The sequence below is a fragment of the Denticeps clupeoides genome, chromosome 1 (genome assembly GCF_900700375.1).
Source record: "Denticeps clupeoides chromosome 1, fDenClu1.1, whole genome shotgun sequence".
Taxonomy (NCBI): Eukaryota; Metazoa; Chordata; class Actinopteri; order Clupeiformes; family Denticipitidae; genus Denticeps; species Denticeps clupeoides.
This window is the reverse complement of record NC_041707.1, coordinates 3,076,819-3,216,346: the sequence shown is the minus strand read 5'-3', so window position 1 is coordinate 3,216,346 and position 139,528 is coordinate 3,076,819. Positions and strand designations below refer to the sequence as shown.

Genomic DNA, 139,528 nt, shown 5'->3' with positions numbered 1-139,528 from the left:
TTACACACCAGCAAAAATGGTAGTTAGTTTCTCTTTTTTTCATTTTTCAGTACCACCATGAAAAAGTATTCATATTTAGTCAGCATAGCAGCTGATCCCACCCACCCAATGCAAACCTTCTTCAGCCTGCTGCCATCAGGGAGGAGACTGCGGAGTCTCCAGGCCAGGACCAGCAGACTGAAGGACAGCTTCACCCATCAGGCTGTCAGGAAACTCAACTCCCTCCCAGCTCTGCCCCCACTCCCCTCACTCCCCTCTTCAGCTCCACAAACATTCTGAACTCTAACTCACACAAACTGACCATGCACCAGTCACTCTGTGCAGCTCTGGTCTGCCATCTACCTCACTTTCACTTCGTCACTTTAAACTTAAACTCTGTTGCACTATTGGTTTTTGCACTCTCCTGGTTTTGCACTCTCCACCATGTGCCCTTATTTGTATATGGTGTTTTTAAAATTGTATATTGTGCCTTTCTTTTTAAATTGTATTTATACTCTGTATTCGTTACTGTTACTGTTTTTGTATTTAATGTTACTTGTATGGGTCAGAGAGTAACGTAATTTCAATTCTCTGCATGTCCTGTACATGTGGCAGAATTGACAATAAAGTTGACTTGACTTGACTTGACTTGACTTAATTCTAAGTTTAGGTGAATTCATATCATAAAACAAGATCATTACAGTCAGGGATTATATTACAGTTATTTTTAGATGAGAATCTGGATTAGATTCCTGTAATATCCCAGAAAAGAAAACAAGGCAGATTACTTTGATATGAGGAGGTGCGTGTGTTTGTCAGTAGCCTGCTGAGCGTCGATAAATTCCGCCATGATGCATTCCACAGTTATACACCGACACACACACAGCACTGGCAAGAACTGACTGTGGATTTTCATTTTTTTAAAGGAGCATTAATGATGCTGGTGCAACACCAGTGTGAAGACATCATTTTACCTCTTGATGTGAGAAAATCAGTAACCTTGAATGAACTGCTTCTGTTCTAGTCCACTGGTTTAACAGTGTTGGTTGTTCGTGTGAATTCATGGAAGCGTTTTGCTGTAATTTATTACTGTGGCATTAACATGCATTCTTGTGATAGATACACTCCTGCGCCGTTGCTGTTGCTTGTAGACTAAGTCGCAATATTATGTACCACTGTGCGCTTTGGATAGAAATGGAATGATGATAAAGATCGTAGACGTATTTGCTGCTGTGCCCAGATTTGTTCAGAAGTAGAACTGTATTATACCGATGTAATCTAGTCTATCTGTGACATTATAATAGGATTGAAATTCAAATCCAGCACTGTCTCTCTCTCTTTCTCTCACACACACACAGGTTATGTAAGGTGTCCTTCCATCGGCAGCTCCGTCTCTTCTGGATTTTGCCCTTCTGTAATCTGCCCGGGAGTCATTTTTCTTCCACTCGACTCACCTGTCTGATGCACTTCATCCATTACGTCCTCTCAGCCCCGCTTGTCTGCTGCGGTTTTTGTTGGACCTGCCGAGTCTCACCTCAGTAATCTTATTCCTGGCAGTGCTGTCGGCCGCCACAATAAACGCCTTCATCCACAAGTCCCGCTTGTGGGAATTTAAATTCATGTTAGCACCAGGAACAACCATGAGGCACAATTTAATTCAGAACGTGCCCTTCTAATATTTTGCTGATAAAAATATGTGAATTTTAGTTTTAGGCAGCTTTGGAGTTTCTTTTTCAAACTTAAATCATACTTTTACTTTCTGAATGTTACAGTCAACTCAAGGAACTTTTGTCACTAAATATTTATGAGTCGGTAGCTCCACAAAACAGACAGCAGGACGTCTGCCTTTTATCTTCTGGGGGTGAAGCAGCGGCCTGCACACCAGGCCCATGGCCGGGGTCCGCACCACAACTCGCCGGGGTGTTCAACCTCCGACCGCCTGCTTTTTCCATAATTCAGCAGCGCCACGGCTGCAGGGCAGGCGAGTGGGAGAAATCCATCCCAGCGCCTCACCTATTCATCCCAGGCTTTTTATTAATCACCTGCCATATAGTTTAACCCAATATTGTTGCCAATAATGACAATAATGTTGTCATTTCTTAGAGAAAACAATGAAAAGAAAAGCCTTTTTACTTGGTCAATGGCAATCGCAGCGTGTGTCGTCCGATCCAGTAGGAAAGCCAAGGAAGGGTCACACCCTCCTACCTCAGATCCCTCATCACTCCTCGCTCTGCGCCTCCATCTCTCCAATCCCACAGCACTGGTCCACCTGTACCACCATCTCTCACGATACGAGGAAAGCGTTCATCTAGACTCGTCTCTGTCTTGGAGACTAGGTGGTGGACAGCTGGCTCATTAAAGATCTTCAAGCAAAAACTACAAACCTTCCTGATTAGACGATATTTGAACTGAAGGAGCTCTTACAGAGAACCAAATGAGGGATTTCAATGATGGATATTTCAAAGTGAAGTGAAGTGATTGTCACATGTGATACACAGCAGCACAGCACACGGTGCACACAGTGAAATTTGTCCTCTGCATTTAACCCATCACCCTGAGTGAGCAGTGGGCAGCCATGACAGGCGCCCGGGGAGCAGTGTGTGGGGACGGTGCTTTGCTCAGTGGCACCTCAGTGGCACCTTGGCGGGTCAGGATTAGAACCGGCAACCTTCTGATTACGGGGCCGCTTCCTTAACCACTGCCCCATGCTCTTATGTAAGCCGCTCTGGATGAGAGCGTCTGCCAAATGCTGTAGATGTAGACGAACACACAGTGTGTGGGGATTTATGGCTGCAGACCTGTCAGGATGTCCATGCTGACCCATGTACTCCACCAAAAAAAATACCTACAATGGGCACGTGGGCATGCCCATTAGCAGGGTTCTGATTCCTTAACGCCAGTCACTCTGGATCTCTGGAGGTTCTTTAGGGCTTTTTAATCAATACAGAAGTGTTTCCCTGAAAAATGCTTCACAGAATACTGATCAAGACCAGGAACATGGTACAGAAAATGGGCTGACATTTTACATTTGACATAAATAATACACAGCATATATTTATTGTACAAAATTTTTTTTTTTTTTTCGAATTTCCACAGCAATATTTCATGCCAGCAGACATTTTCTCTCGGGGCACGATACATATGCTCATTATTTTTACTCATGTTCATGTGCTGGTGAATACATTTTAGAAACTGAGATACGTGCAACATTAAATATTCAATTGGGGTTAATTATCTTCACATAAAGTAAATAATTGAAGTGTCTCAGACTGAAAGCTCTTGGATAAAGTTTTGTGGGTTATTAATAATGCTGTATTAATTCTAATTAGGCTTCAGGAGAAGCCATGACCACCTGCGTAAAAAAAATAAAGAGGCAAAATTCTTCTCACCCTCTTAAACAAGAGACAGGGAGTAAGGATGAATAATTGTGAATAATTAAATGCCATACCAGTCATTTAAATTAATTTAAATGAATTTAAATTCATTTTTAATGCTTCTGCCAACTGCCATTTAAAAGTGGCATATTTTAAATTACCATTAAAAACTTAAAGAACATGCACTTTAATGAAAAAAAAATGTATTGCAAAAAAGAAGCAATAGTAATTTGGAGTTATTGCTATGTATGGAGCATAACTCAACTATCTAAAACCTCCAGCCTCAACACATTATATATAAAATAGATTTGAGCATTTCTACTTTTTGGGCAGACACTTGCATTAAAGGCCATTTTTTGTATTTTGTGTCTGTGTTTATCCCAAATTTCCCCCTTTTCCCTATATTTGTGCACTTACTGAAAGTGTCAGAAACATTTCCACTCTCAGTAGAGAGTTATTGTAATTGGTTATTACAGAAACGATTGCTGTGGTCTGCTCACGTCCCATATCTGCTTTAAAATATTACAATACATTAAGTAAATCAAGTTGTATAAAAAAATGTGCATACTATATAACCTGAGGAGAAAAAAGAAATTCTGAGAACACTCCTGGATCAAATTTGAAGCCGAATGCAACCCTGAACAACTTCCAATCTTCTGCTTCTGGCGGTTTCATCTCGGTGTATATATATAGAGAGCGGCCTGGCCAAGGGAGGTCATTGATTTGAAATATCTTTTTTTTTTCTTACCAGAAACTCACAGTCATGGAAGCCTAGCGGGTAACACACTCTCCTATGAACCAGAAGACCCAGGTTCAAATCTCACTTACTACCATTGTGTCCCTGAGCAAGACACTTAACCCTGAGTGTCTCCAGGAGGACTGTCCCTGTCACTGCTGGTAGTAAGTCGCTCTGGATAAGGGCGTGTGAATATAATATTTAAATGGTTGGACAGTGGGCATCATGTCAACATCTGATTTATGTCACACAAATACGTTAAAAAACATCTAGATTTTTCTTCAGAAATGCCTTCCAAAAGGCTGCTAAAGTAGTTTACCAAGTCCTAAAGTTTAATTGCTGATCGTACTATATATTCATAAATTAAAATTGTAAGGTGTGTCCAGCAGGGCTGGCATGGTGTCATTTTTCTCTGCCTGCCATGGAGATGAAAAGCACATCTGAGCTCGGAGAGACAGATGTGCAGGTGCACGGCGAGATACGGATCCGGCCTTTGAAAAGACCCACATAGCGTGAAACGCTGAGTGCATAAACCCCCCCATCCACCCGTATCAAGGCAGGGGGAGTCTGGGTGGGACAGGAGTGCATCATTGGTGCTTTAAAATTGGAGTTCTTCAGCGCGCACATCGTGCCAATATTTTTTATCAGTGCTATTTACAGCCTCTGTGTTAATGAAAATCCCAGAGCCGTTCTCTCCGCTGATTAAAGCATTTAGGAGGGTATTTTCTGAAGCCGCCGCTTTCACAAATCTACAGTGGGCTCCATTTACAGGCCCATCTCTGATAGCGTGTTACTTTTCGTATTAGATATCTATTCAGATCGGTTCATCTATTTAACAGGAATATGCCAACCAGAAGAAGATTTGCAATGAAGGTCTTAAAAACATGAATTATCCTCATTTACATATTTAGCGAAATTAATTTTCACTTAATTGAGCCTACATGTCTGCTTTTTATATCAACCTTGGATGTTTAAGCTCCAAATGTAATATAATATACATTTACAATATACAAAATGTGGTATGCTGCTACAAGAACTAGCGCCGTCAAGAATGCACTTCTAAATTATTGTGCATCATTCACAAATATTTCACATAAAACCTGGTTTTTGCACAAGACACAATGAAAACCAACCGAATCGACCTTAAAATTGATGCTGACAGTATTTACAGTGAGATTTGTAATGTAACGTATAAGAAGGGTCATGTGTCATGACATTTGAACCAATCAGGTCATGTCAATGATTTTGACTTGGCATTTATAAATCCAACACATATTAGTGTGCCTTCTTGCAGTATTTTCACAGAAACACCACGAAAAAATTAAATTACTCATTAGTTATTAGAATAATTATTTAGTCAACATAATTCAACCCTAAATGGTACATAGTACAGCTGAACAAAATAAAGGTCTTAAAAAATATATAACAATAAAAGAAAACAAACACACATTTAGGGGAAAAGATCAAATATAAATCTGATGTAACCACACCTCTCCGGCACATAAGCATCAATATATAAACCAGCAAAGGGTGAAAAAAGTATGTTTTAAGCAATATACTATATTAAATAGTATATTGCAAGGGTGATAGTAGCCTAGTGGGTAACACACTCGCCTATGAACCAGAAGACCCAGGTTCAAACCCCACTTACTACCATTGTGTCCCTGAGCAAGACACTTGACCCTGAGTGTCTCCAGAGGGGGACTGTCCCTGTCACTACTGATTGTAAGTCGGATAAGGGCATCTGATAAATAATGTAAATGTAAATGTACATGCAATATATAAACAACTACACAATAAAATATATTCTGCAGATGATTAAGAAATGGCACTTAAGAGGAAATGGAAAGGTCAATTCTTCATATTCTATTGATTGTCTTAAATGGTTCTTTTATTGTTCTAAAGATGCTGAGACAGAAATGAGGCATCAGATTCCAGTGAAAAGTGACCTACGCTGAATCCTGAATCACTGCATTTTCATGTCTATGCTTGTGTATGAAAATGAATTGCAAATTGCTTTCAATTGGGGTGGGGCCTTCGGGGGCTTCCTGAACACTCCACAGCAGAAATAAACACATGGTTGAGCCTCGCAATGAAACTTTATGGTCGAAGCAGAAGTGGGACAAAGTCATTGCTTTTCAAGTCACAAGTAAGTCTCAAGTCTTTGCCCTCAAGTCCCAAGTCAAGTGCCAAGTCAAGACAGGCAAGTGTCGAGTCAAGTCCAAAGTCAAGACTGATAAGTCTCAAGTCAAGTCCTGCAGTTTGAGTTTCGAGTCCTTTCAAGTCTTTTCAACCGCAGAATAATAATATATTTTCTCTGATCGTGTATGCTTTTAAAATCTATTGTTTTATTAAAACAAGTGCAATTGAAATTGCAGAAATAAATAGTGCTGACATTGCACTATTAACTTCATTTTTAACATTTAACTCATATTTTTAAAGAATATTCTTAATTTTAAACCACTGCTTTACAGAATAAACACATCTGAAAAAACAAGTGCAACTGTAATTATTTGAACAAAAAGTGGTAACATTGTATTTCCATGATATATTGCATTTCAATTAGTTCCACAGCAGTTTGTCCTGTCCTGTAACAAATACATGAACATAACAGACTTAACCGCGGGAAGTGGAAAATAAGATGTACTTGTGTTTACCAACTGTTTACTCAGTTAAATAGCTGCATCCATGTTACCACGTCACGTTTGATGTGGTAATTTCACAGTTCGAAGACTCGTTCTCGCCCCCTACAGTGCAATTCGGCTAGGTATACATCCGCGCTAAAATATCACGGTGAAAGTCATCATAGTGTAGCGCTTCTTCTTCTGCGTTGTGTAACTTTTTGATTTCGTTTCTTGAATCACAAATGATGAGCTGCCACCCAAGAGATTTTCTGTGCAAAGTGTATTGTGTACAAAAAGCAAGGTCGCGTCACACATCGCGTCTTTCTGCACCTCTCTCTACAATATACAGTATTAAAAGAACATTAAAAAAAATATTCACAAAATAACACACATGCAAAATATTCCTAATATTTACATAAATTAAAATGAAAGAAATAACTTTTTGCAAACAAACCTGACGCACCTCACAACTCCCGCCATGTGTCCAAGAGAACTAAACCGGGTCTCAAAAACAAAATAAAAGTCTTTAGAAAATAAGAACATAAAAGACACAAGAAAGAAGAAATATACTTACAAATCTAGTGTAACCATTTAACTCTGGCACAATAGCTTACGTAGTATAGACCCAGCTCCCAACCCGCCGTCTTCTGTGTGCGATACTGTACATTGGGGCAGTGCTGGCCTAGCGGTTAAGGAAGCGGCCTCGTAATCAGAAGGTTGCCGGTTCGAATCCCGATCCGCCAAGGTGCCACTGAGGTGCCAATGAGCAAAACACCGTCCCCACACACTGCTCCCCGGGCGCTGGTCATGGCTGCCCACTGCTCACTCAGGGTGATGGGTTAAATGCAGAGGACAAATTTCACTGTGTGCACCGTGTGCTGTGCTGCTGTGTATCACATGTGACAATCACTTCACTTTCTTCTTTCTAACTTTGTGAATAGATGAACGTCGATTTTTTTTTTATCGCCCGATAAGAGTCTCACGTTAACGCAGCACGTTTTTATCGCCCGATAAGAGTCTCACGTTAACGCAGCACGTTTTTATCGCCTGATAAGAGTCTCACACAGCACGTTAACGCCGATAACGGCCCACCACTAATATGTATGTATTGTACGTCTTTGTTGGTGGCTAAAATACCCGTTGCTGCTGACCGCCGTCTTCTGTGTGCGATACTGTACATTGGCTAATGTTATGTATAAGTACCTCATCCTACCAGGTTTAAAAAAAAATCACTTTAATAAGTGTATGAATTAAGGGAGTGAACTCGCAGTGGACAGATTACCAGTTTGCGACGTTAACAGTGAGCCTCACTGATTTAACTACACAGCAAAGAAAAGTTAGCAAATAAGCGTTAGCATTCACTCAGAACTTACCGTTCTTTGTGCAACTTCAAATGTCGAAGGAAGTTGGAAGTTGTTGCATCTCCGTCTGTAATCTTCGACCCGCATGTTTTTTGGTGACCACCTCGTAGTTTTTATATCCGAACGAAACTATCTTTGGTATCATTTTGTCTAACTAGCGCGTTATGGATGCTGTTGGCCCAAAACAACGTGGATCTAATTTGATTGGATGTCTTGCCGACAGCAAATACGCTCACAGACGCACATATACACAGACATTGAAAGATACCTACGTTTTAATCTTTGGGTTTTCTGGGAAACAGCAAGTCTTGTCAAGTCAAAAGGCTCAAGTCCAAGTGAAGTCACGAGTCAATGATGTTAAAGTCCAAGTCGAGTTGCAAGTCTCTTTACATTTTGTCAAGTCGAGTCTAAAGTCATCAAATTAAAGACTCGAGTCTGACTCGAGTCCAAGTCATGTAACTCGAGTCCACACCTCTGGGTCGAAGCGGTTTCTCCCTGATTGGAGTTGTTGGAATAAATGGTGCTCAGTGTCTGAATTGATCCACGTTGTCATATCTTTCTCTGTCTCGCTTGCGTAATGTCTCACTTTTTTATCATGACGTGTTAGACACACACCAGTGAGCGCCTCAGTTTCGAGTACCAGTGTAGGCATATGTCATAGTGTCATGGTGGACGTGGACACACTTGCACGGCAAGTAGGGGGTTAAATAAAAATGACATGTTCATGCAGTGATACAAGGCAGACGGGTTAAGGGCCCGACAGGCACAAAACACATGATCAGGATGATCGGGAACAAACTCAGTGAAACTACTCAGTAGCGCCCCCTCCAGAGTCAGTCCCTGACAGGATATGTTCTCTCTACCTCAGTACACAGTGGCCCACCGGCACCGGTGGCAGCTCCGATCACAGGCCCTCACTGCAGAGTGGCTGAGGTTGGTTAATATCAGGTTTTCTTTTTTCTCTCCCTGACTGTCACTCAAGACGTTTTGAATGCGATGCCACAAGCCTGGCACACCGTTCCTTGGCCACCCTTATTGTAGCACTTCTAAAGCTTCATCAGGTTGGGTGGCAAGCATCGGTGCACAGACATTTTAGGATCTCTGCAGAGATTCAAGTCTGGGCTCTGGCTGGGCCACACAAGGGCATTCACAGAGTTGTCCAGAAGCCACTCCTTTCATATATCGGCGGTGTGTTTAGGGTCGTTGTCCTGCTGAAGGATGCACTGTTGCTCCAGTCTGAGATCAGGAGCGCTCTGGAGCAGGTTTTCATCCAGGATGTCTCTGTACATTGCTGCAGTCACCTTTCCCTCTACCCTGACTAGTCTCACAGTTCCTGCAGCTGAGAAACATCCCACAGCATGATGCTGCCACCACCATGCTAGTAATTTAAGCCCTGACGATAATTTCATGTGAAGATCAGAAAGATCTCCACCACACTTGCTCCGCTCTACCAGATACCACCTGATTCTGTGGCATTTTATGCCATTAAAATCCTAATCTGTGCCGACACACACTGAAATTTACAAAAGCACCTTCTCAGGCTGCTGGTGTCACGGTGTGCAGCTCCCCGATCAGATCTCATTTCACCCAGACCTGCCAGCCTCATTTGTGGCACATTTGTTATGGCTTGTGACGCTGAATTGTAAGCATATGCTTTTTATTTATTATTGTCATTTTACAGGGTTCCAAGTTCATGTGCAGATTTGGCATGGAAAGATCAGGAGGTAAAGTGCATTGGTTTTATACAAAACTACATGCTGTTATTTGAACTAGAAATAATTCATTGTTGGGCCCACATGTAGTTTTGTTTATAGCTCATGCATATGGCTTTAAATGAAGTTTTCTCACCCTTATAGAATGTGTGATCTGGTTGTTAGCAGTTTCAAGTGCCGGTTCAAGTGGCGCCTATATAACTATCTAGCACCGTAGTATATTAATGTAAAACTGTGAGCGCATCTCTTTGTCTGCTGGGATGGTTACATTATAACATTACAGCCACACTGTGTCCTGGCAGCCATCGTCCCAGAACATTAGGACCTCATCAGTGCAACATGTTCACCCATCCAGATAAATGAGTCCAACACAATGGTGCTGTCTATTGATTGGGAATTACTTTTATGGAGCTTCTCAAGTGAGCTGTCTAAATGTTTACACTGCATTGCTCAGCACAGCTGGTATCTGCATGAATCATAAACCTCGATGTGGCGCTGAGATAATGTTTTCACACTTGAAAAAAATATGGACTCTTTCATGGGCCAACTGTAAATATTTCAGTAATTCAGTGTAATACTCACAGTATAACAATACTTACAGGTATAATACAGGATATATACCTCTGGTACAGTATATATTACCCACATTGACCAGATGCCCTTAGCCAGAGCGACTTACAATCAGGGACTGTCCCCCTGGAGACACTAAGGGTTAAGTGTCTTGCTTAGGGACACAATGGTCCCAAAAGTATATATTATCCACAGGTATAATACAGTATATATACCTCTGGTACAGTATATAAAACCCACAGGTATAACACAGTATATAGGCCTCTGGTACAATATATTACCTACAGGTATAATACAGTATATACCTCTGGTACAGTATATAAAACTCCCAGGTATAACACAGTATATAGGCCTCTGGTACAATATATTACCCACAGGTATAATACAGTATATATACCTCTGGTACAGTAGATATTACCCACAGGTATAATACAGTATATATGCCTCTGAGTCACGGTGATTGAACATGGTGGAAAGAAACAGGATGCACTCTCACGACTCATGGTGCAGGGGGTTTAATCCACAAGAAATAACATGACACCAATACAATGACCCAACAAAGATCAAATACAAACAGGGAAGCTTTAAAGAGAAAATGGTCAGAAATCATAGGAACACAGGACAAAAATGAAAGTCTGAACCCGGAGTGTCCCCTTCCAGGCTGGATCCTCATACTCTGCTACACTATATAATACCCACATATACTGGTACATTGTACTGGTACATTGTACCTGCTGCTCCATGGCCAGCCACTGCTCACTACGGGTGATGGACACATTTTGTTGTGTCACAGTGTGCTGTGCAGCAGTGTTTCACAATGACAATCACTTCAATTCAGTTAATTAAAAATGAAGCAATAATGCTGAAGGCAAATATAAACTTGTCTTCCAAGGAAGTCAGTTTTTCAACCATCTATCAAGAATATGGAAGATAATGCGATATGGAAGATAATGTTTGATAGACTGCAGAGCCAGAGGTTAGGACTGCGTAAAAAAAAGACAGGTAATTTTATATTCATACCTTGCATTACGTGCCCTAGAGCAGAAACCTTGTCCCTACAGGTACTGTCCACAAGCCTCTAACTGAGCAGCATTGGATTAATTATTCTCAAATCCGACCTCTGTAGCACGGAAGGTGTTAAGAGGTCTGCCTGGTTGCCATGCTTATTGATTTCAGATAGAATTATTTTTTTACGAGGGGCTTAAGAGGTTCGATTCCCCTCAGTGGCTCGGAGGCACATATCAAATGTGAGATGGAACAAAGTGGTTCAAGAACTCCAAGAAGCCAAAAAAGCAGCATTTTGTTTCAATGGCTTCCACCAGAGTATCAATTTGGCTCCTTTTGCAATGCTACCAGTTTAAGAACTATACATTATACATGTAACTTCACTATACATGTATCTCTGGACAGGGAAGAAGACAGACCATGCGGCTTTATTGCATTGATCGAGGGAGGACTATTCTTCCGGTGAACGACTCCTGCGGGTCTTTATATCTGTGGTGCTAATAACGGTTGGTATCAGTGTGTCAACAATAACTGGAAGATGAAAATGAGTCGTTCTTCAAATAGCATTCAGCAGGAACCTCTTGGATTATTGTGCATCAGATCAGTATGAGATCATTAAAAATAACGTGTGCTCTAATCCTGGGGCAAATTCAGCAATTATGTATTTGCAATTGTTTGGACATTATCTATATCAGCAGTTGGGGATTGGGTCATTTAAACCAGAATCCTACCGAACTTGTTTGGACCAAGGAATAAGCCATTAAATGTCAACACTCTGATGACGTTGACCATTGATCATGAAACAAAGCCACAAGCTATTTATTTTCAGAATCAATCGATTCTGATCCACGTTTCCAAGAAAATGATTATTAGACAGATGTGTGTGTTTATATGATCCATAGTTGTTAGGTTGACATAGTGAGAGTTTTAATTTTTAGCTACTTTACTTACACAATAATCAGTTAAAATACAAGTAAAACATATGAGGGAAAAACATAGTAATAAACACAATAAAATAAATTATTATAATACAAATAACTCAGAAGGGACAAACACAGAGGAGTGCAGCAAGACAGACACAAACTGGGCAGCTTTATACAGGCAGGCACGGGGAAAACAGTCAGGAAACATAATAGCACAGGACCAACATGAAACTCTGAATCCTGGACCCGGAGTAGGAGAGCCTTGATTTAAATATTGCAATCTCTTATATCAGTGTGATTCCAGTAGCATGGAGCAGCAACCAGAAAGACTCTCTTTCTGCAGGAGTCCCTTACTGCCAGTTCTAAGAGACCTTGGGACTGTGTGGGTGTATGAGGTCAGAGAGGTAGTGTGGGGCCAAACCATTTAAAGCATTTAAAAACCAATTAAAAGACAGGCTGGATCCTATAATATGAGGGAATAACAACCCTGTTAGGGGGGCAGAAGGTGTTAGGGCCTCTGATCTAGAATTTATATATCTAATATTTTATTCAAATGGATTTTCTGAATTTGCACTGATCTGAATTCCAGGTGAGCAATTAATGTTACATAATTGCATATTAACAGATTACTTGGGTCCAGGCAAGAAAGACTGATTTGAAGTCATAATCCATATTCACGGGTAGCTGGTGAGCTAAGAGAACAGTATCACGCATTTTAATAATTTTCAAATGTATCCAGACATGCATATAAGATCCTGTCGTAGTTAAGTTCACTGTTGTCCTTAACAGAGATCCAAGTTCTCTTCTACTGCAGTTAGGTCTTCTGCCCTCTCTCTCTGGGGTTTTGATTTTATAATAGAATTTGACAGTTAAATTGATTGGGGTAGAAAAAAATTAGAAAGCGTATGTACTCAAGCAATTTTCTAAAAATGAGACTCGTGTTGTGTTCATTATCTCATTAAAGGTGAAAGCGTGTCAGAAAGAAATTGCTTGTTCTTCGGTAAGCTCGAGCCTGCCTGTGGTGAATGAAGACGCTTGCTGGGTTCCAGGGGTACCTTCAACAACACAATTTCTGTCTTTAGCTTACTTTCCTATTGTTCTTTGCACGTTTGGAACGGTAAATGGAAGGCTTGTTGGTTCAGAGCCTTGGTTAGAGAAAGCACCGCGCTGGGCAGGGTCACCTGGCTCCAGGAACGTCTGCAACTCTGCAGGTTTCCACCTGAGGTCGGAGAAGAAGCTCTGTAGTTCCAGGCCTGTCATTTCGATTCGTTTCATCTGCCGAAATCTCTTGTAGCTGGCGTGCCTGCTGTGTTGCTGTTTGGATTGCGAAGTCTTCTGGGACGTTGAGAGGTTTATCAAACCGCACCTGCATTTTCCTCATTTCATCCCGCCCTGACAATTCATCCTCCTACTTAATAACGCCCTGAGCCAATTTTACAGCAGAGTAGGGAACTGAATCCCACATGTGGTCAGTGTTATTTTAGCTCTTCATCACTTGTCCTCAAAAACTTTCTAGAAAAATCCAATGAAGTATTTTTGTGCCGGAACTGCATTCATTTAAATACAGATGTCTAGAGCTTCTTTTGCACCAATGATCCCATAGAGACTTAAAAACAAACAATTTCTGAGAGAGTGCCAGAAACCTGTGGTGTTCCTCATGGTTCAGTCTTCAGGCCACTCACGTTCCTCTTAGCCAGACCTGACAATGCTATTCGATATCTTACCACAGCTATGCATCTCCAAACTAAGCCCCACTCACTAGGTGTTTTGAGAACCAACTGAACTGGGAAAATACTAATTTACTCTAGTTAGTTAGTTAGTTAGTTAGTAATGGTATAGTATTAATATATATTCTGATGCTGGCACAAATGTGGGGCAGTGTTGGAGTGGGGCAGCGATGGCCTAGTGGGTAAAGGAAGCAGACCCCTAATCAGAAGGTTCTGCAAAGGTGCCACTGATCAAGGCACCTCAATCCAGGAAAAGACCATCATTAAAAGTGTGGATTGAACTCTTCAGACCCGATATACAACACAGAACGTCAGATGACATGAGCAGACTAGGACAGGGATGTGAGGTAGGAACAGAAACCTCGAAAGTCTGGCGTGCATATCTTCCCTCTGACAGCTGTACACAAAGCAGCCGGATATTGGAGGCTGATTCCTTTCTCTTTTCATCACCGCGACTCCGCAGAGGATTTCTCCTGCCTGTCACGCAAGCATCATACCTCATTTTCCACCCTCTCATTCCAGTAAAGACATTCCTTGCTTATTTTAGATTCAATTTTTAACATGCTCCCTTTTCATGAATATAAAGTGTGCTTGTTCAGCCTCACGGAGGCTCTTTGCAGGGGGAGAAAAAAACCCATTAAATTGCCCGTAGTCAGCTTCATTAAAATAATTTTAAAACCAGCTTTCAGAGTCCACCGCGCCATCCGTGTTTCTAATGCATGAAAGATTAGGCCTTCCGCTCACTTCAGCCAGAGCAAAGATGCATGTGATTTATTTAAATGGTCATCTGGGTACATATTTGTCTGGATTTAGAGCTTAAAACCTCAAAGGAAACTTCACAGTACATAGAACACAGAAGCCCGTGCTTTGACATGTATGCTTGTGGTGACAGAGTCATCGGGAAACACGGGACTTTGATGGGCTTACTTTACATTCAATTTGAATTTAAACTGCGATGCATTGGTATTTATGCAGCAATGAAATATCAGAATATTTTTTTGGGGACGCACATGACAGTGTAATTCTTGGTACCGGTCCCAAGCCCAGGTAAACGGAGGGGGCATCCTGCGTAAAAACAGCCCCAGTATTTTATATGTTGACCGTATATTTATATTTTAATGCTGCTCATCGCCTGCACATATAATACAGACATCATTACGTTCCACCTAAACGCTGCTGCATAGTAAGTGGGCTCTGAACAGGTAACTTTGTGGTTTTCTAGCTCATAGGTGGGTGTGTTACCTACTAGGCTACTACCTTCCTAAATGGAACATGTATATCTAACTCAAATATTATACACTACACACCTACACATAGTTGTAAGGATTCAAACTATCACTTCTAAATCTGCATATACTTTTATATTTACAATTTATTCATATGTGTCTAGTGTAGTTGTCACTTGTTGTGTCTTTTCTGTAAGAAGTGAAGCCCCATCACCTCATCTCACTGTATACATGAGTTTAACTGAGGTTAACTTGTACGAACATCCTCAGCACCGCATATATAATCACACAATTCAACGAGTCTCCAGATTTCAACATTGTCCCCATGGGCCACTGTGACAGAAGATGCTGCAAGGAGCCATCATGTAACAATCCCCACGTTCACCAAAAAGGCCTGTCAGTAGGAGAAATCAATATGCCATCAGGATTAAACGTGACGAGAAAACCCACGGCATCAATGTATAGACGCGTCCCTAGACGAATGGCCGACCCCGATAACCTGCTCTGTGCAGCCGTGCTCTGTGTCACTGTACCGTGTTTTACCTGTGACTGGATTTGGCCTGGGGGCTTTATTTTGCGTGAGTTCACGTTCTCAGCGAAGGTTTGAGCGTTTGAGGAACATATAAGAGCTGCTCCTTTCAATGGTGGCCTAGCGGGTAAGGACGCGTAATCAGTCCACTGAGGTCCCCTTGATGAAGGCACCATCCCCACACACTGCTCCCCGGGCGCCTGCCACTGTTCACCAAGGGTGATGGTTAAATGCAGAGGACACGTTTCACCGTGACACCGTGTGCTGCGCTGCAGTGTTTCACAATGACAATCACTTCACTTTCACTATCACCACTCAGAGAACAGAGAGACAAAGGGTCCAGTTTTAATGTACTGTACTGTACTGCTGACGAACATCAGCGAGACCTGAGGCCAAAGCTGCAATTTTCCACACGCAGCAGCAGAAAACACGTGGACATATGGCACCATCACACAATGAAGTGAAGTGATGAAGTGAAGTGATTGTCACATGTGATACACAGCAGCACAGCGCACAGTGCACACGGTGAAATTTGTCCTCTGCATTTAACCCATCACCCTTTGGTGAGCAGTGGGCAGCCATGACAGGCGCCCGGGGAGCAGTGTGTGGGGACGGTGCTTTGCTCAGTGGCACCTTGGCGGATTGGGATTCGAACTGGCAACCTTCTGATTACGGGGCCGCTAGGCCACCACTGCCCCTAATCAACGCGCGTGATGCAACCGATGATCTGGCCACTAATTAGCATGGAAACACCAGTTAGTTGTCTTGGCATTTCATTTCTCGCAGCCCCGACAGCAGCTCCAGCGGGCGCGCGCTCATCGGGAAGCAGCTCGAGTTTCTACTCGGCTCACGGCCAGTGGAAGTGCCGATGAAGCGCCCGCCGTTGCCGCTCTCTTGACCACCCTAATGCAATGTCACGCTCTGCCTTCCTCATTTCACACCGGCCTGTGTGGACGCATGGGAAATTGTGCATGAAGGTTCATCCCAGATTAATAAGCGCACGGCACCGGCGAGCCTAAACACTCCATCCTGCATTCCATGTTCTATTACAAAAATCGGGGTGCATGTAGGAGTTCTCGTGCACATGGACGCAAATTTGTTTTCACCAACAGCCAAATTATCTTGAGGGCAACGCCTGACCATCCCTTCGTGGGTTGAAAAAAAAAACACATTTCCTCAGGCAAGGAGAGCACAGAATTGTAAAGCTGCATTAAAGGTCCGTGGAAATGTGCGAAGGCCTGGAGACGGATGTTCATCCCAGTCCGCCAAATGTATTAAAATAAGACATTTACACACTGCCAATCGCATAAATATACAGCTGCCGATTATTCACGTACATTTATGCCATTCCTACATGCGTGCATCCCCGCAAGTGACCTAAATGAACAGGTTTTTTTGGTGCCTCCAGACCCCAAGGTTCTGGTCTCACTGATGTGCACCTACAAGCAGAGCAGGAAATTTAAAAGAAGATCTGATAAGTGGGCACGGTGCGTGGTCTGGGGTAGTTCGATCAGTTATTACTACAGAACTGGGAGGCGGTCAACGCCAGATAAAACCCCACATTTTTAATATAGCAACATCTGATGTGTGGCGTATTTATTTCTTTAAAATAAAGTTCAGGTTCAGTTCCTAGCAAGTTCCCCGCAGTCCCCAGAATCGCCAATTAGCTCAGTTTTTCAGCCAGCAGCAGAAAGTAACGAATGAAGCCGGTTGGCTCAGTTCAAGCAGAGCTGTGGCGCGGTGATCCAGAGCATCCAGCCGAGCGTCCCGTGGACCAGGCCCAAGGTCGCGAGGGTCACACGCCGACCCGTTAATCAGCGGCTGTTTCCTGGTCGCCGGCGTGAGCGTAACGAAGTGACGCTCGTGTGCTCATCCACCGAATAACGGCGCTCGGGGGAGGAAAAAAAAAAAAAACAGCGTTTATGGACGGTCTCTCCGAGGTCAGGAAACAGCAGCAGCCCTCAGGAGTGTCACAGCGTAATTACTCTCACGTCTGACCGTTCTGGGCCATTACAGCTCTTCTCGCCGACCTTCTTTATTTGTTTCAGCATCAGGAGAAAAATAGAACCTCGAAATAGAACAATCTTGTCCGCTTGTTGAAATGCATCACGAGTGAAACATATGGGTCAGAACAGAACCAGCTTGTCCCTAATGTTATATTTCTATTTAGAGGGAACGCAGACAGGCTGAAATATAACTGCGTTTTTACTGTTGCAGGCAGTGCCATCAGGAAACACCCGAGACTCTAATTTCCTTTGCCGCCCCTGGGCTGCTGAGAGTGATGGAGTTGGACTGGCAGCCAGAAAATAAGATGCAACAGATCGGTCCACCAGGATGCGAACAATGCGCACGTTCAAAAATCAGCAAAAACCCTAATAAAACATAGTCTACAATAATCATTTTTTGGTTTTCGGTCAGATGCGCATTGAGTCATGTAAAGTGAAAAGTGAAAGTGAAATGATTGGGAGACACTGCAGCACAGCACACGGTGACACAACGAAATGTGTCCTCTGTATTTAACCATCACCGTTTAGTGAGTAGTGTGTGGGCCATCAGTAGTGAGCAGCCATGACAGTCGTGTGGGGTCATCAGTAGCACCTTGGCGGCTCGTGATTCAAACCCGTAACCTTGTCGTATTACAAATTCATTTTATATATATATAATTTTTGCATTAAAGGTAATCTTTTTCTTGCCACCTCTTCATTTTTGTGCTATTAGGCTTGTCATCATCTGCACTTATTACCAGTCATGATAAAAAAATATTATTTCATCTTAAAACATGAAATATTTGTGACCATCAGATTCAGGGTGTGTAGGATAAGATGCAATTGCTTGACAGTAATCTAGGGTTGAAAATGCTTTAAGCAGAGTCCAACACTAACAACAGTGAGAAAAAAAAAGACCAGAAAGTTTTATTTAAAATTCTATAAAAAATCAATACTATCAATCGCTTCCATTTGGATCTCTGCGTAAAAGCTGCTGCTGCGTATGTCCTGGTGCCACTTCAGGCCAGTAATTAAATAATATCCCCATTTAATGAAATGGGATTTTCATTAACTGGGGAATATTGACTCTTACAACATTAATTTATGGCTGAAATGCCGGCTGGTCATATTGATGGCGGGGACGCAGGAACGTACGGTACACGCAGGCCTGCAATGCTTGGATGTTGGAGTGTGTGCTACACCGTATGTTCATTCCTGGTGTCTGCGAACAGCTAAATAAAGCATTGGCTTTCCACCTCTTGCAAGAATACTGTTTGTTCCGTATGCTGCAGCACGGCGAGAAGGAGAGGAGCGGACCTTCTCAGCGTTCGCACTGCAGCAGCTCATTAACAGGCAGAAATCCTCTCTGTAATTAGACAGAGCTTAACGTTCCCTCGGTGCACAGAATTATCGCCGCTGCCTGGGATTTGCCGTCAAACATCGCTAACTGCTGAGCTCTTAAAAGATTCGAATTTCGTTGCATTTGGCCATGTTTAGGAATGTTCGCTTTTCCAGACTCATATAACTCAAATCCATACAAATGGAAAACATTGGACTTTATTTAACAATACTCAAAATTCATCTGCCAAATATAGTTTCCAGGATTCTCATCTACATTGTTGGATCAATGCACATTTGGGATAATCATATCATTTCCTGCTTCATTGTTCCTATTGAAAATTTGGAAAGTTTCACGTTTTGGGTGAATCACAGTGAAAGGCATGCACTGCTCAAAGTGACATTTCACTAAAAGACCAGGTCACAGCTCCACTCCGTATTTTTCTCCTTTTCCTTTCCAGGGCTAAGAAGAAGAAAGTTGAAGGCTGCATGCTGGAGACTAGTGTGTGGCTGGTGAGAAGGCAGCACGGATACATTATTCACAGAAATGTCGGCTTTGTGGTTCCTTTGCCATGACTGCCATTTCCAAGCCACCTCGCTTTCTCTCTTCTGGCCACACCAGGCCTACAGGGAGTCACTTCCTGCCACCGTCTCACTCTTCAAAGGCCTGGAGGACAGGAGCAACGGTGAGACAGATAACGTCTGAGGCACATCTGACTCTCTGTGAGTCACATATAACAGATTACATGCATTGCACTGAAATACAAATAAAAAAGATGAAGCTAAACTACATACCCTGTGTTGCCAGATTAAAATAAAAAATAAAAACCTGGATCATAACATGGATGCTTAGTTAAGGTTTGCTTAAAATTAGTCCCTCTAGGCTTAATTTAATTTATATATACGTATGTATGTGTGTGTATACATTTTTACACAGCTCAATAAACACAAAAATAAGACATCCTAAATCTGAAATATTCTTATTGTATATATTTGTTCTTTACATAGTTGAATGTGCCGACAACAAAATTACAAAAAAATTATTGATCAAAACATGGAGGTCTGATTTTGAACACACACATACACATATACTTCAACTACACCTTCGTTACTCACTGAAGTTCCAATCCTACATATAAATAATCTGTTTTGTAATATTATGCAGTTCTAATAAGGCTATGGTACATGTTAAGCAACTTTACAAAACAACTTTATATCTAAACTCTTTATATCTAAATACGGCAAAAGTGGATTTTATCCAAGTTGCAGTTCCATTTACATCATTTATACAGAGCGCCTTACAATCAGTAGTTACAGGGACAGTCCCCCCTGGAGACACTCAGGGTTAAGTGTCTTGCTCAGGGACACAATGATAGTAAGTGGGGTTTGAACCTCGGTCTTCTGGTTCATAGGTGAGTGCATTACCTACGAAGCCACAACCACCCCCTGCAGTTGATTAACATATGCTGAATAATATACTTAAAAATGGGTATTTTAATCCAATTTGATGGTGTCTGTAATGTTTTTGGTGGTCTTATTTAGTTGAGCTAGTTTAAAATGCATATGTGCGTGGATGCTGCATTACATTACAATGTCCAGCTATGTTTATTTCTTACTCATCCTACATATCACACACAGTGGCCCTTTAAGCGTCTCCCAGGTATCAGGTAACAGGTATCACTCTGTTAAAAAGTTCACACCGAGTCTTTAGATGCAGTCCATCTAAATCCAGAAACGAAAATGGGATGGACATGGACAAGCGTCCCCTACAAATGAAGTCAGAATTTTCAGAATATGGATGAATATAACACACCTCTAGAGGCAAAGAGAGGCGGAGTCATGCGTCACAAATAACAAATCAAGCCCTATTGACCCGAGGCAACGAATGCCGCTTTTCCAAATTACCCAGAACATTAACAGGTGAAGTTGTTGGCATGCTTCGTCTGCACTGTCCGGTCACTGAAGAATGGGCGCTGTGACTCGGCTGCCATCGTGTCTGCATGGCCTGTCCCACACACTCCTCCAGTATCATCATGTCAGATGTGCCATCGTTACTACGAGACCATGGACACAATAACCAAAAGAACCAGACTAATAACCAAAAAAGGACAGAAGGGCTGAAGAGTGGAACAGATTAGTAAAAAGTCGCATGCATCGTAGATGCATCATCGCAGAACTAAATGCAGATTTGACATCAAAATGTTTATAAAGCTGTGCCACGGATGTCAGGTTGGCCATGTGCTGCTCTTTTGAAGGGAAAAACTGTAGAAACCGGGTGCTGCTCCATGGTTGGCAAGAGATCTGAGCTGGCCGGCCAAACATCGTGCTATTACGCCACCATCAGTGGTCCTCCCACACAATGAAGGGGAGGGGAAAGCTCGTCTCCTCCAACGTATGACCCTACCTTGGCTGCGCTCAGTTTGCGGGTGGGAGGAACGGCTCTTTTTACACGGTAGTTCTTCGCCTGCCATTCTGATACAGGAAAAATGGTATTAGGGGCCAAATGAAGTCAATGGAGGAGCATTTAAAAAATGACGGTGTGGAAATGACTGGTCACTTATGTAAGATGGTGATATTTGCTAATTCCAAGATGTCTGTCACCAGTCACCTATATAGATAAGAAAAGGATTAAGCCTTAAATGTGAAACGTTCAGGAATAAACCTTTCAGCAGCCGTAAATAGAGACATCAGGCAGGAATTTGCCCTCAAGGGGGTATGACAGTGACTGAAACTAGGCCACGACTGTCCCTTTTCCCCCATACCAGCTCCACTGAACCTTTTTGGGTTTTGGAGGGTTTCCGCTGGGCCAAAGTTGTTGTTGTCATCTCCATCTGTCTGTCCATCTGTCCATCTACTGGAAGCCATGTTCTTGAGCTCAGTGATGAACTGATTAGAATTTTATGGTCAAAGTTCAAGGTCACTTGACCTTGAATGCTTAAAGAGAATTTCTCTGGTACAAAAGATGAACTCATAAGATTTTGGTGGTGACCTCTCTTATGTCCCTTTCTTCTGAATGTCTGTCCAGAAATACTAAAAGGAAATTATTCAAAGTGCACGCAAATGCAGCCAGCTAGACCTATCAGGGGCAGTGGTGGCCTAGCAGTTAAAGAAGCGGCCTCGTAATCAGAAGGTTGCCGGTTCAAATCCCGATCGGCCAAGGTGCCACTGATCAAAGCGCCGTCCCCACACACTGCTCCCCGGGCGCCTGTCACGGCTGCCCACTGCTCACCAAGGGTGATGGGTTAAATGCAGAGGACACATTTTGTTGTGTCACCATGTACTGTGCTGCAGTGTTTCACAATGACAATCACTTCACTTTCACTTATCAGCTATTTTTCGTATTGCCACAAGTCAGCCAGATGCAGAATTCAGTTGTGCAGGATGTCACTTCTTTTTTAATTACACGTAGAAAGCAGTGACAGGATGCCGTGTAGAAAGACGAGTGAGGTTTAGTTATAAGTACTTCTTCTCCCACAAGAGCCAAAATAAAGAGCCGTAGCCTCATCCAGAGGCAACAACTTAACAAATTGGCCATGTCAACAGTCTGAGGGGTTTTTTTTTTTACGTTTCCTTCATTAACTTCAGCTTCGGTGCCTTTTCTCTTGTCTAACCCCCTTTTAAATTTATTGTGAAGGCTGCAAATGAGCTCATTTGGATGCCTCCAGACACACACGGGCATTTAACATTGTAGAAGGGGAAAAAAACGAGCCACCTTAAATTGAGGATGGTTTTAAAGATAAGACGTGCCTCCCGGCCCAGATAAACCCCAAGAGACGGAGACACTAACAGGACAGAATCTCTAATCAGTGTAGAAGTCCACATCAGTTGTTCTAACACGATTTTGAATCACCACACTGCATGCAGGATTTGTATAAAAGACGGTCCAAAAAAATCCCGTTACAGGAGAGAAGAGCTAATAGTTGAAAGCTTGGAAAAGCCATTAGTTGAATCTAATCATAGTCTTTTGATGCCGATTCCAAGGACACCTCGTCCCCTCTCCAGTTGTTCAGGACCAACAGGCTCATGAAAAAGACTGGAGGACAGACGGCTTCTTCTGAAGGCACGGGCCCTGGGAATAAAATCTGACAAAGCCTGCCGCCTTCTCACAGGGAGCAGGGCATCACACACAACTCTCTTTCCAACCACGTCGAAAAGTGACAGAGGGCCTAAGGTCGTCCGCCTGCATGTCTCTCGGATGGAGGGACCCCTGCAGTTTTCAGAACTATTACCCAGAGATACGAGCAGCAGATTAAAGATTAATGGTAACAGAAACATTGATTGTTTAACTGTCCGACTCGCTCAGCGTCCGGTAATATCCCCTGTCCTCTGAATAAAGAGCCTTGACTGGAGAATCGGTGCAAGCAGCCGAGCCAACAAACTCAGTTTCTAGTTGCATTAGCACCAAAGCAAGTCTTATTTTCTGTCATTTTCGAATAGAATCTTTTATAAAACTTGGATATACCTGAATTTGATTAAGACGGGAACTCAACCACTGAAGAACGATTTTAATTGGATGAATAGAGCATTTCTCATGTTTCGACCAGATCCCACCCATGGACATGCCTCTGGTCTGGACATCATGCATGATGACTGAAGTGGTTTAAACTGCACATTTTTCGTTTGTATGTCTATACATTTACCATACGCCCTTATCCAGAGCGTCAATCGATAAAAAACGTATTCATTACAAAAAGAGCAAAGTATTAATTGTGATAAATGTGTTTAACAAGTTTTATCAATTCTTAATACTAAAGCTTGGTACGATACGATGTGATTGGTCGTGCCCAGTTTTTGCATGTTTTGTCTAAACCGCAGCCCCTGCACGGACCCAAGCTGTCACCTCAGTGTGACACCGAGAGATGACAGAGCTCCTGCCAATCTCTTTTTTGTCAATGAAACCTTTGCCGAAAAATGTTTTATGACGTTGAGGAAAAAAGACGAGACGGATAGTAAAGGCTGGTCACGTGACGGTAACTATAACGAAATATAATAGAACGCCCTGCTGCTCCCACAAACTGAGCGGAGGCAGTGACTCTTTTAACAGGTTTATTTGAACCAAACCAACACGAGCTACAGTTATTGCCGCTGCGTGAACTCTCACTTCCACCCTAGACCCTCCCAGTTATCAGCCTCACATTAACAATTCATACAGCTCATCACAATATCAAGTGATATTCTTGATGAATAAAAATGAGACTTAAATGTCTTTTGTTTTCGTTGACCGAGATGAGACGTTATTTCCTCTCTTCACATCGTGTTATTATTATTATTATTATTCAGTATTTCAGGACAAGAAAACTGAACATGAGAGTATTCTTGAATTTAAAGGTAACAATAATATAACAATAATACAACTTTGTTTTAATTATGAAATGTAGTTTTTGTCTGTTACTACTTGGTGCTTGTACTACATTGACTGGGTTAAATAGAATTACTAAAAAAAGAGACTAAAACACATTTTACATTGACTAAAATAATCATGGATAATTCTGACTTATATCTGACTAAAATGCTCAGGCTTTTAGTTGACTGACACTTGACTAGAATAAAATTAGCCATGAGTAAGATTAATAACGACTGACATATGACAGGCCGCCAAAAACAACTATACTGAAAACAGAGTTTGACATGTAATTAGAAGTCAGTCACACATGTAATAATGACTTATCATAAGACAAGTTGCAAAAGGCCAGAACGTAATACAACATGCCCTTTGGTGGGGTGTTTATCAGTGGCATTTGCCACCTCTCGCTGTCTTGTGAATTATCGGCCCACAGATCATTCCCGGATTACATTTACATTTACAGCATTTACCAGACGTCCTTATCCAGAACGACTTACAGCCAGTAGTTACAGGGACAGTCCCCCCCTGGAGACACTCAGGGTTAAGTGTCTTGCTCAGGGACACCATGGTAGTAAGTGGGGTTTGAACCTGGGTCTTCTGGTTCATAGGCGAGTGTGTTACCCACTAGGCTACCACCACCCGGATATGTATTTCAACTGAAAATCAGATCTATGCGTCTATGCTGGGGTGCTGCTGCTTGAATGGGAGCGTCGTGTGAAGGTGTCAGTGAGTGAAAAATAAATTCATAATGAATGAATAAGTAAATAAATAGGAAGCTGGGTATTCAGTGAGTCTGCCTCTTAATTAATGAACATAAAGAAATTTATTTAGCAGAGATTCAAATCAGATAACAGCTAATACAAAATATACTTTTTATTTTCAATTTAATCGCATAACTTTGCAGGCCCACAACATACATGGATGCCAGTAGCAGTTACAGAGAAGCGTATTATCCAAACTTCGTCTACATGAAGAAACTAGCAGTGACAAATAGTGAAACTATGAGAGGACAGGAACAAAAGATGGGGAAAGGCTTTCAGCGCATGTCGCCGTGGACCTGCAGTGCTGATGGAAAGCAGATGAAAGCTCTTCAGAAGGGCAGGACGGAATTAAAGTGCGGCGGAAATGTCGCTTGGAGTGGCGGATCAATGCGTGTGATGCATCTGGCGGTCCGGCCTTCTGATGGGACGTGTGCCACCGCCCGTGGTTCCTGCTGCTCTGCTGATCCAAGGTGAAACTAAATGTTTTGAAAATGTTCTGTGTCCAACAAGTGCCATAAATTCAGGTGACTGAAAGACAGGTCATCCTGGATCCCATTGTCATTACTATCATCTTCACTAATGGGATCTAAACTAACATAGGCCATATAGAACAATATGGTCAGGAAGTTTGTCTTGGCGAGAGGGATGTGAGGATAAGTAGGAATACTGCAGTATTCTGTATCTGCGCTGCATCTGGGAACACCATGTTCCCCTACAGCAGCGAACAGATGTGGGTATCAAACACAGAACCTGGAACCCCAGCGAGCCGTGCCCCCCCACATTCAGAAGATGAGAGCAGGTCAGTTGCTACCCTTAAGACATTTTAAAGCAGATAATAAAAACCGGCACGTTTTTATTACGGTATCATGAATCACATGGTCCAAAATAAAGAAATAACTCGGAAGAAGACACCATGATGTTTTCTGAATCCCTGCTGAAGCATAATCTGGTAAAGCGCGAGATGTGCTGAACCAACGCTGCCACCGCACTGGCCTACGAGAGAGAGATTTTATCTAAGACCGTTGTTCCGAAAACAACCCCAAGCGCCGAAGAACTCGGTCGATCCTGTTTTATTGCTGCCCGGTGGGTTTTTTCACGGTGTGTGAAAAATTGATAAATGACAATCAGAACTGGACTAGAGCTGCCAGCATAGACCATTTTACTAGCACTCATGCAGAAGGTACCTTATTCAGAATAGGCCCTTCACTGCTGTAATTAAAAGATAAGCGAAAGGCTCTCCATCTGGTTGGAGGGGGAAGGGGGGGGTGTCATTACGCACACCCGGTCTCAGCCAAACCCATTCTGAGGGTTCTGCTCGTGTTCAATGCTCCTTCTCAGCCTTTTTCCCCTACATCAAGGTGACAAACAATTCTCACATGCATTTTTCAATGGCTTTGTGCATTTTTCGCTGTATGATCAACACTGTCTGCCCATTAAAACCAGGCCATGTGCGTTAGGAATTTAGAAGAATTGCTTTCATGCCCGGGATGGAAAGTTCCGCCATCTTTGGCCAACTATGGCCTTGAGTATTTCTTAATTTATTCACAATAATACTGCAAATTTGCATGAATTGCTGAATTTAAAGCACATGCAGAGAACATGCTAATCTAAAACCTGCTTACTTATTCATCCATCAATCACCTAGACCCAGTGATCCATGTCGAGGTTGCAGGGAACCTGGAGATATCACCCCCCCCTGAAACACACACACCATCGGACTGCCCCTTACAGACCCACATTAATCTAATAAAGCTCCTCTTCAGTAACATCACAGCAGGGTATGTTTAGTAATCAGCAACCACAAGAGGCCTGATTTTTCTGCATTCGCAAGTTAATAGTAAAGCTCAGTTTAAAAGAAGCATTTCATAGTCAATATTGATTATGAAATATTCACGCACCTGCTCTTCTTTATTTGCTTTATAAACTCAGATGGCAGTCCGATTTATGTTCATACATACATACATACACTGTGAGACCTAAAGGCCTGGATGGGACTTGTATTTTTAAAATTTAATAAAGCAAAAGACAGAAGTGACTGTCTTGCGACCCCCACTGCAGGTCCAGCGCACCAAGCCAATCATTTTGTACCCGTACCGTTCTTGAATCTGCCCAAAATATAGCCAGTTGTTCGTAGGCAGCACTTCTCAGGCAAAATTTTCCATTTCGATCTAACTTTATTTGTGTGGCTGTTTTCACTTGCTTTACATATTATTTGTATTGCCATTGTATTGTATGTATACTTCATGTCTCGTGAGAGCTGTTAGGTCTTGTATTTTTTAGGTAATTGTGCGTAAGTGTTATGCTGCCCCCACCTGGCTGTTTTCTGACAGCACAAACAAATTCACAAAATGAATGGATCATTTTGCAAAGAATTTCTTTATTTTTCACAGATTAAAACTATTAAAGTATCCAACATAATAAAGCAATGCACTCTGAATTTGACATCTGCAAGAAAAATGTGCTCAACTTCACCCATCCAATCAGGTTAAAGGAAGCAATGACTCCAATTAATGATCTATATCTCATTAACTCAACTGATTAGCCAGAATGAGTGAATTCTACCATTTCTATCACGTATATGTGAATAGACCAGATCACATGACGCCTGCACATTTGACAGCTTAGATTTAATTCCCATCAAGGGGGGCTTCTGAAACAAATGAAAAGCTCGTCAGTCACAATAAAGGACATTTCCCAAAATCTATGAAGCAGAGTGAGAGCAGAGGCAGTAGAAAGTGCCTCAGTTCAAGGCTCGTTCTGTCAGGGGAAGTCCAGCTGCAAACAGCTGCTTCTTCAGCAGGCCTGTCTCCCTGCTCCCTGTGCACGGCGGGACACGCTTAGCTGGAGAACACTCGAACGCCAGAACCCCGGCAGAGCATCGATCGCAGCCGGCAAACAGGCCGCCTGGAGATCTCATCAACTTTCTCGATTCTTACCAGTCCAGCGCAAGACCACGCGGCCTGCCGCGGGCCTTATACGCCCTACATCTGGGGTCAGAGAGGGGGTTGGGGGGAGAAAGAACACAACAGATCTGGGAAGAGTACATCCTTACCAAGCTCCTCACGTCCTTACCAAGCTTCTCTTCCGAAAAAGCCCCACCTCCACGCGGAAACAAGACGTCGGGCGCCGCGACTCGGGCGGGGCCACCTCGCATTAGCTTCCTAATAGATAAGTCAGGTGACAAAAGCAATGCGTTAAAATTCATGACAGTGATGCATTATTCTTCCTGGACGTCAATTTGAACGGTTTCTGCCTTGTTTTTTTTTTTTTTGTTTTTTTTGGTAAACAAGGGCAACAGGTGGGGACGCATTGAATATTTACATACAAATAATCAACATTAATATTCATATAATTATGAATAGGATTGTGAGAGAGACAATCACTCTAATCAACGCAGGATTCAAAACCTGGTGACAGTGATGTTACAGATCATGAGCCAAATGAACCAGAACCATTGATATTCTAGAACCTTCTTACAGTCGCATGGGGCAGGGTGGCCACGATGGGATTTGATAACGATCCAGTACACACATTAACGCACACATCCTGCGAAGGTGGTCCAATGTGGAATTGAGGAGGGTTCTGGTTCTAGAACAGAGTGGTGATGTTAATTTCAGGTTGGTTCAAGGAGGCTGAAATAATCACTGCATAGTAATCCATTGCACTTCTGTGCTTAATAACCATAACAATTCGGATTTGAACAAATCAACCAATTTCTTTTCGTGCCCCGAATTAGATATACAAGAAAATATTATTCCATTCAAAATCAAAGTCTGCCTAGTAGGGTTTGGTAGATAACCAACATACTTGTAGGAGTCACGTGGAATTATTAGAAGTAAAGTGCTGTGGTAAACATGGGAACCTACTGTGATAATCAATACAGAAGAATCGAATATCAGCCCAGACTTGTTTTTCATGTGTTTGTGCTTGTGTACTAGAGTAGTATTGAAACGCACACCGTTACCATGCTGATTAAATATGGAAATATAACGGTGCCTGACCAGGGCATTAGAATTTTTCGAGTCCAGTTCCCTGCTCTGGAACGCACAGGGAGTTTTTGCGACTTGGCTGTTCGTCTGAGACGAGAATGACTGGTGAAGAGTTAAACCAGGCTCACCCTTTCATTGGGGGGTGGAGGGGAGAACACAGCCGAGAACAGATGTGTTCCTCACTCTGCCGCTCTCGCGTCTTCACCTGGGTGATTCGGAATAAAAGGCAGAACTTAAAGAAAAGCAAAGCAAAAGACGTCTATATATCTAGCAAGGGAGGTCGGGGCCAAAAAGAACTCTGGGAAAGTGGTACAGCGAGGGCATGTGGGGCCGTGGAATTAATCTGCATGCCTGAGATACCAAAACTGTCCAATCCCCTTGGGTAACTGGGAAGGCTCTGTTAAGAGAAAAGCGTTGAAAACAGAGGTATACTTGCGGTTGGATAAAACTCCAAAGCAGTCAAATCAAGGTGTTTAAAGATGTTAAAAGAGTCTCTGTGTTTGGCTGTGCACATTCCAGTGTCTTCACAAAGCATCATCTCCACAGCAATAGCTGGAAATGGAAGGGCTAAAGCTCTTTTGTTGCCAAAGAATAGTGGATCACTCACATCATCGAGAAAAGTCCTTTGGAGGCTCGTGATTGGTCGAATCAAGATGTGGTACGAGAAAACTGAATTTGAAATGGCTGATTATTCCATGATGTATGGTTGAGTTTTATTGAAATTGTAACAAGAACAGGTTATAAATACAAACACATCAAAGAACAAAGCGCCTCGGCCACTAAAGCCACACCCACTTCCTAGTAGTGGGGCAAAACTTGAGAGTAATAGTTTATAACAGCGTTAGAAAAGAACACATATGACGACTGCTACAAATGCTAAACATCCAACTTTTAGAATGTCACCACACCAGCACAAGAAAAAAAAAATAAAACTTTTCCTCTTTTGACTATATGGATATGTATATATATATATATGTGTGTATGTGAGTATGGGGGTTATTTTTCCTGTTAACACAACTGTTATCAAAAGCCTTTTATTTACAAGCGAACTGCTACGTCGACCTAAGAGAGACGGGAAATGGGATCTGAAAGTCCGAGAAGGTGGTGGGCAGTCACTTACTGAAAGAACCTGGTGGTTTTAGGTGGTGTTCTCGCTGTGAAAGGTAGTCCACCTTTTAGAAAAAAACAACACGCCAAATGCGAGCTTAAAAACCTTCAAATCAACAGAAAGTTAAATCAAACGGAAGCATTTTCATTAGTTTTTTTTTTTTTTGTCCTTGGGTAGGTCGGACAAAAGGGAAAAAAAAAGGATAAAAACATTTTTTTTTTATGTGTATTTACATTTATCTCCATAGTTGTGGTGGAACCGACACAGATAATTCAACAGGGAGGATGTTTTTGCCAATTGAAGATCTGATGAACGTTCACTTTTGTTATTATGCGACTGTGAAGAGTGAAGCCAATCAAACGCTGTTCCTAATTCCTTTAGCTTTGCCAATCCGCTACTTCCACTGTTGCCCATAAGAATCTTGATAAAACTCCTGGTTGTCATTATCGTAACCATAGTTACCAGTGTAGTCGCCACCTTGCTGCAGGGGTTGCTGGGCGATGGGTTGGGAGCCCCAATTCTGCGGGTTGTTGGTCTGCCGGCGTTTGGAGTCGGGCTGGTTATAGCCGTCGGCCTTCCTCTTTCCCCCCACATTTCCTCCTCGGTTGCCCCTGGTGCCTCGGGGTCCGCGGCCCCTCTGCTGAGGAATGGGGGCTCCCCGGCCCCCTCTGCTCCCCCTGGACACACCCATGGGCGTCCCTCTTTGCGGGTAGCCGCCTCTTCCTCGAGATGGTGGGACTCCGCGGACCCGGGGAGGTGGTGGTGCACCGCGGCTCGCTCGACCGACCCTCCCCCTCATGGTGTAGCCATCGTCGTAGCCGTAGTAGGGGTCTTCGTAGCCGCCTCTGTAGTCGTGGTAGTCATAGCTATAATAGTCGTCATAGTAATCTTCATAGCTGTAGTAATCTGGTGGGTAGGAGTAGACGCTCCTGCTGCCACGCCCTCGGCCACGTATTGGGGGCGGGATGCGTGCAGGAGGGTAGTAGTAATAGTCGTCATACCTGGAAATATAAACCGGGTGAGCAGTCTGGACATAGAAAGCAGTTTTACTGGCCCTAATTTGGCTCTCCCTCACCCCGACGGCCTGGTGGTCTGTCTCTGAGCCTGACGTTCTTTCCTCTTTTTATCTGGTGGCTTCGCCAGGACGATCTCAATTTCTTCTCCCTCCAGCTCCTTGCCATTCATTTCTTGCATTGCCTATCGGTGTGTAAAAAAAAAAATTACAGCGTAAAAAAATTCCTTTCATAGCCACCCTCACAACTGGACAGTGGACGCCACCCACCTTCACGGTAGCGTCCCTGTCTTCAAAATGCACGAACGCATAATCTTTCAGCTTTTTCACGCGCTCCAGCTTCCCAAACTGTGAAAAGGTTTTCTCCAGGAGCTCCTCCGTTACCGGCGTTGCAAGGTTCCGTACAAACAGAACCTTTACCTGATGGAACCAGAAACAAAACAGGCGTTCACTTGGTCACGGTATCTGATGGAACGTTCGAGAACAATGAGCAGGGCTTTATTAAAAGACTCTACACCATTCCATTCCTGTCCACGTCGCTCCTTTAACAATGTGACAACATCCACGTCGTACCTTGGCCATGATCTCCGGGTCAGGTTCCTCCACAGGATCGGCCCACTCCACGGTCACTGGGTTCCCCCAAACCTTCACCTTGCCACTCATGAGCCGTCGCCTGGCCTGTGCAGCAGACTTGTGGTCCTCATACTCCAGGAAGCAGAAGCCACGGTTCTTCTTCTTGTCGTCAGGCTGGTGGTACAGGATCACTTCCATTAGGCCCTCTGGCGGAGAGGGAGCGAGAACACAAGGAATGTGGGAACTTGGTGATACTCAACACAATGGCGAGCATTTACCACACTTAGTAAGGCTGATGTCCACCTGTTACTTTGCTGAAATCCTCCAAAATGCTTTCTCTTGTCTTGTTTTTGGGAATTGATCCAACAAACAGCCGATTGTTTGCAATAGAGATGCAGACACCGAGGTATTTACCAGTCCGAATTTCGTAATTATCACACTATGGAGGCAAAGAAAAAAAATGTTTGTAGGAAGACTGTAAAAATGCAAAATGCCACATAAAACCGAGAGCCATACCAGTTTCACGGCTTCCTGTGCAGCATCTTTACTGCAGAAGGTGATGAAGGCATATCCTCGATTCTGGCCAGACAGAGGGTCCATCATTAGCCGCAGGTCCCAGATGGGGCCGGCTTTCTCGAACAGCGGGACGAGCTCGTCCTCGTACAGGTCTCTAGGAATCTTCCCTACAAACACCTGGACGGTTTACAGGCAGCAGAGCAGTGAGCTCCCGTGTTCGTGGACTGACTGTGAAAACTCTAGCTAAAACAGGCCAGGGAAAAGTGCAGTACCTCTGTGCCGATGCTGGGCTGTGATCCGGAGTAGACCACCTCCGGTGGGGGTCCACCGTACTTCCTCTGGCCAGTGGTGACGTCCAGAGTGTATCCTGTTCTCTCCAGAAGAGCCTTATAGGCATCAACATTTATATGTTACCACCATATAAAAACACGGATTATTCAGGTCAATGTATTCTACACCAATGTCATTTTTCACAATGAAAGTTTTTTCCACACTTCGGACTTCGTAATCACCAGAAGCTAGCCTCCGTATCAGCGCGTCAGCGAATTTACCGCCCGAGCACGAGTAAAATTATAGAAATCATTGATAAATACACTGGCCCAGTGTCGCCTCTCCCCGCTGCCATTCAGCAACAGATCAGGCCGAAATTATAAAGTTCAAGCCCATAAAACACCTTTTTAAATTTTGATTTAATTTATTTTGTTTCAATTTCAGCTCAGTAAAGCACTTTAAGCACCACCACTTTTTCAGTAAGTTACCTAGAATTGTGCTTCAAATAAAGAACGTAATGTTAACCACATTGATATTTCATCATTTACTAGTCAATATTGCTTATATGCACAGTGATTCAAAAAAGCAGAAGAAGTGAGCCTGTGAAACTGCGTTATTAAATGCAATGCAGTCAAATATTTGGTGCACCTAACTTTTGTGCCAGTGCAAAAAGTTTGTCTAGAGCCCAGTTATTAAAGGTAGAGTTGTAGCCGGCGCCGAATATTTCACCTTTATTTTGGTTTCATCCGGACCTTTTGTTGATTCTTGCACTTTGCTGCCCTGCTTCTCTCGCTGTCTGTACGTTTTCATCACGCCACAAAGGAAAGCGCTTTTGTTCTGCAAGACGATGTTTCAAATCAGAGATAATGAAAAAAAAAAAAAAAAAAAAAAGAACTCCCGACACTGATCTGGACAACTGACCTGGACGTGGGACAAATCGCTCTCCTTGAACTGCTGCAGCACAGACAGCGCTCCCTCCTCATTGAACTCCCGCAAAGCGTCGATGGCCCGTTCATCCAGGTCGGCGTACGCCACCAGACCTGCAACCCAAACGCGGCAAAGAGCTCGACTTGCAGGGGCATTCTGGGAAAGAACAGACTTAAATTCCCCTGACTTTTTCCTGAGCAAAAAGCAGAATTTCCCTGACCTCCTGTATAAAGAAACATGGTTATAGTAGCCTAGTGGGTAACACACTCGCCCATGAACCAGAAGACCCAGGTTCAAATCCCACTTACTACCATCGTGTCCCTGAGCAAGACACTTAACCCTGAGTGTCTCCAGGGGGGGTACTGTCCCTCTAACTACCGATTGTAAGTCGCTCTGGATAAGGGCGTCTGGGAAATGCTGTAAATGTAAATGGTTCTAGAATTCGAAACTGCATCTACAACATCGTTGTCGAATATCGGCAGCTTGGCGTGTTGAGTGGAACAAACCAAAACCTCCACTTCATCCCTGGCATCCTCTACATCATTACAGCTTTAATTTTATCATTTTGGGTGAGCCAGTCCTAAATTTTTCACGCATTTTCAAGCAAAAAATCTTGAGATTTACACCTATATTTGGTAAGTTAGCAAGTGTAAGGACGTATGTTGACAATATTTTGCGTTCTAGAATTTTGCACATTTTTAGAGCGGGAGAGGAGAAACCCTCACTGGGAACAAAGACGCATAAATACACATCAGGTTTTGGCTAATGCACTATACGCAGTTCACAAATGATCAAATTCCCAGACTTTGCCTCTCTGGAAATGCCTTCACTGAAATTCACTGACCATAAAAAAAAGAACTGAAGAGCCAGGTTTCTGAGACATGGCCATAGAGCCCTTATTATACCTCGCATTATATCTCCGACCCTCCAGTACTGCTCGCCTGGTCCCTCCACCACTGAAGGTAGGGGGAAGACACTCATCTAGACTCTTCTCTGTCTTGGCCCCCTCGGTGGTGGCCAGTTTCTGACCAGTTCCCCCACACTCGCTGAGTATTTTCAAACGGACCTTCCTCCTTAGAGAATAATTGACTAAGCTGTAACTTCCTTATAGTCTGACTTATGTCAGAAAAATTACAACCGGGTGAAATAAAGTGATTGTTCAACTGAACCAGAAGTGATTAATTCATTGGTGGTAACATGAGAGCACGTTGTAAGTCGCTCCGGATAAGGCCATCTGCCAAATGTGATGTACAGTACAGGCCAAAAGTTCAGAGGACACACCTTCTCATTCAATGTGTTTTCTTTATTTTCATGACCATTTATGTTGGTATCAAAACTATGAATGAACACATGTGGAGTTATGAACTTAACTGGACCGCAGAGTGAAGGCAAAGGGGCCAACAAGTGCTAAACACTTTCCACATGTGTTCATTCATAGTTTTGATGCCTTCAGTGAGAATCTACCAATGTAAACGGTCATGAAAAAAAGAAAACACATTGAATGAGGAGGTGTCCATACTGTATATAAATTGATAAAGACCTTGACCTCACCAGTCTCAAAGATGTTATCCAGGCTCACTGCAACCTTTTGAGGAAGTCCGGCATCAACCAGAGTCTGATAACTCTCGGAGTGCGACGCGGTGACGTCCATCGGCTCTTCCTCCTCCTCCCTGACCGGAGCAGAGCTTCCATTCACCTCGGCAGCCATTCTCCTGACGAGGGATCATTTCAGAATTATTGACCTCAGAGTGCCTTATCGTTGTCACAGCCATCTCCACCAGTCTCTGGAAAAATAGTTGGCGCTGTGCGCTTCACACTGAGAAAGGCTGCAACGTCCAGGACTTTCTTATTCTGCATAGAACATAGATCTCAAGTTTGCCTGTATAACTGTTGAAAATGATGCCTGCGCTGTCATTTCTTTTGCTACCAAAGGAAAGTTTCTACCAACGGGTACCACTTGGGTTCGTTGCATCTTTATAAGGACGTGTGAAGTCGAGCAGCTCTTGTGCATCTTCACAGCATGGTATACTTCGAGCACGTGACAACTGGGTAAATAAATCAGATATTTCACTAACGGGATGCATCACCACAACATATGGGGGAAATTAAGAGTGCCGCACGATTAATCGAATTTTAATCATGATCGAGGTGATCATGCGATATTCACGTTTAAATAACCGACCTCCAGTTGAACGAAAGCATTTACTGAGTGGCAACCTCAAATTGTCGATCGTTTGGGGTTGAAAAAGCAGTCAACCCCAACAGACACATACACCATAGACACTAGATGTCACACATTCACCCTCTCAGCATGGGTCATATTTGGTAATACATGTCACTAAGTCACGCTTCTCTGATGTACAAGCGAAAACGCCGGACTTTTGCGCCTCGTACGGACATAATAACGAGCAAACAAAGATTTAATGCATAACTTTTCAGGTTATATAGTCTTGCATGTTACAAAATGTTGTGTTCAACAAATAATGTCAGGAAGGATACAGCTTCTGTTCAGACAACTCTATATATTGTATAGTTAATGAATTGTCTACAAAATGTCTGTTTATGGACCTGCCATGTATAGTTTTTTTTTTTTTTTTCTCCCCCCAAATAAGCACGTAAATGGATGTTAATTTTCATACTAAAGAAAATTATGAAGTATTATTATGGTGACCCGCCTTCGGTCATCTCTTACCCAGAAAATGTTGTCAGGCTGTTTTTTTAAAAAAAATATCTAAAAGTCTTGCTCACTTACTGTCTCTTTAAAATATAAAGCGCAATAAAAATGTGTTTTTACCAATAATAATAATAATGAATAATCGTGATTGCCATTTTGGCCACAATCGCCCAGCCCTAGGAAAATAAACACAGAATGATTTAATCCCGAAACTGAGGTCTACGAATTATATCCACAAAATGACAAAAATATTAAAAAAAAAGAACGAGTTAGAAAATCCGGAGCTATTCCTTTAAAGCGGACAGAAATAAACCCGGGGCCGGTGTTCGTAACTCGGTCGTGGGCCAAACACAGAACCGCGCCGCGTCCCGAACCCTCCTCACGTCTGCATATAAAAGGGTTCAGAGATGAAAACAGCGATAAAACGTGGAGGCAGCTCCCGGAGGAGAATAAAAAACAAGGGAAAAACGCGAAAAGGCGCGGAGCGCTTCACGGCGGTGCTGAAACGCGGCCCTGCTGCCTTGAAAAGACGAGGACGCTCACCGCGCGTATAAAGGAGCGAAGCACGGCGAACAGCTGCGGGCTGCCGAACAAACGCGAACCGGGAAACTCCTGCAGTTTCAAAATTTACCAAAAAAATTATATATAAAAAAAATAAATAAATAAAAACGTTTCTGAAGACCGGACCTACTCGCTCCTGACGTCCAGAGCGGAGATCGAGCTACGGGGTTTCCCGCACGTCACCGCCGGAGGGAACCAATGGGGAGGAGAGTTCCCGCAACACGTGACTACGTCGACGTCGCATGCAATAGCACAGCTATACACAAACCCTATTCAAAACTGAACATCAAAACCTGAAGCAATTTTTCTACAGAGAGAGGGAATAGGGGAGGGAAAGAAAGAAAAAAAAAAAAAAAAAAAAAGCCAGAGAGGGTGAACGTTTATAAACATTTATTGTCGTCCAGACAGCGGCTCAAACGAGCACGCCATACTGCTTCAGAACATCGGTGTATTTGGCGATTTTGCTCTCGACGTTCTTCGTGGCCTGCCTGGCCAGCTTGAGCTGAATCTTCTTGCTGGCGTAGCGCAGCTTGGACTTCTCCTTCCTCTTCTCCTCCAGAGTCGCGGTGATTGCTTGGTACTTCCATCCGACCTCATGTGCCAGGCGTCCAAGGAGGGCAAACTGCAGGCAAATTCAATGTCAAATAAATAAATAAAAACAAAACAAACGATCTTTGATTAGATCTTTTGTTAATGATTTAATTCCAAAAACAGAAAAGGCACGGATCAGTAGAGCAGCAAGTGCCACACACCTTACGAGTGGGCTTCAGACGAACAATCTTCAGCGCAGACGGCACAACCATGCGCTTTCTCTGCAAGGAAGAATAACCACGTGACCACCACAAACCCACCACCGCCGTTACAGAAAAACAGGGACACTGTCTCAGGTGTGTTCGGTTCTTCTCACAGAAGTCAAACAATGTAGGTATGAAGGATGACATCATAGACAGGCAATATTATAAATAAATAAAATAAATAAAGTATTAACTAACACCAGAAAGTCACTAACCTTGTCATAAGGAGGAGGAATGCCATCAAACACCTTCAGCCTCTCCAACGCGGCCTGTCCCCTCTTGGTTTTGTGAGGAAGCATGCCTGTTGGGTGCAAGATGACAGTCACCAATGGGAAAGGACATAAAAAAAATTTAAACAGCGACAAGCCGTTCAAACTCAGAAGTCAGATCCGTAAGTTGTGTCATCAAAAAAAGAAGTCAGCTTCGGGATAAGCGTTCATCACAGTACGAGTGGCCGGACGTGTAACGTTAGCGTGCTGATGCCGCTCACCCCTGACTGTCCTCCAGAAGATCCTGCTGGGAGCGCGGAAGTGATATGGACCACGGGAAGGATTCGTGTTCATCCTCTTGCGCAGAAAAGCAAGGTACTTCACTTCGTTCCAGTACAGGAAGGGAATGGGGATAAATAAATAAATAAAAATATTGAATTCTACATTTCAGCTTCACTGTCAAAATGAATTTTTATGTACGATTCTGTCTGGGCAACTCACATTTGTTGCGGTAGAAGTTGCCGGAGATGTTGATGCCCTCGCATCTCACCACCACCACTTTGTGACCTGTGAGGGGTCAGAACGGATCGTTTAAAAAGCGGGGCGCAGGCTGCAGGCCGCATCCCCGTGACTGCGCGTCTCAGATGGTAGTGCATGTGAGTCTTCTCATGGCAGTGAAACTCGAGCAGTGGACGAAGCATCACAGACCAACGGGACCGGACAAGGAGGAGGAAGGAGACGCAACTCACCCAGCAGCACCTGCTTGGCCACGATCGCAGCCAGGCGGCCGAGGAGGTGGCCTCGGCCATCGAGGAGCAGAACCTGGCGGTCAGACACAAGAGAAGACGTTCAACGGCACCGAAACAAAACCTTGCGAACAGCTCGAACGCAGCCACTCGCTCGTTGTCTCAGATGGTAGTGCATGTCAGAGTATTCTCATGGTCGTTAAACTCGAATACTTGTCTGTGGTTAATCATCACTGACAATAAGCATTTTTCATCGCAGGAGAGAACTGAATAAAGAACAGGCACGGGTATATTACTTTACTTGGCAGACGCTTTTATCCAAAAAAGGAAGACACCAGCAATTCTCATTCGGTTTCTATAGATTTTGAGTTACAAAACAGAGCCCTGATAAGGCCTAACTTGTCAGGAAAAGAACATGCTAGACTGGAACTGGGAACTGGAGCCGGCTGGAACTGAGCTGTGGCGAGCCGCAGTTGGCCCAGGGTTCGAAATCGGCCTCTCTTTTACGCGCATGGGTTTTGAAACAAGACGCGTTCGCCGTGGCGGGGTCTACTGCACTCGTGGAATAAAATTACCAGGCGAACGCGGCGAGATCCCCAAGAAGGCGAATCCAGCGCGGATTAGCTAACTGCTAACCAGCATGTCGGCGGCGAACGTGGGCAGCGACGCGTGTTGGGGCTGTAATAAAAACCACCGAGGTCGACGACCTCGGATTAAAGGCGGAATTACAAAGCGCGTCAAAGGACGCGAAACGGCCCTTCTTAAATGGTTAACCGCCGATGTTTTAAAGATCGACAGCGGCCGGATAGCACGCACCTTATTGAAGCGGTCCGCCATGATGAGGGAAAGAAAGGGCCACGGGTTGGCCCGCAGTAAAAGACAGGGGCTTGGGCGGGGCCACCCACAGAACGGAAGTGACGTGACTCGTCCGACCCCTAAGGGTCATGTAGAAGAAAAAGAAATGTTTAGAATGAGAAGTGGAGGAAATTTTTTAAACATGTAGAAAAAAAGGTCTTCTCAAAATTCAAGATTTCTTTGTCACACGCATAGTTATATCAGTACAACGCACAGTGATATGCATCCTGAACCACCCTGTTAAGCAAAAGTCTTATAACTAAATAAAATTGAATAAATAAAGGGAGAGTAAGGCTAGTAAAAACCCTAGAACGCAAGCGAGGTATTATGTTATGAGACACAGACATTATGGGTAGTGAATATCTATCTCTATGTACCTCTATAACTAACACAGAATGCAGCAGCTTCTTCCCAAATTCTCCCACACCACCCCACTGCTACGTTCCTTCCACTGACTCCCAGTAGCTGTACGCATATACGGGATTGTTTTCCCGATCTCCGGAAAAGAAACAAGACACGACATATTTCGAGCCACTTTGCATTTTTTTTCCTCCCAGTTCGCGTCATTATTTCACATTTTAAGAGGGTACATTTCCATGATTTTATTTGATTCTGCCAGTAGGTGGCAATATTTGACAGGAATTAGGTTTCCTAAACCCAGCCAAACATCAGGGTGTATTATTATTATACAAATCAATATTATTGCCATTGTTACATATTTTTTTCAAATTATTGGTGATTTGTCAAGAGATATTCATGACACCACACTGGTCACTCCACACAAGACCACACAATTAGGCAACTTCCATCAGGGATTTTTATTCAGGGATTTTATTCAGTCACATTGCAAATAAAGAACGCAGGCTGGGAGGGTTCATTTAGTTTCATTAATTAAACAAACACTTTTTCCCCCCCCTAAGTCTGGAAAGAAATAATAAAAAAAAAAAGAACTCTAAACTGAAACAGAAAATAAATTCTTACTAGTCACAATAAAATTGTCTCTCGTGTGCCTAACAGTGAATATTTCACACATCTAGGCACAGATGATGGAACAATATTAAAGAAAAAGCACAATTTTCCGTGTTATTTTAAATTGTCAACCAAACCATTTGAAAATCATAAAATAAATATTTACAATCATACAATTTTGCAGAAGAAATTCTTACCAAAACTTTTAGCTATTTGTAACTGCTTATGACAGTTAAATGTCTTAAAGCTCTTGTTGTAGAGCTGCTCCTTTTCTGACTAGGGTCAAAAAAAGAAATGCCCCGTACAGGCACCATCAATTTTTCACACCAGTAAACGCATGTTTTTCTTCATATGAAAATCTTTGCCTCCTAGTTTACAACCAACTGGCTCAGACGGCGAAAGGTCACATGTGTTTGTGCTGGTTGAGGTGCACCGGTGTAGGAAAACTACCAAAGCACACCCGACAAAACATTAGGAATGCTTGGATTTACCTTGAAGAACTCAAAAATGCACAATCAAAAGAAGAGGGCAAAAGGCAACTTTCTCTCCAAACACACAGAGCTTTCTGGGGCCGTTTTTTGTCGGTACAACTGATTGGGGGACTGTTTAAAAGAAAGCAAAAAGGAAAGCAAGAGGAAAGAGAAGAGAGATCACGAGAGACAAAGGGTTTGTCACTACGCCACCAGAGAGAGGAAAACCCTTGGGGCAGGGCTGACAGACGTGGGTTTTCCCTCTGGCACCATCAGTCATGTTTGGGCCCCCCCAGGGCCCGCAGGCGCTCCAGCAGGGGGGGGTGGGAGTAGTGCCACATGGAGAAGATCCAGTCAGCCACGGGGAAGCCCAGGTTGTCCTTGTTGAGCTTGATGAGAGCCGAGTAGAGCTCTGAAGCCCTGCCCATGTCTTTTGCAAAGGCGTCGGCCTGGAACTCAAACCTGCGGCTCAGAACAGTCAAACAGAAGGACAGCAGCTGCGGGACAGAAAGTAAGAAAATCATGTAAATGTTTCCTAATCTTCTCATTCCATTAGTTTGAACTGAAAAAATCATCTATCTTTCTACATTTATATAGTGAAAGTGAAGTAATTATCATTGTGATACAGTGGTGGCGGCAGTGGTGGCCTAGTGGTTAAGGAAGCGGCCCCGTAATCAGAAGGTTGCTGGTTCGAATCCTGATCTGCTAAGGTACCACTGAGGTGCCACTGAGCAAAGCACCGTCCCCACACACTGCTCCCCGGGCGCCGGTCATGGCTGCCCACTGCTCACTCAGGGTGATGGGTTAAATGCAGAGGACACATTTCACTGTGTGCACTGTGTGCTGCTGTGTATCACGTGTGACAATCACTTCACTTTCACACACTGCAGCACAGTACATGGTGACACGGTGAAATGTGTCCTCTGCTTTTAACCATTACCCTTGGTGAACATTGGGCAGCCATGACAGGCTCCCGGGAAGCAGTGTATGGGGAATGTACCTCGATCAAGGGGACCTCAGTGGCACCTTGGCGATTCGGGATTTGAACCTGCAACCTTCCAATTATGGGTCTGTTTCCTTACCCACTAGGCCACAACTTCCACACACAAAGAAATAGAAAAAGTCTTCCAAATACTTCCAACAACTTACCTCATTATATGGGGAGAAGATGAATTGGAAAATGATCATGAGACCAATAAGGGTGGGTTGGCTGTCATTAAATCCAAAGGCGAGGAAAAGCTCCTTCCGACCAATCAGAACGGCAAACAGAAAGAAGCACAGGAAGGAGTTCATCTATGGAAACGAGATGAGAATTTAAGAGAAATAAAATTATTCTCCTAATCCGGCAAGAATTTAATTTATATGATTTTGGGAATACCAGCCCAGATGAGATAGATCCATGTGTGAACTGGAGCACCAGGATTTCTTATTTGCATGACAGGTTTATTGGCTCAATAAACACAACTAGGTTTAAGGAGGATTTACATTAACCACGAGTGTACATAAAGTGCAGTGCAAGCTAAAGGTGATTTACATTTACAGAGTTTATCATAAAATAAGATCCAATTTGATAATTTAGTGAATTTCCAACGATTCAATGAAACTGCAACAAATCTCAACAAACTCTTCTGTTGTGTGCTGTCAATCAAAAGCTAAATTATTTTTCCCCCCTTAACAAACACTTTATGCTTCTTTGCTGTGGATAAAGAACACAACAGAAGAGTTTGTTGAGATTTGTTACAGTTTCATTGAATCGTTGGAAATTCACTAAATTATCAAATTGGATCTTATTTTATGATAAACTCCGTAAATGTATGTACACTCTTGGTATATTTGTTCATTTATACACACTATGTACATTCATACATATATTTATATTCAGTATATATATTTATTTCTAAACAGTGTAAAGATATTCTACAACTTGTACAAATAACACTTACACACATCCAGTTTTCTTCTACTCTGTACTTGAGAGACACCATCTACCGGAATTAAATTCCTTGTATGTGCTTGCACATACTTGGCCAATAAACACGATTCTGATTCACTTCACTTTTAAAGAATTAGATATACTCTTTCTGACAGGCTTGGCTTAAAGACTTTGAAGAAATATGGTATCCTCTAATCTCTTATTGGTATATGTGGGCGAACAAGACAGTCAACTTAAAATGCAGGACTACAGCACTCTTAAATACCCCAACATGATTTTTTTTTTGCTTTTCATCCAGTCCCACAATGAGATTTCCCAGGACGCACTGTTTCAGTGTCTGTACCTTTAAACGGTAATGAGGAGGCGAGAGGCGGGAGGAGGAGGAGAGTGGCCTATAGAAGTTGAGCAAGCATTCACAGAATTGACATCAACACCATTCACCAACCACAATGTTTGACGCTGACAGTAAGCGTTTTTCCAGAAAAAATAAAATGAACCCACTGGTTCTTCAGAGGCTCATGTGATGGAACAAAAAATACATTTGCGCTCATTTTTACATCAATTACTAAGCAACTGAAATGCTTCACAGTCGGTGGAGATAATGTTTTAGGGGAGCTGTGGAGAATTCTCTGGGAGGAAAAAGCATGAGCTGGGATGTAACCTTTCCCCTTATGATGTCATAAGGGGACAAATTCCAGAGCAGACCGTCTGAGCTGCCGCTCTCTGAATGGCGACCCAGAATGGCCAAAGCCCTCTTTACACCTATCGCCATTTCTAGCCACTGCAGGACCATCGACAGGCTAGGATAACTCAGATTAATGTTAAATAATCTCAGAAAGTCACATTTTCATAATAGGGACCTTTAAGGTGGTACAGAGGGCCTTGAATTTTCTGGTCTCTTTATATATTGGCTATATTGACTTTAATCTTACATAATATTCTTTATGTTGTATTTTGCATTATTTTATCATTCACAATGAACATATTTGATATACATCGCTCCTTCCATCTCCTCATTGTATCAACTTATAGAATAACATCCGATAGCAAATCCGGTATGAAACATACCTGGCTGATTACAATGTTCTTCACTGTATGGCCCAACTTCCAATGTCCAAGTTCATGGCCAAGAACAGCCAGCACTTCCAAGTTATTGCATCCTTGTTTCTTGTTCTGGAAGAATTTAAGCAAACTGCAAGTAAGTGCCAAATGGGACAAAACACCAGGAAACACTAGATCACACCTTATTAGAAAATTTCCCGCTTGTGGGACTAATAAAGGATCATCTTTTCTTCCCCCATGAACATCTGACCTTCGGCTTGGCGTTGCTCTCCCCATCAGCACTGCCCTCCTCGGTCTGATTACTTTCGCTGTTGCTGGTTTTGTTTAGGGGCGAATGGTCCTCCAGAAGGGTGTCGAACAGCACAATGCGCTTATTTTTGAAGAAACCATAGAAATAGGCATTGCTGTGAGAGGACCGTTTAGAACCTGGGAAAGCAGACAAGAACAAGGGGAAGCGTAAGGAGACGCGCTCCGCTCGCGTTTCCAAGATAATTCATATTCCGGGCAGTACCTTCTACGACATAAACTTTGGTCAGGGGGAAACTGATGGACCTGGCCATTTTTTCGATTTCGTCCTTCAGTTCTCCTTCCGGAAGTGGCGTGAACTTGTCAAACAGCGGGGCGATGTAGTCGGCGTAGATGGTCACCAGCACCTGAGCAAGAACATCTGACATTTAACCGCGATGTGACCCAACAGGCGGCTGGACGAAGCTCATTACTGGCTGGACGCGAGACCGACCAGCGAGACGGCCAGGGTGAAGAGCCAGGCGTAGATGAAGAAGTAGTCCCCGCCGATTTTAATTATGTAGAGCAGCAGCGAGGTCACCGGCAGCAGGATGCACTGCGTCACGGCGAACTTCTTCACGGCGTCCTTCAGGAAGAAGCCGAGGGTCTAGCGGGAGGTGCGGAACAGTGCCTTTCGTCAGATGAAATGTCCCAGTGCAGGATCTCCTACCTAAACGTGGACGTGTGGACCCACCTGCTGATTAAACCCGTGCTTCTCCTCAATGACGAAGGTATTATAAAGGCTCCACGGAAGGCCGGTGAGGGCGCTGAACAGTGTTGCCAGCATTAAGAAGACTAAGGACTGTGTTATCTGTAGTAACGAAGAACATTATACACACACTATAGATTTATGGCAGAACAATTAGAGCAATTCTGCTCCTTCAGGGTCACATTCATCCCAACCTCATATTCTGGTCCCAGTCCAAAGTGAGCAGTCACTGCAACGGAGACCCTCCAGAGGAGCGGAATCCCGCCGAGCAGGAGAATTAGCTGGAGGGAGCGAAAATCGATTAGCTACAAAATAAACACCGCATTCGGCATCTACCACGCTTTTCTTCTGATAACTTACCGTCCCTTCAGTCTCTGAATACAGTCCGGACCAAAAGCCAAAGTTGCTCTTGTCCAGCTGATAGAGTCGCGACTTCTCGAAAGTGTCTGCATCCATGATCTTCCCCAACTCCAGTGGCACGTGGGTGGTCGTTCTGTAGATATTCCGCTAAAGCAGAGAAGTACAGCGCTTTGACGAACATACGGTATCGGTGCAACGTCACAAAAGTACAGAACAACGGTGGCAAGTTATCCTAGCGGAAGGTTGCGGGTTCAAATCCCGAACCACCAAGGTGCAACTGAGGTCCCCACACACTGCTCCCCGGGCGCCGGTCATGGCTGCAGTGTTGCACAATGACAATCACATCACTTTCAGATGAGGAACAGTGCAAAAGTACTAGAGTGAAAAGGTGAAAATGAAGCGATTGTGGTTGTGAAACACTGCAGCACAGCACACGGTGACAAGGTGAAACGTCTCCTCTGTATTTAACCATCACCCTTGGTGAGCAGTGGGCACCATGACAGGCGCCCGGGGTGCAGGGTGTGGGGACGGTACCTTCATCAAGGGGACTTCAGTGGCACCTTGGCGGATCGGGATTCGAACCGGCAACCTTCCGATTAACCGCTAGGCCACCACTGCCCCAACTACTCCAGATAGTAAATCACTTTTTAATCAGTATTTTACACTTTTAGTCCCTTCCGGAACCGTTTCAGAGCGACTGACGTGAAGATTTAGTGACTTGGTCAAATGAGTGTTTTTTTTCCCCCGGTGTGAAGAACGTTTCGCTCCGTTTCTAAAGCCCCGTGGCCTTCTTCGGCTTTATATCTGGTAGCATCGCCACTGTGATAACAGGCACATTTCCACAAAACAACGGATGGTTTATTATGATCTTTAAGCACAAAAATCTCATTCATCCATTCCACTTTGCGCCGGAAACCAGAGGGCCGACTCACCTGCCTGGAGGCGAGGTAGGCTTCCCACAGGTACACCGTCCACGAGAAGAGCAGCACGGCGTGGAAGATGTGGTCCGCGGCCGACAGCTCCAGCGCCGCCCGCAGCATGGTTCCGGCCTCCGGTTCTCTCTCCCTTCGCTAGCGGCAGGTGTGTCACCGTGAAACGCTGCAGGCGCGGTCGGATCCTCCAGATCGGGGCGCGTCAGGACGACGGCATCGCTGTGCGCCGCTTTACGGCCACGAAAATGGCGCGTCCCTGCCAACCGGGTCCGACTCTCAACGGGGACGAGAAGAAAGGTTCCTACTCCGCCGGAAAATTGAGAAATACGTTACAGTCACCAGACGGCCTTATCCAGAGCGCCTTGAGAGTCAGTAGTGACGGGACAGTCCCCCCTGGGGACGTTCAGGGTCCTGATGGTAGAAGGTGAGGTTCGAACCCGGGACCTTCTGGTTCATAGGCGGGTGTTTAACCCGCCACCAGGTGATAGCCGTCTTCTTTTTTGAGGAATAAACGGCCGGCGAAGAGCAATTGGTTGGTATGTGTGTGTGAATAAATTTAACATACTGGACTTGTAACATAAGCCATTTAGGGACTATTTCAGTGGCACTTTTATATGTGTAATTAAAAAAAAAAAAAAAAAAAACAATTCGGCTGATTGTCTTGCAAATCGCCGGGACGGGAACCGCAAAACTGAGGTTTGATTAAACCTCGAAATATGAGTTCGAAATATAAGTGCCCGAAAGAAACTAACACTGGCTGCATATTAACACTTCCGGGCTGTTCATGCATGGAAATAGAACCATACCGTGACTTCGAATAAATATACTGCAACCACGCCGACGAACACAGCAATGATTAAATATGACTCCAAATACAAATAATAAAATTGTTTATTTGACGCACAATCCACTTTAAATGATCACATTAAATCATTTTATTTATATAAAAAAATGACTGTAGATCTGTAGAGCAGGAACCCTGTGGATGAACAAGAAAAGGGACACATTTAGACTTTTTAAAACCCTGAAACAAGATTAAATGTACTAATGAAGCCCGGCGATGCGCTCAGAGAACCGAGGGTCACCACGAACAGATCTGCCGGTAATTCCAGCTTTGTTCAGTTCGGTTTCATCACGGCCACATTGCCAGAGGACTACAGCTATTTCAATTTGCTCACCTTTCAGTCGCCCGGGGGAACACGCCTAATGGACCTTAAAATATCAAAAAAAAAAAAAGTTACCTCAAAAGTTAGAAGAAAAGCAAACTCAAGACTGCGGCATTACACAAAGTGATCAGAAAACCGAGAGTCACCACTGAAAGTCTGACGGTAATTCCAGCTGTTTCAGTTTAGGTTTCATCATTCAAGTTTCACAAAAAGTCTTTAACCACACGTTTTAAGTTACCTTTTACAGACGCCGCGCCACGTGCTCGGGACGAAAACCTACAGACGCGAATTACGCGTGGAACTAATCACACGACGCGGCGGCGTGGTGGAACCTTCCGGGCAAAAGCTGGATCACCACGCGTCCGTTCTAGCCGAGAGACCAGGCCCGAGCAAGAGCTCCGCTTTTATATCGTGGGCGCCGCACGGCGCGGGCGGATGACGCACTTCCGTCGCACAAAATGTACGACCGCGCCTGGCCGTGACGTCAGAAACTAAGAGCAACACGAGGGGAAATATTTTATTGTTACTTAATAATAAAAAAAAAGATTGGTTTCTTCGAGTATTGTGGATTACCTGAATTAATGCATCTGACGTGATCATTATTGCTTAATATTTAATCCCAAGTGATCGTTTATTTACAATATAACAAACCCCATATAACATGTAATATTAAATTCACTGTTGCTACACTAATGACAAACATAAAACACACAATGTGTTTTTGTTTTTTTTGCTTGTTTTGTTATCTACATTTACGGCATTTGTCAGACACCCATATCAAGAGCGACTTAAACCGTACTTTTACCATCAATGAAGTACTCAGTTCTGGTTCACTTAAACCATGAATACGATTATGTAAGAAAAACTACAACAGACTATAAAAAAAGTTACAAGCATATCGAGGTGCGTCTAAAAACACCGATTCACGTATTTTTACTCGTGCAAGCGTACACGTATCGCACGGCGCTTAGGTGATTTTGACGCACAAAATATTATATATATGTGTGTGTGTGTGTGTGTGTGTGTGTGTGTGTGTGTATATATATATATATATATATATATATATAATTTTTTTTTTTTTTTTTAAGCAGATTCACAACCCATTTGCCGTCGACGTGGAAACTGCTCCTGATCAGATTCGGCTGATGTGCAAAGATCGCGTTCGGCGAGGCAACTGAAGAACTGCATTATGGGATCTTTAGTTTGCGTGTTATCAGCGCGTCATACTGCCGGGTCAAAACAATAGATTTATATAAAGTTGGATTCCGCCTGTCCTAAGTCTTCTCCTCTGATATAAAATAGTCTTTCACTGAAAGACCCATCGCTATATCGGATCATGTCAGCACACACAGTGTGGTAGTAGCCAAGGGGGTAACACAATCGCCAATGAACCAGAAAACCCCGGAACAACATGTACAAGGTTACAAGGAGTGCTTTGGTCAGGAGCACATTCCACCTGATTCAAGGTCGATCCTCTTCTTCTGAACAGGAATGCTGGTGTTTGTCTAACTTTTTTCCAGGCCACTCTTCTGCTTGGGTTAATTATTTCAGCTTGAAATCGTGTTCTTCTATTTCTTCTTCTTCTTATTTGGGCCTGTCAGCATGACAGACCACTTACTATTGTGCTGGACCAGCAAAAAAGGACACGTCTTACGTTCAAGGCTGCCACGCAAAAACCGTGAAACCTACAGAAACAACGGAGTGGTCAGGCCGAAGGCCTGACCACTCCGCACAATATGACATATTGTTTATTTTGGTAGGTCGTACGGCCCGCCCACAAATCGGGTTCAAAGTGTAAAAAGTACCGTTTACTATCGTGCTATGAACACGTTTTTGGCTCCCTGTGACCAGCCGTAAAAGCTAGAGACAAGGGAGTCGAGGCGAGGCCGAAGGCCTCGCCGAGACACACAATCTGACATATGGGACGAGTCGGTGCCACCAACGGGGGTTTGGAAAACCCGGATAAATCGGGAACACTGGGAAAAAGGCAATAAAAGGACATGTCTCACGTTCAAGGCTGCCACGCAAAAACCGTGAAACGCACAGAAACAACGGAGTGGTCAGGCCGAAGGCCTGACCACTCCGCACAATATGACGTATTGTTTATTTTGGTAAGTCGTACGGCCCGCCCACAAATCGGGTTCAAAGTGTAAAAAGTGTGGTTTACTAATGCACAGAGGAAGAGGTTTTCAGCTCCCTGTGACCATCCGTAAAAGCTAGAGACACGGGAGTCGAGGCGAGGCCGAAGGCCTCGCCGAGACACACAATCTGACATATTGGATGTGTTGCTACCACCAACAGTGGTCAGGAAAACATGGGAAATAGGGAAGAAGGGCAAAAATGCCATGTCTCGCATTTGTGGCTGCCACGCTAAGGCCGTGAGACGCACAAAAAAAACGGAGAGGTCAGGCCGAAGGCCTGACCTCTCCGCACAAAATGACGTATTGATTGCTTGTTTGGGGACTACAGGAGGGCCACAAATTGTGACCAAAACATTAAAAGTGTGAAAAAATTTGGTTTCTTAAGATTTGCGAACAAACGCTTCACAGCACACACACGACTCTCATGTCAAATCGTGCGGCTTTTCGTTCCGCACGGTTTGACGTATGGCTCGGCTCGGCCGGATTTACGGTCGCCGCGCAATTCGCCAAAAAGCGTTTTCGGAACGCGTTTATTATCCTAGTCCAAAATTGGACTTTTTTGGACTTTGTGTCCAGATGGTTTGACATAGAAAAAAGATTTTGATGTTGTGTCGTAGATCTCTCCAAGACCGACGCTTTGACGTATGGTTTCTCTCTGTCTGATTTACGGATCATTGACAAATTTGAAAAAACAAAAAAGTGTCAATGGGCGGAAAAAAGTTTATTTATTTATTTATTTATTTATTATTATTTCGGCCTCGCTCTTCGGCAATTAATGCGGGTCGTACCGAACCACGCACACCGGCGTGCTATATATCAAAAATTAGTACTATATTGTGTGAGGTGTGCTATTACTTTTATAAGCGATCGGACTGGGCGTGGCCGAGCTATTAACGCTCAAACAGGGTCATTTTCCCATTAGAACGCATTGAATGCTAATTTTAGCATTGGTAGCATTGGTAAAATGGGGCCCCTTTTAAGTGGTACTGCTACTGTGTCATTGCCAGCAAAGGGGGTCCTACAAGGGGTACTGATACAGCAGCAGCGACAGCACTGTAATTCAATGGCAGATTAAACCAGCAGCTTCATTAGGATGACAATCATCCACATTACTAAGACCCCCTGGTCCTTTGGCTGCTTTATTAGGGACATTGTCCAAACATCACCAAATCTAACATGACTCATCTCGGCCACACCCTGTTAGCGGTTTTGATGTTAGCATTAGCATGCTAACATGCTAATTTTTAAACATGCTCCAAACGTCACCAAATTTACAGTGACGCATCTTGGCCACGCCCTGTTACCGTTTTTGATGTTAGCATTAGCATGCTAACATGCTAATTTTTAAACATGCTCCAAACGTCACCAAATTTACAGTGACGCATCTTGGCCACGCCCTGTTACCGTTTTTGATGTTAGCATTAGCATGCTAACATGCTAATTGTTAAACATGCTCCAAACATCACCAAATTTAACGTCACGCATCTTGGACACGCCCTGTTAGCGTTTCTGATGTTAGCATGCTAGCATTAGCATGCTAACATGCTAATTTTTAAACATGCTCCAAACGTCACCAAATTTACAGTGACGCATCTTGGCCACGCCCTGTTACCGTTTTTGATGTTAGCGTTAGCATGCTAACATGCTAATTGTTAAACATGCTCCAAACATCACCAAATTTAACGTCACGCATCTTGGACACGCCCTGTTAGCGTTTCTGATGTTAGCATGCTAGCATTAGCATGCTAACATGCTAATTTTTAAACATGCTCCAAACGTCACCAAATTTCATGTGAAGCACCTTGGCCAAGCCCTGTTAGCATTTTTGATGTTAGCATGCCCGCGCTCCTACGAAAAACGCCCGGACAGGCCCATCAAAATTTCCCCTGGTGTTAACGTTACTATTGTGTTTTTCCACATTTCGGCAATTAATGCGGGTCGTACCGAAGCACGCACACTGGCTTGCTGCATATAAAAAATTAGTACTATATTGTGTGAGGTGTGCTATTACTTTTATAAGCGATCAGACTGGGCGTGGCCGAGTTATTAACGCTCAAACATTCAATGCATTTCTAATGGAAAGAATTAAATCCTACAGAATAAGACTATAACTGTCCTTCAACACAATCAAAAAGCTGCCACTTCATTTTGAATCATGCTCTTATGGCAACATCCTTCTTGGCCACGCCCTGTTAGCATTTTTGACGTTAGCATGCTAGCTTTAGAATGTTAAAATGCTCATTTTTCAACATCTTTCAAACATCACGACTGCATGGGTGTGCCTGACCCATCGGCCATTTTAATAGGACCGCCCGCTCTTAAAGTTGACACCAGTTCAGGAGGCTACACCCGCGGCTGTGACCAATGCCCGGACAGGCCCATCAAAATTTCTCTTGGAATTTTGGCTTCTAGTTATTATTATTATTCACACAGAGGCGTGCTTGTGCTTTTAAAAGCAAGCCATGACTCCGCCCACACCCATTTTTCCCATTGACTTAACATGGGACATTTAACCACCCCTCGGTTCCTCACATTCAAACATATTGACATGAAATTTGCCGCACACCTTCGTGTAAGACCAACTTAATTTTCCTTTTCACATTTCCACCCCCATTCCTACAGCCTTCCAACCACAACATATTTCACGCAATCAACCAATTTAACCAATTCAACCACATTTAACCTTTCTCTACTCATCCCCCAATCCTCCATTCATCCTTTCATTCCTCCATTCCCCAATTCTCTTCCCATGCATTTTACAGAGCAACAGTGGTCACACTTTCAGCCTTAAAACAATCTATCCAAATTTCTTCACTCAACCCTTGTCCTCCTCCTTTCATCCCTCCATTCTCCCATGAACCCCTTTTACATTTATCAGAGTAACAGTGGCTTACACGTTCAGCCTTCCATCTTCACATAATTCACCCAATGTGACAATTTCAAAACAATGTAAAATGTTTTGAAATGTTTAACTGTTACTCGATTTATACTCATTCCAAAGATAATATATTCCCAGTTTGTCAAAAACGTGGCTAGAACCGCATCTTAAAACAAAATGATATTAAAATGCTAGAAACACAAAATAAACTGGGAAAGCAAAAATAAAAATTCTTCCAGGAAATCAAGCTGTCACTACTCCGGTCTGATGTGACGCAAGGAACTCAGGAACTTGCCTGAATGTCTAAGTTGGGTAAAAGCACTTGATATGCGGCCAGCCCAGCTTCCCCCACCGCAACGTCTGCCTGAAGACCAGCTCCCTACCTACTGCGGAAGGCGTTCAAAGAAAGATTGTGGATTTAATTTTTAATCTTCACTCATGTATACATTTTTAAGCCGATTAATGGTGCACCATTAAATCCCTAATTATAACCATACAAACTACCATGAATTCAACTTTAAGGCTGCCATCCACATTTTGGAGAACCCAAGTGGCCGTAACCAATTCCCAAGATGATTACAAGAATATGTTTTAAACATTATTTTATTACAAATTTTCAGCACTTGTTTTTTAACAATAAACACACATCAAACACAAAAAAGTTAAGTGAGACCCAAAAGAATGACGTGAATTAAAAAGGAGACCGGACACAAGCACTCCTTCCCTAAATGCTTATCAGAAGAGCGAGCAGTTTAGTGTGGCTTGAATCAGGAAGTAAAGATTTTAGACCTTTCGAGAACCACTACAGGTCTGAGGTACTGCAGCTGTTTGATGGCTTCATCGTCGCAGCTGGTCAAAGCATTGTCCAAGATGTCGCTGAGGTCCTGGACACAGCCAAATTCGCTCGGCGAGTGTAAGGGCTTGAGTGGGGCCGACCTAGACCGCCTGCTGCGCGTGAGCAGGGCTCCTCTCTCGTTGTTCTCCTTTACGGAGCAGTTGCGCCAGTGAGAGTCTCGCCGCGGTTTGGCGTGTGGGTGAAGTGGCCTCAGTCCGTGCTGCTCATCCTTCGCCTTGCTTTCCTGAATGAACTTCAGGAAGGAAGACTCGAAGCCCATTGGCTTGTACGCGCCCAAGTCAAACGTGCACGGGGTCAAAGTGTGCGCATGGACGTCCATTGGGTTCGGGGCATGTGTGGCTGGGGTTAGTGGTTCTGACAGTTCGTTTTTCCTTTTGAGCGGCTGACGGGCTGGAACAGAAGATATGCTAACCAGTTTGGCGCCGCTCTCTTTTAAACTCACCAGGCATTCGTCGACAGCAATTCTGAGATTTGGTGGTGGAGAGAGGTCAAGAGGCAGAGCATGTATAAGGGGAGGGGGCGGGGATTGTCTCTGTGACCCATCCTCGTCGTTGTGGTCGTTTGCAGCTGGAACGTCCTCCGCGTGACTGCTGGGCTCCCCGTAAAGCAGGTCATCTGCAGCCACCAGCACGTTACTCTCTGATGGTGTCTTCTCTGAAAAGACCAAGCCGTCCTGTCCATCACTCTTGTCCCCTGTATTGGAGTTAAGGCTCATTGGATGTGGGGGACCACCAGGATTCTCAGACTCTGCTTGGCACTCGATCTTCAGCACCCCAGTGGGAGATGCCTCTGGCAGCACCGACTTCTTTTGTATCAGCTCCTCAAGCTGCTCTGCAGTGAATGCCAGTTTGTCCTGATTTCGGGAGAACTGGAAACGTGACATCTTGTGGCAGTTCACATAATGACGGCGGATGCTGCGGAACAAGGTGACCACCGAGTCACAGTCCTGCACCATGCAAGGGTAGGCTTCAGGCAGACAGCGGTCTTGGCACATCTGCAGTGCTTCTTCGTGAGTGCGGAAGACCAGAGGACGATGCTTGGAAGATTGTTTGGTGCTCTTTTCCGAAGACTCCGGGACTCTTTCTTCATCAGCCGCTTCGACGCGGTCTTCTTGCTGGATGGTTTCTTGGGACTTGGGGCAGTGTCTCAAAGACTGCCTGAGAGGTAGCTTCGGGCAAGTGACAATCAACTTCTTCTGGCAACCACTCGCCGACCCATCCTTCGTCTGGGTGTTGTGAAGTTGCAGTACCAGGGAATCGTAGTAGTCATAATGCCGATAGAACACGTGCTGCTTGTAATTGGACTGCAAGGCAAACACTCGCGTGCAGCCTTCAAACTCACAGCGAACCTGCTGAGACTGGGGGTCCGGGATGGACCGTCTGCCATGGACGTTGTTGTTGTGCCGCTGTAGGCTGCTATTGAGATGGTAGCTGGCGTTGCACTGGGCACACTTGAAACGCGGCACGGGCTCTTCTGAGAGACACGTGGACTTTTCTGAAGGGCTGAACTGGGAAGAGAGGGCCTTCCCACTCCCATGGTGCTCATAGCGATGATGGCGCCATAAGCTGTTCGCACTGTAAAAGTGCTTAGTGCAGCCGTTGTGCTTGCAAGGAAAACGTGGCGGCTTGGCCGATTCCTTTTTGGCTCCGATGCCTTGCAAGTCCCGATCCTGCTCGTGTTCCAAGCACAACTGCGAGCGGTTGTAGTGGTGCACGGTCTGTAGATGACGCACCAGGCTACACCGCTTGGTGAAGGTGGAGCTGCAGTCTTTGAGCACACAGTGATAAGGCTTTTGGTATTTTGTCAGGATGTAGCACAGTTTGGCCTTGGCTACCAGGCGTCTGCTTCCTCTTCCCTCTGAAGCACTTGAATCCACTGTGACCTCGCCTTCGCAATGATCCTGAGGCGAGGCTGGACCTTTCAACGGGCCACTTCTGTTCTCTGATGCCAGTCCGTTTTCCCAACCAAGCTTTCTCCACACCCAAGGAGTTTTCTTCTGGAACTTCTGCAGCCATGTGTTGCAATTGCTAGTGTCCCCTTCCAACTTCTCTTTCTGAAGGTTTTGCTTCACTCTGGCCTTTGGTTGCTCTGCTTCCTTGGCCTCCTCTCTCCGTTTTACAGAGCAGCTCATCTGCTCTAGGACTATCTCACTGATTTTGTGCATCTGAAGGTAATGTAGTCGCAGCTCCTTCTTTTGTTTATAGCTCTTGGGACAGAGGTGACATTTAAAAGGCCTAAACATGTGTGACAGGAATTTCTTTGTAGCCTTTACTTCCTCTTTGGAGTAGTCATGCTTGGTCACATAGTGACGCAGTAAAGCACGGCTCGTCACACTCTGATAGCTGCAGCCTTTGACATCACAGGTGTACGGCTTGTTCGTGGACAGAACAAGAAAGCTGCTAATCAGATTATTTGTCTGGGACTCTGTATCTGCACTCTGCGCTTCACCCTCCTGGGGCAAACTGGTGGCGGTTTCAACTTCAGATTGGCATGTGGAATCCGATTCAGTCTTTTTATTTGGTTTGGAAGAGGACCTGGCACTTGTGGTAGGAGGAGAGGGCACAGGTGTGACTTTGGAGATGGGTTGACAAGCTTTCCTGGGGCTAGAGCAATTCAGACTCAGCTCCCTAAGACCAAGCAGAATGTCGCACAGTAGATCTTCTGGGGTTATATTTGATTCTGACGTAGGAGGATTAACAAGGTTTATGGTGGACACATCTTCAGGACTGGGTCCAGGGCTGGGGAGATCTACGTCTTGGGCACGTTCATCAGTTTTGGTGGCTTTGAATTTTGAGCTCTTTTCAAGTTTTTTGTGTCCCTTTTCCTCAGCCGCCAGCTGTTCAGGATGAACACATTTCAGATGCCTTTGAACATCTCTGGCTTTAGTGAAAGTCTTACCACAGTTTTCAAATCCACAAGTGAACATTTTTCCATCAAAGCAAACAGCAACATGTGTAAGTGCACCTGTGAGACCCTTGCAGTCTAAGTTGCGAGAGGGCAAGGAACCAGCCGATGATGAATGTTCCTGGATGCCGTTGACGACAGACGTTACGGCCGCCATATTGGTCATGGAGACCTCCTCCATCACAGGATCCACGAGTTTCCGTTTACTCTTTCTCTGTTCCTCGAAGTCCTCCTCAGTGAAAGAGATGCCATGCGTGGCCAAGTGCTTGAGGAATTCCTTGCGAGAGTAGTAGAACTTTTTGCATCCGGGACCGGTACAGTTGTATGCGGCGTCACGGAAGTGCTGAGCCTCGTGGTGGTAAAGCTGCCCCAGGTCGCAGAAGGACAGGCTGCAACCTTGCAACTCGCACCGGTAGCTGAGGCGGAAGCCGTGGCCTTGCTTGTGTGCGACCAGCTCGCTGGTGGTATTAAACCTGGCACCACAGTCGGAAACCGCACACATGTACGGCCTTTCGCCGTAATGCACGCGCCGGTGCCTGCGGTGATGGTAGGCGGTCACGAAATGCCGCCGGCAGAAGGGGCACTTCTCGCGCCGGTCTTTCATTGCAAAATAATGCCTCACGCTTTCGTCTGCGTCCTCATGCTCCGCCTTCAGGTGGACACTCAGGTACTTAAAGAGTCTAAAGTTCTTGGAGCAGTTGGTGGCAGGGCATGGGTACACCTCGCGATCCTGCAGTTCAAAGTGAGTGCTGATGTACTCAAACGTGATGTGGTCTTGGTCTTCCGGCTTTTTAGGCAACGAGTCAGTTTGCTCCAAAATGTGATCCAGCACGTCGGGATCTTGCGTGGACTGGTAGTACGTCCACAAGGACGGGTCTAAGGCCATCTCCGCAGGCTCTAGCTCGTCTAGCTCGTCCTCCTCCATCTCCTTTTCCAAGTCCACCCTCCTTTTTGCCTTTTTCTTCTTCGGAGGCCGACTCACTTTGTTCGGCATGTGTATGTGTTGGCTTGTGTGACTAACAAACTCCTGCTTCCCGTGGAACGTCTGAAGGCATACGGGGCAGGTGAACACCCCGTTCTTGACATGTTTTCGACAGTGATGGAAGAACCGCGCCTCAATCACCTCCTTTTCACATAACTGACAGTAGATTTTATACTTCTGCCACCGTAAATACCTTTCGGAGCAGCCAGTTTTTTTGCTTGGGGACAATTTGGGGTTCTCCTCGGTCTTTCTAGTGCAGTCGATTTCGTCACCGCAGTTGTTTATGGAGCAGGTCTCTTCACTTACCTCATCATCGGAGTCCTGCTGTTCTTCTGCGTCCTCATCATCCTCTTTCTCCTCCTCCCATTCAACGTCTTTTATTTCTAGTGGCAGATTCACCTCTTGAGATGGCTCTTCCTCTTCTTCTTCTTCTTCTTCTTCTTCAGGCTCCAGTCCCAGCAGCCTGACGCAGCATCGCCTGAGCGTCTTCCAGTCCCAAAACTCGGGATCGAAAGGCCAGTGCGCTTTGAGAGCAAGAAGCAACTCGCAGCGGAGGGAATTAGGGATGATGCTACTCTCTTCGTCGTACTTCTGATCAGGCTGCACATACAGCTCTTCCACTGAAGCAAGGGCGAGCTGGGAGGGGCCAAGCAGAAACTCTGTCAACTGGCAGGCTCTGAGAACCTCCAGATCTTCACACAGGAGACAAGCCACAGTCTTGCACACGGCCATCTTCGTCTCCGGGTCTGCCTGTCCTGGAAGCTGAAGCGCTTTGACACACAGCTGAACAGATATCGGCAGACCTAGGTGCACTGCCTGCATGAAGGAGAAAGAGTACAAAAAAAATTAACGCTGACCCAATCAGAGTAAGAATAAACCATGAAATCATTATTGGGGTACCAACCTCTGTCTGGACAACTTGGATAAGAAAAAGGAGGTGGTGGGCCGTCTTAGCAATGGCACCAAATTGGAGACAGCGTTCGAGAAACGACTCCAAGGAGAGCTCCAGTCTTCGTTGCAGCTTGCTCCACAAAAGTGTAAGTTCCCTGAGGTATTAATGGGTTGAGTGAAGGCCCAAGCATTGCATTGTGGTCAATCACCAGTTCAGAACATGCATTGTTGCTTAGAATCTTACCAAGCACAGTTGAGGTTTTCCTGCTGCAGCTGCTGGGTAAAATATGTGGTGCACAGGATGAAGGCTGTGTTTTCATCCCCGTCCGTTTCCATGTTGCAGATTAAGTCCAGGACATCTTTACCATCCAGTCTGGAGATCTAAGTCAAATTGGAGAGAAATGGGGAGGGGAAAGCACACGAGCGTCTGTGGAACGAAACTTACAGATTTGCTTACAATCTTGTAATACCCCTAAAATTAGAACTCTAGAGCGTCAGACTTGGTTTGATCCAGTCCCACAATGAGATTTCCCAGGACGCGCCGTTTCGGTGTCTGTGGGTTTAAATGTTAATGAGGAGGGGAGAGGTGGGACGAGGAGGAGAGTGGCCTATAGAACTTGATTGGAGAATTTGTGGAAATGACATCATCGACACCATTCACCAACCACAATGTTTGGTGCAGACAGGAAGACGTGTAACTTTTCCCTTTGTGGCGACATAAGGGGACAAATTCCAGATCGTACCGTCTGAGCTGCCGCTCTCTGAACAGCGAAGCAGAACGACCAAAGTACTCTTTACACCTATCACCATTTCTAGCCACTGCAGGACCATAGAGAGAGGGTTCTCAACCTTATACAAGCTGGCCCCCTCCAAAGCTGGTTCGTTTTCTAAAGTCTATGAGCGCAGCACACACAAATAAACTAAATTGACATACAGCAGTTACATTTCAAAATGTGGTGTTTTAATATTTATAATTATTTGAATACAGTTCAGCAACATACATCACACGACCTGACGACCAAGAGAGCTGACAATTGACCATCACCTCACGATTGAAAATGTGACACTTATTTCATATGACAGTTCAACAAGTTAATGATATTAAGTCACTTAAATTTTGTATGAAGAATTGACTGTTTTATCAGCAAAATTTAAATAATCTCACTGTAAAAAGTGTGTGCACTTTTTGTGGTGCATTTTGTAATATATCATCTGCACGGGTGCCGACCACACATCACTTATACTGACTACACGTCACACATTGCCCAGAATTTCCAAATAAAGTTCCATTTATTAATTCCACAAATGTCCTAGGGAACCGTGAGGTACCGACAGCTTCCGCTCGCTTTTCACCTTGGATTTCCTGGTCCGAGAGCATAAATGTTCCCCTTGAAAACGTGCGCCCTGGGAGAACGGTGCCTTTATAGCCAGCTTGGGACAGAGGAGAAGTGTGTTGGACGTGTGCTGGGTTTATTGTTAATGTGTAAGTATGATTTGAGTTTTGTCTTGTGGGTTATGGAGGAGTGAATCGTGAGCTACATTCACCTGCCTTTCCCCCCTTCCATTTTGAGCTCACCCAATCAGGAGATGATGGTGGGTTGTATTTACTGGCACAGAGTAGGAGAGGGGCTTCGGGTCTCAAGGTCAGGTTGGTGTTTGTTGTCCGGGAAGCATTGGTGCAGCATATATTAATATTTCTATTTCTATATTTCTATTTCTAAGATGGCTGGTCTTGTTTTTCTTTGGTTCTTTTTGATTGAATTTTTGAGCACCTTCCCTGTGAATAACACTGTGAATAAATCTTTTTTTTTAACATTTTTAAATCACTACAACTGGTATATGAAATTTTCATATACCAGTTGTAGTGGTAGCTTTAAACTTAAAACATTATAAATCATCTAAACTGGTTATAAGCCTGAGCAGAAATAATATATTTTTTTCCCCAAAAAAACAAAAAACGTGAAAAGGCTGATATGAGGAATTCTGCCACTTCGATTGGCCAACAAAGGTGAATTGAACAAAGTGAAATGAAAGAAAGTTCATACCTCCATGATTGCCTCGTCATTAGGCAACAACTTGCACATCTGAGACACAAAGTTGTAGCGAAAGGTGCCCTGGTTGGGGATGAGGTTGCAGTTTGCGCATGCCTTGTTCAACGCCAAAGCCTTCTCGACCTCTCCGTATTTCTCTAGGTGTTTGATTCTCATCTCCATGAAACTTTCTCCTTCCAAAGCAATGAGGCCATTTACTAAAAAATAAATAAATAAATAAATAAAAAATGAGAACGACGCTGAACAGCAGGAGCAGGGAGGGTGGGGAAGAAAAGCTTCAAAGCAACACCAGTATAAAAACACTTACGTTCCTGGGTATCCATGGGCTGGCCTTCAAGGAGATTTCTGAGGACAGGGATTTCCCACGGCCCTCCTCCTTGTGTAATATGGACCAAGGCCTGCAGGTCTGTGCTTCCATACTCTATCAAAGAGTCGTGGGCCACCTACAGAAAGGAAGGCAGTGTGACTGGGTTATGGACGTGCGAGGCCTTCTTGCATTGGCATCTGGGTTTTTGTGAGCCTCACCTGTACGGAATGGTGGAATTGCATCCAAGCATGATAGGGGATGTCACTTATAGGCACAGACAACAGCAACTCAAAGCAACTCCTGAGGAAGGCAAATACATTGGACATTTTACAGTGGAATCTCACACATTACGTAAAAAAGATGTAAAGAGGTACTTTCATTCAGTCGCCTATTCATGACCTAAGACTAATTCTAAACTAAAAGGGAACTTCAATGAAGTTCTCCATTCAAAAAAACACATAAGCTTGACCCACGAGCCCATGACCGACCCATCATGTCATAAACGTTGTGACAGGCTTGACTTACAGCGCCAGCCTCTTCAGCACCAGAGCGACGTTGTCCGAAGCCGCCGTGAGGTGGGGTCTCGCGGCGGCGAAGCAGTTGATGGACAGGCAGTAGACCTCCAGCAGGGCCAGGCCATGCTCGATGGAGTTCCTGCTCCCGGCATAGTGCATCAGAGCCTGCATGAGGAACAGGGGGGGGTCCGTTCAAAAGCTCCCACTTTCACAGAATGCCTTAAATGGAAAGAACTTGCAAATCGAACTGGCCAGATATTAATATTACTATTAACTATTAAATTATTTTCTCTAAATTTAAATTAACAGCATTTTTATTGGAGCAAACAGAAAAAAAAAACTAATCTGTTAATAAATATATAGATATATTTTTTTGTTTCAGATGGACTGGACTGGCCCGATCCTGATGGGTGGTGGTAGCCTAGCGGGTAACACACTCTCCTATGGACCAGAAGACCCAGGTTCAAACCCCACTTACTACCATCGTGTCCCTGAGCGTCTCCAGGGGGGGGCTGTCCCTGTCACTACTGACTGTAAGTCGCTCTGAATAAGTGCGCCTGGTAAATGCCGTAAATGTAAATGTAATGACTGGCGGACATTGAAAATTTCAAACGTCTCTCAGTACCGCGTGCCACGGCCACCTTCAGTCTGGAGCCCCGACCATTTCTCGAGAAGTAGAACCCTGAGTCTGAAGGCAGCCACAAAATTCACCGAAAATATTAATCACATTGTTCACTTCTAATGTCTTAGATTTGGAAGAACAGAATCCAGACAACAAACATAACAGCACAAATAACAAGGCATTAATCACTACACTAATCACATGCTAATTGGCTTAGGTCACTAAAATGCAGCAGTTCAGCCGTATTTGTGAAAGGCGGGGCAGGGCGGGGTCTCTAGCCCACATCCACACACTGGGGACAAACTCCTGATCGGCTCCTCCATCTGTCGTCTTACACTTGATTGGGCCCCAGAGATCCCGTCCAGACAGAACACAGAAGAACCTCAGGAACACACACACACACACACACACACACACACACGCCATTAGGAACCATTAGGTGAGAACGAGCTTACAATACAGCCTTCACGTGAGCAACAAAATATAATCTTAATAACAAGTTCATGCTGGAACTGCCTAGTGGTTCCGGTATTATGTTAAAATCATTCTTGCACAACGTGCATGCTGCTACCATCATGCACTTGACCTATTATTGACGTTCTCGGCGATTAAAGCAAACCGAATGCTTCGTGGCGGAGGCTCAAAAAGTGGGCGTGGTGAACGACCCTCACAACCTCACATGTCATGTGTTTTATAACTATATCTCGCTATTTGTTTTCTCTGGCTTTTTATAAAGTCCAATTTATCACAGACAAAGTTAAATTCACCAGTTAGGCTGTCCTAGTTAGGGTACCGGGCCACTGTAGCACCAATATACCACTATAACCACATATTTCAGTATCGGTCGTACAGTGCAACCGTCTGCCGCTGCTTCTGTTTGTTTTTCTCCGAGACACGGAATCAAGCACCCAGACTACTGGCAGACCCCAGTGAAGAGACCAGCAAATAAATCCTGGTTCCTGACAACTGCTTTACAAGGACAAAACATGAAACAAACCAGAGGGTCACCACAGCCACCACCACCGTTACAACTACAGCTATAGGGATCTTCAAATGGACCAGTAACATCATTATGGACACATAATCTAGACCATGACACTGAATACATCCTGGACTTCTCCAACCCTACAACTGTAGGACTCATTATATCATATCCAACCCTGCACTGACACCATTTGCAGGCTCACTCTACCCTGGAAGGGGGTCCCTCTCTGTATCACTCCTTCCCAACGTTTCTTCCTTTCTTTTTTTTTCTCTCTCCTAGAGTTTTTTTGTGTGGAGTTTTTCCTTGTGTGCAGAAGGGTCAAGTGTGGGGGGTGTCAACTGTAGGGCCTGTCAAAACCCATTGAGACATAATGTATGTGATTTTGGGCTATATAAGAAATAAATGTTGTTGTTGTTGTTATTTCAGTTAACAAGCTGAAAAGTGGGTGGTAGTAGAATAGTAGACACTTGCCTATGAACCAGAAGTTCCAGGTTCGAGCCCCACTTACTACCATCGTGTCCACTGACTGTCTCCAGTGGGGGACTGTCCCTGTTGTCTGATAAACGCGGAAAATCTAAAATAGTGTGACACCTTTATCGAAAGGTCAAATATTATTGCTTTGCCCTGGGCTACGCAGCCTGTTTATGCGTTTTATTAAGAAACGGCTGAGAAGCGGCACAGACCAAACAGGAAGTGACGACGCAGAAAGCGACAGGAGCAGAGAGAGATGCTGCAAGAGTATATTGCGTGGATATTTTTTGCAGTCAATTTCTACTGAAATCCCGACGAGCGTTTAGACAGCGTTGAGTGATCGGCAGTAAAACGCCGACCGAACACAGTCACAAAGTGCAGCAAAAACGCGTATGCTGCTTCAAACGTTCGAACGATCAGGCCGCCACAGTCACTACCGGCAAAACATTTACGGCATTTTATCAGACACTCTTATCCAGAGTGACTTACAATCAGTAGTTACAGGGACAGTCCCCCCCTGGAGACACTCAGGGTTAAGTGTCTTGCTCAGGGACACGGTGGTAGTAAGTGGGATTTGAACCTGTGACTCTGTAGTCTTCTGGTTCATAGGCAAGTGTGTTACCCACTAGGCTACTACCATCCCTACTACTACTATCCCTACCACCACTACTTTTTATACCGGCACCAGAAAATCGGCATTATGATATAATCGATTATGCTCTGTACTGCATACCATGCAGTATCGTCCACGTCTGAATCGCAACGCGTCGATTATGAGATGTGTAACGCATGTATAACGTGTGCTGAGCATGAGAAGTTCGCCGCACACTGGGTGAAGACTTGGGTGTGGACTAACACCCTGAAGTGCACCCTGGGGAGCCTCAACTCCAGGCGAACCAGGAACGAGGACACCCGCCTGAGGAGCGGAAAAGTAGGGGGGGAGGGAAAAAAAAAAAAAAGGTGAAAGTGAAGTGATTGTCATTATGAAAGACTGCAGCACAGCATGCGGTGACACGGTGAAATGTGTCCTCTGTATTTAACAATCACTCATGATAGGTGCAGTGTGTGGGGACTGTACCTTCATCAAGGGGACTTTGGCGGTTCAGGATTCGAACCAGCAACCATCCGATTACGGGCAACTAGGCCAATCGCTATAAAATCAACCTCTTCTCCATCTTTTTTTTTTTTTGTTATATTTTATTAATCCCGAAGGATTCGAATCGGCAAACTTCTGAATACGGGGCCGCTTCCTTAACGTCTAGGCCACCCACTGCTCTTGGCTTGATCTCCGAGTTGCTCATTAAAGCGCCACAACGCGCAAAGGTCAAAGTTCAACAACACTCAAGTTCCCGGGGCGAGACGCTCTTATGGCGCGCGTGCCAAAGAAAACAACGGGATTCAGAGCAAACTATTCCCCGAGTTCTCCTTTAGTCTACGACCCTTAAAGACAAGAATCAACTCAAACGTGAAACAACTGACAGATGGAACAAGGTCAGCACTGGGCAGGACAGAGCATTGTACCTTAAACATTACCGCCTGCACCTGAAGCCGCACACCAAAATGAAAGCTCCCTAAGCCAAGGGGGGAGAATCGAGAGGAACTGCAGCGATACGAGATCCAAAGCTGGCGCCAAGAAACAACGACGAGGGGGATTCCTATAAAGCCACAATCGAGTTCGCCCTGAAGTCGGCACAGAGCAAAATGTGCTGTCACACCAAGTTGAAATACCCCGCAGTACCCCGTTCAAAACTCAACGTTGACTCAACGTTAAATCAACGTTGCCTCAACGTTAACAAATTCAAAAACATTGTATGCTGCACCGATCGGTTTCCAAGATGAACCCCAAACGCTTATTTACAGAAGAGATTCTTTAAGAAGAAAATGTAACGATCTCCACGTAACAAAGTCTTTAGTGGTACGTGAAACGCAGACGTTTGTCTTTGAACTTGAACTTGCCAACTACGGCTACAGCAATGGACTGAAATCAGCAGACCGTCAACGCGCGTCGAATAGAATTACAGCCACAGAAGCTCAGAAACAGCGTACACGAATTGTTCCCACGAATTCCCCTCCTCTGGTCTCCGTGTCGTTTCGTGCGTGTTCCCGAAGACGCCGTTTCGCGTTTTGTTCGATTTACGCCCACAAAACACATTTACACGCAGCGGGGACGGGAACAGTCCCGCTGGAGTCTCGCAGGGCTCGGTGTCCCGCTCGGTGGGGTTCGAACACGGGTCTTCTGGCGATTTGATAAAAAAAAAAAAAGTTCACGCCCTCACTTCAGCAGTAAACCTTCACGCTCGGAGCCGTGGAATACCGGAAAACGTGGACCGGGGGGGGTCCATCTCGACGGGCTGCGCCGATTTTGACAGCGGAGCTCGTCCGAAACGCGCCCGGCGAGCCGCGGAGGCGGAAAGTTGCACGACGCGCGTAAACCGGGGAGCCACCGCGCTTCAGTTCTGTCAGGCCGCGTTGTCGTCCCCCCCCGGGCGGTGAAAGGTGACAGCCGAGGTGACAGCGGCGCCCTTTATCCGCGGCGCCAGGGGCCCAGATGTGCGGCAGGAGGAAGGGGGCAGAGACCGCGCACGGCGTACTACCTGGCAGAAGTTGTTGCAGTACTCGCCGGAGGCCTTCTCCGACACGTCCTGCTGGCGCAGCTCGCACTCCAGCCGCTGCAGGGTGGCCTGCAGGCTGTCCATGACCAGGAACGTGTCCTCGGCCGAGTGCATTATCCGCTCGCCCCAGTCGGGCTCCGACTCCGAAGCCCCGTCCGCCATCTTCCCCGACAGCCCCAGCGCGTAGGCCGGGGTTGCCAGGTCGCGAAGGCGAATGCCGCGCCATTCTGCGCGGACCTGGCAACACCGGGGTGGCGGTCAGGAGAGACCAGTGCGGTTCAGCCATGAATTTGAATATTAAAAAAAAAACGTATTATTGTGTGTGTGTTTTTATCATTATTTATTTGCGTTTTGGGTTTTACCTGCACTTGGTGTGGCGTTTTGGAAAAACAAAGGTTTCGACGCATGAGAGGCGGTGTCTGTCGCCCCCTACCGACCACAGACGTCGGCGACACCGTCACCCGGAAGTGATGCAGTTAGACGCCCGGACACGTGTGAGAACCGGAACGCTGGACGCTCGGTAAGCGTCGCTTCGTGCGTTTTGAAAGAAACTGTTTAAAATGCGAAAATGTTAAAACTGAAGTCTTAATAAAGCAACGTTTACTTGTATGACAGAGCCTCTGAGTATTTCGATGACAAAGCTTTCATCAACATGTCATCGAAATTTAGTTTTACAATTTTCTTTTGTAGTCTATTCAGTATTTAAGTTTTAGTTAAAAAAATTATTATGACAATTCTTGTATAATGTTACAATTCTTGTGTATATGTATTTTGTTTCTTTTACGATTGCGCTATGGGGGAGAGGGGTCTGTGTGGAACAGTATATCGTTTATGCTGTTGTACTGACAATAAATCTCTTTTGAATCTTGAATCCCAGATGTTTTCATAATTCCATATCTCGTTCCCTGCTGTAAATGTCTCCCACAGATCATGGGAAAGTCCAAGCAGGTAGGGAACCACAAGAGCAACAAGAAGAACAACATCGCCAAGACGTGGAAGACCAAGCGCAGGACGAAGGACCTCGATGAGATCCACGTTGATATGAAGCCTGCCAATGCGGCCGCGTTGCTGAAGCAGGCTGTCGACCACGACGCCACTGGCTGCGCGCAACACTACTGTCTGCACTGCGCGTGAGTCTGTCGTCATGTGGTCAAATGGATCTCTGTCCGGGATTGTCGTTTGATTTGGTATTTTGGGTTGCAGGCGGTACTTTGTCGATTTGAAAACAATGAAGGAGCACTTTAGGTCTAAGGTTCACAAGAAGAGGTGAGTGGAATATTCAGACCATGGGTCACCAAGCCTGGTGCTGGAGGCCACTGGTCCTGCACAGCTTAGAACTTTCCACCACACCTCGTTCAGCTCAAGAACTGGATGATAACGAATACACAAGTTGAATCAGGTGTGATAAGTGATCTCCGTAAAGTTGGCAGTGAGTATGTCGAATACAGAATTCACATATCTTTGCTGGATTTTCTCTGACTCGTAGAAATCTTCACGTTTCATGTTGGTTTTTCAATTGCTTTAGCCGATAATTTGTGAAAATGCGCTGCACTTTTGACTGTAGGCAACATTTTAAAATAAAACCTCAAACCTATCCCTAAACCCTTACCCTATTATCTACTGCCTTCAGTAGTGTGAAAGTGCATGATGTACGTGGTATTTACACACGTAGTTTCACCCCAAGCTGAAAGGAGCTATATTAATGCATATTACATCATTTCGTCTTTTATTTTGAAACGTTCCGTACCGTCAAAAGTGCAGCGAGCGCCTTAAATCGGCTGAATTATTTTGCATATTCACAATTTATCGGCTGCAGCAACTGAGTGTAAGTTCACAGACATACAAAGTGGATGCTTCTAGGTATGAGGAGGAGAAAATACAGCTTGTCTGTTGAATACAGAACTCACCGCTAACTTTACTGAGGTTGCTAAGTGAACGTAAGCACAAAAATGTGCAGGACAATGTGCAGGGTTGGTGACACACTTGTGGGTTTGGACTTTTTAACCTGTAACCCACCCACCTACCTGTACAGACTGAAGCGTTTACGAGAAGAACCTTACACTCAAGAGGAGGCAGAGAGGGCGGCTGGCATGGGCTCTTACGTCCCCCCCAAGAAAGTTGAAGTTCACACCCAGCCTGTGGAGGAGCAGATGAACAGTTAAAAGCCGAGGCCTGGTATCTTCTGAACTGACGCTGGTGCAGGACTGTGTTTGCCCTTGATTTGATTTATCATGGTTTTTATGGCTAGTGGCTGGTCTAACTGCGTCATATATGTGCATTCTGTACACATGTAAATAGAAATGCATATACAATGTATTGTTTGTAGCTATCAGCACAATAAATTTGTGTATAAGCTGACTTTTTTTTTTTGTATTTTATTCTTGCTCTTATAATGGAGGATAGTCATTATTTCAAATGTTTTGTGTGATGTTATAGCGCTATGTACATTTTGACACTTGGTTAACTGTTATTGCAATTATACATTTATGTATTCGAGGTTGAAGTTTATTATCATATGTACAAAGTACAGCATACAGAGCACAATGAAATTCTTACTTGAAACCCCCTCCCACGTAGACAGAACATAGAACATGATACATAGATGTGCAGCAGCAATAAATAAATCACTGAAGGCTAAGTTGCATAAAGTGAGTGTGCATAATTTAAGTGACAGTGCATAATGTTATGGAAGTTACATTCAAGGAAGCATAAATCGATGTAATGCTCATAGAGAGCCACAGCTACTATGTGTTGAATAGCCTGATGGCACTGGGGTAGAAACTGTTCCTGAATCATGTTGTGCATGTGTCAATTGTCCTGAGTCTCTGGCCTGATCCACTTCATGGATGCTGTGATGATAACGAACATAAAATGCATAACAGAAAAAAGTAGACAGTGGCTAGGTGCCCAAGCGGTTAAGGAAGGTTGCCGGTTCGAATCCCGATCCGCCGAGGTGCCACTGAGCAAAGCACCGTCCCCCACACACTGCTCCCCAGGCGCCTGTCATGGCTGCTCACTACTCACCAAGGGTGATGATTAAATAAAGAGGACACATTTCGTTATGTCACCGTGTGCTATGCTGCAGTGTCTCACATTGACAATCATTTCACTTTCACTATATACAGTCCACTATATAGAGAGACAAGATGACAAGGCTCCAGTGATTGCTCAGTGGCACCTTGGCAGCTCGGGATTTGAACCTGCAACCTTCAGACACAGAGTTGGCCTGTATAACAAGAATAAATATACTTTAAGCTAGAAGTGGGATAAATATATGTACACTTTTAACTTTAACAAGGAAAAAAATCATGAGAATGAGGTTGTCCATGAAGATTAATGATATTTAATGCCATTGCTTATTGAATGCAGCTCAGTTTTATTGATATCGATGACAAAATAGCTTTCCATCATCTAACAGTTGCTCTTCTTAATCCTCATTTCCGGCTGTATTGTAAGAAGGCGTGGCTACAGCTGGGAATTAAGTGATCGACAGTGATTGGAAGAGACCGCTTTGCGGGGCGGGGCTAAAATCCCTACTGACAAATTTATACTCCAAATTTGGGCCAAATACGTCAAAATTAATATTTCTTCTTTTCCGTATTATTGATTCCGAGGCCGTCACGTTTTAACGTCTGACATTCTCACGTAAGTAAGTAAGTAAGGCTTAGTCGTATAATAAAAATAAACACACCAGCGTTTCGGTTACTTAGAAGATCCCTGTTTTCCAGACTACTTATTAGCGAACTATTTGAAGTATTTCGGTCCGGTTATTGTGGTGTGAGGAGAAATGCGCGCCCTGGCCCTTTAAGAGTAACAACGTTGCCGTCCTCTTTCTCCTCCTCCATCATCGTCATCATCATCATCATCATCATCATCATCATCATCATCATCACCGGGAGTAACCGCCGTGATGAACGTGTGACCCGCTGCTGTCCGGTGGAAACATGTCCGCCGCGGCGGAGGACGACAGCGGCCCCCGGGAGCGGCCTGCCGCGGACCCGCCGCCCGGCTCCCGTGTCTGGGGGTTCCTCCGCGCCGCGGTCGCGTTGCTGGCGGTCCCCCTGCTGGGTTTCGCCGTGAAGAGTTACCAGGACGGAGAGCTGCTGAGGAGACGCGTGAGTCCGCCCTGTGCGTTGTTAGAACGTTGACTGGAACGTTCCTTCCAAGGAGAACCCGCCACGTCGGTTCCTCCGCTTTTATTACAGCGCCAGATGTTTGCAGAAGAAGAAGATGGACTGGGGGGCTGGGCGCTCATCAGACCACCCTCCATTTCACTCGCGTCCTTCTGCACGCACTCATTCCAAAAAAACTAACTTAATGAACTAACCAGCTAACTAACTCTCAAAGCTCGATGGAGAATCTCAGCTCTTCTCCAAAACTGCCTGGTCCCAATCAGACAGCAGCAGCAGATGAGAGTTCTCCTCACGCCATGAGGCTTCTCACCACAACTTTATACACACACCTCACCATGTTCAGAACCGGCCGTAACGTTCTAACGCTTCACCACCGTGTTCAGAACCGGCCGTAACGTTCTAACGCTTCACCACCGTGTTCAGAACCAGCCGTAACGTTCTAACGCTTCACCACCGTGCTCAGAACCAGCCGTAACGTTCTAACGCTTCACGACAACGTTCAGAACCGGCCGTAACGTTCAAACACGTCACCATGGTGTTCAGAACCATCAGAACCACTCGTAACGTTCTAACATGTCACCACCGTGTTCAGAACCGGCCGTAACGTTCTAACGCTTCACCACCGTGTTCAGAACCGGCCGTAACGTTCTAACGCTTCACCACCGTGTTCAGAACCGGCCGTAACGTTCTAACGCTTCACCACCGTGTTCAGAACCAGCCGTAACGTTCTAACGCTTCACCACCGTGCTCAGAACCAGCCGTAACGTTCTAACGCTTCACGACAACGTTCAGAACCGGCCGTAACGTTCAAACACGTCACCATGGTGTTCAGAACCATCAGAACCACTCGTAACGTTCTAACATGTCACCACCGTGTTCAGAACCGGCCGTAACGTTCTAACGCTTCACCACCGTGTTCAGAACCGGCCGTAACGTTCTAACGCTTCACCACCGTGTTCAGAACCAGCCGTAACGTTCTAACGCTTCACGACAACGTTCAGAACCGGCCGTAACGTTCAAACACGTCACCATGGTGTTCAGAACCGTCAGAACCACTCGTAACGTTCTAACATGTCACCACCGTGTTCAGAACCGGCCGTAACGTTCTAACGCTTCACCACCGTGTTCAGAACCGGCCGTAACGTTCTAACGCTTCACCACCGTGTTCAGAACCGGCCGTAACGTTCTAACGCTTCACCACCGTGTTCAGAACCGGCCGTAACGTTCTAACACGTCACCATGGTGTTCAGAACCACTCGTAACGTTCTAACGCTTCACCACCGTGTTCAGAACCGGCCGTAACATTCTAACACGTCACCATGGTGTTCAGAACCATCAGAACCACTCGTAACGTTCTAACGCTTCACCACCGTGTTCAGAACCGGCCGTAACGTTCTAACGCTTCACCACCGTGTTCAGAACCGGCCGTAACGTTCTAACACATCACCATGGTGTTCAGAACCATCAGAACCACTCGTAACGTTCTAACATGTCACCACCGTGTTCAGAACCGGCCGTAACGTTCTAACGCTTCACCACCGTGTTCAGAACCGGCCGTAACGTTCTAACGCTTCACCACCGTGTTCAGAACCGGCCGTAACGTTCTAACACGTCACCATGGTGTTCAGAACCACTCGTAACGTTCTAACGCTTCACCACCGTGTTCAGAACCGGCCGTAACATTCTAACACGTCACCATGGTGTTCAGAACCATCAGAACCACTCGTAACGTTCTAACGCTTCACCACCGTGTTCAGAACCGGCCGTAACGTTCTAACGCTTCACCACCGTGTTCAGAACCGGCCGTAACGTTCTAACACATCACCATGGTGTTCAGAACCATCAGAACCACTCGTAACATTCTAACATGTCACCATGGTGTTCAGAACCGGCCGTAACATTCTAACACGTACCACCGTGTTCAGAACCATCAGAACCGGCCGTAACGTTCTAACGCTTCACCACCGCATTCAGAACCATCCGTAACGTTCTTCAGTGGTGGCCTAGAGGTTAAGGAAGGTTGCCGAATCCCGATGCGCCGAGGTGCCACTGAGCAAATCACCGTCCTCACACACTGCGCCTCTCATGGCTGCTCACTGCTCACTCAGGGTGATGGTTAAACTCAGGGGACACATTTCGCTGTGTCACCGTATGCTGTGCTTCACTTTACTTTATTTGATGAAACGACGGGCTGCGGATTGGCCCGTGGTTTTTAGTTATTCCGGGTCGTTGATCTGTGAATATGGGCTCACGCTCTGTCCTCTCCGTCCTCCGTCAGGACGCGGGGCTGAAGGCGCTGGGCGCGGACGGCCTTTTCCTCTTCACTTCCCTGGACGCGGACCGGGATCTTTATCTCAGCCCGGAGGAGTTCAAGCCCATAGCAGAGAAACTCACAGGTCCGCCATGCCCGTGCTAACATGCCAGTTGCCGCGCCAAGGAAGTGACCGAACTCTCTCTGGATCTCTGTGATGTAGGGATGGTCACGCCCAGCGACTACGAGGAGGACGTGACCTCTGACCCTGATGGAGAGACCCTAACCGTGCGAGCGAAAATGCAGCCTTTGTTGTTGGATTCTATGACCAAGAGCAAGGATGGCTTTTTAGGGGTAAGTCTCTTTTACATTTACAGCATTTACCAGACGCCCTTATCCAGAGCGACTTACAATCAGTAGTTACAGGGACAGTCCCCCCCTGGAGACACTCTGGGTTAAGTGTCCTGCTCAGGGACACAATGGTAGTAAGTGGGCTTTGAACCTGGGTCTCCTGGTTCACAGGCGAGTGTCTTACCCACTAGGCTACTACCACCTCCTTTTACAGCTTTTAGTTTGAAAGTGAACACTGTGCATCCGTCAGGACGGTCCCAGTCGACACATTTTGTTTAGTTAATGTAATAATTGTGTCAGATAGGGGTGTGTATTAACACGGTATCTCACGATACGATACGATACATATCGCCATAAACTGTGGTACTGTATATACTGCGAGACTCTACAGTTTGCTGAAAATGTGAATACAAGATGCTCTGTACGATCTGGCTGATCATATTACAATTAATAATTCAGCCAAAACAACACGGAACAAACTTTTAACTGCATTGTCTTTGTATTTTAACACACTGAATTAGTGGACACCAAAAACATTCAGATAAAAGTGAGTTGTAAACTAGATTTAAACACAGTGATTGACGGCGCCTGTCTGACCCTGATTGGCAGGTCGTTCCATAGACGTGGGGCGGCCACTGCAAAGGCCCTGTCGCCTCGGTGCTTGTAATGTTTGTAATGTGTGTAATGAACCGGCCCTGGTCTGAAGACCTGAGAGAACGGGGTGGAGGGTAAGAACGGAGAAGGTCTGACAAATAGGCTGGAGCTGCGACGTTCGGAGATTTAAAACTAAATAAAAGAACTTTTAAAACAGACTAAAACAGTCAGCCATTGTAGTGATACTAAGATCGGGATTTTTTTGTTATCTCACCTATTTGTACCAGTGAGGAAACGTGCACTTGCATTTTGTACTAACTGTAGGCGACCTAGACCTAACCCCAAAAAGCAACAAATTACAGAAGTCAAAGCGGGACGTAATGGAAGCGTGAATCACTGTTTCCAGATTTCGTTTGGAAAGGACTGGCTTGAGTTTGGTCAGGCGCCTCAGCTGGGTTTAAAAAAAAAAAAAAAGCACGATTTTACAATATTGTTAACCTGTGCATCCATTTTTAGAGTTGAGTCCATTTTAACACCTAGGTTTGTGTTCAGTGGGCTAGGGAAGCGAGGTCAGTACAGGGGTCACCACTGCCAAAAAGCACACATTCTGTCTTAAAGGCCATCAGTCAGACAGTCGAGGGGAGGTCGGATAGAGCACCGCTTGTTACGCTTAACGGGAAAATAGACTTGACCGTCATCTGCATAGAAATGAAAAGAAACGTTGTGTTTTCGAAAAATAGCTCCAAGAGGAAGAAAGTGCAATGTCGCCATGTAAAATATTGTGATATATTTCTGCGTCGATATTTTCGAACACCTCTAATATCCACTGTATTGTAAGAAGGCATGGCTACACATGACGAATTAAATGACTATCCTACATTCTGTATTAGAAAATTGTAGTTCACAGACAAACAGCATGGACCGTAGTAGCCTAGTGGGTAACACACTCACCTATGAACTGGAAGACCCAGGTTCAAATCCCACTTACTACCATTGTGTCCCTGAGCAAGACACTTAACCCCGAGTGTCTCCAGGGGGGGACTGTCCCTGTAACTACTGATTGTAAGTCGCTCTGGATAAGGACGTCTGATAAAAGCTGCTGTAAATGACAAACACTGTACATTTACATTGATTGCCACCGTTTGGAAGTATTAATCTTGGCTGCCTGAGATTGTGGATGACTTTTTCTGCCTTTCCAGGTCACTCACAGCTCCCTCAGCGGGCTGCGCTCCTGGCAGAATCCCGCGGTGTCCTCCTCCACGTTTCCAGCCAGCCAGTTCAAGGTCTTCCTGCCCCCCAGCAACAAGGGTGCGGTCGGAGACACGTGGTGGGTGGTCCCCAGCGAGTTAAACATCTTCACTGGCTACCTGCCCAACAACCGCTACCAACCTCCGACGCCACGGGGCAAAGAGGTGCATTGTGGTCCTTGAGGAGTCAGAATGTGCCATGACGTGTTCACCGTATGAATGAGGGCGTGTCTTTGTCATCTCCTCAAGGTTCTCATTCACTCCCTGCTGAGCATGTTCCACCCTCGGCCCTTTGTCAAATCGCGGTTTGCCCCTCAGGGAGCTGTCGCTTGCATTCGGGCCATAAGTGACTTCTACTATGACATTGTGTTCAGGTGACGAAGTGGGACATAAATAACGTGTGTAATATTAGATATTATTTTAGTTTACTGTCCTGCTCTGACCACTCACGTCTGTCCGCAGAATCCATGCTGAGTTTCAGCTGAACGAAGTCCCAAACTTCCCCTTCTGGTTCACGCCGGGACAGTTTACAGGCAACGTTGTTTTGTCACGTGATTCGACCCACGTCCGCGAATTCCATCTCTACGTCCCCAGTGACAGGTGAGCATGGCCATGTCCTGTGAGAGCGATTACAAAAAATGACGTTTCATTAACGACGTCTGGATCTGCAGGTCCCTTAATGTGGATATGGAGTGGCTGTACGGGGCCAGCGAGAGCAGCAACATGGAGGTGGACATCGGCTACTTGCCGCAGGTATGGACTCGTTTCCACTGCTTCCATCATGAACTGCTCTGAAACGTGATGTGCATGGCCGTTTGTCCTCCTCAGATGGAGCTTCGCTCTGCGGGACCTTCGGTTCCTTTAGTCATTCATGACGAGCAGGGCAATGTGGTTGACACCCAGAAGCAGGGCGGTGAACCTATTCACTTTGTCTTCGAGGAGATCCACTGGACTGCTGCAATTAGTCGGGAGGAAGCTGCCAGACACGTTGAGGTCACCTTCTATCCCTTCAAGAAGGTACGGACATAAGGAATGTCATGAAATGACAAAACATTGTTTAAAGTGAAGTGATTGTCCTCTGCTTTTAACCATCACCCTTGGCCAGCAGTGGGCAGCCATGACAGGCGCCCGGGGGACATGTGTGGGGACGGTGCTTTGCTCAGTGGCAACCTTCTGATTACGGGCCCGTTTCCCCACCCGCCAGGCCACCACTGCCCCTTCATCAACCTTGTTCACAATTGGATGGCTACATTAAATGCATTAAACTTCACTTGAAGTTTAATGCATTGCGTCTTTTCTGTCGTTAAGCAACCATACCCTGGAATTTTTTGCCATTCCTAAGCTGAGCATGACGTATCCCTTTTTTTTTCCCCCCATTCGTTTTTCCTCATCTCTATTCATTATTCCTCAGGTCTCTTATCTGTCGTTCAGCGAGGCCTTCAACCGAGCCCAAGCAGAGAAGAAGTTGGTGCACTCCATTCTTCTTTGGGGAGCACTGGACGATCAGTCGTGCTGAGGTGAAGTTTCTATAATTCATTATTTGAACGCAAATTTTATAATTAGTTGGCCTAAGGTAGAACATCAGGAGCAAGTGTCACACATTGACACTATGGTATGGTGAACTGATTCGAGTTCAGCGGTCACTTCTTCTCTCTCCTCTACTTCGACAGGTTCCGGGCGAACTCTCCGGGAGACAGTCCTGGAAAGTTCGCCCGTCTTGGCTTTGCTCAACCAGAGCTTCATCAGCAGCTGGACTTTGGTCAAAGAGCTGGAGGACCTGCAGGTATTTCAGATACCTTAAAAAAAACCCAAAAACAAATCCAATCTGCAATTTTCATAAAAGGCTCAATTTTGTAACCTGTGTTGTTCAGGCTGATGAAGGAAACCTGGTTTTGAGTGAAAAGGCCCGTTTACACCTGGAAAAGTACAGTTTCCCTGTGGAGATGATGGTTGCGCTGCCGAACGGTACAGTGGTGAGTCCCGTGGTTCTGTATTCAATACGCGTCCTTGCAGTTTTTACATCATAGAAAAAGCTGAAGACACAGGACTATGAAATAACACGTGTGAAGTTATGTAATAAACAGGGTCTCTCTAAGGGAGCTTTTTTTCTATTAATATATTTATAATTTTCTACAAAAAATTATGGCATCAGCACAATGAAACACTATATAGCAAATAACAGTCAAATTACAGCGTAACCTAACATGATTTAAAAAAATATTTTGCATGAAACGGAAGTGTTCCCCCTCCCAGTAGTCTAGGTCAGGGGAGAGAAAAAGGTAGGAGTGGTGGGGCAGCAGGGGGACAAATAAAGACACAAGTTTAGAGTGTGTGGGGAGGGTACTTTGCTCAGTGGCACCTTGGCCGTTCAGGATTCGAACCGGCAACCTTCTGATTATGGGGCCTCTTTCTTACCCGCTGGGCCACCACTACTTTCCAGCTGTATAGCTGTATGTCCTTTAGTCACCTAGTTGTATAAGTTGTAGAAAAGAAGTAAAAGCCAGGACGTCCAGCTGCTTTGAGCTATATTGAAAGTAAAATATGGCAATTTGAGGGGAAATTGATGTAGTTTTGGAGAGAACCTTAGATAAAATGTAAATAGTGTGAGTGCAATATGAAGTATTACGAACCCCACCAGTCATCATCTGAATCCAGTCCCAACTCAGAGTTGGAAATTGCCAAATGATAAAAGTATATTGTAAACCATAGAAACGAGTGCAAATCAGGGAGATTTTGCTGCGACTACAGCATTTAACATTCTTGACTTCTCTCACAAACTTAAGTTGGACAACAGTCCTGAAGGTTTATGCTGATCACTTTCTTATTATTCACTCATGTTAGTGATGTACATTTATCGCAACACAATAAAAAAGGTTTTTAAAAAAAAAAAAAAGTTTTAAATATGTACAATTATTTACTCACATGGATGGAAATAAAGTGAATTTTAATAAGTATGATGAGCGGTAATTGTTGTATGAAACTTGTCATTTAAATTTCCCAGGTCCATCACATTAATGCCAACAACTTCTTGGACCAGACTTCAATGAAGCCAGAAGAAGACGAGGCTCCGTTCAGCTTCTCCGGAGGGTTTGAAGACCCCTCCACTTCTACATACCTGCGCTTCCTGGAGGAGGGGCTAGAGAAGGCTAAGGAATACCTGGAACCATAAAGACTTTATCAAGAACTTGCACGTGTTTGCATTGCAGGAGCAATGATGTAGCCACATTAAGAAGGTTTTATTATATCAAGAATGTGCGTGCTTTGGAAGACTGTTTCCAGTCCAAAATAATGAACAAAACCATAATAGTGCATTTGGGGTTTCTTTTAGTATTTTTCCAGAACCCCCGTTCTCAGATTGATTATCTTATTACTCTTTTGAGGATACAGGACTGGTTCTGCTGCTGCCTGTTGGGTTACGGCACTTTGTGACGGCCTGGTCTGAAAACCCGTACCTGGGTGAGACGAGGTCTGATGTCTGTGTTGTCGCCAGAGGAGGCAGCGGCAGCACTCGGTCCCTGTAAACGGCCAGCGGCCGGGAAGTGACAGGGGGACACATGGCTGAGTTCTAACTCACTAATCTGCATTCACGTAGTGTGGCAGCAATATTAATGCACAACTCTTTATACACTATTAGCGTGGACTTTTAGCAGCTATTAAACCACAATTATGTCCAATCTGATGTTCTGATTGGCCAAGAGGAATCGTAGGACCCAGTCTGCTTTATTCACATTGTTTAGGTCATGTGACCAGCTGCTGGCAGCTCCACATTGCTGAGGAACAGCTGGATCGGAGATGAACAGTTTTATCTTAACTTTTGTTTTTCCCACAGTAAGAAAATGTTAAATCCTGTTCAGTTCTCATGCTGGATGTTGCGGTAAATTATTTTCTATTCAAACTGTTTTTCATAATAAAGTCTGTGTGTGTGTTTGGAGGAAGGAGAACACGTGTTCAGCTGGTTTCACTGTTCTCTTTACTTGCATGGTACCAGAAGAACATTGGTTTTAATGGTGAGGGATGCAGGATTGGTACAGAAAGGGAGGTTATAGTCATTTCCTATGGTTTTTGTTACCATGCATTGGTCTGCGCCGGTACAGCCAAACATTCCAGAGTTCGGCTAGCCGCCTGAAACCATGTGAAGAAATCAATTCCCACAACTTCCTCAGTAGCTCTATTTCCTCTCCAGGTTACTGTACCAGTGAAGAACGGGTTAGCACACTGAGAACCACATCTAGGCCATGGTATTATTTACATTGTAATGGGATAAAGTGCCGTTTGTTAAAACATCGGTCCATTTCGGGAAGGTCCACGTTTTCAGTTCCTCAGACGAAGACCAGGTGTGTGCGAGAAGGCCTCAGTGAAAAGTCCACACCTCCAGCTCCATGACCCGGAAGTCGTCCGTCTCAGCCAGACAGCAGTTGTTGAAGGTGTAGCAGGGGCTGCTTCTGCCCAGATAGAGCGTCTCGTCCAGCCAAAGTCCAAAATGGCCGCTGCGGAGCAGAACCAGGAAAGGTAAGCTGCTGCCGAATCTTTAAAATCTACATCACGCAGAACCGTGTACCTTCCTCCTCCCACTGCGAAGGAATCCAGGTCCCCCTTGATGAAAAACGAGTTCTCGCCAGTCCACCGGAAACACTGGCAAGGAAAGGATTTATGAATTATGGTTTTAATTCTTTGTCCAGAAGTGGGATGCTGTGCGTTGCCACTACTTACTTTAAATCGCGGGTGTAGCATAAACAGGAACGTCTCGCCGGTGCCATAAAACTTGTCACTGGGTCTCAGGGGATGTGAGAGGAAACAGCCGAACATCTGAGAGACGAAATGTGCCATCAGGTTGCAGGACAGACCCGTGTCACATTTCACTGGGTAAAGTGGCTTATTTGTCACGTATTCAGGGAAATGTACAATATCTGGTTCATATTATCCAGAATCTAGGTGAGTAAGACAAGAAATATTAGTAATAATAGTGTAAAATGTGTTTTGATTCCCATGAAACTGGATGGACTAATTCAGAATTGGCTAATAAAGAACAGTTCTACGAATTCCCTTTGACGGAACAAGGTAAAGTTCACATTTAATAGAGCTTTAACACATCACGTCATCTTGTGTGTAACTCGCATACACGCCCAGAACGACTGACCGTATCAGCAACGTAGGACCTTCGCCTGAAATTACGGCTACCTGATCGTTCGAGTCCTTGATAGCGATGAGCACTGGCGAGTCGCTGCCGCTCAGTTTCCTGTAAAGAGTCTTGAGGCTGGCGCCGTGCCGGGACGTGCTGTAAACCAGGCTCCACTTGTGGCCAACTGTCCGAGGGGGCAGCTCACCAGACAGCTGGGAGACAGATGGACAAAAGACAAGAATGTCAAGAATGGTGGTGGCCTAGCGGTTAAGGAAGCGGCCCTGTAATCAGAAGGTTGCCGTTTCAATTCCCGATCTGCCATGGTTCCCCTGAGCAAAGCACCGTCCCCACACACTGCTCCCCGGGCGCTTGTCAAGGCTGCCCACTGCTCACTCAGGGTGATGGTTAAATGCATAGGACAAATTTCACTGCGTGCACAGTCTGCTGTGCTGCTGTGTATCACATGTGACAATCACTTCACTTTCTAGAATGAAAGAAAGAGCTTCTCTGTCAGCGAGGCTCGATTTATTCTCCAGCAAAGTGTAAGTGGAGTGATTGTCATTGTGATTGTCACAGCAGCACAGCACATGGTGCATTTAACTCTGCATTTAACCATCACCCTTGCGAGCAGAGTTCCGGAGAAACGTTGTTTCATTTCACTGTGTACGGCCTAACATGCATGTTGCATGAAATGCTCAACTTAAACTTAACCTATTGCCTTTTTTTTTTTAATTCATATCTTTGTATTTAAACGTTTCTCTGGTAGTACTGAATGTCTGATGTACACTATATACACAAAAAAAAATAAATACAATCCATGGCAGTTCGAAACTCTTCACCTGTCTGATGTGAGAAGTTTCCAGAATGAGACTCTGCCGAAGTATCTCCTGCAGGCCTTCAGGCTCCTTGTCCACCGGTGAAGGAGCTCTCCCTTCTCCATCCTCCACCGAGACCAGCTGTGAAGACACACGTGACCACGACACAGTCACAGAACCGCTGCAGCAACGCTGGAGTGACAATGGTCACCTGGTGACTGACCTCCCAGTCCTCCCCTGCTCGAACATCTCTCTGTGCGTTGTCCTCTTCATCATCAACCAGCACAAAGTCCTCCTCATCTCTGTCCCCTTCCTCTTCCTCACCCCCCTCTGTTAAACAGAGGTCGGGCCGATGGCGGCTCAAGTAGGCATGGAGCTCGTCTGAACTGCAGAGCACAACGAGAGAAGCGTTCAGCGTCCCGGGCCAGTACCGCGTGTCTGCGGGGCGCGATATTACAAACGGTCGAAGCCGCTACCTCTCCTGGGACATGGTGAACCAGGAGTCCTTCAGGGGAGGCGTCTTCTGTGTGCCCAGCTCCAGCGCTGCCATGCCCTTCCTCTTGCCAGGAGGCCGTTTGTGTTTGAACCTGACAAACATCAGCATGCCCTCATGCAGTCTGCTGGGTCTGGAAGAGTCTGACAGAGGAATTGTGGCAAATGTAAGCCGCCATTTCATTTTAATGCTAGCAGTACGGCACCGAATCAGTTCATTTTAAAAGATTTGTTCACTGAATTATTCAGTGCATGGCGGGAGGAGCCTGTGAATTCGACTTCCTGGACTGTGTGTTGTGGCTGTGTTCCTTTCACACACACCTATGTGAAGACTAAAACTCTTTTATAAATCATGATGTTTTAAGTGTCCTGTGCTATTTAACTACTACTCTGGTTTTAATTTGCTCTAATGAACGTAATACAAAGCCACTATTCTCATTGTATAAGAACATTATCCAACCCCCGGATTCTCTACCATCTTATCTGTACTCATCTGCATTCTTTAACTCAAATGTCCTTGAATTAAACAGTGGTTAAACCGAAATCCTACTTATTGGTTCTAAATCAACATTATCCAAAACACAACAACACAACACTATTCCTTTCAAGCAATTTGATGGGTGAACAAGTGAATGTGACAAACTTTCTTCTCACCATTTGCACCACTTGCACAAACTGACATCACTGCACTCTGACACACGCAGAAAGCAGAACATGAGCTATTTAGCTCTAATTTACAAAATCTTCTCTTCCGAAATCCACATAGAATTTTAAGGACCAGTGGAAATCTTATTTTAAGTACAATTTACCTGACAATTTATCCTTCGGGCGTAGTTGCTGTTGTGTTTTCCACTCTCTGTGTTCTGTCTCTTGTCCTCCACAGCAGAAGGTGGCAGCACCACTCAGGACAACAGTGCCCAGTGCCACGGTCGGGTGCACGGCCAGCTCTGCCAGCGGACTCCCAACCATCTGCCTCTCCATTTCAGCCATGTCCTGGCTTTCCCCGCCGACCTCCTCCGCTTCAGGGACACCCTGACCCAGGCAGTGTCTCAGGTCTGTCGTGGTGGACAACACCAAAGCTGGCACGGCTCTCCCGTTCGGACGAGGAGGGGTGTTCGCTGAAGCCTTCGCTGAATTCCTGCCATATTTACTCTTCTGGGATTTCTTCCAGCCTTTCCACCTAGCAGAGCGGACAAATGTCAAGTGTTTTATGGGACACAGTATAAAATGGATAAACTCCACCAATCAGATATGAAAACCACATAGTCTGAGTAGAGAACCACGTTACCAACTGAACAATGATTACAAGTTCATACAGCCACTAAAGCTGGGGTTAGGGCTGAATAAAAAAAAAATTAAAATCGATTTAATTCACTATATTATGTGTATTAAAAAACTAGCATATCCGTACATCGAAATATGAACTGTGCTGTAACTAGCGTACAGTCCTTGCTTGCGTTTAAGTTGCCATTTATTCACTATAAGCAGAAAGTGACCCAAAACCAATGTCGAACTGTGCTACCGCATCGGAAAAGTCACACACCTCAATATTTGTGGATTATCTGCATCCCTGATTTTATAGTAATATTAAAAAAAAAAAAAAAAAAAAAAAACCTAGAGAAATTTTTTTCGAGTTTTTCCTCAACTCAGGGTTAGGTGTCTTGCTCAGGGACACAGTGGTGGTTTGAACCTGGGACTTTGTGGTTGTCCGGGTTCAGAGGCAGTCACAATTCTGTACCAGTCTTTGGCAGGCCAGGTTAAAAAGACCACCAGACTGGATGTGGCCCACGTGCCATAGTTTGCCCACCCCTGAACTAAAGAATTTAGCAAATATGGCCAGAAGCGTGTTTCCTGCATTGACAGTTTTCCAAGGGTTCGGACGCCACCTTACTGACCTCTGTTTGGCAGCACTAAATTGCACGTGGGAGATGTCGGAGTAGAAAGAGACGGAGAGCAGGTTGTCCACAGTGCAGGAGAGCAGGTACTCCTCACATCCATTCTCAATCACCAGTGGGTGGGACTTGAACGGGTCGAAGAAGATCTTGTTTTTTGTAACCACCAATATTCCGGTAACAACGCCCTGGGGCCACGAAGAAAGTGAGGAATATTATATATATACAAGGGGTGTTAGAAAATTTCCATACTGCAATATATCGGGATATTTTATGTGGTGATACTGTATCGATACATGGACAACAAATATCGATATTTTTGTATACAAATTTAGTCAAATTCAGTTCTCAGTTATGTTGTTTTTTTTATGCTGCAAAACACCCTCACAGCATGAAGCTGCCACCACAATGCTTCACTGTTGGGACTGTATTGGACAGGTGATGAACAGTGCTTGGTTTTCTCCATATATACCGCTTAGAATTAAGGCCAAAAAATTTGATCTTAGCCTCATCAGACCAGAGAATCTTGGAGTCCTTCAGGTGTTTTTTTTTTTTTTAACCAAACTCCATGCATCTTTCATGTTCACCGAGGAGAGGCTTCAAATAAGGCAACTGTACAATAAAGCCCCAACTGGTGGAGGGCTTCTGTGATGGTTCACTTTCTACAACTTTCTGCCATCTCCCGACTGCATCTCTAAAGCTCAGCCACAGTGATCTTTGGGTTCAGCAATGAGTCTGAATACTTAGGACCACGTGAGATCAGTTTTCCTTCGTTAATAAATCTGCAAAAATGTCAACAATTCTGTGTCAACAATTTTTCTGTCAATATGGGGTGCTATGTGTCCATGAACGAGGAAAAAAGAACATTAATGATTTTAGACCTCCATGGGTTGATAAATTTAATTTCCATCGGTAATCTTTGTGTGATAATGTGTTGTCAGCACATTCAACCATGTAAAGAACAAAGTATTTCATTCATTCTGATCTAGGATGTCTTATTTCTGTGTTCAAAAATAGTCAAAATGGGCCAAAGCTGTAATTAAATTTTATTTATTTGATCTAATTCTTAAGTTATTTATATTTGCCTTTTGTTTACCCTAAGGCAAACCTTGTGGTCAAACCCTAAGGGTTGACCACATTGAGCAGTGGTGGCCTAGCAGGCGCCTCTCATGGCTGCCCACTAAGGGTGATGGTTAAATGCAGAGGACACATTTTGTTGTGTCACTGTCTGCTGTGCTGCAGTGTTTCACAATGACAATAACTTCACTTTCACAAGTTGTTAAAACGTGCTATATAAATAAAGATTGATTTGATTCAGAATTGCATATCCCAGAGTGGCTTCCATTTGCCTAATTACAGATACAGTCCCCCTGACACAACAGAAGGTTTCTTTCCCCAATAAACTGCTCCACCTACATCCATGCACCAGCTGAGTGTCAAGCCAGAGATATGATATGAACCGGGGCGGGTGCGGACTCACCTTCCTGTCGGTGATGAAGCGACAGAACAGCTTGAGGTATTGCATGGACGCAGGCCCATCCCCCTGCGTGCACTCAGGTGGGAGGGCTAACAGACACAGTTTCCCATCAGGCAGCGGCACCGCCTCCACATCCTATGGAAGTTGAATCGTAGAGAACAATGTGCAGTTTTATCATACAAATTTCCCATAGTGCCTCAGCTGACCACTGCAACACCTTCTCTCATGTCTGTTAAAGGTCCCCTATCATAAAAATGTCACATTGTGAGATTATTTAACTTTAATACGAGATCCCCTTGCCTGTCTGTGGTTCTGCAGTAGCTAGAAATAGGTGTAAAGAGTGCTTTGACCATCCTGCTTCACCGTTCAGAGAGCAGCAGCTCAGATGGTCAAATCTGGAATTTGAATCTGGAAAAGGTTACCTCCCGTTTCTCATGATTTTTCCACACAGAGAATTTCCCACCCCTCCCCTAAAATGACCATCATGGCTTCCAAACGTCCAAAGCATTGCAGTTATTCAGTGATTGGAATAGACACGACTTCCAGTCTGTGGTTGGTGGATGGTGTTGATGACATCATTTCAACTTCTATAGGCCGCTCTCATCCTCGTCCCGCCTCTCTCCTCCTCATTAGCATTTAAAGCTACAGACACCAAAACGGCACATCCTGGGAAATCTCATTTTGGATCAAAGAGGCTGTAATTCTGCACCAAGGCTGAATTTGGAAAAGAGACTTCAGATACAGTATCAGGGGACACTAAGATTATAAAAGCAAAAAAATGTTTGTGTGAGGGGATTTTTCATGCACGACACATCAGAGCTGATCTGGAACTTTCCAGAGCCTCTTACCAGAAGCTGGTCATACTCAGACTCGGTGGACGGGGAGATGAGGGCGGCCGTGCAGCCGGCAGCAGCAGATGGATCTCGTCCCAGTCCAGGGTCAGTGTGGGACGCTCGTGCTGGAAATCCAGAGGTCAGAGTTGAACTCTCAGGAACACGCAGTGGCTGCACATGTGAGGAACGGGAGAACATCACGATCAGCAAAAAAAAAAAAAAAAAAAGACGCTGCTACATCCTCTTTCTCGCTCAACAGCATCTGCCCTGTGGAGGTCACGTGAACAGTGGGCTGACTGGCAATGCAAATGTTCTTCGAAAAGACTGTGGCTGGAACTGGGAATACACCCTTCCTCTGCAGAAACCCTGAACAGAAACTGAAAAGCAGATGCAGATGCGTGTGTGTGTGTATGTGTGCAATCAACTGTGTCTGAAAGCTGCATGTGTGAGTGATTTATACAATTATATCATTCATTATAGAATCGAAGAGTTTAGAGAACAAATACGTATTCACTAGGCTTCAATTACCCAGTCGCTTCTGTTAAGGCCGGAATTTCCTTGTGAGGGAAATTGGGGAAAAACAAGGATTTGTAGACCCCAGTGGAACTGAGGCTGAATCACTACTGAGCTGCATGATTTCACTTGTTCATGCACCGACATAATAGTAATCGATCATTTTTAACAGACTGATTTTTAATTTGTCCCATTACCTTTGGTCCCTTAAAAAGTGGGAGGCACATGTACAAACTGTTGTAGTTCCTACACTGTCCACCTCAAATTAAAGCTGAAAGTTTGCGGTTAAAGCACATCTTGTTAGTTTCCAATCCATTTGTGGTGGCGTATACAGCCAAAAGTATTAGAATTCCGTCGATGTCCCAATATAATAACGGACCTGACTGATGTTCAGTGTTACTTCAAGCGAGACATAAATTAAACAGTTCTAACCTGTTGCCAGGCTGTGGGGGGTGGTCTGCCGCCTGTGTCGGGGGGGACGTCTCTGAACCGAGAGGTGACGCTGAAGACGGTGTCATCGTGCCGCGTCTGTTCCCACAAACGGCAGAGGTGAGAGTTGAACACTAAACGGCCCACCCTTGCCAAGCCTGTTCCAGAACCACGGGTACCGTGCTGGGTTCCAGGTAAAGCCCACTTCCAAACACTATACTCAATTTGTGATGATGGCGACTGCTTGATATTACACTTTAAATCAGTTGATGCCGTGGGACCAGTCTTATGAGTTTATAATCTCAATGAAGTCCATCAAACTAACTAACTCTGGTCTTTGTCTAAATGAGATTATCATATACATTATAATGTACACTCCAGGCAAATATGGCATAAACAGACATTAAAACAATCGGCATTTCAAATGAGTCAACTGAAAAAGTGTCCATAATGTCCATATCTGCAAGATGTTGAAACAATCACAGAAATTACCGGGCCCGTGATGTACATCCAGCAATCCAACTGCTACGAACGGTTGTCTGGTACAACGTAAAGGTTACGGAACCTTCTTGTTTTCCATAAATCATCCCTTAGATGAATTAGAAATTGACCAGCTTATGTAACAGACGTTTAAGGCGTGGGCCTTCGTGGGCCTTCCGAGCATAATATAAGGAATCCGTTTAGTGGCGGCATCGGTGATCGGCCTGCTGCTCGCGCTTACACTGTTACGGCTTGTCGACGTCGGTTCGTTTTATTACTTTTAAAGAAAAGCAGTGATTACCAGAGTCCTCTTCCGCAGCGGCCTCCAGCTCCACACGGAGCGCTTTACATCCATCAGCTCGTCCGCCTTTGTGATCTCATGAGCACGTTGTCAGTGACCTTTGAGCGGTCCTATCAGATCTCGGGAGTTCTGCGCCCGGCGTCGGACAATGACAGCAATGTTTCCACGGAGACGGCTATTCTCGAATCTTGGCGGTGGAAAGGAAAGACATGTGGTCGTGCTTTACTCACTGCGGGGTCGTCGTCGCTGTTATTACGCCGTATTCCGTCGGCCGAATCTGCAGCAGAGCTTTCAGGAAGCGAGGTGATCCCTGTCAAAATGGGAAAAAAATGTGTCTACTGCTCTTATTAGGACGTGCGCACTGATCAATAACTGCTGAGTGGGTCACACTGAAACAGCTCAGATAGTCGATACCGACGCACGGCTACACGTCTCTGAGCGCGCTCACCAGTGAGATAGTACTGGCGCAGGCGGGGGTTTCGGATGAACGGGACGTGCCCAGGGGGCTGGGCTGGCCTACGTTGCGTCTGGCCGGCAGAGGAAGCAGATTCCCAAGGCCCGGTGATGAATCCTGGAGGCCGACTGACCCCAGCAGGAAGCTCGGAACCGGGTCTGAGTGAAAATTTTATCAGTCCAAGTTACATTTACGGCATTTATCAGACGCCCTTACCAAGAGCTACTTACAACCAGTAGTTACAGGGACAGTCCCCCCCTGGAACAACTTAAGGTTAAGTGTCTTGCTCAGGGTCACAATGGTAGTAAGTGGGATTTGAACCTGGGTCTTCTGGTTCATAGGCGAGTGTGTTACCCGCTAGGCTACCACCACCCAAGTTAACACAAGATGTGCGTATGAAAGAACAAATGCATTCAAAAATTCCATGGGTGTTGAGTAATCAAGTTTTTTTTAAAGGGTGGGACTCATGCAGGATTACCAGTGGTGGCCTAGCCCGTAAGGAAGCAGACCCGTAATCGCCAAGGTGCCACTGAGCAAAGCACCGTCCCCCACACACTGCTCCCCGGGCGCCTGTCAAGGCTGCCCACTGCTCACCAAGGGTGATGGGTTAAAAGCAGAGGACACATTTCGTTTCACAAAGACAAGCACTTCACTTTTTTATATGGGGGGTGTAGCAGCCTAACAGGTAAAGAAGTGGACCTGCAATCCTCTTTCTCTTCTTGGAAAAACCATCACCGACCCTGCACTGACACCACTTACAGGTGCACTCTACCCTGGACGGTCGTCCCTCTCTGTATCACTCCTTCCCAAGGAGTTTTTCCTTGTGCGCAGAAGGGTCAAGTGTGGGGGGCATCAACTGTAGGGCCTGTCAAAGCCCATTGAGACGTACTGCATGTGATTATGGGCTATATACGTTATAAATAAATGTTTTAATCCCGAGCCGCCATGGTGCCACTGAGGTCACCTTGATCAAGGTCCCCACGCACTGCTCCCTGGGCGCCTGTCATGGTGCCCACTGCTCACCAAGGGTGATGGTTAAATACAGAGGACACGTTTCACCGTATGCTGTGCTGCAGGGTTTCACAATGACAATCACGTCACCCTCACATTCTCCATTCTGTAAACCCAACAAATATTTGTTTTGCTATTAGTGCATCACCTGAGTAATATGATGCATCTTTTCGTACGGCATGCATTTCCAGTTGTGCCCGTATTTCCAAAATGCACTGAAAACGCATGCACAAAGTGACTAGACCAGCAGAACCCTTGCGCCAGGCTGAGGCAACCCGCTCATGCTTCTCAAACCCGTGGCACTTATCACCTTGTCTTCACATTGCCAAAGTAGCCGGCCCTGGATTTGTTCTTCGGCCGTGGGTGATCCATCACGAAACCGAGCCAGACAGCCACCGTTGGATCAGTACGAGGAAGCGGTCAGCTTCCACCTCATCGGCCCCACCATGGCTCCCAAATGCCTGCAGTAAATGAAGGGATCGTGCATAATCATGCCTTACGTTTCTCATATTACACCAGGTCTTGTCTAACACACCAGTGACAATAACCAGTAAAAACGTATGCAGTACAGAAATGTGTTTAGCCTCCACTCTTCTATCAAAATGATGCAATTAATAAATCGTCGTTGGTATGGTGCATGGAGTCAGGACCGAGCATCGTTTCCATGTAGAATACCCTGCGCTGTGCACCGTCTCTGGGGCGGCCAGAAATTCCTGCGCTCCGGGTGCCCAGCCTCGCCCGCACATCGCCTCGGTAAACACGGAAGTGGATCAGACGATGGATGCTGCGGCTCCCGCGTCCATCGACGTTACGGCAGACGTCGCGGCGTGTGGACACCCCGCAGCCGCAGAGACGGGAGCGACGTTACCGCACACGCCCCGCCCCGCCCCGCCCCTTTTATTTGGCCCTTAAAGGCGCCGCTACATAAAAAAAAATCACTGCACCCAGTATACACACACACACACACATATATATATATATATATATATATATATATATATATATATATACACACACACACACACACACACACACACACATATATATATATATATATATACACACACACACACACACACACACAGTACAGGCCAAACGTTTGGACACACCTTCTCATTGAACGTGTTTTCTTTATTTTCATGACCATTTACGTTGGTAGATTCTCACTGAAGGCATCAAAACTATGAATGAACACATGTGGAGTTATGTACTTAACAAAAAAAGGTGAAATAAGTGAAAACATGTTTTATATTCTAGTTTCTTTGCTCTGATTACTGCTTTGCACACTCTTGGCATTCTCTCGATGAGTTTCAAGAGGTCGTCACCTGAAATGCTTCTCCAACAGTCTTGAAGGAGTTCCCAGAGGTGTTTAGTACTTGTTGGGGTCCAGCTCATCCCAAACCATCTGGATTGGGTTCAGGTCCGATGACTGTGGAGGCCAGGTCTCCACTTTTTTTAAGTACATAACTCCACATGTGTTCATTCAAAGTTGTGATGTCTTCAGATGCCATAGTTTTGATTCTTTTGTGACCATTTTCATCCACCAATGTAAATGGTCACAAAAGCCACAAAGCCACCATAGGGTACAGTTTAAGCGATTGGAGGTTTTGAAAGGTTTATCCATTTATTGTTCAATAAACACACTCAAGTTCAGTCTACATGGGACAGGAGATTTTCCCTTATCTATAAATTTCTGTCTCAGAGAAGACTCTTCTTCTCGTTCCACAACAATCTACAGTACATATATGTGGTAGAAGAACTGGGTGTTGATCTCTCACAACTCTGTAAAATAATAAATTATCTCCTACAAGCAAAACTCTAAATCATCCTGGGGCAGTGGTGGCCTAGCAGTTAAAAAAGCGTCCGTAATCGGAAGGTTGCCAGTTCAAATCGCAAGGTGCCACTGAGCAATGCACCGTCCCCACACACTGCTCCCCGGGCGCCTGTCATGGTGCCCACTGCTCACCAAGGGTGATGGTTAAAAAGCAGAGGACACATTTCGTTGTGTCGCCGTGTGCTGTGCTGCAGTGTGTCACAATGACAATCGCTTCACTTTCACTACAGATGAAAATAACGGGATAACAGAATATCTTCCTCTGAAGAAAACAGGCAAAAACCTGGCAACCCTGCTGCCCAGCTGTGGTTTGGCTGCTTTAAAGTACGAGTTTTACGCTTTCCGCAACACAACACGCTTCCTGATGCTCTCATCCCATTGGACGACAAAGTTGCCCCTCATGTTGACGCCCTCATCCCATTGGACGGCGAAGTGCCCCTCGGATCCCAGCATCCAATCACGCCGCAGCACATTCTCGCGTCGTCTCCCGGGCACCGCCGAGCTTGCCGAGCTAACGGGGAGGATGAGAGGCGATTAATAAGACGGGAAAGACGGAGCCGGCGTCCGGACGCGAACCTCATACACGCCGCCGAACAGAACTCGGGATTCCGTCAATTCCGTAAGCGCGCGTTCCTTCACCCGCCATTTATCGGGGCTCCGCCGCCGTGTGTTTAGCATTCGTGCTAACGCTAACCTTAATTTACCCTTTGTAGCCGTGGCTTTGGTTAGCGCTAGCTGTGTGCCGGCTGGCTTCCATGTAGGACCCGCCGGCCCACACGCAGCCCTTGTCGCGTCTCCACGTCCCGCGTTGCGTCAGAGGAACTTTATTAACGTCGTTACGTGCGCCGTGGCAGGGGAGCGGTTCGGCCCGGCTAGCTTGGAGAGCGGCGCGATGCTAGCTGACCTGCCTCTCGTCCCTCCTCCGCACAGGCAGGACATGGTTCGCGCCTCCTAGGAGAAGCGGTGTTGGAGCTGCGGAGGAGTCGCCCGCGTTGTACCCTCACAGCATGGAAGCCGAGACGGTAAGATGCCTGCTGGGTGTGTTTTGTCCTTATTACAATTCAGACAACACCGGATTTTCCCGCAAGGTGCGTGCAATTTCTTAAAAATCACCGTCAAACATTGATCACGTTATACTTAAAGTAGCGTTTATTGCAGAATGTCTTTATGAGGGTCCGATGGTGCAAAGCCCTATTGTTTCTGCAGTTATTATTATTGTCATTCTCGTTCTGCCCCGCACATCACAATTCACGCAAAGCTCGTAAACAGACAGGTTCCAATGAGCAAACTGCTAACGAAATGTTACTTTGACCGATGGTGATTCCTGTCCATCCATCCACTTTATGTAAGAAATTAGCTGAGGATAAACCCGCTCTCGCACATCTGTATCTTGTCACATACAGCATCTTGCCAGAGTTTAAAAAACATCTGTCTGAGAAGTAAAGTAAGCTACAAATTTTCTATGTAGTATTTTCATTGTCATTTATTTAAAAGTTAATTGTTCTGAATAAACTCAAGGGTTGTAATGTCCCTTGGTCAATGGCTACAAATCAATTTCCAGTTTATTTTGCTGTACTGTAATTGCCACCTACTGACCTTTCTTGCTTTGGCTGTGTCATCTCAGTAGGTAGGCAGGAAAGGATCCAGTTAAAAGCGAAGATGGATTACTGAACAGGGTCCAGGGTCTCTGCCCGGAGATGCTACTGACAATTTACACTCATTCTGAGTTTTGTTCATCTCATCTCTGACTATTGTTCATTTATTTCCACAGAATTTATCATTTAAGGGGCTGCTTTAAACGGGTAGAGCATACCCATGACCCCACCTGACAAAAATTATGATTAGGGTTATATACAAGCTTTTTATATATCTGGGCTGAGAGGCCAACAAGTTATGCATTAAAAGAGTGCTGCATATATAGCACCCCACCCCTGCTCACCTCCCAGGCGTGGAAAAAAGTTCAGGCTCAGGACTTGCTATTAGCCCAGGACTTGGGTGGTCAGGGGGGCTCAACAGCGCATTACCCCTTCTGGTGCACGCAAACTTTCACGTATCGCCATCAAAATTAATATTCATGTGTATTTCATTAAGGCAAACTTTATGATACACTCAGACCCAATAGCTCCACCCATCAGGAAGTGGGATAGTATGGATTGTTTTATTTTCTTATACAAAGGAATTTGAATCAAGAATCCTAGACCCTTTTATTCGATTCACTCTGAATTTGACTTCACCATGCTAAATTGCGAAGCTATTTTTGATAACTCAAATGGTCTTGAATTGGCAAATTTACATGTCTTATTTATTTATTTTTATTAATTACACTCCACATTGGGTAATCGAGATTAAACTTTCCTGAAATATTCAGTTTCGTATAATCATTGCTTGCTGCCTGCTTCCATTGGCGGCGTCAGGCAATGGGCATTAGGAACACCGCTGAAAGTGGTGCTGTTGTTTCATAAAAATGTGTGTGTTTAGCATAAAACCACAGATTAAAATGCAGGCAAATTATGGCCCATATGTCTATGATGCGCCGAACTCTGCAGGCATCAGTGCGTGAGAAACATTTTATTTACTGCGCTCCGTGCTCAACTAAATTTTTTTTTTTTTTTTTTTTTTTTTTTTATATTAATCAAATGTCTCTGTGTCGCACGACACAAGTCGATTATGAAACTTGTCTTGATGCTCAGCAACTTTTTTTTTTGTGATAATGAGCTGAGCATGAAAGTTTGGGACTTGAGAACACATATATTGTAAATATATATATAATTTTATATATATAATTTTAATGCATTTTAGCAAATCGATGTAAATTGGAAATTTGTTCAGATTGTGTCGACACTAGGCCTGCAACAACAAATAGATTAAATCGATAAAAATAGATGACTAAAAAAAGTCGACTTTTTTAGTAATCTTTTTTTATCGATGTAATCTATTCGTCCCAAACTTTCATACTCAGCTCATTGACACAGCAAGTAATAAGTTATAAATATAACTTATAAATAAGTTAATCTTATTCCTGTCTTTGACTGTGCTGCCGTGTGGTTAAATTCATCTACTTACTCTGAGTCCTCTGTGTGTGTAAAAACTCCTTTAGGCTAAAATGCTGGCGAGCAGCTGGTGGGATTTCTTCCACAGGAGTTCATACTGAATTTGGTAAAATCATTCTGCACTCACGGTGCATTGCGCCACGTTTGCGATGGCCCGTCATCTGTAGACTTTTGCTTGTAGGAGAACATTTGTTAGTTTACAGAGTTGGGAGAGACTAGAACATCTCTACCCATCAGCATCAACGATATTACCACTTTCACTTCCTAAACCATCTCAGGGTTACTGCCGGGACCTTTAATTAGTTTCACCACTGCCTACAGCTTTTGCACAGTGCCATATTTTTTTTTACCTTTATTTACAGGAGGTCATTCCTATTTGGCAGAATAAACCACATGGATCGACACGCAGTGTGGTGAGAAGAATTGGGTCAACGTTACCCCTAAAACCATGCCCTCGTGCATGTTTCCAGGTAACGTGTTTCATGCAGACCATTTTTAATAATGGTGTTTTTGGGGTTTGTTTTGTTTAATGGTTTAAGTGGATTGTCTCTCCAGGAGCTCCCAGGTCTGCCCCCTCTACACCCCGGCGATGGACCAGTGGTCCCAACACTGGCAGACATTGCATGGATTATGGCAGATGAAGAGGAGACGTATGCCAGAGTACGGTGAGTTGACCTCTGTAGTCTCCGGAGTCTGTCATTTGGATGCAGCGTGTGGTTAAATAACAATTACTTATTTAAAAAAAAGTTGCATCTTCTGTTTGTCAGAAGTGACACGCGCCCTTTTAGACACGAGTGGAGGCCCACGCCTCTTCTGGTCTTGCACCGGAACTCCTCTGTGCCAAACTTCCGCCGTGAGGGGAAACGAATGGAGGGTCTGAGGAAGCCCGGTGTGACGGCCCTGAATCGCACCACGGCTCTGCAGGACGAGCTCAGCAAGCTTCGAGCTCAGATCGCCAAAATTGTATCGTCTGACTCTGGTAGGTGTGGTTTTGTATTTAAAGGTCCCCTGACATAAACGTTTATATCTGTCTTATTGGTCCCCTAATACTGTATCCAGAGTCTCTTTCTGAAAATTAGCTGTGGTGCAGAATTACAGCCACTTTGATCCAGTCCCACAGTAAGATTTCCCAGGACGCGCCATTTCACCGTCTGTAGCTTTAAATGCTAATGAGGAGGAGAGAGGCGGGACGAGGAGAACCCTTCTGCACGCAAGGAAAAACTCCACAGAAAAAAAAACTCAAGGAGAGAGAAAAAAAAGAAAAAAGAAAGAAAGGTTGGGAAGGAGTGATACAGAGACGGACCCCTTGATTGTCACATGTGATGCACAGCACACGGTGCACACAGTGAAATTTGTCCTCTGCATTTAACCCATCACCCTGAGTGAGCAGTGGGCAGCCATGACAGGCGCGGGGAGCAGTGTGTGGGGACGGTGCTTTGCTCAGTGGCACCTCATTGGGATTTGAACCGGCAACCTTCTGATTACAGGGGTGCTTCCTTAACTGCTAGGCCATCACTGCCCCAGTTGTAACGGTGGTGGTGGCGGCTGTGGTGACCCTCTGGTTCGTTTCATGATATGTCCTCGTTTACGGGCCCGCCTCCTTACCCGCTATGCTATCACAGTACTTACTGCTACTGTGACAGTGTAAACACTTCAGTTGTCAAGTTTTACGTGGAGGAAACCCATCTAAGTGTGTAACACACAAGGAGGACAGCGGCCAATAGAAGTTGAGAGGGCATGCACGGAAATTACATCAATAACATTCACCAACCACAATGCAGACAGGAAGTCGTGTCTGTGTTTTTCCAGAAAAAAATTAAAGGAACCCACTGGTTCTTCAGTCTCATGTGACGAAACTACATTTGTCAAATTCAAAAATTTCTAATTCAAATACATACACAGTATTGCAAAGCTCAGTGAAGGGTTGTTGAAAACAAGTTTAAAAGACAAAAACCAAACTAAACGTGGTCGGAGCAGTCGCGATCTTGGATTGTCCTCATTTTTTATTTTTTTTTCTCCAATCACCGAGCAACTGCAATGCTTCAAATGTTTGGAATGACGGCTGGTGGAGAGAATGGTTTAAGGGAGCGGTGGGAAATCTGAAATGGATGAAATAACAGCTCTGTTTTTCGTTTTTCAGGCTCTAATCCTTTGACCCCAGATCTCCTGTCTCCAGATGACACGAGTGTCGGATTCTCCATGGCCCCTTTTGAAACCGCTGCCTACCAACCTGCTCCTACTGCCTCGTTTGTCATCAGTGATGTGACTGAGGAAGAGGAGGAGGAGGAGGAAGAAGAGGAGGAGGACGTTTCCGAGCTAGTGCCTGATCCTTTGCCTCCTGTGTCCATGACTGCTTCTGCCACTTTTGACCTCGACCGGCCCAGCATAGATTTCCGGGAGCCAGAGGAGGACACGGTTTCGCTCTCCAAGTCCACAAGCTTTGCTGACGTTACGGACATTCTGAGAGATATGAACCGTATGAAGATGAGTAAGGACAGGTGAGGTCTTACTCATGAATATTCAGTAGCAGTAGTAGTAGCCATATTCGGTGTGCTGATTCATAATGTTCCATGAGCAGATATAACCGTGGGTGCACCTCACTGAGGGAGGAGGACTCTGCCTCTCTAATATCTGAAGCTCTGAGGAAGAAGTTTACTTTGAAGGACGACGACATTGCTGGAAATAAGTAGCCTCTGCCCAACCCGGATCACATTCCCACGTGAGTTGAGCCGAGCTTGCGTTGGCTTTATTTGCTGTTTAAGATGATTGAAGATCAGATTAGAGAAGACTGTAATCCAGAAGTATCCATCTTTACTCTTTATATTTAAGGTGCTTAAATGCTATAGTTTTATATAGGTATGCACCAATATATCGGCTGTAATAGATATTGGCTCTATGTTGCGGGGCAGTGGTGGCCTAGCGGGTAAGGAAGCGTCCTCGTAACCTGTAGGGTTACAGGCTCAAATCGCCAAGGTAATATTTAGAAGCTATTTTGCCTCCTTGCCACCATGGGGCATACGATCCTACATGAACATGTCAATCAGCATGAACAGGTAGTTTCTTGAATTGGTATGAAAAGTGAAGTGATTGTTATTATGATGCACAGCACACGGTGACTCAACGAAACGTGTCCTCTGCATTTTACCATCACCCTTGGTGAGCAGTGGGCAGCCATGAAAAGCGTCCGGTGAGCAGTGTGTGGGGACGGTATCTTCATCAAGGGGACCTCAGTGGTACCTTGGCCGCTCGGGATTCGAACCAGCAACCTTTTGATTACGGGCCCGCTGTCTTACCCGCTATGCGACCAGGGTAATTACTGTGACAGTGTAAACACTTCAGTAGCAAAACCATCCAAGTGTGTAACACACTCGCCCATGAACCAGAAGGCCCAGGTTCAAATCCCTACTATTGTGTCCCTGACCAGGACGCTTAACCCAGAGTGTCTCTGGGGGGGGACTGTTCCTGTAACTACTGATTGTAGGTCGCTCTGGATAAGGGCGTCTGATTAATGACGTAAATGTAAAATGTAAATTAATCATACATTAATTAGTATCTGTATCAGCTCAGTTTCGGAATTTGTGCACCCCTACGTTTGTACACGTGGAATTTATTGCTCACTTGGGACATGCTCTGTAAAACTAACACTGTCTTGTTTTTTTTTTTTTTTTAGGCCAAGGCCCTGTGGAGTCTGTGCCCATGGAGGCTGAATCATAAGTTGACCGACACTGACCACAGTGTGACCACATGACCACACTCCCGGAGACTCAGCCCTTCACTCCCACTAACCTCATGCTCAGTGTTCCCGACCCACAGCTTCTCTACACCATCTGGTGTAGATATTCCCTCACTGGGTTCCTGCTTACGGTTCCACTTAGGTGGCCAGTGACGACCCTGCAATGAAGTGAATCCAGTGACTGACCTAGTTCAACACGTTTGCTCAAGGAGTGTGTGTGTGAGTGTGTGTGTGAGTGAGTGAGTGAGTGAGTGGTACAAATCCCAGCCTTTTCTTGCCGTTTTTTTTCCCTTTCTGTCAATATACTTGAAACCCACAAACGACTGTGTAAATGTGTGATGCCCATGCACAGGTTCCTAAAAAGCTTGCATTTTAGTCCTGCCTGTTCCGAAACCCCACTGGGAAATGCTCTATGCCATTTCCGTCATGTGGTTTTGCCTTGATTCCTCAGGCCTGAGGTTAACCCGAGCCATTTTACACGCCTGTCAGACAACACAGCATTGAACTAGAAGAGTGAAGCGTGCATCGTGCTCTACAGAGCAGCTGTGTAGGACATTGGACTTTGTATCTCCTGTAGAGACTGGTCTTCATGTCAAAGTGCTGCTGTTGCAGGTTTTCTTTGGGGGGGGTGGTAATCTTGTTGTTAATTATCGAACCTTTTCAGATTAGTCTGGCTTGCATGTGTGTTATAATGACTGAAAAGATTTGGGAAGAAGAAAATTACCCTGAATTTTTTTTTTCTTCTTTTAAATCATAATTTTGCTGCCAAAGTGAATTGCCCTTTAGAATATTCCCAGCCTGGACTGATTTAAAGGGCCAGACTGTTATCCAGTCATCATTGTGCTGCTGTACTCTGAGAGTGAACATGAGTGAAAAATGTGTTTTTCGTTTCCATCTGTTCATTCTTTCAATTTATTTTTTTTGTGCACAACTGGGATTTAGCTGAATAAAATTCATCAAATTACTGGGCTATCCCACAATAGTATACACAGGAGATGCTTTACATAATTCTACAGTACTGTTTCATTCAGATATTATAGGACATGCAATAATTGTGAAGCTGTGTGCTTGGTTGTTTCTACAGAAAAGAAAATTATACACGCCACAGGTAGTAATTTTATTAAACGTGCTCACATAAAGGGTTGCTATAATCTCACTGTTTAGTAGTTTGTCTCCTTGAAAGTGTAATTCTGAGTTTCTAGACTGTTAATTTTCTTTTTAAAACGTTTTGTTCCATGTTATATTTTTGAATGTGGGGAGTTTGAAGTTTTCTGTAACATATGCTTATGGGTGTTAATAAAACATTTAAAAAGAATAGATACTTTAATCCCGGCTGGAGCGGGTTGGTGGGTTATTTATTTATTTATTTTGTGTTGTAGTGACACCACTTGACCACATGGCGGTGGTGTAATACTATGCCTGCCTTTTAAATTTCAGTACTGACATTTCAATCAGTCTGTTGGGTTTTTCACTGTTTTGATGTGAATTTGGTTGACTTGGTTCTTTTTTTCCTTCAAATGAAGGCTTTAGAAAAACTCTGATTTGCTCAGGATATCCCAACAGTTTCCGTAGTGTAGTGGTTATCACGTTCGCCTAACACGCGAAAGGTCCCCGGTTCGAGACCGGGCGGAAACAAAATTTTAGGTGATCGAAAGGTTGCCGGTTCGAGGGGCCACTGAGGTCCCCTCGATCAAGGCACCGTCCCCACACACTGCTCCCCGGGCGCCTTTCGTGGCTGCCCACTAAGGTGCCGATTAAATACGGAGGACGCGTTTTGCTGCGTTAATGTGTGCTGTGCTGCAGCGTTTCACAATGACCATCACTTCGCTCTGAGCATTAGTGTGAAGAGATATTTATGCTTTTTCCATGGCTTCAGCGCGGAGCTCTAATTCTCCTGTTGCGCTTTGTGTTTAGGCGGACTTGTCGCGCTGCGGGCCGCAGAGAAAGCGCAGCAGCCTGCGGATTTGTCATTTGTTTGGCTCGCTGGCGGCGGCACCGGGATGAGGACTCCCCTCACGGCGGCTGAACTTTTCATGCCTCGTCGGCCTCCCAGGGACCCCGCTCACTTCGAAGATTCCAGTTATAACCTCCTTTCCTCCCACGTTCTCTCTCGAAGGCCCGAGTCAATTCAGGCCACCCGTGGCACGCAGTCTATTTTTCGTCCGAGTCCTTGGCCTACTTTGTCACTCCTCACCTTTAGGAAGTGGATCCTGTCTATTTTGGACGCAGGGAGATGTCTGTGGAGGGTTTGTTTAATGGAGCTCTGTGTCGTAATGTCACACAGATTAAACTATAATTATCCACCCCAGGGGGACATTCATAATCAGACTTTTTAAAATTGGTATCTGTGATCAACAGTCCCATGATCTGGACACGTGTTACGTTGGCAGCGTTCATGCTGATGCATTTCGTTTGGTTTTGCATGTGGAGGCGTGGTGCCACTACGCGGGGCAGTTTTGCAGGTCAGGTGTGGAGATGAACCAGAAAAGGACCCTCTAACAGTCTAGAACCACAGCTTTCAATCACCATGCCCTGAACCATATTTTCTGGACTAAAACTGGTGGCAAGGTCAAAAAAAGTGTGTTGCTTCTCTAAATTTGCATCTGCTATCTGTACATAACACATCCGTAGTTCATGCATCACCTGAAAACGTGTCATTTGGTTGGGGCAGCAGGGATTCGTCATGGAGGACAGGACGGTAAAAGTCAAATGTTGCACTGTATTCGTCCCGTGGCTGTAAGTGAAGACGGAGGGATATTATATGTACACATGTAAAAATTCCATATTTTAATCGCATGAGTGTCTGTGATTAATCACAACTTTCAGAGATGAACTAAAAATTATTGCTTTTTTATCTTTTATTGTCAATGTAGCAATTGTACAATTAAATTAAATTTAGAGAAAAAAACTTTTAGAGAACACCTTAGCACAAGCGTTATATAAATAGTGAGTTAGCACGATAATGTGTTAACATCCCCGGCAGTAGTAAAAATACAATTACATTACAGATTTGCACAATCTTAAATTGTGACATATTTGGTACAAATATAGACTTTTTGTTTAAGAAACATCTTTCTTAAAATTTGATGCAAAATTTCACAAGATGGGAATCGGGAATACCTCTGTTCTTTACATTTGGCACAAATGTTGACTTGTGATTTTCCGTGGGTCTGAACAGTGACGTGATTGAAATACTTGAAAAGTTTCCTCGCTGCATGGAACTTCAGGTATAATGGTGTGACCACATGGCCGCATGAAATCCGATTCGCCCCAGAAATCACGTTAACCTGCCGAACGAAACGGACGTGACTTAGGATCACCTGTTTCTCTGGTTTAATTGGGACGTGTCATGCCTTCTGTTAGTACCGCAGCAGAGGTAGCGTAGCAACGGTGAGTGTGTGTGGCTTAACAAGCACATGTTCATGGCAGTAGCGTTGCTAGGAATTCTGGGACCTCTGCAAGAATATGGTTGGTTCGTCCTATTAACGTTTTTTTGATGTGACCCTGTCCACATGTTCGCACATGTCTAATTTTAACTGACAATTAAAAAAAAAAAAAAAAAAAAAACGGTGCATTGTGGCATTCTGATTGGCCGAGAGAAATTCCACATTTCATAATCACTCACTATACCATCTCTCTCTATATTTTTTTTTTACTCTCCTCTCTCGGGTCCGTCTCTTGGCATTCGTTTCAGATTTGTTTTGCTCATCTGAATTAAACTCTTCTCATCAGACCTTGGTGGCGTTTTTCTTTTTTATTGAAGGGGGGGGCAAACAGACGGTCAACAAGTCGAGTCTTGTAACCATTAATCTGAACACGCTAATGCATTCATGGTCACTAGTTGTTCCTCTTGTTGGAGTGGATGGAAATCACTTTCGACTCTCAGCCTTGGGTGTTTCAATGGCAAAACCACAATTACATGTGGGATCGTGAGACGCTTTCAATCATTTAAAACAAGGATTATAAAAGTGTGGTCAGCCTCTGAAGGTCACTGCAGGACATTAAGAATTTCTACTCTGCTGAGCCACATACAGTGGGTATGTAAAGGATTCAGACCCCCTTCTATTTTTCACTCCTTGTTATATAGCAGCCATTTGCTAAAATCATTTAAGTTAATTTTTTCCTCATTAATGTACACACAGTAGTGGTGGCCTAGCGGTTAAGGAAGTGGCCCCATAATAAGGTTGCCGCCAAGGTGCCATTGAGCAAAGCACCGTCCCCACCCACTGCTCCCCGGGACGCCTGTCATGGTGCCCACTGCTCACCAAGGGTGATGGTTAAATACCGAGGACACATTTCACTGTGTCACCGTGTGCTGTGCTGCAGTGGATCACAATGACAATCACTCCGCTTTCACTTTCAGCACCCCACAATGTCATTTCAGTTTTTCTTTGTTAATAAATCTGCAAAAAAATGAACAAGTCTGTGTTTTTCCATCAATGTGGGGTGCTGTCTATTGTCTATTGAAATGTCTATTGATTTAGTTTAAACTTGTATTGTCAGGATTTCTGCTGAGCATATACATTTAGTATTTTTGTTGATTATGTTGTAGTGTTGTACTGATCCTATGAGACACTAAAACGAACTGTTGTAATTAGAGCGTGCTTTTTTATCACAGCCCTATTGCGGGCAGAGCATGGGCCTCACCTTTGTAGCGATCGGTTTGATTCAGGCCCAGTGCTTTCATCCAGGCTGGCAGTGGCCCAGTCCTCTTCCCACCGCCAGCTGCCTCCCTCTGATGAAAGGAGAGTCGGAGGAACCAAAGGAATTCATTGTGCTCCAACGGTCGGGAGACAAAGAGCTGCATTTCGATCAGCTATCTGGCCAGGTGGGGAAGGTGTACAGTATGAAACCGAGTCACGTGCACCTACAGACGGCTACGATTAGTGTACAGGATCACATCCAGGACTGTCTCTAGTATGCACATTCCGCCCACTTTTCTGCACATTTGCACAGAGTCGAGTTACCTAGAATTTACATTTACATGCATGCCATTTATCAGACGCCCTTATGGTCTAGTTCATAGGCAAATGTCCTGAGGGTATATGTCTGAAGAAAAATCAGAGCTGTAATAAATGATATATCCACTGGATCATTTGAGGTATAATTATTACTCTATAACTGGCTTGTAGTTGTGCATCTTCTTTTACTGCAAAAGCAGTAAATAAAAACTGTAATGTAGACTAGGGTATTTAGTTCCTTTAGAGGTCTCAGTATTGTGTAGCCGTCCATGGATTAAGGTTTTCAGTCGCTGTGATGGATTTCCATCAACTGAGTGCACTAAAAGCTTTCACATACCAAACACGTCCAGCATGGAGCTCCTGTTGTTTTCTATCGATTAAGATTCACCAACTACAAGACGAATTCAAATATTTGATTGAAATGGATGTTATTCATAGAAACAGCAGATCTGGTGATTAGCTATAATATTCTGACATGGTGTAAAATCACACTCAGTAATTAATTTGGTCATGTCCACTGAAATCAGAGGCACTCAAACAGGTCAATTCAGGTTAATGTAAGGTCAATAAGAGGAGCTGGTGCACAGGTGCTTTATGTATTTTTCTTTTCATCATGCTTTTTCATGAATCATGCTTTTTCTTTTATTTATTTAGGCTCCCGGGGAGAAAATGCAACTTTTGAGGACCATTTCCTTGAAACGAGTGCACAGTGCATATTTCCCAGAAGTCCCGTTAAAGCAACACGTTGTAAGTCATTTCTTAATAGCTTCGGTGGTAACTACCCTGGCTTCAAAGTTCAGGTACGGGTTATTAGAGCAGCTCCCCTGGCGAGCTTTATGCAGCTCAGAGCTCGAGGGACTCCTTTAATGACCCAGGGCCACTCATTTGCACAAGACGCTATTTACAGATGTATTGGAATGTGTCAGGCGGGCGAAGTGCTAATGACTTTATGAAGAAATGCAATATACAAACATGCACAGTCATAATGAGCCAATGCAACTGCTTCGGTGGCCAGACTCTGCAGTCTCTCCAGAGTCTGCCATGGATACTGAATATGGATCTGGTGTCCAAATTCATTGAGAATGCAGTGATATTTACATCCAGTGGATGGGGGCATGGTCATTCTCGAGAATTTTGCCTCTTAGTGGACGTGTGAATACTTTATCAAATGTGGTGGCTTAGATGTTCAGTGTCAAGTCAAGTGTCTTAATCTGGCCCCAGTTCCAGCCCGGTTTTCAGTAGTTGTCACGCGGTGGTAAAACGCGCACCCTGAGACGGCCCTGCAGACTCGACTCGGGGCTCAGTGTGAGTGCTGTCGGCATGTTGGAAACCTCGCCGGTATTAAGGAGGCTCCCAGTGTCGAGGTTGCTCCGTCTGGCAGCGTTTTTTTAGCGTGGCAGGGGGGGCGCCGGCTCGCTCAGGCCGCTTTCAGCGCCGGTCCGCAGCCTCATTAACGCTGACTGGCGCGCGAAAACATCCCTTGGCAGCCGGGGGGCACAGGCGTGCGGTCTTAGGTGGTCAGTCGTGCGTCATGGTGTTCGGCTCACGAGGAGACGCCAAGCTAGAAGCAGCCAGTGCCCATGTGTAAACACTGGACTCCGCGCCACTCGTCTTGTACTCTCTTCTGGCGCGTAACAGATGAAGTGTTGATTGCTTAAATAAAGACGAAGGCGGCAGCGTTTCGGTTGGAGAGCGCGTCTAGTTCTTTATTTAGTCCAGGCCTTCGTGCTTCTTTGCAAGCCTCCCTAGAGTGCAGTTGGCTTGACCAAACGTGGCGCATGGTTGCAGATACTCGGAACGTCGGGGGAAATGACAAATGATCGCTTTCACCATGCACAGTGAGCTATTAGATCCGACCGAGCCTGCAGCCTTGGTGACAGACCCAGCATTTAGCAGAGCTGGAATCTCACCCTACGGCTTGATTTAATTAAACGCTGAGCTGCAGCGGCACATCCAGGGAGAGTTTAACACATTTCCTGCTGCGCTTCTGCCTCCTGCATACCAAAGTGTGTCTGTGGCTCATTGTGTCACGCCAGTAGCAATTCTGCTGTATGTCACACACTGTCGTGGCGTGTAATTATGGAATAATTTATGAATGAGGCATAGACGTATATTGTATAGATTTGGGACGTCAAAATTAACATGTGAACCGCTGCGAATAATTGAAATGTTAACGTGTCGATATAAATGAACACGGTATCTTCATCTGCATACATGCAAATGCATACGCGTCTGCCGTGCAGGGAGCACAGGAGCAGCAACCAATGCCTGTTTCTCGCTTGAAACTTCATAGACGTGTCACTTGCAAGAAGGCCAACTGATTGGCTTTAGCCCAAAGAAAAATGATCAAAATTAAATTTTAATTTCTTTTAAATTGATTGATAGCCCTAGCACATATGGCATAATGTGTAACGGAAAAAAATCATGTCCAATAAATTCATTCTGTGTTTGTCAGAAGTCTTTTTAAGTGAACTGTGCTATTTATAGATGTTAAGGATATTTGTAAGAGTTCTAATCTTTACGGCATTCTGTAAAAGATAATTAGCCGTAACTTTTTCTAACAGTTGGGGTTTATAGCTAACAACACCTGGCTTAGTGACACCTCCAACATGCTTTTTTTTTTCAGATTCTGTATAGAAGTAAGGATCAATACAAGAAAACATCTTCACCTGACAGGTGCCGCAGATACACCACAGCCATGCTGTTAAACATGATCAGATTTTATGCACCTGAGATCCAAGATGGCGCAGGTGAGGTCGGCTGCCGTCGCGACTGCTCCGACCCTGTTTAGTTTGTTTTTGTCTTTTTCACCCTACCTGTTACACAAATTGTATGTTTTATGTTAAAGACATAAAAGTGTAATATTTGGTTATGTTGCAATATTTGCATATTGGTTCATTGTTTACTTGCAATATTTGCAATACTGTGGTCTGTAGCAGTCGCCAAAGCATTTCACTGCATATCATACTGTGTATGACTATGTATGTGACAAATAAAATTAGAATTTGAATATCTTACAATTGTCCTACTGACTGACACGCCATTGAGACGCCATCACGGATTGAGTATGAATGAAAACAGAAAAAACTTTGTCTGCAGAATTTATTTCCGCAGCAGCACCGTCAGGCCAGCGTGTGAAATGCTCTTTTTTTAGGGTGGATTTTCTGGAACACTGAGAGCTCTGATGTAAGCAATTACCCACTTCTCCCGTTCTTCTTCACAACTGCCAATTGTGTGATTCATTGTTAGATCTTCACCATCTGGCTGGGTGAGGATGAGCATGCGCCTCCAAAAAGGCGTTCGTTTCCCCCTCCATCATAAACTATGCTTGCTTATGTTAGGAAAGACAGGACTTATACCTGAACAAACCTGATCTCATCTTACAGATACGTGGATTCGAGAAGAGGATCATCACAAGCTCAATAAAACACTTCAGGTGACATGCAGGTGGCTGCTTCGTAAATCTGTCGACTCTCTGTCACTACAGCCTCTGCTGTGATTGCATTTGAAGACAAGTTACACAGAAAAGGCCCTTAAAAACCATCTATAAGAAACGGCACCATTCAGGCCAGCAGTGATCTTCTCGTGGTCGCAGACGCACTGCGCGAGGTTCCATTATTCAGTGTTGTTTGACTACTCACACCTCCGAGATGCCTTCCTGTTAGCACCGGAAGCCCGGGTGTGTCCTTCACACCTGCTTAACTTAGAAGGTCCCAAAATACAGCAGGTGCAGTAAAAAAGCCACACGCATAACTTAATCAGGAGCCGCTTCACATTTAAGATCGCCTACTCGGCCTTTTATAATGTGACCATAAAGCCACCCATAAATTAAAGACACTGCCATTCTTTCTCAAGAACATAAGGGGTTCACAGATGAGGATCCATCAATCCATTTCTTAAGGTTCTTGTCTGTTGGAAGACCCCTGAAAAGGTTGTCTGGACATCATAGATATTACAGAACGTTCATCTTCCAAAAAGTAAACCTCATCAGGTGAAAGTGAAGTGATTGTCATTGTGAAGCACACGGTGACACAACGAAACGTGTCCCCTGCATTTAACCATCACCCTTGGTGAGCATTGAGCAGCCATGAAAGGCGCCCGGGGAGCAGTGTGTGGGGACGGGGACCTCAGTGGCATCCTGGCGGTTCGGGATATGAACCAGTAACCTTCCCATTGCGGGTCTGTTTAATTACCCACCAATGTACCCAAAAAGTATATTTCATAGGAATAATTGACAGCGTGTGTTTGAATGGTAAATGCAAAGTGGATCTACTCAGCTTTATTTGACTTCTAAGGCCTAGTATGTAGAAGGAACAGTGTTAAAAGGCTCATGTGTAACTTTGGAGACATTTGATTGGCTACCTTTTGGAGAAAAAACACATTTGTAAATGTAGTGCTCTCACAAATAAACGTAAGGGTATTCACAGATATACTGTCCCTGACAAAAGTCTTGTCGCTTATCTATTTTGTAGAAACACCTGCTAGTAACCTGACTTTTAATGAATCAATTGCTGTTAGAAATAATTCATATGAAAAGCCAAAACCCTACCAAATGATGTTTAATGCATTGAAATTAATTAGATTAAATGATAAATCTTTCTTCAGTGAATCAAGACAGAAAGGTCAAATTTTGGCTAGACAAAATTTTTTACTGCAAATACAACAATATGTCAGCAAATTAAGTAGTGGTTTAATATCTCGTATGACCTCCATGAGCTTGAAGGACTGCATCCATGCGGTTTGGCATGGATTCATACAATTTAGGGGCAGTGGTGGCCTAGCGGTTAAGGAAGCGACCCCGTAATCAGAAGGTTGCCGGTTCGAATCCCGAGCCGCCAAGGTGCCACTGAGGTGCCACTGAGCAAAGCACCGTCCCCACACACTGCTCCCCGGGCGCTGGTCATGGCTGCCCACTGCTCACTCAGGGTGATGGGTTAAATGCAGAGGACAAATTTCACTGTGTGCACCGTGTGCTGTGACAATCACTTCACTTTATTTATTGATGAAGTCATCAGGAACAGCAAAGAAAGTAGTCTTGCATGCCTCCCAGAGTTCATCAATTCTTTGGTTTCATCTTCCATGCTTCCTCTTTCATCCTACCCCACACATGCTCAATGATGTTCATGTGTGGTGACTGGGCTGGCCAATCCTGGAGCATCTTGATCTTCTTCGCCTTGAGGAACTTTGATTTTTCCGCCACTAGACTTCACTGTTTTCTGGGTGAATCTCAGATCCATGCGAGCTCCAGTAGGTCTCCTGCAATATTTGCGGCGACTGGGGTGTAATTCAACACAAGATTCATCTGAAAAATCCACCTTCTGCCACTTTTTCAGCGTCCATCCTTCCAGCAAACTGTTCTGGTTGACACAGGGACTTCAGGTGACCAGGTCTCGTGGAGCTCTGCTGCAGTGGAAAATGGGCTGGCCTTGGATGTTTGAGCCAACAAATGGTCCTCTCGAGCAGTTGTCTGCCTGACCAGGGCTTGTCAAAAACGTCTACAGCCTCTTCAAATTTTTGAGACACTTTGAAGTTGTCTGCCACATCAGAAGCGGATCTGGTCTTCGGCCTCTTCATAACCAACACTTTAGTCTCAGGGTGAATCTCAGGCATGTTTGCAGAGGTCTAGTTGCAGTGTATGTGAAGGTCTCGTGTTCTGGGGTTCTTTTTATACACACCTGAGACCTAATTCATCCATTATTAGTCACAGGTGAAGCTCATATGACAAGGTGACAACACTTACGTCTTTGCAAAAATGGACTTAATGGGCTTTACCGAGCTTTGAATATTAGAATACTTTATGACAGTTTTGTTTTGGTGGTAGGGTGGTAGTAGCCTAGGGGGTAACACACTCACCTATGAACCAGAAGATCCAGGTTCAAATCCCACTTACTACCATTGTGTCCCTGAGCAAGACACTTAACCCCGAGTGTCTCCAGGGCGGGGACTGTCCCTGTAACTACTGACTGTAAGTCGCTCTGGATAAGGGCGTCTGGTAAATGCTGTACGTGTAAATGTACGGACATTTGTGTTTTGAAACTAAACCACTCTTCATTTGACATAATTAACCCCCGTCCCTCTGGCCCACAAGCCTCGAGCAGCAGCTGAGGGTGAAAATTATAGTGTTTTTTCTTTCAATCGCGGTCCACGTGCGGCTCATTCCATTTCTCTACGTAAGAAATCGTTCCTGGCCGCCACTCGTCCGTGTGTTGTTTATTTTTTATTATTATTATTTCGTGTATTATTAGGCCCTCATTGATGTGCATCTTACTCAAATGCAGCACATTACTGGTGACGGCAACACAGCCATCGACTCTGCCGCTCTCTTCGGCCCAAAGCATCTGTTGTTTGCATTCCGGTCGCAGTGCGACTGCAGTCTCGCCGGTATTTTCAAGGGCAAAATGTAGCAGGGGCGTGCAGGCAGATACCAGGGCTCTTCACGGTTTCACTAACACAAGTGGACTTGTTGCCGGCCCAACCGGTGCATTATCCAGCGTCCGCACCTATAAAAAGTCGTAAAAAAATACCCAGCAGGGGCCTTTGAACAATACGTATTGACACAGTGGGCGGCCTAGCAGTTGAGGAAGCAGCCCCGTAATCAGAAGGTTGCCGGTTCGAATCCCGATCCGCCAAGGTGCCACTGAGGTGCCACCGTCCCCACACACTGCTCCCCGGGCGCCTGTCATGGCTGCCCACTGGTCACTCAGGGTGATGGGTTAAATGCAGAGGACACATTTCACCATGACACCGTGTGCTGTGCTGCTGTGCATCACAATGGCACTCACTTCACTTTCTCTACCGGTAAGATAAGATAGAAAATGACAGAAATATGCGTGTTCTTTGGCATGATGTTCCTGGACGTGTTTTACTTCGCAGTGCTGAATTATTGGTCGTGGAACGAGTTGGTGCAGCGAGTCTGAAATGCCTCCACACTGACTCCATTTTGTTGTTAGCTCCCGCCATGCTACGTTAGCGCCATGTTAGCTGTCGCTCAGAACCACTGCCCGCTAAACACAAATAAACTGAATAAACTATTACCGATACACCAATTTCACAGATATCTACTAATTTCACGCCGGTGTCACCACCACTACACCATCAGTCCAAAGTTTGGACATATTTTTACATTCTGAACGCAGCAGCACCTGATTCGATTCCAGAAACCTTTTATGTGCCACCGCGGCCTGGCTGGCAGTGGGAGCTTCTTGCCAGGCCATTTATTCTCTTTTTATTTTAAACACGCGGACAGCGCTGATAAACACGGATTTCGCAGGTTCGGGTCTTACCAGACTCACGCCCAAACCGCAGCGCTATAAAATGTCTGTCTGTCTATCCGTCCATCTGATTCCCCTTCCACTCTCTCTAACTCCCTCTCACACACACTTTCTCTCTCTCTCTCTCACTTACTCTCTCTCTCCCTCTCTCTAACTCTCTCCTCTCTCTCCCTCTCTCTCTAACTCCCCCCTCTCTCTCTCCCTATCACTCTCTCTCACTTTCTCCCTCTCTCTCTAACTCCCTCTCTCCCTCTCTAACCCCCCCTCTCTCTAACTCCCTCTCACACACACTTTCTCTCTCTCTCTCTCTCTCTCTCCCTCCCCCTTCTCTCTCTCCCTCTCTCTAACTCTCTCCTCTCTCTCCCTCTCTCTCTAACTCCCCCCCTCTCTCTCTCCCTATCACTCTCTCTCACTTTCTCCCTCTCTCTCTAACTCCCTCTCTCCCTCTCTAACCCCCCTCTCTCTAACTCCCTCTCCCTATCTCTACCTCTCACTCTCTCCCCCCCTCTCTCTCTCTCTCGCTCTCGGAGACTCGGGCGCGCGCCGACGCGTGAACGCGCAGCAGAGACGCGTGAACGCGCAGCAGAGACGCGTGGTAAAGTGTGTGTATCTGCGGTTCGCCGCCTTCCTTCCAGACCTTTAAAGTTCCGCCGGATCTGTTCTTTTCTCACAGCAGCACGGGATATATTTATAGAGGGAGAGAGAGAGAGAGAGATGAAGACCTGACGCGTAACGAGGCGGCGTTTGGTGAAGTTTTCCACTTGTGTGTAATTTTCCCCAAAAGAAGACATGATTCCACCTGCAAATATGATGAAGGACGAGAACATCGGCAAGGAGAACGAGGAGGAGACGCACGATCTGCCCCAATCCCCTTCATCCAGAAACAACCAGGAGTCCAAGGTACCAACCAGAGTTTTACCTCATCCAACTGTAATCAACACATGGTCTTCTGGTTACCAGCTGATGGATGTCTTCCTCATCTTCACTGTCTTCCTCATCTTCCTCATCTTCACTGCCTTCCTCCTCTTCACTGGCTTCCTCATCTTCCTCATCTTCACTGGCTTCCTCATCTTCACTGTCTTCCTCCTCTTCACTGTCTTCCTTCTCTTCACTGTCTTCCTCCTCTTCACTGGCTTCCTCATCTTCCTCATCTTCACTGCCTTCCTCCTCTTCACTGTCTTCCTCATCTTCACTGTCGTACTCCTCTTCACTGTCTTCCTTATCTTCACTGGCTTCCTCATCTTCACTGTCTTCCTCATCTTCCTCATCTTTACTGTCTTCCTCCTCTTCCTCATCTTTACTGTCTTCCTCCTCTTCACTGGCATCCTCATCTTCCTCATCTTCACTGCCTTCCTCCTCTTCACTGGCTCCCTCATCTTCACTGTCTTCCTCCTCTTCACTGGCTTCCTCATCTTCACGGTCTTCCTCCTCTTCAATGTCTTCCTTCTCTTCACTGGCTTCCTCATCTTCCTCATCTTCACTGCCTTCCTCCTCTTCACTGTCTTCCTCATCTTCACTGTCGTACTCCTCTTCACTGTCTTCCTCATCTTCACTGGCTTCCTCATCTTCCTCATCTTTACTGTCTTCCTCCTCTTCACTGGCTTCCTCCTCTTCCTCATCTTCACTGTCGTACTCCTCTTCACTGGCTTCCTCATCTTCACTGCCTTCCTCATCTTCACTGTCTTCCTCCTCTTCACTGTCTTCCTCATCTTCACTGTCGTACTCCTCTTCACTGTCTTCCTCATCTTCACTGGCTTCCTCATCTTCACTGTCGTACTCCTCTTCACTGGCTTCCTCCTCTTCACTGGCTTCCTCCTCTTCACTGGCTTCCTCATATTCAATGTCTTCCTCCTCTTCACTGTCTTCCTCATCTTCACTGTCTTCCTCATCTTCCTCCTCTTCACTGCCTTCCTCCTCTTCACTGGCTTCCTCCTCTTCACTGTCTTCCTCATCTTCCTCCTCTTCACTGCCTTCCTCCTCTTCACTGGCTACCTCATCTTCACTGGCTTCCTCATCTTCAATGTCTTCCTCCTCTTCACTGTCTTCCTCATCTTCACTGTCTTCCTCATCTTCCTCCTCTTCACTGCCTTCCTCCTCTTCACTGTCTTCCTCATCTTCCTCCTCTTCACTGCCTTCCTCATCTCCAATGTCTTCCTCCTCTTCACTGTCTTTCTCCTCTTCACTATCCTCCTCGTTTTCACTGTCTTTTACTGCCTTTCCCCATCTTTACTCTCCTCCTCGTCTTCACTGTCTTCCTCATCTTAACCGTCTTCCTCCTCTTCACTGGCTTCCTGACATTATTGTATTGTAATGTAATGACTCTAGATGTAATTCTATTCTAGAATTCCAGTCCGTATTAAAGTCCATTTCAGACCTTAAGATTGAGTACACTTTCTTATTCATATATAATCCTTGAAATGACTATTAAAAATCGTACAATATGCAAAAGCCAGTTGTACCCGGCGTACAGTGTAATGGGACCGCCAGAGAGGACTGTCCCATCATTGCCGTTGGCATTTTGTCTGCTTTTCCGGCTCATGGTCATTTATCTGGGTCATCCATGGACAACTACAATTAGCGGGGAAATATCGGACAGGTCGCTGGTGTCCGGCCATTTTAAACCCGCTCACGCCAGTTGAACCGGTTCGTGTCGAATTAAAGGGACGCGGGCTGCGCTGCCGCTGACCAGTTTGGCCGTAAATTCCGTTTCTAATAGAAAAAAAACGAGTTGTAACGCAGACCAGGTGAGAGACTGAGGCGTTATTAGACCACAATAAATTCCACTGTAAACATTAAAATCATGATTATTTTTCGATTGTCATTGTGATACACAGCAGCACAGCACACAGTGACCCAATGAAGTGTGTCCTCTGTATTGAACCATCACCCTTGGTGAGCCATGACAGGCGCCCGAGGAGCAGTGTGTGGGGACGGTGCTTTGCTCAGTGGCACCTTGGCGGATCGGGATTCGAACCGGCAACCTTCTGATTACGAAGGTTGATTACCACTGACCCCAATTAGCTATGAATGGATCCCTCGAGGAGATTTCGGTGAGGAAAATGAGCTTGAAATCTCAGCCCATTGGCTCCCGTGCCGGCTGATAAAGTGCCGCTGCTGAAAAGCGGTTCACAAACGTACTGCCCGAGCGGCAAACCCAGCAACGGCGCTTCTCGCGATGTAAGACTGTTTGAATTTTACCCGCAACGAGTGCATTTTTGTCGGCTCTTTATTTACCTTCCTCTGCATTACATTTATATTTCACATTTGAGGCATTTGGCAGACGCCCTTATCCAGAGCGACTTACAACGTGAAGTGATCAGTTCTGGTTCAGTAGGACCCCCAACTATGAACACAATCTTTTTATTCACTCTGTTCTAGTTTCTATACAGAAGTCAGACAATCAGAAGGCTACAAGTTCATCTAAATATTCTCTAAAGAGGAAGGTGTTAAGCTGCCGTTTGAAGGTGCTCAGTGACTGAGCTGTTCTGACCTCGAGGGGAAGTTCATTCCACCACCGAGGGGCCAAGATGGAGAAGAGTCTAGATGAGCGTCTTCCTTTTACCTTCAGAGATGGAGGGACCAGGCGAGCAGTACTGGAGGCTCGGAGTATACGAGGTGCAGTGCGAGGTGTAATAAGGGCTGTGAGGTAGGATGGTGCTACTCCATGTTTGGCTTTGTAGGCCAGCATCAGTATTTTGAACCTGATGCGTGCAGCTACTGGGAGCCGGTGGAGGGAGCGTAGCAGAGGGGTGGTGTGGAGAACTTGGGAAGGTTGAAGATCAGTCGTGCTGCTGCATGCACACCATTCTACGCGTCTCTCAGCTGTAAAATAAAAGAAGATGTTTGTGGGTATGGTGTTGCCGCTGCTGCTGCAGCATGTGGGAAGCTTTCATTGATTGTGTTCGGATTGTACCGCGGGATCAATAGGTCGCCACAAGACCAACGTCCTCCCAGAGCCTGTGGCCGTGCTGCACCCGCTGTGATTGGACAATTCATCTTAATGTAATTAAACGGTTAATTCAGAGTTTTTCCCGTGCTAGAATTCCATGGTCCTGGTTTGCATCTTGTCTGGGTTCATGCAGATCTCATAAGCTGGCATCAGTATTTGTGCCATGCACAACTTGTCACGTCCCCGTCTAGGGGTTGGGAAACGGCGGGAATACACACGTGCCAGGCCGAAGTGAAATATCGTCCTTTTATTTACAGCGAGGAATGAACAACCAGCCAAAACCTAGAGTGCTGTACATACCAACAAGCAACAGGAGGGACAACACACCGTAAAAAGAGAGACATTACAGGTTACACAACAAAAACACAACTAACAACACTGACCACTCTAACACGCAACAAAGGCTCTTCGCTAACTTGTCTCCAACTCCCCGAATCTATCCTCTCTACCCACAACAATGCTCCTCGTCTGGTGGAGTCGTCCTTAAATGCTCCTGTCTGATGAGTTGATTGGCAGACTGATGATGAGGGAATAGGTAGGCGGAGCCATCAAGCCCAACCTCCACCCAGCAAACAGCCTAAAAGGGAAACACACACCAAACACACACCAGGGCCAGTGGTGGCCAAGCGGTTAAGGAAGGGAGCCCGTAATCAGAAGGTTGCCGGTTCGAATCCCGAAGCGCTAAGGTGCCCCCGAGGTGCCACTGAGCAAATCACCGTCCCCACACGCTGCTCCCCGGGCGCCTGTCTTGGCTGCCCACTGCTCACCAAGGGTGATGGTTAAATACAGAGGACACATTTTGTTGTGTCACCATGTGCTGTGCTGCAATGTATCACAATGTATGCAATGTATCTCTTTAACAAACACAGAGCACCCCCCAAACCCCTCTACAGCCCGAAGGACGCAATGCAACTTGACAGAAGAGTGAGAAACAGAAATGACCTCATTTTGATTTTCGTTAAACACGATAACGGCGTTCCAGGACGTGCCTTGAAAAGTTGAAGTTAAAATTCGCACACTTTCATCTCCGCCCTGCCAGCTTGGTTTCTGTGCAGTTCTACGGCCCAGAAATGGCATCGACTGATAACCAGGACTCGCTGGGGCTGCCCGGTGAGAGAAGTCCTTTTTCGCTTCAGAAGTGGAGCGTTGGGCGAATTTTCCTCGAAAAAGCGACCTGCTCCTTTTTTAGCGAGTGACATTTAGAAACCGTGAATTAACAGCGTCAGATATCTTCATTATGTCTTCTGGGTAATTAATCGAGTCTTTGGGGGTAATTAATACAGCTTTTCACAATGTGTTTATTTGTCACGACCTCAGCTGCAGAGACTCAAGCGCTCCCTGTCCTTCAAGACCAAAAGCCTCAGGAGCAAGAGCGCCGACAACTTCTTCCAAAGGCCCTGCTGCGACATCAAGTTCCCGGCCCAGCTCATCTCCGACGTCAGCTGCAGCACAGGCCAGCTGAGCGCCTGCGGGGTCCCGCCCGCTCTAACGGCCCTGCCACCCCACCCGGGCCCCGCCCCGCCCGCCACCGCGTGCCCGGTGCCCGCGCCCGTGTGCTCCCCGACCCGTGGCCCACACCCGCAGGACCCCGCGGCCCACAGCTTCGTGGAGCACATTTTCAAGAAGCCCATCTTCTGTGACCTCTGCAACCACATGATTGTAGGTAAGAGTCTTCTTCTTCGTCTGGGGTCAATTGGTCTTCGTCCGACGGACCACCGGAGCTGATCCCAGAGCAGATGCTCCAGTTTCATGCCCCCTTGTTAGGCACCAGTCCAACATGGGCCACAGGAGGGGGGTAACGAGGGTCTTCGAGACCATCTGTTCAGCAAGACTTCACGAACTAAATGGCGGCGCGTGAAATGAAACATATGATACCATATGGTGTCCGTTAGTGGACCAGCGCTGCTCGTCACATTCAGAGTATGTCTGTGTCTGCTTGTAACCGTTCCAACATGCGTTGTGTGTCGAAGATACTCGGCCTGGTTGTGGAACCCGTACTACTGGCAGCGGTCCGCTGCAGATGTCCACTTGTCAGGGTGAAGGGTTGATGTGACCAGCCACCTCCCCCCCATAGAGGCAAGAATAGAGAAAGAATAGGCAGCACTTGTTTCCGATTGGCTGGTAGGAATGAGATAATATGTTTAATGCGTAGGTATTTTTGGCCATGTTCAATTTAAAAACTTGTCAGGCTTAAAATTCAGCCAATGTGCATTTAACGTGCATGTCTTATTTTTTTGTAGTGATTCAAAGATCTGATAAAGATCTGATTAAAGGTCCCCTCACATGAGCATTTTTTTTGTTTTTATGTGGGGCTTATTGGTCCCCTAATACTGTATCTGAAGTAATCAACACCATTTACCAACCACAATGTTTGGTGCGGACAGGACGTTACGATACACATGATACAGTATTATACAGTAAATAAAACCTATATAAAAGCAAAAAAATAATAATTGGGGAGCTTCAAAACATCATAATCAACTCATTTTTGACATCATTATGCTTAAATGTTCATGGATTTAAATGCATGTGAAGCTGTGTAGCCCATTTTCAACTGGATTGATGCCTATTGTTTGCAGTGTCCCATTGCTAGATAAAAGTGACTGTCACCGAGTGGACGTACGACTCTGCATCAGTACTAGTGCTGATTGGCTGTAATGCCCTCTGAGGGGTCAGCGACGTCCACACAGCAGCCGTGTCCAGACGGTAATTACACAGGCATCCTTAAGCCTGCTGTGTACAGAGCCCTTGGCAGCGTGATTGGTCCATGCAAGATTAAAGAGGTGAGCTTGATTTGGTATTAGTCGGCCTTGTTGGATTTATGACTTCCATAAGGCAATGCCAAATCAGCTGAAGCTTCGCCAGGGTCCCTTTGTGCAGGCATTCAGCTGCTGCCTGCTAAGGGCTGTGAATCTTCTGGCTTGGTTGTGTGAGTTACCGTGTGTCTTTGATGTTGCATTTTATTGAGGATTTAAAAATTGGAGGAACAAGAAAAAAAAAAAGAGTTAAAAATCACCAAACTCTCATACAGCGTTGAGTTCCACCTCTGCACCTGGCCACTCAGGGCCCTATTTTCTCTGCCTTACAGAAGGCGTGGCGTATGGGGCAATATGTCATCTGAATTTACAGAAATTAAGACATCTGACTTGTTGCAGAGGAGGAACAAACCATCCAGCTCATGTTTGTTGGTGTGTAATTATTTCTGACTTCCAGAACATGAACTTTAAAGTTGAAAAAGGGGAGGAGCCTGTAGGTGTTCATTCTGGATGATTTAAACCCCTCTTATCAATATCCTGACGTGCCCAGGTGTAGCACAACATCCGTATCTGCAGGAAATGTGAACAAGGCAGCGATTTTGGCCATAAAAGCCAGGGTGTACCTGATTGAAAGCAGTTTTATATTCACCGCAGGTTCGTCAGGCAGCAGAACAAGGTTGTGCCCTGAGTTGAGAGTGGTGCCCTGTTACCCATTAATAGACAGAGCGAGAAAAATTGGAGAATAATAAATCCCTCTGTACTTTTTAAATGCCTTCTTGACTGTGAGTAATACTCTAGATGTAATAATGAGTAGAACATTTTTTTTTTTCTCAACCATGTATGCTGATCAGTCAGGGGTCGTGGTGGTGCAGGAGATCTGGGTTCCTAATGTTTTTTTTTTGTTTTGCACGTTTTTGCATTAGTGTGAGTGTTTAAGTTACATAAAGTAGTTAAATTGTGTGTGTGTGTGTGTGTGTGTGTGTGCGTGAGAGAGAGAGAGAGAGAGAGATAGAAACTTGATCTGGACTGAATGGCCCAGCTCAAGTTCATGGTTCATGGTCTGAATCACAAATTATTAGAAGCATCTTAATTAGATATACAGTTAATGGAAGGATGTGACAAACAATTTTCATCATGCTCTGTTTTTTTGAGATGCACTGTTCTCGAACACCATTCATGAACATCATGCCTGACGCATACCTGACAGGAGAGCTGCTGAGAAGTTGATGTGATTTAACGTGAATGTGGAGCTGTAGATGACAAGTGAAGGTGGACTGGAGGACTCCTGGCTGTGGTCTCAGGCTGTGGAAGCCCAGCCGGAGCAGTGAATGGTTCGGAATGGGTTGGGCTGGTGTCACGGTCCCTGTTACTGTCAGCTTCAGGTCAACTCAACAACCGTGGCTGCAGTCATGTTGGTCTGAAATTATCTCGATTTCAATATCTTGATTAGGTAGGAGATGCATCAAACATGACGTTTTGTGTTGCGGTTTATGCTTTCATAATGCGGTTCCCAGCACAATTTGGAACAAGCGACAGGTATTATTGATTTGTGGATAAGCCCAGTTGAGATCAAAATTGCAAACATTTGTATAAAAAAAAGTTTACAGTTCATGAGGTTCATTCTTGAATTAGGGGGTCACAACAATTTACAAATGTTCTACACCGGATGCCCTTCCTGACACAACCCTCTCCATTTACCCAGGCTTGGGACGTTTCTTTTCACGTCCCTCTTGTCGTCTGTGCACCAGACTGATTTAAAAAGTTGAGCGGAGCATTTGGCCCCATCCTGCGACGGAATCTATAATTAGAGAACTAATGTGTAATAGTGAAATGCACGTCTGTTTGTTTTAGGGAGCAGTAAAGCCCTCGAGAGCGCATACACTCGCAGGGAAAGACTAGGAGGCGTCCACGTGACCATTGATTAATCAATTGACCACCGGAGGCAAATAAATAGCTCCAGCGGACGGGAGCAGATGAGTGTGGAAATGAAGTTTGGAGCTTTTACTACATCCATGCGGAGATCTTTACGTATCTTTATAGTCTGTTGTGTCTGAAGACATCACTCACCTCGTTACCTCAATCGTCTACAAATTATCATAATTACCAAAATAATACCGAAAGCAATTAGAATGAAGTTGTCCGTATTTAGTCAACCACACATTGCACAGGGCTGCCGAAATGAGGTTGGGTCTCTCTGCTAATACAATTATTTGATACATTTGATAAAATTATCTCAGGTGGACGCTGTGTGAAGGTGAAAGTTGCTCTCCTTCAGTCTCATTCAAAGACTTCTCCATTTCACATTACAATGGCTCTGCATATAACGTGGCAGTACACAACAGGGTAAGAAACTCGCCTATAAAACCAGAAAGTCCCAGGTTCAAGCCCCACTTACTACCTGAGCAAGACACTTAACACATTGTGTCCCTGAGCAAGACACTTAACCCTGAGTGTCTCCAGGGGTGGACGGTCCCTGTCACTATTGATTGTAAGGCGTAAATGCTGGCCATTTGAAAATAACTCTAACTAAAGATATTATTTAGTATTCTTGACGAATAAAAATTAGACTAAACGTGGTTTACAAGATCTAAAAAAATCTATACTAAAATGTTTCATCATTTTCACTGATGAATCGCGTTATTATATTGGGGTTTCGGTTTCCTGTCCTGTTCCCTAACAAATGACAGCTCCTTCTGCCTTCTGTGTCTGGAATAGATGTTGAGTCTACAAGGTAACATATTATAATAAGATAACTGTTTTAATTATGAAATTGGTTTGACTCAAAGAAAATGTTGTTTTGTTCTACAAAGTACTATATTGACTGGGTTAAATAAAATTGCATTACTCAAAAGAAATACATTAAAATACAAATTTCATTGATTAAAATTAAACTAAAACGTCATCAGTTTTCATTTATAAAAAATAGACAAAAATATTCATGGATAAAAGAAGACTAAAATGCTCAGAGTTTTAGTCGACTGAAACTTGACTAGAATAAAATGAGTCTGGACGTGACTAAGACTAATAAAGACTAAAATGACAGCTTGATGGAAAGACTTGATTAAAACTAAACTTGAGACAAGCTACAACTGGGACCAGTTTGATTTAATGGCACAAAAATGTTCTCTGTCAAATATTAAACAGAAAGAACCCAAACTTGAGAGGAGCTCTTATTAAAACTTCATTAATAATATTAATAAGTGGTCTGCAGGTCTTTTAATCCTCGATTAGGCAGCAATTAGAGTGTTGATCGCTGGTGGACTCAGCAGGGGCCGGAGTAAGCTGCCCTTTCGTCAAACTTGATGTTCCCAGTTGGTGTCCCTTTCAACAGATGAAGGTGCAGTCACCTTGCTCTGTGTGCTTCTTCTGGGTCCCCAATGGGTGTCCTTTACAGTAACTGCCATTTGGGCTGCTCACGTGGACGAGGACAACATGTAGATGTGTGGCCTGCCGATGGCCGGTGATCAGTGCAGACATTGCTGCTAGAACTACATTGTCTTTACTTGTCTTATTCCCACTTTTTTGGACCCGATTCGGCGATGCGGATTCAGCTTTTGAAGGGAATGGCTGACCGAGTCCCTTTGAATGTCGCACGCAGGCACCACCGCCAAGCACGGCCTTCGCTGCAAGGCCTGCAAGATGAGCATCCATCACAAGTGCGTCGATGCCATTGGCCTGCAGAAGTGCATGGGCAAACTGGTAAGATCACACATTTCTGCATTTCACACCACGTTAACCAAGCAGGCAAAAACACGTACAGGGAATGTATTTACATGTATTTATAATCTCTATTTTGCAAGTTTTCCACTAATAACTGCTAGCTGAATGTTCTACACAGCAAATGCGCTACTCCTGTAACCCCACCGTGACAAACCCGGCCCAGGGTCAACCCATAATTGGAGAAATGCACGCCTGAGCCGTACATTTTGGCTACGACAGGACCTGGTTACTCGGGCCAGGTCAGGCCCGGTCGAGCTTGGTCGCTCAGCAGACATGAACTTCCAGTCTATCCTTCCCAAATTATTCGCTGCATATAAACATTTTTTTCAGTGATTGGTGAAAGTGTTTTGCATGTTGTAAACGTGTTTTATTGAACTAACCCTAAAACTACTTCAAATAAATACAGTTTCAAATTATCCTGGTGATTTCTTTTGATTGGTGCAAAATTGATAGCGATGGTCAGGGATTTTTTTGCACTGAAAATAAACCAGCCGTTAGTTTTGTGAAGTCTGTGCTTTCGTGCAAAGTGATGTGACTCACAGGCCAAGTGCAGCAGGAAACGGCGTGGAAGACGGGTTTTCCACCTTTATTCCCGTTTCTTTTTAGCGACCCCGGCCGAACCCGAGTTTCCTGCCGTTAGACGAAGATCCTGAGGGTGATTCACGACGCTGTCTGTTTCCCGCCTGCGAGCGGGGAGTGTGAGCGCGCGTTTTAATGAGAAGACGTGGTGGGCAGGGAGATGATGTCAAACACAGCAAGACGCATCCATCACTTGGCTGTCCTCGGGGGGGGGAGCAGTCACACGTCCCACGCAGGAGACGAAGGAAGCAGACAATTCCAGGCGGTGGGGTAAACAGGATGTTTAGAGGAGAGGGGCTTCCCGTCCCCTTCCCTTCTTTTCCAGGAGTTCCCTGAAGGGTCAGCTGAGCTTTTCGGGGATGCGATGGTCGTTGAGAGTGGAAAACGGGGTCGCGAGGTCACGTATCAAAAGAGGAATATTCCCCCGGCCGCCAGCTCTAATTTAAGCTTCCTCTCCGTCTGCTTTATTGCTTTTGGCACGGGCAGAGCATATTTTCCTGCTTTCACAGATAAAAAGATCTGAAGTGTATTTTATTGTCGCCGTCGGTGGAGGTCAGACTCTGAGACGTGTTGAACAGATAATCGTACGGTTTTTTTATGACTCACATCGCTTGGCTAGATGGAGGAAATAATTGGCTGTTTTAAATGGCTGGCGTTGAAGTGTTTCCCAGCATCAGTGCGCGCTGTTAAAATAGATGCGTAGAACCTTTTCTTCTAATGAACATGAGATATGTGACGTCGGGGTCCTCGAGTGGTGCTCGTGCCACTGAAGTGTGTCTTATTTTAGCATGTCACCGTTGGGGAGTTGGGGCCCAGTGAGAAAAGTGCAGATTCTGATTGCACAGCGGACCTCCAATAATGGGGAAAGGACACGCAACGAACAACACGCTAATGCAGTGAATCATCCAGTGATGTCCAAAAATATGTTTTATGTGGACTACCCTTCAAAGGGTTTGAAGGAAACAATCGAATTGATCAAAAAATCCTCTCCGGTCATATTTCATGTAGTAAATGATTTTAACTGATAATGATTGAATGTCTTCATACATGTAGAGAGGCAACGATTAGTCTTGAGTTTCAGTGTAATGCTGCTGTGTTCACTAATGCAACGTATGTCACTCGATTGATTTGATTATTAGAAAACCATTTTGCATGACTGGTGGCCTAGCGGTTATGGAAACCTGTAATCGGAAGGTTGCCACTTGATGAAGGCACCGTCCCCACACACTGCTCCCCGGGCGCCTGTCACGGCTGCCCACTGCTCACCAAGGGTGATGGTTAAATACAGAGGACACCGTGTCACTGTGTCACCGTGTGCTGTGCTGCAGTGTTTCACAATGACAATCACGTCACTTTCACTTAGAATTAAAACTACTTGAGGATCTGGCACAACCATCAAATGTGTGTTCAGTCGCAATTAAAACTTTTTATTAATGCAGTAACAATTTAGACATTATTTCTATTTCACAGATGCAAATGACCCTAAAGAATTGTAGTGTAAAAATGTGACTTATTTTTAGGTGCAACGTGTTTAGGTGCAAAACTTTTTCACGCCATTTGGCAGACGTCATTATCTAGACCTTTTCACGTGGGACTCTGGGCAGACTTCATGCTACATTGCATATTTAAGAAATAACGAACCAAAAATAAGTATAAAACGCTGACCTCTTAAGCAACTGAATTTGAATGGAGTCCATGCATGAGCTTGCGGGACTGGGTTTAAATGCGTCTGTTTCTCCCCAGCCAAAAGGCTTTCGGCGATACCAGAGCTCTCCTCTGCTGATGCAGGAGCAGTACGGCTGCATCAAGGAGGTCATGCCCATTGGTGAGTGGGTTTTCGCTGGACACGGGGTGACCGTAGCCCCGTCATTCTGACCCAGTGATGCTTCGTCTCCTGCAGCCTGCGGCAGCAAAGTGGACCCCGTGTATGAAGCGTTGCGGTTCGGGACGTCACTGGCACAGAAGACCAAGAGGGCCAGCGGTTCCGAGTCTCCGCACAGGAAGTCTGTAAGGAGCTGAAATAGAGGAAATGTCACGTCCCGGTAGCCCAGTAACTATAAAAGCCTCTTTATTCCTCATTCCTTACCAGTCAACGTTAGACCATTATCCACTGGCACACATTGACCAATGCAGCGAGATGCTGTGACCGCCAACTCTCCGCCAATGGAACACATTTACATTTACAGCATTTATCAGACGCCCTTATCCAGAGCGACTTACAATCAGTAGTTACAGGGACAGTCCCCCCCTGGAGACACTCAGGGTTAAGTGTCTTGCTCAGGGACACGATGGTAGTAAGTGGGGTTCGAACCTGGGTCTTCTGGTTCATAGGCGAGTGTGTTACCCACTAGACTACTACCACCCTACACATACTATAATTGCCATTACAACTTTGCCCCAATTTGAAACAATTAAAACCAATTAAAAAACACGATTCATGTCAATCTAAAGATTCCTGTCCAATGATGAACCTCGTCTCTAATCTCTCACTGACACATGTGTAGAAAATACGATAAGGTGTCCGAAATTATAAAATGACAACGTCATATATACATATAAATAACCGAGTACGGTTTTATATACAGTGTGTTGCACAGTAAATCACTCTTAAGTCATTTACTTAAATTCATTTTTTTTCCAAATGACAGAAACCTGTGTGTGATATGTGGGCTGAGATTTGTGCCAGTAGAAACTGAATTTTAATGAAATATATTTGCTGGTGTTATTAGTGTCATGCAGCAACTGGTGACCTGAGCTGGATAACAGTCGAATAAAAACCGAATAAAGCATTCGTTTGTGTTCTTTGTTCATAAACGCTACTTTTTTTTTGCCGCTACTTATTTTTTATTTCCATGACTTTTTGCCCCAGTCAGGAACTGTGTTAATAAAGGATTGTTTTATTTGGTTTTATTTGACTGTTATCCAGCGCAGGCCACGATTTGCTGCATGACACACGCTTCTCCCGCAGGAAGTTTCCCATTTTATCCCCATTCTTTCGGACGTAAAATTGCAGTTGCAATTTCATTGGAATTCAGATTCAAGTAAATAGTGCAAGTCCGATTCAGTTTCTACTGGCACAAATCTCAGCCTGTAGCTTTGCTGCATCAAATAGTCTTGGCTGGTCCATTTTAAAGCTGTTATTTTCTATTGTAGCAGACATTACATGACACCTTTCTGGAGAGACAAAAAGACTGCCTTCATCATAAGAGTTATAGGAATAAATGGATCTAGATTTTGCGGATAAACACATAGCAACACATGCCGAACAATGGGACTGAATCACAGGAAACTGACAGAAGTGTCAATTTATTTCCTCCTAAAATCTGCGGACTGCGTGAGGCGTGAACGGGAGGACGCAGGCGCTGTATAAATAGTTGCGTTTTGCATGAATGAAAAAAAGAAAAGAAACGATCCGGAAGAGTCCGCACTGCCCAGCTGGTGGGCAGCAGAGAGGAGCAAAGATGACCATTAAAGGAAAAGGCCACGATGAAAGGGGTTTGTAGCTCAGACGTTATAATGATCGGATCTCAGAGCAGGAAGAGACGATGACTAAACAGCAGTAAACCGTTTCGGGGTTTTAGATTAAGAGGATGTCTCCTGTCCCTCTGTTACTAATTTATACCGTGGTCTGGATGTCTGGGGTGTGTCTCTCTGGACAGAGTGTGGACCTGGCCGAGGTACCAGAGGAGGTGATGGCCCACAGCAGCAGCAGAGGAGAGCTGACCAGGAAGCACAGCGATAACGGTGAGCATAAGGAAGTCTCCCGGCCCTCAAGTGATGGTCCCTCCTGCCCCGCCTTCTGAAGGTCTATTAGGTTTCAAAAATAAATACAAATGGTCAAGACAAAGAGTCCTCCATTCAGTGATTCTAGTTGAAGTGGGTTTACCTCATGATTCCAGAAGCTTCCAGAAGTTGCGCACTTCCTATTGACCATATGCAGCAGATCAAGAGGTCAAAGGTTCTCTCCATTATAGACACAATACCAGTGGAGATCTTTGTCAAATGATCACTGCGTGATTTTCTTCTTTGATTAACGGATAGGGTTGTACAAAGCAGCACCTTCAGGACCTTCGGCACATTTTCATTTCATCTTTACATTCCGTTTAATTATCTGGTATGAAGTGTGATTTTTTTTATCCTTTGCAGCTCACTGCCAGTTGAGGACCTCTGAGACGCCTTTAACGTATTTGTCCTCTCGCTCGGTTGTGCTCCGGGGACTCTTTCTCCCCTTTCTATCCTGGTTAGAGCCAATAACCACTGTTCTGTGACGGTAGCAGCACAAAACAACCGTCATTTCTCAGAAGAAGACACACCGCCACGTTTCAGGGGAAGATGCTTTGTTTCCTGCACCCTGCATCTAAAGAAGACGACTGATAGTCATTATTTGGATTGACGAAGACATTTCTAATTGATCCCTTAGAGTTTTTTTTTTTATGTTTCTGTTATGATGAGGAGGAACACGTACAGTGTACTAGATCCACGGCGTCCATGTTCCAAATGTGAGAAATATGCCGATGAGATGCTGAACCTGGATGATTGGATGAAATGTAACTAATTAGCACTGATACTAATAGACTGGTTTTTAATGCCTCCCATTTAGGCCTTAATTCTCTGTTGCAGTGTTCACGCCGCTGGAGAACGGAACGGAGCATTTCCACACCGCTGACCGGAAACTGGATGACTCTCCGGTAAGGATGCCGGGACCGAAAAATAAAACAGACAGAGGGGTTGATTCCTGGAAAGAAATTGTTTTCCATCACATGTGCACGTACACATATCGTTTGGCCCTTTTGCTGTGGGTACTTCATAGAGTTCCTTCTCTGGACCAAAAACTGCCCAATCTGGCAACGCTGCTCTCACCTATCCCCATTCAATGTCTTCAAACAGTACAATTAGCTGCAATGACATTGTGAGCAGAGTTAAAGACGAGCTGCGGTGATGTAGATGGTGGTGACAAAACATGGTGGTGCACCATGCCGATGACCGTCGGTCTGCGCTGTCTTAGACTCAGCGAGAGAACTCATTAAGACCGTGTGTGCATGAGAGAAATGTTTTTTTTCATGAGAACAGTACAGAACTGTGCCGTCTGGTCTCTCTTATTTTAGCGAGACGTTGCGAGGTCACCAATAATGGCTCCCCAAGGTGTCCTTCTCCCCCCGCTCGCCCTGCTTTTGTGACCATGCACACATCCATAACATCCGCAGCACATCAAAGCGCTTGTAGCTGCTCCGTTTTTTCTTTTATAATGATGCGCCCGCAGCTTTTTCTGGCCTGTTATTTACGTGAGTGAAAATCTTTTCCAGAATTTGCCATTTTCGATCACCGATTCAGTGCTGTCCTGTTTAAACGATGCTGACTGCACACCGTGGTGTCGGTGGCACGTACTCCATGCTTTTTTTTGGCTCGCGGTAAGAGGGTCTGTGTGCATCTGTATGCTGGTCTTGGCTGGACCCGTCAGCTCGGAACGTTCCCAGGGGCGGACGGAAAAGTTCTCAAAAGAGAAATACACAAATAAGTACAGCATGGCTTCAGTTTCTCGGACTCTGACCCACATAATGGGCATTTTTTGCTTATGCAGAGAAACATCGTGGTTAACAACAAAGAAAAATTTAACAAAGTGTATTATACTGGTAATTATAACCAGTTTAAGCAGTAAATGTAGACTTGATAAGAAACTCTTGGAATCGCAGATATCATGAATGAATGAATGTGATCAAACCACTGATATGATATTCTATTCGTTGATTGTTAGGGTTAGACAACTAAACATTATTATTTTACCGTACATATGTCTCTCCCACAGCGACAGGCTGATGTATGAGATCATAGAGCTCAGAATCTGGGCCTTTAGAATGTTTAGCGACGGGTGATAGATGCTGCTATTTGGCCTCTTCATGTTATGGGTGGAATATTTTTATTATATTATATGATTTTTTTTCATGGTGAGACGTAGTGATGGAACATTATTCCATCGTTCAGGCAGGTAGAACGTTTTTGTCACTTGAGTAAACTTAAGTTGATTAGCATTTGAAAAGATGCCATCATGTGATACTGCAAGGTCACGTTAAGCCAGAACAGAATTTGGCGCGAGTCGGACATCCAGACAAATACAAAATACGGCTGAAACGGTTCGTATTTGTCTCATCGAGTAAAGTGAACGTCTGGCTCTCATGCCCTGGTTCCGACTGGCATTTCCCCTGCTCCGGCTTATCTGTCACAGTGCTGCTCCGCTGAGAGGAACTCATTCGTCTGTCTGACGGCGGGTCCATAAAACAAGCCCAGCAGACATTTAAACGGGACCAGGAATATAGCATGTTCCCGCTGTGGCAAAACAAAATCCGGAACCTTATCAAATTCAGGCCTGCTTCCTGATTGTTGCGATCGTCACCAAATGGAACCAAGCTTGGTAAATAAGGTCCAGCCATCTGTTCTAAAGACAGATCCAGATCATCTGCAGGGATGGCCGGTTGCTAATTTAGCTCCATATTTACCGTATTCGCCCGCAGACGCTGAGATTGTAGAAGAACGGAGAACGTAAAGTCCACACCGCCGCTCCCACTTCCGAAATAATAAGTGCATCGCAGCATAAGACAAACACGAAGAAGATAATTATCCGTCAGTGTCTCTCCCCGGCTCTTGTTTATCGCTCACTTTGGGACTGTGTTTATGTGAGGGTCCTTTTTTTTTTTTGGGGATACGAGAAGCTCCCGAATAGGAGCGTCTCCAGCGCATCTGAGGTAAACAAAGGAGAGGCGGCGCATCCTCCTCCGAGTGTCGATCGCCACTTCGTCTCGCAGAACCGGCCCTGCAATTTACACTTTGAGGGGAAGCAGAGGGCCGGGTGTTTATGATTGTCATCATATGGTGCCAAATGATTCATGCGCAGCAGTGCATATTGTAGATAGTTCAGCGCCGAGGAGGAGGAGGGACGTCTGTTTCCGCCCTACGCCGGGCAGATGGCCCTGACTAATCCCGTCTCTTTGTCTGTGCGGCCGCGCCGTTGCAGGTGAGGCGGCAGCTACGGAGGGACCTGATGCAGCTCAACGCCTATGTGGCCTTGTACAGCTTCACGCCACAGGACAGCCATGATCTGGAGATGAGGTCGGCATGAGGGCCCTTACTTATTCAGTTTTTGACAGGTGGACAACGTTGTTATGCTGCTGATTTATGGCACAGTGGGTAATTGAGTGGACCCAATGACGTCCCCTTGACCAAGCTACCGTCCCCACACACTGCTCACCAAGGGTGATGGTTAAATGCAGAAGACACATTTTGCAGTGTCACCGTGTGTATAATTGTGTATAATTGGAGTATTGCGTGTGTACCGTGTCATTTCTCTGTCATTTCGGCCCTCTACCCTCATACCCCCTGATGCCCTCAGATCGTGAAAGCTTATATTTACAGCATTTACCAGACAACCTTATCCAACCTTACAATCAGTAGTTACAGGGACAGTCCCCCCCGGAGACACTCAGGGTTAAGTTTCCTGCTCAGGGACGCGATGGTAGTAAATGGGGTTCGAACCTGGGACTTTGAGCCTGGTTTACAGGTGAATGTGTTACCCACTGGGCTACTACCATCCCCACATTTCAAATTCCTCGAGACTTCACCAGAAATCTCTGCTGACAAGTAGTCATCTCTAATACAGTTTTCTCTATTAAAAGTTCTCTCACCAAGATCAGAATTGGGGGTTCGAGCACTAAAGGTTTCCATCAGAGGATTAAAGTCAGATTTATGGGGATTGCTGTTTCGACCGTGAAACTATTTCATTTCATTCATAACCCAAAAGTGAGAAATGTGTAATTATCACTTCCTAGAGCATCCAGGTTATTCTGATGAGTAAACTTTTTTTTGAGGTTGAGGGCCGCCTTAAAATTCTCTTTCCTCTTTCAGGCCTGGGGACAGGATCCTGCTGGAGGACGACTCTGACGACGACTGGTGGAAGGTGAAGAGCCGGGGCAGCACCAGCGCTTAATACCACCACTGACTCACGTTTTCAAATGTCACTTTCCATTATCCAGCATCCATGCTCATCCATGCTCATCCTGAGTCAAAAGTACAGAAGGCCAGTTTATGGCCCCGCATCAGACATATGACATAATTGTGATGTCACTATAAGACAGACATCTTTACAACAAAGAAATCCTTACAACGAGTTTTTAGTCTGGAGCCTTAGGCTTCATCTGTTGGTATAAATTTTAGTAATTTAAATGAAGGCATAACTGATGTGTCTTCAGTGCACTGGCATTCACTTTCCTGCTTGAACAGGCTCTGAGAAAGGTTATTTAGGAGAACGTCTAACATTGGTGGCCTAGCGGTTAAGGAAGTGGCCCCGTAATCAGAAGGTTGCCGGTTCGAATCCCGATCCGCCAAGGTGCTACTGAGGTGCCACTGAGCAAAGCACCGTCCCCACACACTGCTCCCCGGGCGCCTTTCATGGCTGCCCACTGCTCACCAAAGGTGATGGTTAAATACAGAGGACACATTTAGTTGTGTCACCGTGTGCTATTTCACTAACAGTGTATTTTGAAACCAGTCACTTGCATTTCTAATGTAATGTTTTCTTATAATAACATCTGAAGAAAGCCCGGGCCTTGGCAGGACAGGACATTTCCATGTCTGTATTTCTGGAGGTTTTTTTAAATGTACTGCAATGCCCTGGCCCACCAGGTGGCGCCGTTCCTCTGTTGTATTTTTAGCCCTTGTGATTTTTTTTTCTCCTTGCCGACACAGCTCCCATGCTTCTTCACTGCCTATGTCGCTTTGCTCTTTTCTGCCATGTTTGACCCGCCTGGGAACCATTTTTATCTTGTGTTGGCCATGAAGACTATTTCTGATTTGTTATACTTTCTGATGCATTATACAATTTACAACTACGGTGTAATACCAGCATGCAAATGTTCTTTCAGGGTGTGATTGAAGACCGGATCGGTTTCTTCCCAGCATCATTCGCACAGCAGCTGAGAGCAGGAGACCAAGTATTCAGATGTAACCGAACCTTCATTGGGTGTAAAGAACAAGGCCAGATCACAGTTAAAGAAGGACAGGTGTGTAACACACTCACACACACACACACACACACACACACACACACTTTCTTTTTATATTCATTAGCAAATATGATAAATGTGTGGCTGGTAGTAGCCCAGTGGGTAACCAGAGGAGCCCAAAGTTCAAACATCATTTACCTTTGGGGGGCAGCGGTGGCCTAGCGGTTAAGGAAGCGGCCCCGTAATCAGAAGGTTGCCGGTTCGAATCCCGATCCGCCAAGGTGCCACTGAGGTGCCACTGAGCAAGGCATCATCCCCACACACTGGTCCCTGTAAAACTTAAATATGGCACCTTTGTGCCGTGGCTTTCTACTACTGACACCTACTGACACCTCTTCTTTTCTGTTCTGTTTTCTGATCTGCCAGATCTGTGTGAGCGGCGAAGAGGAGCACAGCGGCTTCATCCGAGTAGCCAGTGGGAAGAAGACAGGATTTGTGCCCTATGACGTCCTGGAGAACATCTGAAGGTGTTTGGACAGAAGGCTGTGGGACGTGGGACAGAGTGAGAGAGACAGGCTGCACCACTGCTGGATGTCTGCATAACACACAACAGTACCTGCAGACGAGTGTGTGGAAGCCACCACGATGCCTCGTCATCAGGGGACACATTTAGGACAGGATGGTTCAAAAATGAAGCACCGTACGTCCTTTGTCGTATGTGGTGGCCATCAGACTCTCTACTCTGTTTCATTAATGGATCGTATACACGTAGCAGGAAACCCCCCACTGCTTTTCAGCCGGCCACTAGGAGGCGCTGTAGCGTACGAAGCAGAGCAGGGATCACACACCCTGGCTGTTTTCCACCATGTGGCGTTGGCTTAACTCAACTTTTTTTGTATTTTTCTTTTGGAGTTACTGAAGATTGTTGTGAATATTAATTAGTCCAAGAGAGTCATAATTATCATTAGCAACCATGCTGATGATATCACACACGTCCATTGTTTTATATGCCTGAACACTGAACTGCGGATCACATGACTCACTGCAAACCACTGAAATTGACAGAAAAAAAAACCTAATTAATATTGCTTAGTTATTAGCCATTTCGTAGATATTAAAGTGAAGTGATTGTGAAACACTCCAGCACAGCATACGGTGACACGGTGAAATGTGTCCTCTGCTTTTAACCATCACCCTTGGTGAGCAATGTGCAGCTATGACAGGCGCCCGGGGAGCAGTGTGTGGTGACGGTGCTTTGCTCAGTGGCACCTCAGTGTCACCTTGGCGGATTGGGATTCGTACCTTCTGATTACGAGGCCGCTTCCTTAACCGCTAGGCCACCACTGGCCCACAAATATGATGAATGGCCTCTGTGTAAATGATCCCGTCATGTGCAATAATAGTTAATTTTGAAATGTTGGTTATTTAATTTTATTTCTGCGTGTGAATGGCTCTTAAGATGAAGAGGTGAGTCGAGACGGGTTGAGCAGATACCCTCCAGGGGTCCTAGACATCTTCTCCACTGATGACGTCTTCTCCACTGATCCTCTTGAGTCAAATCAGGCTTGGTGGAACAGAGAATTGAGTTATGCAGGCCTGACACCCTCCAGAGGTGGGCGAGACCAGGAATACACTGATCAGGGTCAAGATGGGTGGAGTCTTGTCTAAATGTCAACACAACCATGTCACTGCCGTGGTCAGATGGTCTGGAACGGACCCTTGGTCCCGTTAGAACCTCTAATTAGAAACAATAAATTAGCCACGGACGTCAGGTACGGTGTGTTCCTACTAAAGCGTGCAGTGAGCAAATAATAAAGGAATTCAGTCTCCAGCCCTCAGAGAATTATTACCGGTGTCGGAGTTTCCTCTGAGCGATGAAAGACCATCACAGACATATCACAGGCATGGGGGCCCGGCATGCGTAGCCCCGCCCTCTGCGGCCTGCTGTGGCGCCCTGGTCCCTGCGCGGCCGATGCGAATTCACTGCCACACGAAGGACTTTTCACTCTCGTTTTTTCTTTTCTTTTCTTGTGTGGTTATCGCAAGTTCGAAGATGCCAGGCGTGTCCGGTCTCATGTTTGTAGATATTGTAATACTGTATGGAGAAAGATTAAAAATCTATTTATTGATCTCTGAGTTGTGCTGTTTGTTTCGATGCTAATGGAGGTGGCAGTGGCCGGATATGGAAGTGGAGAACTTTTATAAACTTATTTATAAGAGGTCACGGGGCACTGATTCTGAGTCGATGTAAAATAATACTGATATTGATTTATTTTCTTGTTTCTTGTATGAACAAAAGCAAATATAGAAATTCAACTATAAATCAATAAAATATGATTCATGAACACAAACATAAATATGTATGCCTGTTAGGGATTATTGTCCCAGTGTTCTTTCTCGGTTATTTTGCTGATTGGCTGCTGGTGGTTGAAGAAGCTGGTATCGGCTGATGCCGAAGTTTCGGTGCATGCCTAGACTTTACTGACGCGGACGACTGACGAGTGAATCTAAAACTATTTAAAGCGGCGGAAGTGATCCGGCACCATGCAGTAACAGATGTGACACCTTCAGCCCTCCAGATGTGTGGAAATGACTGCATCTCCAGGTGAAGGGAGATGGTCACACATTCATCCTGTGGGTGGGGAAATTAGGTTTAACAGATGAGTCAGACGTCTATTTTTAATGGTTATGAAAGTCGCCATGCTTCAATTTTTATTTCATTTCATCCTCCAAAGCATTTCCCATTCAGATCTTTGTTTTATATTTATTTTTAATAAATATATTAATTTAAATTCCTGAAATAGAAACCTGAATGAAATGTGCAGACGTGCAGATCCTACTTTATCAGTGAAATCTCCAGAAATCGCTGGTGTTGCAGCCTGGTGGCTCCTCCTGCTGAGAACTTCTGACCGTCACACATTTTGCATACGGTCTGCCTGACAGCGCAAACAGGTTAAAAATAATTTTCTCGGTTGTTGTATTCAAATTATGAACGGGCGAACAAGATGACAGGAATCTTCATGTCACCTTAAATCTTTACATTTTTTAAAACAAATGACATTACAAGAGATTTTAGAAGCTTGCAAAGGAATTTATTTTAAATCGTTCCATTAACAAGTTTTCTTGATGGACCATGACAAAAAAGAGACAATAAAGAGTAAATGACAGTAATGTTTATGGTCTAGAAATGGTCTAGAAAAAGAACCTGTTTTAGAGTGGCATTAGACCCTCTCCGGACACAAGGGACAACTAGGACAATCACATGGAAATAAAAAATGGAAGTGATCATGGGTAAGGGGTAATTCAGAGACGGACCCGCTTCCAGGGTAGGAAGAACAGCAGTGGGCGTTACTGTTAACATGGGGTTAACAGGACTCATGAATATAGGAAGTCCATTATTTCTAAGATTGTCCATGCCAATGATCTCTATTATATCTCTAACTAAGTATTGAAAGTGATTGTGAAAATCACTGCAGCACAGCACACGGTGACATGGTGAAATGTGTCCTCTGCTTTTAACCATCACCCTTGGTGAGCATTGGGCAGCCATGACAGGTGCCCGGGGAGCAGTGTGTGGGGATGGTACCTTCATCAAGGGGACCTCAGCTTCCTTACCCGTTAGGCCAGAATGAGGACATCAATTCTACTGAATATGTTATATGTAATGTTTTTTTTTCAACGGCATGTAAAATGATTGAGCCTTAACCACAATTAAAATGAACGCGTTTTATTAATGAAAAGACAGACAGAAAGATGGTCCACACATGAGTTGAGTAGAAGAGGACGAGTGTGACGATGACTTGGTGGAGGTGCTGCTGTGTAGATGTTGGAGATGTTCTCTCTAGCTGCACTGTCCCTGTGTCACACTCTTGCTGAGTGGCTGCTGGAGGGCGGAGTGTTTGATCTGACAGGTGTAGGTGTGTCCAGATCTCCAGCCTTCTGGGGGAAGAGTCAGGACGCTGCTCTGGGAGAACGTGCCGTCAGGCTGGCGCTGGGACTCGGCCGTCTGGAAGTCAGCGCTCGCCACCTCCTTCTCATCCTCCAACCAGGAGAAGGCGGCACCGTCAGGGTGGAAGCCCTGGGCCATACACGCCACAGTCACCCTGTCCCCAGAGAGGAGGGGCTGGGACGGGACTAACAGATCCAGCTGGGGGGGAGAGGGAGGACGAGCTGGAGAAGAGACACAAGACAATTACTTCTAATAAACAGGCGATTCAAACAGACAAACAGAGGACAAACAAGACAATTCACACTCTACAACATTGTTAAAAAAAAAATATCCATATTTATCTATTATGAATTCATGATGTATATTAATTTGCTAAAAAAAGCAGTTATGACTAAAATTGCATTTAATTCCCAAAATGTAAGTAAAGATATTTTGAAGACAGTTCAAATTGGGATAGCTGTAACTGTAATGTAAAAGTTTATCCGAGTGTTTCTTAGAGTTTAATATATTTAATAAAAAATGTCATATTTTTCAGGGGATAAACAATTCTATTCATTTAAAAAATGAAATAATTGAGAAAAACTCAATTAGAAATTTTGTTGTCACCTGGACATATTTATTGCAAATAATAATTTTACTGATAAGTACATTAAAATTCAAGAAAATGTTTTTCGAAACCATGTAAATCTCTTTAACTTGTATAATGAACATATGAAAAGTATTCACCAATATAGAGCTGAGTTCCTCCACCGAACGTGTGCCACAGTGTTATACGGTCGTACAAAAAGCTGCGAGCTGCAGCCCAGACTTCATGCTGAGGCTCCACACTTCAGTGCTCATGAGGTCAGGAATCCAACAGACAAAACAGGAGGAAAATCTCACGATCCCTGCAGGAAGTCAAGTCCAACTCATCACCCACCTCACACTGGGCCGCTCTCAGAGACTGGACTCGGTTAGACTGGGTTTAGTCCACGTTTAGTCCACTTCAGAGGATCAGGAGGTTTTTGTAGCAGCACCTCAGTAGACTGGAGCACTGTGGTACAAGCCAGATGTAGGGCAGTTAGGACAGGCACAGTAGTAGACCGCCTCATCATCAGCCGTCACTCCATCGATTTTGAGATACTCATCATAACCATTTTTAGAGTAAGAGAACCTGCTGGGTAAACCACTGGCTCTGGTGCTGCCAACAAGCAAGAATGTAGGAGCTGATCCAGGTTTCTGTTGGTACCAGGGTATGTATGAAAAGTCACTGCCCTCCTCACGACAGTGAAGCTGGATGTTTTCCCCCAACTGAGCATTTTGGCTTTTCGGCTGGATCAGTTGATAAGCCTGAAGACCTGACAAGAAAAACAAACCTTCAATACGAAACATTTATTTTTACATCCATTAAATATCCCTGCATAAAATGTAAAGTACAGGATTCCTGTTATGAAAACCATCAGATGTTGTGTGATGAGATGTTCTTACCAGACATGGTGAAGATTAGTGCAGCGAAAGACGCCGTGTTGAAGATCATGATGTTCACTTCAGCTGGAATCAGAGACGAGAGAAAAGGTTCAACTGAAATGAACAGACTGTTCCTTATAAAAACCCACAACACTCCAGTAGCACCTCCTCTAAACACACCCCTCCTGTAGAACCTCCTCTACATGCTCCACTCCTGCAGAACCTCTTCTACACGCACCCCTCCTGCAGAACCTTCTCTAAACACACCCCTCCTGCAGAACCTCCTCTACACACACCACTCCTGCAGAACCTCCTCTACACGCACCACTCCTGCAGAACCTTCTCTACACGCACCACTCCTGCAAAACCTCCTCTAAACACACCACGCCTGCAGAACCTCCTCTACACGCTCCACTCCTGCAGAACCTTCTCTACACACACCACTCCTGCAAAACCTCCTCTAAACACACCACTCCTGCAGAACCTTCTCTACACGCACCACTCCTGCAAAACCTCATCTAAACACACCACTCATGCAGAACCTTCTCTACACGCACCACTCATGCAGAACCTCCTCTACACGCACCACTCATGCAGAACCTCCTCTACACGCACCACTCCTGCAGAACCTCCTCTACACGCTCCACTCCTGCTGAACCTCCTCTAAACACACCATTCCTGCAGAATATCCTCTAGACACACCACTTCTGCAGAACCTCCTCTAAACACACTACCCCTGCATCACCTTCTCTAAGATAAGATAAGATAAGATAAGATAAGATAAGATCAACCTTTATTAGTCCACAAGTGGGAAATTGCATTTGTCACGGCAGAAAGTAGATAGAAACAGAGGTAATAGCAGCAAAAAATATAATAAATATGTATATGTATATATCTACAAATGTACAATTAAAATCAACATATGTGCAATGGGTACACCTGTACAGTCAGTAATTACCGTGACGCACCTTTCCTGCAGAACCTCCTCTAAAAACACCACTCCTGCACACACCACTCCTGCAGAACCTCTTCTAAACACACCACTCATGCAGAAAATTCTCTACACACACGGTTTCTGCAGAACCTTCTCGAAACACACGGTTCCTGCAGAACCTTCTCTAAACGCACCATTCCTGCAGAACCTTATCTAAACAAACCACTCCTGCAGAACCTTCTCTACACACACAGCTCCTGCAGAACCTTCTCTAAACACACGGTTCCTGCAGAACCTTCTCTAAACGCACCATTCCTGCAGAACCTTATCTAAACACACCACTCCTGCAGAACCTTCTTTAAACATACTACTCCTGCAGAACCTCCCATGAACAAACCACTCTTGCAAAACCTTCTCTACACACACGGCTCCTGCAGAACCTTCTCTAATCACACGGTTCCTGCAGAACATCCTCTACTGTACTAGCATACATGAATCATTAGCGCCCTCTTGCGGCTACCCAGCATAACACAGACCATAACACATTGCATGTGGACACAATGCTGACCTGACTTCCTGTCTGCGCCAAACATTGTGGTGAATGGTGTTGATGACGTCATTTCCGTGAATGCACCGTTCACATCTACAGGCCGCTCTCCTCCTCGTCCCACCTCTCTCCTCACTGTTCTGTAGGAAGGCTGCATTGAGTAGCCCAATGTGTGTCCCAGTTTGTGTGGTCATGTGACTGCATGGCTACATTTGATAGGTGTAACTGTGTCATGTGATTTTTGCTTCTACGTCTGAATGGTAAAACATGTCAGATCTACTGGTGGCATCTTTCTGGTAAAAAATAAAGCAAATAATTGTTTTTTAAAAATCGAGACAGGTGTTGCTCAATGTAGCGAAGAGTCAAGTTTCTAATTCACAAATGTACTCAAATGTAAAAATATGCCGTTGTAAACCTACACTTAGAAGTTCATTTTCAAAAAGTTTTCAAGAAGTTACTCAAGTAAATGTAAGTCATTACTACCCACCTCTGGATATTGCAGTCATGTCTCATGACCATTTAGCAGGAGGTGAGAGTTCCTGTAATGATGCTCAGGAAGGAGCTGATCTGATGTAGATTCAGCAGCTGAGCAGTAGGGGGAGGTACTAAGCTCACAACTCTTGTCATGGGGCTGATGATGGGACTCCCTCTGGTCAGCAAGAGGATCAACACACAAGTACCGTCTTGTTACGTCCCACAACGTGCGAGGTGGTTCCGTTTCTTTTCTTTTGTTACTGTCTGCAGGACTGTCACATGCAAAACGCATCCTACCGGGATTGGCGGAGTTGAGGCACCGCCCACGGACGTGGTTGGCTGTGTGGCCGCCCTGACCAATCACCTTTTGCTTCATGGCTTTTTTTAATGCCCTGTAAATAGCTAAACAAACCTTTTTTTGTCCTTAAATTCAAATGAGTCCAATCCAGCCGTCTTTTACGGTTGTTTATTCTCCTCTGACCGCAAAGTAATCCATAACATGAGCTTCTCTCATATACAAAAAATTGAAAAGTAAAAATGTAACATTTGTACCTGTATGGCATAAATGATCCGGTCAAAAAATTCTGTTTTTAAAGACTATTCCTCATTTGTACTGTCATCTCTGTGCCATCTTGTCTTATCACACAAATGCTTAACAAAGCTTACTAAACTAAATAGCACATTTGTCTCTTACACTCCTCCTGTTGGCCTTTGTTCATGTTAGTTTGGCACATAATGGTTAAGTCCATCACCAACCTGTCACACACTTTCCTCACCGTATCCGACCCCTAGATGGGATGTGACATCCCTTAGTGGATAAAACAGTGGGAATTCGGCGTTCTGGTGTTTGTTGCTCATTTAACTGCAGGATGATGGACCAGAGTAACCAGCATTTAATCATCAAACCACAACACATCTTCAGTGTCCATCATTAACTCCTTAGTGAACAAGTGAGGCCTGTTGAAGTTCCATTGGTTCAGCAAAAGCAATAAGTTTATCTACATGAAACACAAGTGGGGCTCAGTGAATATTATTAGAACCTATAAACTGATCGGCTGTAATGATTTTATCTTGAATCCCTCTCTAACCCTAGTTACCATGGTTACTAGATCAGGGTAAGTTAGGTTAAATTTGTGTGATCTGTCCCCAGATGTGTCTTTTTTCTCCTCTCCTGAGAAACATGGAGGGTTTTGCATACTGACTGCTTGACGGCACAAACAGGTTAAAATTATTTCTCTCAGTTCCTGTAAATATTCAAATGATGAAGAGTCACACACTGAGGCAGGAAAGATGATGAGAAACTGAAACTGAGTTCAACTTCACCATTTAGTGATTATATTGATCATGAATTCATTGAATTAACAGCCAACTTAAGCCCTCATGGACTGGAGCTTCAACAATAAAAGGTTAATCATTAACATTGAGTTATTTTATTGTATTGTTATAATTGGTTGTTTGCATAATGAAGATACTTAAAGGTTTAATGTTAAGATGAAACCAAGCATAAGAATAATCATTCACTGTAAATAGCAGTAAACCCCACCCACTCACTGTTAATCATTTTCAAATTACTGTGATCTTTCTTCTCTCCTGAACTTTCTTCAGCCTGCTGCCATCAGGGAGGAGACTGCGGAGTCTCCAGGCCAGGACCAGCAGACTAAAGGACAGCTTCACCCATCAGGCTGTCAGGAAGTTCAACTCTCTCCTGGCTCTGCCCCCACTCCCCTCACTCCCCTCTTCTGCTCCACAAACTTTCTGAATTCTAACACACACACACACACACACACACACACACACACACAAACTGACCTGCACCAGTCACTCTGTGCAGCATTGGTCTGCCAACTACCTCACGTTGTCACTTTTACACTCTGTCACTTTTAAGCTCTGTTGCACTACATTGTTCACATTGTTTACGTGGTTTGCACTCTACACCATGTGCCCTTATTTGTATATTGTGTTTTTAAATTTTACACATTTGCTTATTTTTATACATTTGCTTATTGTTGTATTTAATGTTACTTGTATGGGTCTGAGAGTAACGCAATTTCAATTCTCTGTATGTCCTGTACATGTGGCAGAATTGACAATAACGCTGACTTAGACTTTATGCATTATTCACTAAAAACTAATTTTATTGTTAAATTTCACCACACTATTGAAGCATGAAGCGATGAAGATTTCAGGTTCAGAAAGTTAAAAACAGACATTTTGTCCTGATTCTCTCTGCAGAATTTTTTGGTTAAATACTAACGTCTCTGGTGAAGTTTTTTTTATTTCTAACCCTGAACTTTACACCTCTGGAAACCCTCATTATCCCACAGACATAATATGAAAATGATGTGTTTTAAACAGTTTGAAGTGGATAAAAATGCTTTATTAATGAAAAGACAGACAGAAAGATGGTCCACACATGAGTTGAGTAGAAGAGGACGAGTGTGACGATGACTTGGTGGAGGTGCTGCTGTGTAGATGTTGGAGATTGTAGCAGTCAGTCAATATTGAGAAGGCCAGAACTGATGGTCAAATGATGATTTATTGAAGCCGTCCGTGTCATCAACCAACGTAAGAGCTAAGCAAGAGCAGATAACAATAATTACAATCACATGCACCGTCATGCACAGCACCTTACGTTAGCATATTTCTTTCCCTTAACATAACAAATCACGTCTTTTCTCACAAACATTACAAGTTGCTCAAATATACTTTAGTCATCGTTACAAACCTTGTTCCCTTATCAACTGATGCTAGATTTATTGCTTTCAACTTTTTCGGTTGTCCTTTTCTCTGCGTTCCCACTGAGCCTCTCCTGCTTTCCCTCGCGTCTTCTGTCTTACCTCAAGCTCAGTTCCGTTACCGTACTTCCGCTTACAAAGGGGTTATCAAAATAAGAGCGGGTAACATTACATTCATGTAAATCTTACGTTTTTGGTCTTTACACTCCCATCAAATTATTTTCTGTTGAACATATGAAACACAAATAATTTATAAAAAAAAACTTAACACTTAACATAGTAAACATCTTAACACTGTAACTTGAGAAATGTCCATACACTCAATCATCAGGAATTTACATTCCACTATCTTCCAGCAGCAGAACTAACTTATGAACTGGACGTTCTACCACTGACATTTTATTCACACGCTGACCTCCTTTGGTAAGATTTCTGTCAGCAAAGGCTATTTTAACCTTTCTGACAAGTCCATCTGTATCTTCTACAGTGTCCAAGATTCGGCCAAGCTTCCATTGGGATCGAGGTTGCATGTCATCTTTGTCCATTACTATGTCACCTATTTGCATGTTCCTTTTAGGTGTGTTCCATTTTTGTCTGGTCATAATGTTTTGAAGGTACTCCTGTCTCCATCTGCTCCAGAACTGCTCGAGTAAGTACTGTATTTGACGCCATCGTTTGC

At 44.9% G+C, this 139,528-nt stretch overlaps 9 protein-coding genes, 2 long non-coding RNA genes, 7 other non-coding genes and 2 gene segments (V, D, J or C); 5 read left to right on the top strand and 15 right to left on the bottom strand.

Annotated features, from left to right (window-relative positions):
- Positions 1–27,551: 27,551 nt before the first annotated feature.
- Positions 27,552–37,003, bottom strand: LOC114788965 (heterogeneous nuclear ribonucleoprotein R). 7 transcript variants are annotated; one of them, XM_028977988.1, is made up of 14 exons: positions 36,807–36,997; positions 35,141–35,301; positions 33,584–33,702; positions 33,392–33,499; positions 32,665–32,778; positions 32,393–32,569; positions 32,180–32,315; positions 31,877–32,082; positions 31,574–31,723; positions 31,367–31,488; positions 30,754–31,292; positions 30,304–30,355; positions 29,312–29,388; positions 27,552–28,355 (listed from the first exon to the last, which is right to left on the bottom strand). In XM_028977988.1, exons 2-13 carry the CDS (start codon positions 35,295–35,297, stop codon positions 29,385–29,387), a joined length of 1,884 nt encoding a protein of 627 aa, XP_028833821.1. In that variant the 5' UTR covers positions 35,298–35,301; positions 36,807–36,997; the 3' UTR covers positions 27,552–28,355; positions 29,312–29,384. The 7 variants fall into 7 exon arrangements, with proteins under 7 accessions (XP_028833821.1, XP_028833849.1, XP_028833840.1 ...); XM_028978007.1 differs by lacking the exon at positions 27,552–28,355 and adding an exon at positions 28,438–28,782; XM_028978016.1 differs by lacking the exon at positions 30,304–30,355.
- A 194-nt stretch (positions 37,004–37,197) lies between these two features.
- On the bottom strand, positions 37,198–39,470 carry rpl13a (ribosomal protein L13a). Its single transcript, XM_028980860.1, has 7 exons — positions 39,390–39,470; positions 38,577–38,649; positions 38,329–38,394; positions 38,109–38,210; positions 37,834–37,919; positions 37,577–37,636; positions 37,198–37,446 (listed from the first exon to the last, which is right to left on the bottom strand). The coding sequence occupies exons 1-7, from the start codon at positions 39,408–39,410 to the stop codon at positions 37,237–37,239; spliced, it is 618 nt and encodes a 205-aa protein (XP_028836693.1). The 5' UTR covers positions 39,411–39,470; the 3' UTR covers positions 37,198–37,236.
- On the bottom strand, positions 37,703–37,774 carry LOC114802951 (small nucleolar RNA SNORD34). Its single transcript, XR_003751837.1, has one exon. It is a non-coding gene; the product is annotated as a small nucleolar RNA SNORD34 (small nucleolar RNA).
- LOC114802956 (small nucleolar RNA SNORD50) lies at positions 37,992–38,066 on the bottom strand. The gene has a single exon (XR_003751838.1). It is a non-coding gene; the product is annotated as a small nucleolar RNA SNORD50 (small nucleolar RNA).
- Positions 38,462–38,538, bottom strand: LOC114802946 (small nucleolar RNA Z195/SNORD33/SNORD32 family). The gene has a single exon (XR_003751835.1). It is a non-coding gene; the product is annotated as a small nucleolar RNA Z195/SNORD33/SNORD32 family (small nucleolar RNA).
- On the bottom strand, positions 38,730–38,814 carry LOC114802943 (small nucleolar RNA Z195/SNORD33/SNORD32 family). Its single transcript, XR_003751834.1, has one exon. It is a non-coding gene; the product is annotated as a small nucleolar RNA Z195/SNORD33/SNORD32 family (small nucleolar RNA).
- A 761-nt stretch (positions 39,471–40,231) lies between the features above and the next one.
- On the bottom strand, positions 40,232–46,401 carry zmpste24 (zinc metallopeptidase, STE24 homolog). The gene is made up of 10 exons (XM_028984109.1): positions 46,149–46,401; positions 45,217–45,363; positions 45,051–45,137; positions 44,842–44,958; positions 44,602–44,754; positions 44,374–44,515; positions 44,113–44,288; positions 43,869–43,973; positions 42,017–42,160; positions 40,232–41,364 (listed from the first exon to the last, which is right to left on the bottom strand). The coding sequence occupies exons 1-10, from the start codon at positions 46,254–46,256 to the stop codon at positions 41,140–41,142; spliced, it is 1,404 nt and encodes a 467-aa protein (XP_028839942.1). The 5' UTR covers positions 46,257–46,401; the 3' UTR covers positions 40,232–41,139.
- A 620-nt stretch (positions 46,402–47,021) lies between these two features.
- LOC114800442 (uncharacterized) lies at positions 47,022–48,009 on the bottom strand. Its single transcript, XR_003751391.1, has 3 exons — positions 47,553–48,009; positions 47,327–47,360; positions 47,022–47,127 (listed from the first exon to the last, which is right to left on the bottom strand). It is a non-coding gene; the product is annotated as an uncharacterized LOC114800442 (long non-coding RNA).
- Positions 47,213–47,286, bottom strand: LOC114803001 (small nucleolar RNA SNORD65). Its single transcript, XR_003751853.1, has one exon. It is a non-coding gene; the product is annotated as a small nucleolar RNA SNORD65 (small nucleolar RNA).
- On the bottom strand, positions 47,440–47,512 carry LOC114802995 (small nucleolar RNA SNORD65). Its single transcript, XR_003751852.1, has one exon. It is a non-coding gene; the product is annotated as a small nucleolar RNA SNORD65 (small nucleolar RNA).
- Positions 48,010–52,918: 4,909 nt separating the features above from the next.
- On the bottom strand, positions 52,919–65,704 carry rlf (RLF zinc finger). The gene is made up of 8 exons (XM_028982642.1): positions 65,512–65,704; positions 60,850–61,004; positions 60,543–60,624; positions 60,325–60,460; positions 60,012–60,214; positions 58,211–58,347; positions 57,980–58,121; positions 52,919–57,891 (listed from the first exon to the last, which is right to left on the bottom strand). Exons 1-8 carry the CDS (start codon positions 65,689–65,691, stop codon positions 53,101–53,103), a joined length of 5,826 nt encoding a protein of 1,941 aa, XP_028838475.1. The 5' UTR covers positions 65,692–65,704; the 3' UTR covers positions 52,919–53,100.
- Positions 65,537–67,887, top strand: znf593 (zinc finger protein 593). The gene is made up of 4 exons (XM_028982658.1): positions 65,537–66,049; positions 66,457–66,659; positions 66,733–66,795; positions 67,562–67,887. Exons 2-4 carry the CDS (start codon positions 66,460–66,462, stop codon positions 67,689–67,691), a joined length of 393 nt encoding a protein of 130 aa, XP_028838491.1. The 5' UTR covers positions 65,537–66,049; positions 66,457–66,459; the 3' UTR covers positions 67,692–67,887.
- A 1,506-nt stretch (positions 67,888–69,393) lies between these two features.
- selenon (selenoprotein N) lies at positions 69,394–78,056 on the top strand. Its single transcript, XM_028977209.1, has 12 exons — positions 69,394–69,644; positions 71,941–72,058; positions 72,137–72,267; positions 74,058–74,270; positions 74,355–74,479; positions 74,568–74,705; positions 74,777–74,858; positions 74,934–75,122; positions 75,517–75,622; positions 75,776–75,888; positions 75,977–76,078; positions 77,107–78,056. Exons 1-12 carry the CDS (start codon positions 69,474–69,476, stop codon positions 77,272–77,274), a joined length of 1,656 nt encoding a protein of 551 aa, XP_028833042.1. The 5' UTR covers positions 69,394–69,473; the 3' UTR covers positions 77,275–78,056.
- Positions 78,057–78,058: 2 nt separating this feature from the next.
- On the bottom strand, positions 78,059–90,695 carry LOC114788523 (nuclear receptor coactivator 7). Of its 3 annotated transcripts, none has more exons than XM_028977188.1 (16): positions 90,450–90,695; positions 88,232–88,382; positions 86,905–87,068; positions 86,687–86,766; positions 85,679–85,774; positions 84,749–84,904; positions 83,904–84,035; positions 82,427–82,611; positions 81,341–81,711; positions 80,516–80,675; positions 80,263–80,425; positions 80,064–80,180; positions 79,284–79,436; positions 78,816–78,911; positions 78,664–78,737; positions 78,059–78,592 (listed from the first exon to the last, which is right to left on the bottom strand). In XM_028977188.1, the coding sequence occupies exons 2-16, from the start codon at positions 88,291–88,293 to the stop codon at positions 78,457–78,459; spliced, it is 2,145 nt and encodes a 714-aa protein (XP_028833021.1). In that variant the 5' UTR covers positions 88,294–88,382; positions 90,450–90,695; the 3' UTR covers positions 78,059–78,456. The 3 variants fall into 3 exon arrangements, with proteins under 3 accessions (XP_028833021.1, XP_028833029.1, XP_028833013.1); XM_028977196.1 differs by having other exon boundaries at positions 90,460–90,695; XM_028977180.1 differs by lacking the exon at positions 90,450–90,695 and adding an exon at positions 88,597–88,797.
- On the top strand, positions 90,226–97,865 carry mtfr1l (mitochondrial fission regulator 1-like). Its single transcript, XM_028977223.1, has 8 exons — positions 90,226–90,374; positions 90,686–90,777; positions 93,168–93,275; positions 93,361–93,470; positions 93,573–93,784; positions 94,946–95,303; positions 95,384–95,524; positions 96,476–97,865. Exons 2-7 carry the CDS (start codon positions 90,763–90,765, stop codon positions 95,493–95,495), a joined length of 915 nt encoding a protein of 304 aa, XP_028833056.1. The 5' UTR covers positions 90,226–90,374; positions 90,686–90,762; the 3' UTR covers positions 95,496–95,524; positions 96,476–97,865.
- A 235-nt stretch (positions 97,866–98,100) lies between these two features.
- trnav-aac (transfer RNA valine (anticodon AAC)) lies at positions 98,101–98,173 on the top strand. The gene has a single exon. It is a non-coding gene; the product is annotated as a tRNA-Val (tRNA).
- An 11,066-nt stretch (positions 98,174–109,239) lies between these two features.
- Positions 109,240–129,991, top strand: stac (SH3 and cysteine rich domain). Its single transcript, XM_028987214.1, has 11 exons — positions 109,240–109,670; positions 114,037–114,382; positions 119,074–119,174; positions 121,518–121,599; positions 121,675–121,781; positions 123,434–123,518; positions 124,395–124,462; positions 126,781–126,875; positions 127,668–127,719; positions 128,684–128,821; positions 129,191–129,991. Exons 1-11 carry the CDS (start codon positions 109,560–109,562, stop codon positions 129,287–129,289), a joined length of 1,284 nt encoding a protein of 427 aa, XP_028843047.1. The 5' UTR covers positions 109,240–109,559; the 3' UTR covers positions 129,290–129,991.
- A 2,484-nt stretch (positions 129,992–132,475) lies between these two features.
- On the bottom strand, positions 132,476–133,625 carry LOC114792561 (immunoglobulin lambda constant 2-like). The segment is given in 3 exon segments: positions 132,476–132,934; positions 133,440–133,508; positions 133,622–133,625. Coding segments are annotated over 3 exon segments (402 nt in total).
- On the bottom strand, positions 133,452–135,714 carry LOC114797764 (immunoglobulin kappa variable 1-39-like). The segment is given in 4 exon segments: positions 133,452–133,746; positions 133,867–134,050; positions 134,181–134,243; positions 135,662–135,714. Coding segments are annotated over 4 exon segments (315 nt in total).
- Positions 135,715–138,469: 2,755 nt separating this feature from the next.
- LOC114792670 (uncharacterized) lies at positions 138,470–138,884 on the bottom strand. The gene is made up of 2 exons (XR_003750144.1): positions 138,840–138,884; positions 138,470–138,686 (listed from the first exon to the last, which is right to left on the bottom strand). It is a non-coding gene; the product is annotated as an uncharacterized LOC114792670 (long non-coding RNA).
- Between the last annotated feature and the right edge of the window lie 644 nt (positions 138,885–139,528).

What these genes read in the sequence shown, in the direction of transcription:
- LOC114788965 (XM_028977971.1), bottom strand. Translation starts at nt 35,297, where the DNA reads ATGGCTGCCGAGGTGAATGGAAGCTCTGCTCCGGTCAGGGAGGAGGAG. An exon ending in CGGATGAAACCAAAATAAAG is followed by an intron (nt 32,779 to 33,391) that starts GTGAAATATTCG and finishes GATGCCTATAAG; the next exon opens with GCTCTTCTGGAGAGAACAGG. An exon ending in CACAGGAAGCCGTGAAACTG is followed by an intron (nt 32,316 to 32,392) that starts GTATGGCTCTCG and finishes TTGCCTCCATAG; the next exon opens with TGTGATAATTACGAAATTCG.
- rpl13a (XM_028980860.1), bottom strand. Translation starts at nt 39,410, where the DNA reads ATGGCGGACCGCTTCAATAAG. An exon ending in CAACTTCTACCGCAACAAAT is followed by an intron (nt 38,211 to 38,328) that starts GTGAGTTGCCCA and finishes ACTGGAACGAAG; the next exon opens with TGAAGTACCTTGCTTTTCTG. An exon ending in GTCTGAAGCCCACTCGTAAG is followed by an intron (nt 37,447 to 37,576) that starts GTGTGTGGCACT and finishes ATTTGCCTGCAG; the next exon opens with TTTGCCCTCCTTGGACGCCT.
- zmpste24 (XM_028984109.1), bottom strand. Translation starts at nt 46,256, where the DNA reads ATGCTGCGGGCGGCGCTGGAGCTGTCGGCCGCGGACCACATCTTCCAC. An exon ending in CCTACCTCGCCTCCAGGCAG is followed by an intron (nt 45,364 to 46,148) that starts GTGAGTCGGCCC and finishes TCTCTGCTTTAG; the next exon opens with CGGAATATCTACAGAACGAC. An exon ending in TCTTCTCCCCATATAATGAG is followed by an intron (nt 41,365 to 42,016) that starts GTAAGTTGTTGG and finishes TCTGTCCCGCAG; the next exon opens with CTGCTGTCCTTCTGTTTGAC.
- rlf (XM_028982642.1), bottom strand. Translation starts at nt 65,691, where the DNA reads ATGGCGGACGGGGCTTCGGAGTCGGAGCCCGACTGGGGCGAGCGGATA. An exon ending in GCCCATGGATACCCAGGAAC is followed by an intron (nt 60,215 to 60,324) that starts GTAAGTGTTTTT and finishes TTTATTTTTTAG; the next exon opens with TAAATGGCCTCATTGCTTTG. An exon ending in ATGACGAGGCAATCATGGAG is followed by an intron (nt 58,348 to 60,011) that starts GTATGAACTTTC and finishes AATTTGACTTAG; the next exon opens with ATCTCCAGACTGGATGGTAA.
- znf593 (XM_028982658.1), top strand. Translation starts at nt 66,460, where the DNA reads ATGGGAAAGTCCAAGCAGGTAGGGAACCACAAGAGCAACAAGAAGAAC. An exon ending in CACTACTGTCTGCACTGCGC is followed by an intron (nt 66,660 to 66,732) that starts GTGAGTCTGTCG and finishes TTTGGGTTGCAG; the next exon opens with GCGGTACTTTGTCGATTTGA. An exon ending in TCTAAGGTTCACAAGAAGAG is followed by an intron (nt 66,796 to 67,561) that starts GTGAGTGGAATA and finishes CTACCTGTACAG; the next exon opens with ACTGAAGCGTTTACGAGAAG.
- LOC114788523 (XM_028977188.1), bottom strand. Translation starts at nt 88,293, where the DNA reads ATGGATCACCCACGGCCGAAGAACAAATCCAGGGCCGGCTACTTTGGC. An exon ending in TTTGGCAATGTGAAGACAAG is followed by an intron (nt 87,069 to 88,231) that starts GTGATAAGTGCC and finishes ATTTTCACTCAG; the next exon opens with ACCCGGTTCCGAGCTTCCTG. An exon ending in TCAAGGACTCGAACGATCAG is followed by an intron (nt 78,912 to 79,283) that starts GTAGCCGTAATT and finishes TTCGTCTCTCAG; the next exon opens with ATGTTCGGCTGTTTCCTCTC.
- mtfr1l (XM_028977223.1), top strand. An exon ending in GCCCTCGTGCATGTTTCCAG is followed by an intron (nt 93,276 to 93,360) that starts GTAACGTGTTTC and finishes TTGTCTCTCCAG; the next exon opens with GAGCTCCCAGGTCTGCCCCC. An exon ending in GAGACGTATGCCAGAGTACG is followed by an intron (nt 93,471 to 93,572) that starts GTGAGTTGACCT and finishes TCTGTTTGTCAG; the next exon opens with AAGTGACACGCGCCCTTTTA.
- stac (XM_028987214.1), top strand. Translation starts at nt 109,560, where the DNA reads ATGATTCCACCTGCAAATATGATGAAGGACGAGAACATCGGCAAGGAG. An exon ending in AGAAGTGCATGGGCAAACTG is followed by an intron (nt 119,175 to 121,517) that starts GTAAGATCACAC and finishes GTTTCTCCCCAG; the next exon opens with CCAAAAGGCTTTCGGCGATA. An exon ending in CAAGGAGGTCATGCCCATTG is followed by an intron (nt 121,600 to 121,674) that starts GTGAGTGGGTTT and finishes CGTCTCCTGCAG; the next exon opens with CCTGCGGCAGCAAAGTGGAC.